General features: G+C 43.9%; 3 protein-coding genes and 1 long non-coding RNA gene across 5 annotated transcripts; 2 read left to right on the top strand and 2 right to left on the bottom strand.

Annotated features, from left to right (window-relative positions):
• Positions 1–525: 525 nt before the first annotated feature.
• On the bottom strand, positions 526–38908 carry HADHB (hydroxyacyl-CoA dehydrogenase trifunctional multienzyme complex subunit beta). Its single transcript, XM_032271877.1, has 12 exons — positions 38796–38908; positions 29113–29187; positions 28956–29000; positions 22531–22630; positions 13612–13656; positions 9823–9922; positions 6497–6584; positions 4800–4987; positions 4285–4465; positions 3461–3582; positions 716–795; positions 526–627 (listed from the first exon to the last, which is right to left on the bottom strand). Exons 2-12 carry the CDS (start codon positions 29177–29179, stop codon positions 576–578), a joined length of 1068 nt encoding a protein of 355 aa, XP_032127768.1. The 5' UTR covers positions 29180–29187; positions 38796–38908; the 3' UTR covers positions 526–575.
• Positions 38909–39030: 122 nt separating this feature from the next.
• Positions 39031–93935, top strand: HADHA (hydroxyacyl-CoA dehydrogenase trifunctional multienzyme complex subunit alpha). The gene is made up of 19 exons (XM_032271876.1): positions 39031–39251; positions 47770–47811; positions 47910–47980; positions 50278–50411; positions 53292–53430; positions 55266–55385; positions 56918–57020; positions 69320–69442; positions 69930–70048; positions 71836–71892; positions 74497–74606; positions 80563–80697; positions 83054–83225; positions 87085–87171; positions 89615–89755; positions 90203–90271; positions 91068–91263; positions 92737–92851; positions 93252–93935. The coding sequence occupies exons 1-19, from the start codon at positions 39185–39187 to the stop codon at positions 93541–93543; spliced, it is 2292 nt and encodes a 763-aa protein (XP_032127767.1). The 5' UTR covers positions 39031–39184; the 3' UTR covers positions 93544–93935.
• A 1246-nt stretch (positions 93936–95181) lies between these two features.
• GAREM2 (GRB2 associated regulator of MAPK1 subtype 2) lies at positions 95182–112654 on the bottom strand. 2 transcript variants are annotated; one of them, XM_032271874.1, is made up of 6 exons: positions 112416–112654; positions 109444–109584; positions 102342–102472; positions 99576–100619; positions 98479–98648; positions 95182–97616 (listed from the first exon to the last, which is right to left on the bottom strand). In XM_032271874.1, the coding sequence occupies exons 1-6, from the start codon at positions 112525–112527 to the stop codon at positions 96587–96589; spliced, it is 2628 nt and encodes an 875-aa protein (XP_032127765.1). In that variant the 5' UTR covers positions 112528–112654; the 3' UTR covers positions 95182–96586. The 2 variants fall into 2 exon arrangements, with proteins under 2 accessions (XP_032127765.1, XP_032127766.1); XM_032271875.1 differs by lacking the exons at positions 109444–109584; positions 112416–112654 and adding an exon at positions 104843–104957.
• Positions 112655–114695: 2041 nt separating this feature from the next.
• On the top strand, positions 114696–117025 carry LOC116545308. Its single transcript, XR_004266269.1, has 2 exons — positions 114696–115992; positions 116684–117025. It is a non-coding gene; the product is annotated as an uncharacterized LOC116545308 (long non-coding RNA).
• The last annotated feature ends 5120 nt before the right edge of the window (positions 117026–122145 follow it).

Raw genomic sequence — 122145 nt, 5'->3', positions numbered from 1 at the left:
CAGTGAGGGATAAGGACAAGCTAATACCTTGAAGAACTAGAAGAACAGAGTTCACAGAGTTGGAGCAAGGCAAGGGAAGGGGCTTGATTGATGTGAAGGTCACAGTGGAGGCCAGTGACGCTACAGCCTTGTGAGGGAGCGGGAGGGAGTCTCAACATTGGGAGGCTTTTATAAAAGGCTATTAGGAAGATTGTGTAGCAGGGTGTGTAGCCATATGAAAAAATGCCCATGATATCTTAATGGAAAAGAATACAAGTTGTATACTACATATATACATGCGTGTGCGTGCACGCGCACACACACACACACACACACACACACAAATGTAAAACTTATAGGAAAAAATGGAAAATAATCCGAAACTGTAAAATGATATACCAAAGGAAAGTATTATTAAAAAAAAAAACAACAAAAAACACCACATAAACCAATTATGAACTCAGGGCTTAATATACTCTCAAACCAGTGTAATAAATAAATAAATAATAGACCAGTGTTAACCATTTATTAACCAGTATAATAAAATGTGGGCAATCAAATACTTGTGATTATAGTCCAAGGATACAAACTGCTACCTACCCAAGTAATAGTTGATCTTTTGGATCCTGAGACACATACATAAAATCCCTTAAAAAAAAAAATAGGGTGAAAAAATAGATAGGTGAGCTCTGGTAATACAGAAATCAGAGATGATTTGTTTGAACATTTACTTTACCTCAAATATGCCTTCGGCTTATAACCCATGGCCAGAGCCTTTTCCTCTGCCATAATCAACATTGCAGATGCGCCATCAGTCTGAAATGTCAACCAGCACAACGTTAAAATTCTTCAGCCTATCTGGAGGTCTTTCTCTAGCCATCTTATATATTCTGTAACTGACTCTATTAACTCATTAGACTTATACAGAGATTCTGTAGAACACCACTTACTTCACTGTATCCATCATTAAATCATAATTCAAACACACACAAACCGACTCATTTTTGGAGGATGAGGGTAGAGGAGGCTGTTCAATACTATCATAATTATCAAAATGAATCAACGCAAAAAGTAACTTTAGAAATAAATGCTCATGGCCCAGCATGGTGGCTCACACACTTTGGGAGGCCAAGGCAGGCTGATCAGATCAAGAGATGGAAACCATCCTGGCTAAAACGGTGAAACCCCATCTCTACTAAAAATACAAAAAATTATCTGGGTGTGGTGGCACATGCCTGTAGTCCTAGCTACCCGGGAGGCTGAGGCAGGAGACTTGTTTGAATCCAGGACGTGAAGGTTGCAGTGAGCTCAGATGACACCACTGCACTCCAGCCTGGGCGACAGAGCGAGACTCCATCTCAAAAAAAAAAAAGAAATGTTCATAATAAACACTTATTTAAGCCAAAGTTTTTGGCTTTTGGCACAAAATATGAACCAAAATAAACATATCTCATATTTATTTATTTTTACATTTTCTGGGCTGTTTCTCAGCTGCTTTCTGCCCATGACTTACAGGTCATTTTATTCTGCTTATATACTCTGTAATGAGCAAACCAATGGGAGAGTCAGCTGAGAACATTAAAACCACAACCTTCCCTCTTTGGATACGCCCCATACATTTCTTCCCAAATAACAACCGAGAACCTGGAGGACAAGGAAGCACTACTGAAAAAAAGTCCCTCATCATACTTCAAAAAAGAAAAGCTTTCCTCAAAAGTCCAGAATTCCAAAGAAAAGGAAACTATTCTTTATAATTTATAAGATCAAAATAAGTTCTACCACATTCTTTCGTTTTTTTTTTTTTTTTTGAGACGGAGTTTTGCTCTCATTACCCAGGCTGGAGTGCAATGGCGCGATCTCGGCTCACCGCAGCCTCCGCCTCCTGGGTTCAGGCAATTCTCCTGCCTCAGCCTCCTGAGTAGCTGGGATTACAGGCACGCGCCACCATGCCCAGCTGATTTTTTGTATTTTTAGTAGAGACGGGGTTTCACCATGTTGACCAGGATGGTCTCGATCTCTTGACCTTGTGATCCACCCGCCTCGGCCTCCCAAAGTGCTGGGATTACAGGCGTGAGCCACCGCGCCCGGCCCTCTGTCATATTTTTATAACTCAGCAACCCTGAAGAGACTATGTAGCCACCAACAGGGTGTCCATAAAGTCTGGAGACACAGGTGACCATATGGAATAAACGGTTTACAGACATTACATTAACAGGTTCAATGTGCTGTGGAAAACTGCAATGAATGTGGTGCACTAATGAGTCCCCAAAATCCATGTATTGTGACATGTCACCTCTGATGATTTGTGTTCTGATTCTTGCTGAATAAACCTGGGCCTTTAGCATATCCCAGAAGTAATCAAAAAGATTCAGATCTGGCATGTGTAGTCCATGCCACACAGCCCTATCATCCAATTTGGTTTTGCAAATGACCAATCGAACCAGCCCTTCCTCACCTGGGCTTAACAGGGTGGCGTTCCATCCTGTTGGAACTACTCCAGGTACCACTCCCCTAGCCTATCAAGAGCAGGCATTAATTAGTCACTTACCATGGGCAAATGTCAAACACCTGCCTATGTTTTCACGACTTTATGGCCAGGTGGGTGAGTTATATTGTAAAAGAAACTTTGACCAGATGGCCTATATCCAGAAGACTATAGCCAAGGTGGTAAGAGAAGAGAAATCACATCTTACAAGCAGCAGGAGAATCAATAATGATGTTTAATTGAGGAGGAGTCAGAAAAGCAAGGAAGAATGTGAAGCTACATGTGGCTAAGTTTAAAAAAAAATGGGTATATTGTTTCATGATGTTTACAAGAAAATAATGTTGGGTTCAGTGTGAAGCAGTTTTCTAATAATCAGAGCTGGAAGAAGTATCCTGCTACTATTTCTGCCTACTTTTCCTTGTCTTCTACGACTTCCCAGTTCATACCTTATGCTCCAACCTACATTTTTCCCAAAGAAGCCCTTGCCCCTGTACTTCCTTGATTTTGCATTTGCTGTTCCCTCTGTCCAGAGTGCCTGTTAAAAAGCCTACTTAAACTGGCTTTTACTCTTCCTTCAAGATTTGCTGCTCAAGTGTTACCTCTTCCAACAAGACTCTCTGACTATCCCACATCTGGGTCAGGGGTTCTCTATTTTCTCCACTAGCCTATGCTTACAGCCATCACAGCATCTCATTATACTGCAATTGTCTATTTTCATTTCCAGGGCCCACCATAGGCCATAAAAGTTTTTTAAGCGCCTGAAGAGAAGCGCTTTTGTAGCAGAATGGTGGCTGGATTAGGTGACTTCTCAGGCCTTAATACTTAGTCTTAAAACTATTAAATGGAGTCTATTTTTTCTTAATGACTCCATTTTAACATAATTATATTTTTAACCGTCTATTCATAATACACACAAAAAAATTTATTTTAGGTTTTTCTATGAAGAGTACAGAAATAGAAGAGTCACCACTAAACACAAATAGCATCGACGGTTACCAAGAAAGAAGAATTTGCAGCTGTGACTGTCCCGTAGGGCTTGATGAACGCAGGTTTTAGTTTGGCCATCTGCTCCAGTGAGGAAGGTCGGATGCCATTATCTTTGGTAACTGTATCTTTTCCTATAGAAAAAAGGATTTTTTAAAAACTCTATGGAACTACAAGCCTTATATATCTTCTCCAGAGAAATATGCTTTAAAAATTACAAAAACAAATGAAGTATAAACCTTACCTATTCACTAGAAGGACAGTGTTTATTGTTATCATGTATCACCAAGTTTTAAACTAAATTCTTAAAAGGCATTTGGGAAATCATCTAAATGCTTTACTAAAAATGGGACATCCTATTTTCTTAAGACATTCATTCACCGTTGGCTATTCTATACAGAAGTCAAACGATTCAGGAATTTTAAAAACAGGCATGTATATAAGAACTAAAATATGTCAGCAAGATCTAAAAGGAAACTGTTTTTCTTTCTTTCTTTTTTTTAAAATTAAACATGAAGTCTCATTCTGTTGACCAGGCTGGTCTTAAACTCCTGACTTCAAGTGATCCTCCTGCCCAGCCTCCCAAAGTGCTGAGATTACAGGCATGAGTCATAGTGCTCAGCCCTTAAAAGGACACTCTTATAGAAATTTTAAAAAAATGTTTACCTATTGTTACAACATAAATCAAAATTTGAGTCCATGTTTAAGAATAAAGACTGAATATTCTGGAAACAGAACATACTTATGAAAAAGCCGTTGGGATTTTTTTTGAGTTTTAGGAGGAATTCAGGCAACTCAGAACTCCCTAATAAGTGTCACAAAGCATTTCATTTTACCTGGTACTTTGAAGGGTACAACATCAGAAAGGAGTCCTTCATCCTGTGCCTTCTTGGCCAGACTGTGAGAGCGCAGTGCATATTCATCCTGTTCCAGCCGAGAAACAGCAAAGGCAGCAGCCAGTCGGTCTGCAGAGTGGCCCATGGTCTCACTGGTGGAGAACTCAGCAACTGCAGGGAGCTGGGAAAGGAGATATCCGAGGAGTAGGGACACTGTTAACAGTGTCCTGTTATTCCAACACCTAGGATTGTTTTGTCTTATTTGGAAAAGTTAAAATCCATTTGTTTGCTATCAATCAATCAAGACCAAGACAAGAGAAGCTCTTTGTGAGCAGAGGATCTCTAAAGAGGGCTCACAAATGAAAGTTTTCTAACCACCATCTTTTTTTAATCTTGACCAAATAACCCCACCCTGTAACTATAGAATCTATACCTATTAGAGCATAGCAGAGTCCATACTGCCATGCCTAATTCTAAATCTCTGCAGTGGGATGCCCTGCAAATGCAAGCCTTACCTCAGGTGCTAGGAAATTCAATCGGAATTTAGAGATTACAGACAGTCGCTGGCCCACAGATTTGGCCTTATTGAGATCAAGCATCAGTTTTCTCATTTTCCTTGAGTGACGAATAGGAATGTCAGACATCAACTCAACACCACCTGCCACGACCACATCACACTGGCCAGAAGCAATCAAACCAACACCTAGAAGGCACAGGTTATACTTCATGAATATCGTTTATAGTAACATACCATTCCCATGTAAGCTTCTTGATTAAAAAGCTGAGTAACAGTTATCAACTTTGTACAACATCTGTAATTATTAAAGTTTTCAACTGTTCAGAAGAATTAAGATAATTTTTTTAAATGACTAAAAACACTTCAACACGTTAGAGAGAAAAAGTTTCATTCCTGACATATGGACATCCACTTCTGGAAATATCCATTGGACCAACTCTCAAATCATATTCCAAGCTAGAACATCTTGCATATTTATATGCTCCCAGCTTTAGTTTTAAAAAAGATTTTTTTATCCTATAAAGAGAATGTTAACTTCTGCTACAAAGCAGAGATTCTAGCTGTTGAAATGTAAGGCAGGCCCCCTCTCTCCTTATGGCCACTGGCCAGTATTTGGTTTCTCTAACGGGGAGTTGGTCACATGCTGCCTAGAGTGGTGAATGCCCCCAGTCATGGGCATCACTCTCTGCCATGCATGAGGTGGGCTGCCCACCTGGGCCTTGATGTTACTAGATGAGCACATGATTACTAAATCTTTCAGGCTTCCTGTCTCCTCACATTAAGGGCTGATGCTACAAAACATCCCACAATTTTGCTAAAGTTTGTTAGGAGAATTTTCAGTGATTTATAAAAATACCAAGGATGTGGGGAGAAAGTGAAGGAAAGAGCTGTGCCATCTAAAGCAATGATTTACAAGTATGGTAATGGTGAAGGAAGGAAGACCGTAACTTTGTGGGAAAATGTCGTATCTGAGCCACCTAGGTTGCAAGCCTGGCAGGTTGTAAACTGTTTATTCATGCCTCAGATGCTGAAGTACTTTCCTAGAGATATACTCCTGCAGTTGATAAACCCTGCTGCAGCCAGCCACATTCCTCAGGGACAAACCACACCAAAGGCAATGTCTCTCAGGTGTGGAGAGCAAAAAAAAAAAGTTAACTATGGTCAGACAGAACCCCCAAATTTTAAACCTGATCTTATTTAAACAACAACAACAACAACAACAACAATGCAAGCATAGAGGCTCATGCCTGTAATCCCAGCACTTTGGAGGTTGAGGTAGAACCATCAACAACAACAACAACAACAACAACAACAATGCAAGCATAGAGGCTCATGCCTGTAATCCCAGCACTTTGGAGGTTGAGGTAGAACCATCACTTGAGGCCAGAGGTTTCAGACCAGCCTGGGCAACATGGCAAGATCCTGTCTCCACAAAAAATTTTAAAATTAGCCAGATGTGGTAGAGTGCCTGTAGTCCCAGCTACTTGGGAGGCTAAGGCAGGAGAATCCCTTGAGCTCAGGAGTTTGAACCTGCAGTGAGCTATGATGGTGCCACTGCACTCCAGCCTGAGTGACAGAGTGAGATTGTGTCTTTAAAAAAAAAAAAAAAAAAAAAAAAAAAAAAAGGTACATTTTTAAATGTAAAAAACAAAGGAGGAAAATTAACATATATCATCTGCTTCCATTTAAACATACCTGTGGTCATGGCTTGGTTGGCAGAGATACAAGCCATGGTGACAGTGTGAGCAGGAGTCTTGTCAGAGAAGCCAGCTCCAAGGGCAGCCTTCAGGAAAGACAGTGAATGAAATGATCACTATAAGGGAAGGGCATCATGTAAATGATGCTTTGAACACCAATCTTCATGGTCATCTGGAAAGGGTTTCAGTTTAAAATTCCCCAGAGCAATATTTAAAATAAAATTAAGCCCATCACAGAAATGGTTTACTAATATTTAATCTTGCCATTAATTGACAGGCATCTGCAAAATTCCTGCTGGCTGGTTTCTAGTGTGGACACAAGGCTACAATACTCCTCTGTCTCACCTAATTTCTTATGATGCTTTGCTCAGGGCCTTGAAGGATATCAATATATAATTTGATTTTAACTTGTTTAATGTTCAAATATACTTACAGGAACCTATTAAAGAGAGTTGGTGGAATGATGAAATATATTATGGGGTAGAGTCCTCACGATCTGTGTTATCAGGTCTCATGATCAGTCACAAAGCTTAGCAGCAAAGCAAAAGTGATCAAACATGAAATGATGATTCACAAACAGAGTTCCCACTTAGGACCCTGTCTGCTTTATACCTATCTTTCTGCTTACTGCTAGCTAGTCTTACTGACCATCTGATACTTCAGATAGCACACTGCAGACCCAATGCAAAGATGAATTGGAAAGCGTGTCAACTATACAGAAGCTCAACTCAATGAAAGAAACTGGAGAACAGCCTGGGTTACAGGTTAGCCTGTGAACAAATAAGGGTCAGACCAGTTAACAACTGGTCAGGATGATGGCATAACAGATGATACAAAGAGAATAATTTGTCATCTGAAAGGCTTTAAGGAAAACTGATGTCATTTATCTTGTAAAGATGGCCTCTATTATGACAGCACAGTGTAAGTGAAACATGAAATGAGGATGTCTATAATTTTATTATGCTATTTATTGGGGGAAATTATGCTGCCAAAAACCAATCAGTGTCTGATTCCATTTTTGTTTCTGTAAATAATGCATAGGTGCATTATAAAATACCTATTTTTATAGTATTAAAGTTTTACTTTAGAAATTAAGCTTCCAGATTCCCCCCCAATCCACATACACACCCACACATTATTTACTATGAAATACTGGATCCCATTATAAGAAGTTCATTTTTATTGGTCTTTTCCTGAAACTATTTTCCTCAGAATGCAAACTCTCCTATAATTTAGTAAAATAAATGTTTCCAAAGTCTCAATTAGAGATTTAATGTCTCTTAATTGACTTTTACCTTTATACTTCTATTACTTTTATGATATTTACCATAATCTATAGAAACAGAAATGTGTTACAGTGATGTACCTGCAACATGACCTCATTCTGGTCTTTATAGGTAGGCCTGATTCTAAATGCCCAACACTGCTTTGTTGAGAACTTCTGCCAGGCACCCGCAAGTCAGCCTCTCAACGTAAACCAATCCAAAAGGTAGAGAGGCACAAATATCTCAGGGGGCAGGAGAGGAGAACTCTGCAGTGGGACAAGTGTAAGGGGCACTTAGGTTGCAATGGCTCAATTCTCACAAGAGCCTTTCTAATATGTGTTGCCCTTGGCCCTAGATGACTCTCAGGACTGAAAGGGCTTTAAATAGATGTGGCTATTGGTGACCCTTGTCCACACACTTCTATTCAAAGTTTGAATTGCTCTCAGGGCACTAAGGGAAAAGGAGGAAGATGCCTCTAATTTGGAGAACAGGGAAATACGCTGAACCTTTCAATAAAGTCAGGTTCCTGGGAACACCAGAAGGCTTTAGGACTACATATTAACATTATTAATACAGGTAATAGGGCCTAAAAAATTCTTTGGCCGGAAATGTTAGCTTTTAGATTACAATAAGCTTTTAAGTGACATTCTCATAACGTATCCCCTCAACCCAATCTTTCCCTGCAGACACTGCAAAAATTACCTGGAGTACAACATAACTGGTATTGGTATTAGTATAGAGCAGGCAGAGGGAATCTACCTCCTGTCAATCAATAGCTGAGATCTGCATATGGATGTAAAATTTCCAGGAAAAATCCAGAGAAAAACATTATTGCTTTAGTTTTAGAGAAAAAAAAAACTGAATTACAGAGAAAATGGAAACATTTGTTTTTATTTATCTATTATTTTGAGATGGAGAAGGAAGAAAGGGTGGGATGAAAAGCTGAGCAAGAGAAGAAAACAGCAAAAAAATTTACTATTTACATTTTAAGGGCCCTTATATATTATTTTCAGAATATAAAAAGTTGAAATGTATCGTGAACACCTTGATGTACTCATGAAACTGTCATATTTGAAACATTCAGAAATGTCAAGGTTCAGGGAAAACCAAAAAATTTCAGAGGAGAAATAAAATCTCTTCCTGTTTTTAATTCATTCCTGTCCCTCAGCAGCACACTGTTGATCTTGGTAGACTTCAGTCATGCCAGACCTTCAGCAGTGTTAACATTTCTGATAGGTATAGAGGTGGAGCCAAACAAGCACTTTCAGTCCTGCTCATTTGCCCTTCCTTGTCTCTTAGTCGACAGTGATAGAAGTTATTACGCTCACAACTATACTGAACTCAGCAATGTAACAAGCAAAGACCAGAACTAGAGAAAATGCTGAGTACACTGAGATGTGCTTTTGGTGCCAACTTCATCCAAACAATCACTTTCAAATTGAAACAAAGCCCAGAAGACGTGTTTGGACTCTCCACCGCGAAACGCCTGTAGGACACATCCCAGAAGTTCCAAGGCCTGTCGTTATCTTGGTTGCCCAATCAACACTACATGGAGCTATGCCAACTAGGGCAAAAGTAAACTCCTGTGAAATAGTTAAAAAAAACAAACAAACTGCCTTACATGCCATCTAGTCGATGGGAACAAATGAGTAAGCAAGGCTAATTCCAGCTAACAAAAACCAAGTCATGAAATTAGTTCTCTGCAAAACGTTGAAATTTCAAATTAATTGGAAGCCATGATATCTAACATTACTAAAAATACTATCAGCCACACTTTGCTGATCTGTTTTCCTAACACAAGAAAAAATGTCCTAAAACAGCTCAAATAATCTGATTTACAGTAAAGTATGAATATAAACTAATATAGTGTATGTCATTGGATTTATATTACAATTCTTTTACATATTAAGTAACACATTACTCAAGCTGTAAGATTACATCTTAGGTTAAATGTAACTGAAGAGATTTTAAAGGCTTTTAAAAAGTAACTTCTATTAGTTGAAATTCAATGTGATTCTCCTATTTCTCTCTTTAAACAACATAAAGTTTGTTTACCCACCTCTCTAGCCACATTGCTTGTTTTCACTTCCTGAATAACTGTGCCAAAGATGATATAATCAACTACTTCCTTGGGGACACTGGTCCGATGCAACAAACCTCTGGAAGTAGAAAGCCGAAGCAAAGAAACATTTCACACATCAAGGCAGCACCAGAGGTCATCACATAAAACACTGTGCTTCTTGAAAAATGTTAGCCTTGAATTTAAAAGGAGAAAGACTGTATCTTTAATTTGACAAGCATGTGGCACCTTCTCAAAGAAGAAATGAATGAAAGAGTGATTTAAAAGGCAACATTTGATGCTCAACTGGTAATGAGAAGTTAGAGAAAAATAAAAAATAATTTGGAATAGGATAAAATAGATAAGAAACCTACAAATTAATATTAGTAGGAACCAAAGTTTTCAGTAAAAAAGAGACAAAATATTCAATCAAAGAGATGAAGTAAAGTCTCCCTTCAGACTATTAAAAAAAATTAAAAACAGTAAGTCCCAGGTATATTAAATTTTAGTTTGAAATATCAATATGAACAAATGATTGAAATTATTTATTCTAGTTGTATCCATGGATAGAAACTAGACATAACACTCCAGTAGGAATGAGCACTCCTTGAACCCAGACTTGGTTCCTTTTTTTTTTTTTTTTTTTTTTGAGATAGTCTTGCTCTGTCACCCAGGCTGGAGTGTAGTGGCACGATCTTGGCTCACTGCAACCTCCACCTCCTGGGTTTAAGTGATTCTCCTGCCCCAGCCTCACAAGTAGCTGGGATTACAAGTGCCCGCCAACACACCTGGCTAATTTTTGTATTTTTAGTCAAGACAGGGTTTCTCCATGTTAGCCAGGCTGGTCTCGAATTCCCGACCACAAGTGATCCACCCGCCTTGGCTTTCCAAAGCGCTGGAAGTACAGGCATGAGCCACCATGCCTGGCCCCAGACTTGGTTTCTAAATGCCATTCTCCATTAAAGAGACAAAAGGTTTTTTAAGAAATGACTGATACCAGGTCCTAAGGAAAGTACAAAGTGAATCTCCACCTTTTTTGTGCCAAAAGTAAGGAAGCACTCAAAGACAAATGGGACCATATCAGCTGGGCACAGTGGCTCATGCCTGTAATCCCAGTACTCTGGGAGGCCAAGGCAGGGGCGGATCACTTGAGGTCAGGAGTTCGAGACCAGCCTGGCTAACATGGTGAAACCCCATCTCTACTAAAAAAAAAAATTAGCCGGGTATGGTGGTGTACGCCTGTAATCCCAGCTACTTGGGAGGCTAAGGCAGGAGAATTGCTTGAACCCAGAAGGCGAAGGCTGCAGTGAGCCGAGATTGTGCCATTGCACTCCAGCCTGGCAACAAGAGGGAAACTCTGTTTTGAAGAAGAAGAATAAAAGACAATGGTTCAAAAACAGGAACATGGGGTATATACATTTATCAAAACTCATCAAACTACACAGTTAAAATCTGTGCATCTTATTGCATGCAAATTATACATCAAAAACCAGTGTTATAATAAAAAACAAAAGGCACACAGGGGCCAACTTGAAGGAGCGCCACAGATAAAATGTAGAATAAGCTGAGCTTCAAAATGAGTGATGACTAAACTTATCAATTAAAAAAACTAAAAGAGGGTTAGATACATTGGCTCACACCTACAGTCCCAGCTACCTGGGAGGCTGAAGTGAGAGGATCATTTAAGGCCAGCAGTTCCAGGTTGCAGTGAGCTATGATCACGCCACTGCACTACAGCCTTGGACAGAGTGAAACTGTGTCCAGAAAAAAATAAATTATGAATTTGAAAAAAAAAATTTTTTTTTGAGAGAGAGTCTAGTGTGGAGTGCAGTAGTTGGATCATAGCTCACTGCAACCTTCAACTCCTGAGCTCAAGTAATTCTCTTGCTTGGCTAATTAAAATTTTTTTTGTAGAGATGAAGTCTTGCTGTGTTGCTTAGGCTGGTCTCAAACTCCCAGGCTCAAAAGATCCTCCTACCTTGATCCTCTTGCCTTGGTCTCCTAAAGTGCTGGGATTATAGGCGTGAGACATGACACCCAGCTAGTAGATTTTTTTTTTTTTTGAGACAGTTTCACTCTTGTTACCCAGGCTGGAGTGCAATGGCGCGATCTCGGCTCACTGCAACCTCCGCCTCCTGGGTTCAGGCAATTCTCTTGCCTCAACCTCCTGAGTAGCTGGGATTACAGGCACGCGCCACCATGCCCAGCTAATTTTTTGTATTTTTAGTAGAGACAGGGTTTCACCATGTTGACCAGGATGGTCTCGATCTCTTGACCTCGTGATCCACCCGCCTCGGCCTCCCACAGTGCTGGGATTACAGGCTTGAGCCACCGCGCCCGGCTCAGGCTAGTAGATTTTTAAAGGAAAGTATGCATACAGAGAAATGCAAAGCTCTAAGGAATGAGACTTGCAAAATGCCTTTAAAAAAGAGAAAGAGGGAGAGATCCAGGTTTTTTTTTTTTTTTTTGGCTTTGTTTTTTTTTTAAAAAGACGGGGTTTCACCATGTTGGCCAGGGTGGTCTCGAACTCCTGACCTCAAGTGATCCACCCACCTTGGCCTCCCAAAGTGCTGGGATTACAGGCATGAGTCACCGCGCCCAGCCGATCCAGCTTTTTTTAAAAGATAGGGAAGAATCAGTCAGGATACAGAAGAAAAATCATAAAGGCATATTACTAAGAAGTCGACAGAAGACAAGTGAGTACAGCTTAAAGTGTCAAGTGCTATAAAGTACAGAGACAGAAGACTAAAATCAGTACATTTAGCAATCACAAAACCATTATTAAGCGAAGATACCAAAGTATAGTTTCTATAAAACGAAGGGAGAATGAAAATAGGTATTATAAAATCAGACAAAGGAAACTTATAGTAAGGAAACAGAAATAACTGCTACGTTCACTCATGGTTGACGTCTTGCAGGAAGAGTAGGAAAAAAAAACAGAGTCAGAATGGGTAGAAGGGTCAACTGGAAGGTTTCTACAAACTAACAAATAATTGTGGCTAGCTGAAAACACAAAGGCAGCCGGGCACGGTGGCTCACGCCTATAATCCCAGCACTTGGGAGGCCAAGGTGGGTGGATCACAAGGTCAAGGGATCGAGACCATCCTGATCAACATGATGAAACCCCGTCTCTACTAAAAATACAAAAAATTAGCTGGGCATGGTGGCGCACGCCTGTAGTCCCAGCTACTCGGGAGGCTGAGGCAGGAGAATTGCTTGAACTCAGGAGGTGGAGGTTGCGGTGAGCCGAAATAGTGCCATTGTACTCCAGCGAAACTCCGTCTCAAAAAAAAAAAAAGAAGACACAAAGGCAAAGTGTCAATGAAAAATGAATGAGATAATCCCTTATATGTTATTTCCATCCCAGAAACAGTAACATATTTAATGACTCTCACCAAATTATTTATCTAGCCCAATCTTATTTAACTACATCTAATTTTACATTTTTACTTGGTTTGCACATGAATCTTCAAGTGTCTTTTATACTTCTTTCTAGGTAAGTATCTACAGAATCTGTTCAGCTACCCTTACACAAATTCCTAAGGCAGTCATCAAATATATGTTTAGGCTGATCAATAGAGTCCTGTGGCTAGCTAAGGGAGCATTAAAATTTACTGTCATGCTAAGACACTGTTAAGCCTACAAAATAAATATTGCCGATATTCATAAGCTGCTTAAATTTGTGTAGTACAGATGGCTAAAATAAGAACAAATTGCTGTTTTATATGTAAAAACCAGAGAAAGTGCCTTTAATGAAATAAGAACTGAAATAAAACTGCATTTACTTACGTAAGTGCTGCTCTAGCCACATCATGTGGCATCAGGTCTTTATACCTGGGGAAAGAAAAAAAAAATAATTTAAACCAAACCCTAGAGCTTCAATGAAAAATTTTCATTCTATTTGAAATACCCAGAGATCATCAAACACATGCTGCTACAAACACACTTAACTTTACTATTCAAGGCAGTCCATCATTTCAAATGAAGAAATAGTGTGACTTCACTATTTGTCATCCTTAAAAATCTAGCAAGCATTAACCCCTGCTGAGCTTGCTAAGAATCCAACAAAAATGTTTGTCCAATACCTTAATGTTCACCACAACATATGCTAAATTTTCTTTAAAGTGACCCCACCTTTGAGGTCTCTTTTCCTTTAAACATTTTATTTTAAAAGTATACTATGTATTGATTTTGTAATGCCTACAGGGCTACAGGTGATGTATTAGGACTTTTGAAGAAACATTTTGCTTTTAAGTAACTTGAGATTTACCAAAGAATTGGAAAGAGGCTGAGAATGGTGGCTCACACCTAGAATCCCAACACTTTGGGAGGCTGAGGTGATATGACTGCTTGAGGCCAGGAGTTCAAGACCAGCCTGGGTAACATAGCAAGTGAGATCCTGTCTTTACAAAAAAAAATTAAAAATTAGCCAGGAGTAGTGGCATGCATCTGTAGTCCTAGCTACTCAGGAGGCTGAGGTGAGAAGATTGCTTGAGGCCATGAATTTGAAGCTGTAGTGAGCTAGGATCACACCACTGCACTCTAGTCTGGGCAGCAGAGCAAGACCCTGTCTAAATAAATAAATAAATAAATAAGAATTGGAAAGAGAGAGCAGAGTTCCTTTTTCCCCCTGCTTTTTCTGATACTGACATCTTATATAACCATGATGTACTTATTAAAACTAAGAAATGAACACTGGCACAATACTGTTCACTAAGCTACTAACTACCCTCTCTGTTCCAGGATTCAATCCAAGATACCATGTTGCATTTAGTTGCCATGCCTGCTTAGACTCCTCCAATTTGTGACAGTTTCTCAGTCTTTCCTTGTCTTTCATGACCTTGACACTTTTGAAGACTGGGGTTACAGATTTGGGGGAAGAATATCAGAGAGGTAAGCTGTATTTCTCTTAGCTTTATATCAGCAGAGATAAAGGAGATCAGTCAGAGTGGTGGGAGACACTACAGGGAAAGGAGCAGGCCTTCTGAAAGGTCAGAAAGCTGAAGGCAGCTGTTCTATAACCCTGAGGCAACGCAAGGAGAAGGTACAAGGGAGTGTGGGAGAATTTATCTTAAACAAGTTTGTTTTTGTTTACTCATGTTGACCAGGAACTGACCTTTGATCATCCGCATGATGTTCCCTGGAAAGGGAACAATGAATATTAATTTGTATAGGTTGTATTAGCTATAGGCTTTCAGCATTGTGCCTGCACTAAACAAAAGTAAGCAGCTCCAGCTTCTCCAGGCTGTTCTCTGGCCACTAGAGTCAGGCAGTTTCCTAGCTGCTCTTACATAGCATACCTGCGTCTGAGGACTCATTTCATCCATCGGCCAGGGTCTGCAGTACACACCTGGCAGGATATGTGATATCAACATGACTTACTACCAGTGATGTTAACTTCATCATTTGGGTCAAGTGGTATCTGCCAGTTTACTCCACTATAAAGTTATTATTTTTTCCTTTTACTCAATTTGTTAGAAGTGAGTCACTAAGTCCAGCCCCTACTCAAGGGGAGAATTAAGTTGCACCTTCTAATGGCAGGAATAACATAGACTTTTGTAGGGTTAATATAAAAAAAAAAGTCATGCCCAGTGTTTGCTCTAAGTTTCTTGGACCTTGGGAGCTAAAGTTATCATTTCTTTGGCAGTAAGCCCGGGGCATTAGGAGCTCATGATGACCCTGGCTTATGTCCGAGGAGCCGGGAATCTGGCCAATTCCCGTCTCTTTGAGAACCGTAAACAAAGCCAAGGATTGCTGTTACATAATGATAATGTTCGTGAGAGACAAGACAAAGAGCAGCTGGTGTTTACTATAACCTAAGTTGAACTGCAACATATAAAATATAGACAAAAACCAAAGAAAAAACGGAAGGAGGGAAAAAGAGAGGAAGAGAAAGATTGCGGAAAGTTGTAACTCGCGCCTTGCCCGTGCTGCTGTAATGCCGGTGCTGAAAAGAGAGGGAGAGAGAGACAAAAAGATTGCTTAAAGTTCTAACTTGCGTTTTGCCCGTGCTGCTGTATTGCCGGTGCTGAGGAGAGGGAGAGAGAGAGAGAAACAAAGAGATTGCTAAGAGCTGTAACTTGCGCTTTGCCCATGCTGTTGTAACGCCGGTGCTGAAAAGGAGAGTGCTTAAAGTTCTGACTTGCGTTTTGCTCGTGCTGCTGTAACGCCAGTGCTGAGTGTCCGGACGGACGGTCTTTGGGTATGTCCCTTTTGTAAATAAAATCCTCTTCTTTTACCTATAACCTTTTGTAAATAAAATCCTCTTCATTTACCTATAACCTTCTGTAAATAAAATTCTCTTCTTTTACCTTGTTATTCCCGGCCTGGTGTTTTCTTCTCGCGAACCTGCCTCCAAATTACAAATCCGAGCTCGGTATCATTCCTGTTCTTAGTAACAGAACAACTTTGCTGACATATATTGAAATCATCACAGTAATTGATAAATATTTTGGGGGAGATAATCTGACTGTGCAAATATTCTGTTTCTTCTTAACATTTCACCTAATTTTAGCATTCATTTGCAGATCTTGCAGCAAGTATTATGTGATATTCTAATGATTATTTTCCTCATTCTTTGTCTTATTTATTTTTATTTTTTGAGACAGGGTCTCACTCTGTCATTCAGGCTGGAATGCAGTGGCACAATCAGAGTTAGAATAGCCTCAAACTCATGAGCTCAAGCAATCCTCTCACTTTGGCCTCCCTTGCAGGTAGGACTACAGGTGTCCGCTACCACACCCAGCTAATTTTTCATTTTTCAGTTTTTGCAGAGATGGAGTCTCACTTTGTCCATTTCAGTCTCAAACTCCTGGCCTCAAGCAATCCTCCTACCTCAGTCTCATAAAATGCTGGGATTACATGTGTAAACCACTATACACAGTCCTCTTGTATTTATTAATTAAAATTCTTCTGTAAGGAATATTTATTCCTTGTCATTTATTTATTTTTATTTATTTATTTTGGATAGAGTCTTACTCTGTTGCCCAGGCTGGAGTGCAGTGGCATCATCTTAGCTCACTGCAACTTCCACCTCCTGAGTTCAAACGATTCTTCTGCCTCAGCCTTCCGAATAGCTGGGATTACAAGGCGCCTGCCGCCATGCCCAGCTAATTTTTCTATTTTTAGTACAGACGAGGTTTCACTATGTTGGACAGGCTGGTCTCAAACTCCTGACCTCAAATGATCCACCCATCTTGGCCTCCCAAAGTATATTTATTTATTTCGGATTAGATTCATGGGCATTTGTTTTATTCTTTCGGTTATGTTCCAAAACTACTGTAATGTATTTTATTGCTCAAATCATTGCAGCTTTGGTGACTGGTAGCTCCTGCAGGTCAGTTCTGTGTCCTTTTGACATGACCACCCCCCACCCTGGTTTTTAAGTACTTCCTTGCTTTCTGGCACTCCAAGTTCTCCCTGCTCATCCTGTCTTTTCTCTGGCTCAGCCTTGATCACTCTTCAAAGGAGCTCTGGTTCTTTGTATTGAAGAATGCTATTCAGAAAGGCCAGGTGAGGTAGCTAACGCCTATAATCCCAGCACTTTGGGAGGCTGAAGCAGGTGGATCACCTGAGGTCAGGAGTTCAAGATCAGCCTGACCAACAAGGTGAAACCCTGTCTCTACTAAAAGTACAAAAAATTAGCCAGGCATGGTGGCACATGCCTGTAATTTCAGCTACTCAGGAGGCTGAGACAGGAGAATCACTTGAGCCCAGGAAGCAGAGGTTGCAGTGAGCCAAGATCGCATCACTGAACTCCCAGCCTGCACAAGAGTGAAACTTCTTTTCAAAAAAAGAAAAAAAAAAAAATAGAAACCAAGATCTGGGTTTGAACTCTATTTATTTGTTTGTTTGTTTAAAGATCAAAAATAAATTCTCCTTATTTTTAAGTCAAAGATTTAATCACTGGATTAAATAAGATTCATTCTTCAAGTACCTGAAAATTAAAACTTGAGAACTCGAAAATATATATATATATATATATATATATATATATTTTTTTTTTTTTACATTTAGGTCTACAGACCATCCTGAGTGAATTTTTGTGAAGGATGTAAAGTTTGTTTCTAGAATCTTTTTGTGTGTGTGTGTGTGCATGAGGATGTCCATTTGTTGAAAAACGGTATTTTTTCTACTATTGCCCCTTTCCTTTCCCAAAGATCAGTTGACTAAATAGGTGGTGGTCTATTTCTGGACTTTCTATTTTATTCCATTGTTCAAATGTTTCTCCATTACTTCACCAGTGTCATACTTCCTTGTTTACTGTAGTAAGTTTTGAAGTTGAATAGTGTCAGTCCTCCAACTTTGTTCTTCTCATTTAATATTGTATTAGTTATTCTGGATATTTTGACTTTCTGTATAAACTTTAGATAAGTTCGTTGCTATCCACAAATAACTTGTTGAGATTTTGATTGGGATTAAATTAAATGTATAAATCAAGTTGAGAAGAACTGACATCTTAAGAACACTGACTCTTTTAATCCATGGAACATAGAATCAACTTATTTAATTTTTGATTTTTTTTATCAGAGTTCCATAGTATTCCTTATATAGGTCTTGTACATACGTGGTATATTTATATCTGAATGTTTTTGGGGGTGCTGATATAAAAGGTCTTGTGATTTTAATTTTAAATGCAGTCTTCATTGCTGCTGTATATAAAAGCGATTGATTTCCGTATATTAATTTTTTGTGGTTTTTACTGAAAACTTACTGTAATTACTTCTTAGATTTTGAAGTATTTTTGTTAATGTTTTAGATTTTTAATATAACCAATAAGGCATCTGCAAACAAAAAGAATTTTGTGACTTTCTTTCCAATGTGATACATTTTATTTCCTTTTCATGTCTTACTGCATTAGCTAGGACTTCCAATGTTATGTTGAAACAGTGTGGTGAGAGGGGCTATACTGGCCTGCTCCTGATCTTAATGATAAAGCATCTTCTTTTTCATTATTAAGTATGAAGTTAACTATAAATTTTTTTTTTCCTGTTTGATTTGGGTTTATTGTGCTCTCTTTTTTTCTAGTTCATTAAAGCAAAAGCTTAGATTGTTGATTTGAGGCTTTAGCTATTTTTTTTTTAGAGGAAGAACGAGAGAAAGAAAGAAAAAGATAAAGAAAAAGAATAAAGGAAAGGAAGAAAGAGGAAGAGGAAGAGGGAGAGAGAACAGGGGTATTGCTTTATTGCCCGGGCTAGAATGCAGTCTAAAACTGGGTATGCCTGTAATTGTGTTTAATAATAGAGACATTAAAAAAAATGAGGGAAGAAAATAATTAACAAGCAGCCAACCAATATTTCATTTAAACCTGTAAATACGTGTGATGTAGTACTGATAAGAGTGTATATTTTGTGTATTTAAAGTGGAGAGTTCTATGAACGTTAATTAAGTCTACTTGTTCCAAATCTGAGTTCAAGTCCTAAATATCAATGTTAACTTTCTGTCTCATTGATCTATCTAATATTGATGTTGAAGTCTCCCACTATTATTGTGTGGGAGTCCAAGTCTCTTTATAAGTCTTACATATCTGGGTATTTCTGTATTGGTGCATATATGTTTAGGATCTTTAGCTCTTCTTGTTACGTTGATCCTTTTATCTTTATGTAATATCCTTCTCTGCTTCTTTTGATCTTTGTTGCTTTGAAATCTATTTTATCAGCAAAAATTGCAACTCCTGGTTTCTATTTATTTATTTAAGCTCTCCATTTGGTTGGTAAATTTTTCTCCATCTCTTTGTTTTGAGTCTTTGTATATCCTTGCATGTGAGATGGATCTGGATGTAGCATACCAATGGGTCTATATATGTGTGTTTGATACTGTCATTTAACGTTAGCTGGCTGTTTTGCCCATTAGTTGATGCAATTTCTTAATTATGATGATGTTCTTTATTTTTTGGTATTTTTTAGAAAGGCTGATACTGGTTGTTCCTTTCTATTTGTAGTGGTTCTTTCAGAAGCTCTTGTAAAGCAGGCCTGGTGGTGATGAAATCTCTGAGTGCTTCCTTGTTCACAAAAGATTTTATTTTTCCTTCGCTTATGAAACTTAGTTTGGCTGGATGTAAAATTCTGGGTTGAAAGTTCTTTTCTTTAAGGATGTTGAATATTGGCCCCCACTCTCTTCTGTCTTGTAGGGTTTCTGCTGAGAGATCTGCTGTGAGTCTGATGGGCTTCCCTTTGTGGGTAACCTGACCTTTCTCTCTGGCTGCCCTCAGTATTTTCTCTTTCATTTCAACCCTAGTGAATCTGGCGATTATGTGCCTTGAGGTTGGTCTTCTTGAGGAATATTTTTGTGGTGTTCTCTGTATTTCCTGGAGTTGAATATTGTCCTGCCTTGCTAGGTTGGGAAAGTTTTCCTGAATAATATCCTGAAGCGTATTTTCCAGCTTGGATTAATTCTCTTCATCACATTCAGGTACACCTATCAAACGTAGATTAGGTCTTTTCACATAGTCCCATATTTCTTGGATACTTTGCTCGTTCTTTTTTTATCATTTTTTCTCTAATCTTGTCTTTTTGTTTTATTTCATGAAGTTGGTCTTCGACCTCTGATATCTTTTCTTCTGCTTGATCAATTCGGCTATTAAAACTTGTGCATAGTTCGCGAAGTTCTCGTGTTGTATTTTTCAGCTCCATTAATTCACTTATATTCCTCTCTAAATTGTGTGTTATTGTTAACATTTCGTCAAACTTTTTTTCAAAGTTCTTAGTTACTTTGCATTGGGTTAGAACAAGTTCCTTTAATTCCCAGAAGTTTCTTATCATCCACTTTTTAAAGCCAGCTTCTGCTAATGGAACACAGTCTTTCTCCATCAGGTCTTGTTCTGTTGCTGATGAGGAACTGTGATCCCCTGTAGAGGGAGAGGCATTCTGATTTTGGGTATTCTCAGCCTTTTTAGGCTGGTTTCTTCCCTTCGTTATAAATTTATCCATCTGTGGTCTTTATAATTACCGTTTTTATAGTTGGGTTTCTGAATGGACGTCCAACTTGTTGATTCCCAGCGCTAGAATCTGAGCAACCCACTGTGCCGGCCAAAACAGCGGCTTTAAGATTGATGGTGCTTTTCTGACTCTGCACCAAAAACTGCCACACCAGGCAGCAGCAAAACTGCATCACCGGCCTCAACAGTTGCGCTGGTGACACGTGGGGCTCCTCCACTGGGAATCTCCTGGTGCGTGAGCAACAAAAATTGATCTGAAAGTGTGGCGTCCTCTCGTTCTCTGCTCTTTCAGTGGGAGCTGCAATCCTGAGCTGCTAGTGATCAGCCATCTTGGATCTCTCCAAAATATTTTTACTTTCATTTTCACTCTGAATCACAGAAGAACCATGAGTAGTTTTCCAAATTTTTCATAGGTAAATCCAGTTTCCTCAAATTCAGAACAGACTGATCTGGAGAAAAGTCCTATCAATCTGAAAATGCCTACGTCATAAATTACTTACCAATTACAATTCTTTTTTTTTTTTTTTTTTAAGTCTCACTCCATCACCCAGGCTGGAGTATAGTGATGCAATCTGCCTCCCAGGCTCAAGGGATCTCCCCGCCTCAGCCTACTGAGTAGCTGGGATTACAGGTGCACGCCACTATACCTGGCTAATTTTTGTATTTTTGGTAGAGATGGGTCTCACCATGATGTCCAGGCTGGTCTTGAACTCCTGACCTCAGGTGATCTGCCCACCTTGGCCTCCCAAAGCGTTGGAATTACAGGCCTGAGTCACCACACCCACCCAACTTATCTTTTACAATCTTTATTCTCATACTGTCACACTCCTCTACCTGATTGACAGACTTCTGAATTCCACTGCTAGAGTCTATTCCCAGAAGTGCTTCCCAAATGCCTCTACCCCTAAGAACCTGATCTTCCAAATAACACTCAAGTTGAAAGCAATGTTTCTGCAAATTAAACAGAAAAAGACTTTTTCCACTTAGAAAATGATCTTCTATTATAGCACATATCTTCAAGGTCTTAGGTTTCCATGTTAGTACATAAAGATAGGTCTCATTATTTTTAACAGATGCCTAACATTCTGCAGCATTTTTTAAAGCTGGCAACTACCTATTCAAAATATAAACAATAAAACAATCTAAACAGAATAGAATGAACAGTTTAAACCTTGTTATCAAAGTCCATTATCAGCTTTTGGATAGACTAACCCTCACTTGGGGACAGAAAAGAAGCATAAAAGGACAAAAAGAAGAGCAGTTTGGATCTAGGAAATTCTGGAGCTGGTCTAGGATCATTCTGGTCCCATACACTTGTGGTTGTTCTATCCAGGGGTTTGGATCAGCCCTATCAACTCCAATTTTAATAATTTCCAGGAGGCCAAACCAGTGGATTATAAATAGGCCCTTCAGAATGCCCATAGGCCACATCTTCAGCACTCAAACTTTTGAGGAGGCACAGAGACCATGTACTTGTCTCCAGAAAAGCAAAGGATAGCTCTGTTGGAAGAAAGCTATACGGACCTCTAGGCTTTCAAAATAGAGCTGTTTCAAGTAAAGCTATACGAGGCTTATTCATGAGAAGGATGAAAAACAAATATTGCCATATTATTTCACCACTGCCTTAACCTATTCTATATTAATTTTATGGGACTGCTATCCAAATATTAGTCCACTAACAATATGATTACCTACTGGGTTACATTTACAAAGACCACTTTTGAAAGTGTCTTAAAAGAAGGAAAAGTATAACACAATCATGTCATACTTACGAAGTGCCTGACAGCAAAAATGGAGTGCGAACACCATCCACCACCACAATATTCCTTATATTGGGTTTGGTTAACGTCTTCTTCGTTTTGGTCTGGACGGCTTTAAGATAAAGTTAAAAAGAAAAAACTACTAATTAAAATATATAAAGTCTGATGATGTTTACTTTTTTTTTTTGAGATGGAGTCTTGTTGTCGCCCAGGCTGGAGTGCAATGGTGCCATCTCGGCTCACTGCAACCTCCACCTCCCGGGTTCAAGCAATTCTCCTGCCTCAGCCTCCCAAATAGCTGGGATTACAGGCACCTGCCATCATGCTAGCCAAATTTTTATAGAGACAGGGTTTCACCATGTTTGCCAGGCTAGTCTCAAACTCCTGACCTCGGGTGATCTGCCCACCTCAGGTGATCTGCCCGTCTTGGCCTCCCAAAGTGCTGGGATTACAGGCATGAGCCACCACACCTGGCTGACTTTTACATTTTTTAAGACAGTCATTTTAAGAATATTACACTATTAATGCCAACCTGCATTTGCCATTTACTAAACCACTTTAATATATTTTTTTTTAAAGGCTAAGAAATTGACTAGCATTTGTAAGTTTCTAAATAATATTTAAGATAAACAAAACTTATATCCAATGATGACAGTATTTATGCCATTAACAAAATAGTTTGTTTTTATTAAGTGTTTGACAACCTATTTCATTAGAAGTAACCAAGTTTACATGCAAATCTACCCTTAATATTAGAAGGTGCAATAATTGATATTGTTCATTCTTCACATAGCTTGATGTTCTTACCTTTCTATGTGGAAATAAAGGGCCCTTGGTTGGTGACTTGCTATTCTGCAAAAACCTACATGCCTAAATACTTTTTAATCTTAAAAAGGCAAACTTCCTTTAGGTTACTTAAAGAATAAAATATAAACATGTGCCTGTGGTTTTTTAAAAAAGTAAATAACACTAAACTGGAGAGTAAAAACCAAAGTTCCCTCTTTATGTCTTCCCCTGGCATATTATTTTCTTCTGAGAGGTAAAGTCTATTTGGTGTATATACTTTCAAATCTTTTCTTTTAGTTCATTTACATGCATATACTTCTACATTATGTATGCTTTTTTGGCTTAACAATATAGCTGGAAGAGCCTTCCATGATATATCAAAATCTAGTTCATTATTTTCTTGTTGTTGTTAATGTTGGAATTTACCTACTTCATCATCATTCCTTCATTAGAAAAAAATCCTAAATTACTGGGAATACAATGTCAACAACCACCTTACCACACCTGTCAACGTCACAGACAAATATTTATAGTAAACATCTACAACCAAGTTGAAAGAAATAATAGAGCTAATGGTCATGATAAAATAAGGAAATAGGGCGTAAAGATGACTCTGGCAGCATTCATGGAGATGTGCTGCTGGTGAAGGAAATAAAGGCAACAAGGAGGTAAGCAAAGAGACCGGCAAACCCAAGTATGTGGTGCAAAAGGCCAGAGTAAAGGTAGTATCAACGTGAATGAAGAGGAAGGGACCAATATAAGAGAGTTTATAAGGGAAAACAAGTTATGTTGGCAACCAATCAGATAGAAAGAAAAGAAAGAGGAAATCAGGATTATAAAGGAAGCTGAGAGTCTAAGAAAACCTAGCTACCCAAAACAAAGTGAGAACTGGTTTTAGAAAAAAAAGGTGACTACTTTTTTTTTTTTTTTTTTTGAGATGGAGTTTCACTCTTGTTACCCAGACTGGAGTGCAATGGCATGATCTTGGCTCACCGCAACCTCCGCCTCCTGGGTTCAAGCAATTCTCCTGCCTCAGCCTCCTGAGTAGCAGGGACTACAGGCACACACCACCATGACCAGATAATTTTTTTTTTTTGTATTTTTAGTAGAGACAGGGTTTCACCATGTTGACCAGGATGGTCTTGATCTCTTGACCTCATGATCCACCCGCCTCAGCCTCCCAAAGTGCTGGGATCATAGACGTGAGCCACCGTGCCTGGCCTGACTTCATTTTTTTTTTTTTTTGAGACAAAGTCTCACTTTGTCACCCAGGCTGTAGTGCAGTGGTGTGATCTCAGCTCACTGCAACCTCCACTTCCCAGGTTCAAGTGATTCTCCTGCCTCAGACTCCTGAGCAGCTAGGATTACAGGCGCCTGTCACCCATACTTGGCTAGTTTTTGTATTTTTAGTAAAGATGGGTTTCCCCTTGTTTGCCAGGCTGGTTTTGAACTCCTGACCCTCAAGTGATCCGCCTGCCTTGGCTTTCCAAAGTGCTGGGATTACAGGTGTGAGCCACCATGCCCACCTCATTTTTAAACTCGCTAACTTTGAGGTGACAGAGAGACATCCAGGTGGATATGTTAATTCCATAGTAGCTAGAAGATGCAAAGTAAAACCTATGAAGGGAAGTGAGTCTAGATTAGTAAGTCACAAGATACTAAAGCTTAGAATACAGAAGGAAAGCAGAGATGTATTTTGTAATGCCCGTTCTCCCACAGCCCCCTCTACTTCTTTAATTTTTAAATTTCCTTTTTCTTCTTTAACAATAACAGATGCTTTTTTTGTTTGTTTGGGTGGGGGAGGGGTATTTGTTGTGGTGTGGTTTTGGATATCCCACAGCCCCCTCTAAAGGGAGTTGCCCTGCTTATAGTCCCTGCCAAAAGCAAGGCCACAGGCACATCCCTAAGTCAATGTAAAAGCTGATTTGATTCAGAGTAGGTACCAAACTCACCAATGCTCCATCCATATAGGAGCCAACCAGAAACCAGTGTCATCTACCTACAAGTGATCAACTGTGCTGGTCAGATTCTCTATGCAAAGAAGCATTGAAAGAAATGTCAATTAGTTGAAGCTGAAAAGATGCCATGAGGAAGAACCAGGGTGACAGTAAACTGAAGTCATTCGTAAGCCAGAGTTTGTAAACAATAAGTGAGCAAATGAGCCAGCAAGAAGGAATAAGGACAAAAAGGAGCAGAAAAATCAGGAAAGGGACATAACATGTGGTGCATGACAGAGACAAAGAAGCTGGTCCCTAGAGCTGCTTGCTTGGTTCCTAACACCTTTCCAGGTGTAGTACACACAAACCCTCTCATCCTTAACTTGAGGGTCCATCACTACAACAAAAAGACCCTTGGCTTTGTGATGTCCCTACACTGAGAAGGCTGAGGGAAGATGTGAGACAGCAACTTGAGAGGTAGTAGAAGAATCAAGAGAGAACAGTGTACAAGATCAAAGGCCGGAGAGTGTCAAGAACAAGGTGGAAAAATCTATCAGTCCTCCAGGAGAATCCTTACTTCAGTAGACTGAAAACAGGCCACTAAATTTAAAGATTTGCAGACTACTCATGACTGACCTTGGAGGTGACAGGTCCAATGATACACCATCATGTCATTCCACTTTTTAAAAACTAACCATATATTCCTTTTATATACCTTCAGATAAAATTCAAATCCTTAACTCTTCTAACAAATAGCCTGCTTTACTTGGTTCCACCTTAACTATCCAAAAGTATTTTCCACTACTTCTCAAAATAGAACAAGACGGGCCAGCCCCCAGTCCCTTACAGCCTTGCTCAGGTCAGCCTCCTTGCCTTCACTCACAGATCTCCTATCTGCCTGGCACCCTTTTTTACCCATCTAATTCTCACCTGTCTCTTGGGCCTCGTTCACATTCCATCTCCTAGTCAAGCGTTCCCTGATAACTACAGTTACCAATGGTTCCTGCCTATAAACCTCTGGGCAAACTCTAGGTCACAAATTGGCTGATCCACATAATTTAGTATAATATAAAGTAATTAAACTAACTCTACAAGCCACATTAAAAAAATATATATTCGTTATGATGTATTAGTCACCTAAGGACTCTCGTTCTGCCTCATGTGCACACTGGCTCCTAAGCACATCAAAATTTCCTCAAGGGCAAAACAATACAGCTCCATTTTATATAATCTACAGAGCTATGGCACACAGCAGTAACAAATCATAAGAATCTGAATTGGGGCGGGGTGTGGTGGCTCACGCCTGTAATCCTAGCACTTCGGGGCCCGAGGCAGGCGGATCATGAGGTTAAGAGATCTAGACCATCCTGACCAAGATGGTGAAACCCCATCTCTACTAAAAATGCAAAAAAATTAGCCAGGTGTGGTGGTTTGCGCTTGCAGTCCCAGCTACTCGGGGGGCTGAGGCGGAAGAATCACTCGAACCGGGAGGCGGAGGTTGCAGTGAGCCAAGACTGCACCTAAACCTACTCAGCACAGGCAGGTGCCTGCTTCCTTCCTCAAATCAGCTGGCCACTTTACATTGTTTTAATCATGTGCCTTCTTGCACCACTATCATCAGTGTTAACACAAATTACTTGCAGGACACTGTGTTAGACACCAGGGATATCACAAAGCTAATGACTCACAGGGCTTACAAGACAGTTGCAGAGACAGAAACATCAAAAACAGTTACAGGCCGGGCGCGATGGCTCATCCCTATAATCCCAGCACTTTGGGAGGCTAAGGCGGGCAGATCACCTGAGGTGAGGAGTTCGAGACCAGCCTGGCCAACATGGTGAAACCCCATCTCTACTAAAAATACAAAAATTAGCTGGACGTGGTGGTGGGCGCCTGTAAACCCAGCTACTTGGGAAGCTGAGGCAGGAGAACTGCTTGAACCCGGGAGGTGGAGGTTGCAGTGAGCCAAGATTGTGCCACTGCACTCCAGCCTGGGCGACAGAGTGAGACTCTGTCTCAGAAAACAAAAACAAAAACAAACCAAAAAACAAACAACAACAAAAAACCAGTTACAGAGCAGTATGACGAATAGTCTAAACACCAGATATATGGTTTCCTCTGCTGGTGTTCAGAATGACCTTCTCCCACTTGGCAAGGATCAGGTCTATTTGCGTGACTTTGCAAAGACCTGGGTGAACATTAGAATTAGGGAAAAGGCAAAACAAGACAGGAATTATTTCTTATGGGGCTAATATAAATACAAATCGATATCCTAGTTAGAATGTAAAGGCCACAGGAAATGTATTTGTTATATGACAACATGAATATAACATGGTCTAGTTGGGATTAGGCAACAATAGAAAAATACCATTCTTGCACTTATATTGAATTCATAGTTTTTAAAATGCTTTGAGATATCTTCATAACTATATGAGGCTGACAAGGCTAGACTTATATTTCTTTTTTAGATGAAGAAACTAAAGCACAGGGAAATAAAGTGACCAGTTCAAGGTCACACTATCCAGAAAGAGGTAGAGCTGGAAGACAGTACAGGTCTTCGGAATCCTGGAAGGTATTTTTTTTCTTTCTTTTTTTTTTTTTTTTTTTGTGAGCCAAAGTCTCACTGTCACCCAGGTTGGAGTGCAGTGGCGTGATCCCAACTCACTGCAACCTCCACCCCCTGGGTTCAAAGTTTTTGTGCCTCAGCCTCCCAAGTAGCTGGAACTACAGGTACCCACCAACACACCCAGCTAATTTTTGTATTTTTAGTAGAGAAGAGGTTTCACCATATTGACCAAGCTGGTCTCAAACTCCTGACCTCAGGTGATCTACCCGCCTCGGCCTTCCAAAGTGCTGGGATTATAGGTGTGAGCCCCGGAGCCTGGCCTGGAAGGTATTTTTTCTATTAAGTTATTATACAAGTAGAAATATAAAAATAAAACCAAAATCAAAGGAATGGGTCAATACAGAATCTGAGCAAGGAGAAAAATGTTAAGAATTTGTCAGGGTGTTTTTACCATCAGCCAGCGAAGATACAAACATACAGCAGATTCTGTAAAAATCTATAGTAAAGAAGCCTAACTCATTGGGTTTACTGAGGGTAAAAATGATGATGTAAAATCAACACATTTCCTTACTCTTTCATTTCATATTAACTAAACAACTATCTGTTATTAACTAGTTCCCTAATCACCTTTATTTCAGGAATGGGCACTCTTGCACCTGGGATAGGAAGATATTCTTGTTTTTTTTTCTTTTTTTTCCCAAAAGGCATGAGTTATCAGATAGGAAGATATTCATCAATAGAGAAGCATTTCTCTAATTGCAAATTTTTTTAAAAGTTAAAATTTTAAAAAGTTAACTTTTGGTTCCATAACAGCTCTCAAGAGCATTTGTATGCCATTCATCTCCAGGACGGATAGCAAGAGGGTAAAGAAACTGACCAATGAGCTTTATGAAACCTCCATGACTCCAGCAGATTCAAATCCCAGAAAGCAGCCGCCTGTCAACATCCTCAAGCCTAATCTTAAATAATGTAGTATCATTACTGACTGGTCCTATAATTTTTTAATTTGAAGGCAACAGAGATGTTCATGTTGATCATAAAAAGGGGAGAATCAGGAAATTAGTTTTGGTTTTTATTCAGAGTTTACGAACTACAGAATCTGGAATCTAAACATAAATCAGAAATGTTTATTTTACAAATTACTGTACCTGGGGCAGCTCGCAGCTGGGAGGAACAGCTCAGAGGTCTTATGGCTGGAAGACAAAATAAACTGTTTACAAAAAGCAATACCATTCAGTATCTGTGCGAGATGCTTATAAATCCAAATCCAATCTCTAAAAATAAAAAAAGTAATAATAAACTTACAAAATTTGAGGGCCCATTTTGATGTAGTAGGAAGATTTTTAAAAGCGTAAGTCAAGATGGCAGTCATTCTGGAATCTAAAAAGAGAAGAACAAAAATATATCCTGGGTTGGCTGAATAATTCGTAGCTTACATTGTCATCTATGAACTCTGATAACCTCATTCATGGCTGCTAGAAAACATTTAAACTTAATCTAGTATCAACTATTCTTCATCCAATAATATTATAATAGCAACACACTGACATGGCTTTCATATTGTACCAACCACAATTCTAAGCATTAACCATCTAATCTTCACAATGACCTGTAAAGTAGGCATGATTATTATCCAATCATGCCTTTGTGAGAGCTAAGGAAATTGAGGAATAGTAGGATTGAGTGACTTGCCCAAAGTCCTACAACCAGTGAGTGTGAGTGGCAGAGCTGGAATTTTCCTTTCCTTTCTTTTTTTTTGTTGCCCAGGCTGGAGTGCAGTGGTGCAATCTCAGCTTACTGCAACTTCCACCCCTCAGGTTAAATCAATTCTCCTGCCTCAGCCTCCCAAGTAGCTGGGATTACAGGCGTGTGCCACCACGCTCGCCTAATTTTTTGTATTTTCAGTAGAGACAGGGTATCACCATGTTGGCCAGGCTGGTCTCAGATTCCTGACCTCAGGTGGTCCACTGGTCTTGGCCTCCCAAAGTGCTGGGATTATTGGCATGAGCCACCGCGCCCGGCCCAGAGCTGGAATTTGAACCCAGGGAGTCTACCTCCAGAGTCTGTGCTCCTCTCCTTTGGGGCCAAAGAAGCAGAGAGACTGCTAGGCATAATCATAAAATCATTAGTGTTAGTTTCACAGTTCTGAAGGTTGTACTATGATTATGTAGAAAGCTTTGTGGAATGTTTGTATTTGAAGGGAATACACACTAAATAGGGATGGTGAAGTAAGCCAGCAGCTTACTCTCAAATGCTACTAAAAAAAGTTTTGTAGTACAGCACATGCAACTTCTTTCAAAGTTTAATACCGTATTGTTCCAAAATAATTAAAAAAGTGAAACACATATAATAACTGTATATGTTAAAAATAAAATATATTAACCGCATCCTCCCACCCCCCAAAAAAGACTAAATTTCTAATAATGAGTTCCTGCAGATCACTAACGAAAACACCAGCAGACAAGCAAGCACAGAATATGAACAGACCATTCACAGAAAAGGAAATACAAACGTCTCTTAAATACATGAAAAGATGTTCAGTTTCACTCATAAGAGGAATTCAAATTAAAACCACACACGTGTAATTATCTGTCAAAGGAGCAAAGACTCAAAGGTCTGATATATACTCTGTGTAGGTAAGAGTATGTGCAAACAGATACTCTCATATACTGTTGCCAGGAGAACTGGTGCAATCCATGGGGAGTGCAATTTGGTAATTATCCATGAAAACTATAACTGCGCCGGGCGCGGTGGCTCAAGCCTGTAATCCCAGCACTTTGGGAGGCCGAGGCGGGTGGATCACGAGGTCAAGAGATCGAGACTGTCCTGGTCAACATGGTGAAACCCCGTCTCTACTAAAACTACGAAAAATTAGCTGGGCATGGTGGTGCGTGCCTGTAATCCCAGCTACTCAGGAGGCTGAGGCAGGAGAATTGCCTGAACCCAGGAGGCGGAGGTTGCGGTGAGCCGAGATCGCGCCATTGCACTCCAGCCTGGGTAACAAGAGCAAAACTCCGTCTCAAAAAAAAAAAACAAAAAAAAAAGAAAACTATAACTGCACTTAATGTCTGAACCAGCAATTCCGCTTCCATGAATTGGCTTCATGGACATTACTCACACACAGGACATTATCTATACTGTCACTGTAATAGTCAAAGATTAGAATAACCAAAAAATAGGGAAATGGGTACTAAACCATGCTACCACACCCCTGTGAAATACTATGCAGCTGTAAAAGGTAAGGAAACAATTATGTACCAATACAGAACCATTTTTAAGCTATATTATTAAGTGAAGAAAGCAAGATGCAAAATAGTCATATAGCATGCTTTCATGTTAAAAGAGGAAAAATATTATGTACATTTCCTTGTATCAGTATAAAATCCCCCTGGAAGTATAAAAAAGATGTTAAAAATAATTGTTGGCTGGAAGAAAGGGAACTGGGTAACTAGGGGACAGGGGTGGAAGACTAGTCATCACACATCTTTTGTAATTTCTTACAAGTATTTTGAAGCATGTTTTAACTTAAAAAAAAGAAAAAAAAAACCCATAAGATTTACCAACAAAGGCTTTGGTACCCAGCCTCCAAGTTGCCCTCCCCGCCCCAATAATCTCTACCTCTTGGTATTCACACCCTTGTCTAGCTGCCTCCCTCTCCATATCACAGAATGTATAAACCAAAGAGTATGTCACAAGTAATGGTATGCCACTTCTGATAGGCTATACGAGATATTGCAGCACCTGTTGTGATCTCTCTCTCAGCTCATTATAGAGGGAGCCAGCTGGTATGTCACGAGTAGCCTTATGAAGAGGCTCCCGTGGTGAGGAGCTGACGCCTCTTGCCAACAGTCACGTGAGTGAGCTTGGAAGCAGAGCCCCTAGCGCAGGCAAGCTTTCAGCTGACGCCAGCCCTGGCCAACATTCTAACTGCTATGGGAAACTCTAAATCAGAACAACCCAGCTAAGGTGCCCTTGATTCCTGACCCTCAGAAACTATGAGATGGATAACATGTACTCTTTTAAACTGCTAAATTTGGCAGTAATTGGCTACATATAAATAGATTAATACAAAAGCTTTAAGGTTTAACTTCTCTTGGGTCTTTAGAGACTCAAAGGAGGATGCCCTACAGCTTCCAAAACTAAAAAAACCAAATCACATGTTCCAAACATGTGGATTGGAAAGAGATGGAGAAACCCAAGCTTTAGGATCACCAGCCTAGGGATATTCAAAGGACTCTAGCCAGAGAAACACAAGAGGCCCACAAGAGAGGCATCACTCAAAGCTACTTACAATACCACAAGGGTCTGGGATACAATTTCCCTTACGTAAAGTTCATCTTGAAATAAAATTCATGAAAATAGTCAAGAAAATGTTGAAAAACAAAAGGGGGGACCTCGTTCTAATAGATATCAAAACTTTATAGGGCAGGCACAGTGGCTTACCTGTAATCCCAGCATTTTGGGAGGCTGAGGTGGAAGGATCACTTGAGCCCAGGAGTTCGATATCAGCCTAGGCAACACAGTGAGACCCTGTCTCTCCAAAAGTACAAAAAATTAACTGGGCATGGTGGCACGCGCCTGTAGTCTCAGCTACTGAGAAGGCTGAGGTGGGAGGAGCACCCCCGAGCCAGAAGTTTGAGGCTGCAGTGAGCTGTGATCACGCCACTGTAGTGAAGCCTGGGTTACAGAGTAAGACCCTGTCTCAAAAGAAAAACAGGCAAACAAACAAAACACTTTCTATAAACCACTAATAATTAAAACAGAGCAGTTCCAGCACAGGAATAAATGACACTGGTCAACTGACCAGGACGTAGTAGTCCAGAAGCAGACCCATGTATATAAGAATTTAGTGTATAAGGCTGGGCGCGTGGCTCATGTCTGTAATTCCAGCACTTTGGGAGGCCAAGATGGGTGGATCACGAGGTCAGGAGTTCAAAACCAACCTGGCCAAGATGGTAAAACTCTGTCTCTACTAAAAATACAAAAAAAAAACTTAGCCGAGAATGGTGGTGAACGCCTGTAATCCCAGTTACTTGGGAGGCTGAGGCAGAGAACTGCTTGAACCTGGAAGGCAGAGGTTGCAGTGAGCAGAGATCACGCCACTGCACTCCAGCCTGGGTGACAGAGTGAGACTCCTATCTCACAAAAAAAAAAAAGAAAAAAGAAAAAAAAAAAGAATTTAGTGTATAATAAATACAATACTTAAGTTAACTGAGAGAAAGAAATTATTCCATGAATTCACTGGGAAAATGGCTAAACATTTGGAAAAAATTTTAGGTCCACAGCCCACAGCAGAAGTTTGAATAAATTCCAGACAGATTAAATATTTAAATGTATATATTTTAAAAATATAAATTCTAACTATAAAAGTACTAGAGGAAAACATCAGAGAATATATATATATATATATATATACACACATAACACATACATGTACGTATTTTTCAGAAACAGGGTCTCGCTCTGTGGCCCAGGCTGCAGTGCAGTAGTCTGATAATAGCTCACTGCAATCTGGAACTCTTAGGCTCAAGGGATCCTCCTGCTTCAGCCTCCTAAGTAGCTAGGACTACAGGTACATGCCACCATGCCTGGCTAATTTAAAAAAAAAAAAAAAAAAACTTAAGAGACAGGCTGGTCTCAAACTCCCAGCCTCAAGTAATCCTCCCACCTCTGCCTCCCAGCATGCTGGGATTACAGGCAGGAGCTACCATATCCTGCCTCAGGGAATATTTTTTATCACTTAGATGGAGAAGAGAGTTCAACATATGGCACAAAACCCAGAAGTACAACAGAAAATAGTAATTAATAGATCTGATCATACAGACATTCAAAATATACACATAGTAAAATATACCAAAATAAAGTTAAAAGGCAAATAGATTCAGATAAAATATTTGTAACATGTGAAACAGAAAAGAGTTGATATCCACAATCCATAAAGAATTTGTACAAATTACAAGAAAAACAGAAACAATCTACAATGGAATCCATGGTTTTCACTCCAATATCCATTCCACCCATATGTAGCTGCTGTATGTGGTTTACATGGGATTGAATCCAGCCCAACTCCAGGGTTTAAACCAATCAGAACAATCTCATTCTCTCTGCCAAGATTCAGGTACCAAGACCTAAAACAACCATGCATGGTATTGCCTTGACCACTGGTATTCATTTGTGGATGGTTTCCTCAGTTTAACACTCAAGTCTTTTGCCTGTTACTGTGGAACACAAATCTTTCCTTCTGAGGCCTGGCATGACTACAGCAATTTGCCTAACAAAGCTTGGCTAAGAGAGGAGAGTACAGAGCTGAGAATTTCAGAAAAAGAAACCAGAGTCCTGGCGGAATCTCATCTGAAACCTACCCTCCCACTGTGCTTTTCAGTTTTGTGAGCCAGTAAATCCTATTGATTGATTGATTGATTGAAGATCAGTCTCGCTCTGTTGCCCAGGCTGAAGTGCAGTGGTGCAATCTTGGTTTAGTGCAACCTCCACTTTATTTATTTATTTATTTATTTACTTATTTATTTGAGACAGAGTCTCACTCTGTTGCCCAGGCTGGAATGCAGTGGTGTGATCTCAGCTCACTGCAATCTCCACCTCCCAGGTTTCAGCGATTCTCCTGCCTCAGCCTCTTGAGTAGCTGGGACTACAGGTGCGTGCCACCACACCAGGCTGATTTTTGTATTTTTAGTAGCGACAGGGTTTCACCATGCTGGCCAGGCTGGTCTCAAACTCCTGAGCTCAGGCAATCCACCTGCCTCCACCTCCCAAAGTTCTAGGATTACAGGTGTGAGCTGCTGTGCCCAGCCCAATAATAAGCCAATTTGATGTGAATCTTCTGGTATTTGCAACTGAAAGACTCCTTCCTGATTCATGACCAAAAGCAATAATGAGAAAACAAGCAATACACAGAAGAAATGAAAATGACAAATAAAATTTAAAATGTTCAACCTCACAAAATGTGTGTGTGTGTGTGTGTTTTTAAACTAAAGCAAGGTATCATTTTGTGGTTTTCAGATCAGCAAACATTTAAAATATGGTGAACATATAATTCTAGTAAGAAGGCATCTAACTAAATAAGCAGATCCATACACTAGAAGCCATGTAAAATACTAAGGCCTTTTGGGATGACAGTTTTGTAGTTATCAATCAGAATTTAAAATGTGAATTTTTGAGTCAATAATGCCTTCTATTGATCTCTAACCTACAGAAATACTCAAAATGTATGTATAGCATATACAGGTCTCTAGCCTATAGAAATACTCAAGGTGGGCCAGGTGTGGTGGCTCACGCCTGTAATCCACAGGCTCACGTACTGAATTCCAGCCTGGAGACACAGCAAGACTCCATCTCGGGGAAAAAAAAGAAATAAGGTGTTCATTGTAGCATTGTTTATATTTGTGGAAAACTGGAACTAATCTAATACAAATCAATAGGAAACAGTTAAATTATAATATAAACACACCATGGAATACTGTTTGGCAGTGTGGAAAAGAAAATGAAACAAAATTATATACATGTATATAGACTGACATGGAAAAAATGTCCATACTATATATTAAATGCAAGCTACAGAACAATGTATATTAGAATAATAGATCAGAATAATTGGAAAATAGTGAAATGGGTAACTAAATCCTGCTATAACACCCATTTTGTGACAGAAAGAGAGAAAGAGAAAAGAAAGTCCATAAAGCTATGAGTCTAGATATGGAAGGGATAAAGACAGGCCTTTAATATTCTTCTGTTCTCTTTAATTTAAAAAAAATAAGCATTTTACTTATGCATAATTCCACCTTTTTTTTTTTTTTTTTTTTTTTTGAGACGGAGTTTCACTCATGTTACCCAGGCTGGAGTGCAATGGCGCGATCTCGGCTCACCGCAACCTCCGCCTCCTGGGTTCAGGCAATTCTCCTGCCTCAGCCTCCTGAGCAGCTGGGACTACAGGCACGCACAACCATGCCCAGCTAATTTTTTGTATTTTTAGTAGAGACGGGGTTTCACCATGTTGACCAGGATGGTCTCGATCTCTTGACCTCGTGATCCACCCGCCTCGGCCTCCCAAAGTGCTGGGATTACAGGCTTGAGCCACCGCACCCGGCCCATAATTCCACTTTTATTTAAAATCTATATATATATTTGTCCCTCAGTATCCACAGGGGATTGGTTCCAGAACCGCCCTCAGATACCAAACCTCAAGAGTGCTCAAGTCTCTTATATAAAATGGTATAGTATTTATTTCCATGAACTATGCACATCCTCATGCATACTTTAAATCATCTCTAGACTACTTTTAGTACCTAATGCAATATAAATCTGTGTAAGTAGTTGTTAAGGTGTATCGTTTAGGGATTAATAAGAAAAAAGTCTACACGTTCAGGACACACAAAACCATTGTAGGCCTACATTTTCACTTGGATGTTCGTTGAATCTGAGGATGTAGAACTCACAGATACCAAGGGCTGACTGTACATCAATATCTTATATAAACATATACAATTATACAATTGCATAAAAATGTCCAGAAAAATATACATCAAAATGTTAAAAGTAGTTATCTCTGGGTGGTAGAATTATAGATGTCTTTATTTTCTTTAGGCTTTTCTGTAGTTTCTGAATAAAAAAATTACACAGAATATGTATCCTTTCAATGATTAATAAGACAATAGAGATTTCAAAGGTAAGCGAGACTAAACAAATTATCCTATGGCAGAGTTGACCTTTCTTTCATTTGCTAAGCTTCAGAAAATAGAAATTTTGACAAGAATATTCAAAGCATGGAAACTCCAGAGTGGGGGGGGGAGGGTCCCACGTGGTATGCCTCAGTAGGGTGTGGAACTATGGAAAGATACATCAAGCTGCAGGTACCTGGGAGCAAGGGAAAGGAAGAACGTTCTAGGCAAGTAATGAAAGCAAAAGCAAGATGGGTTGGCTCTAAGAGCTCATTATTACATCTTTAAGACACACTGTAGCGGTTAAGAGAACCGACTAAAGCCAGAGTAAGTCTAAATCCTGATTCACCAAGCTGTATGACTTTAAGCCACTTACTTAACCACATAGGACACACACACACATACAGGCACACGCACATGCGCACACACGTGCATACAACACTTAAATCAGTGCCCTATACAGTTAGGGGTATACCTGTGTTTGCTATTACTAATGGGGTGATGATACCAACATACTGTTTTCCTCTAAAGTGTTTAGGGATCAAAGCAACATAACATTTTTGGCCTGATGGAATTTAGTTTTGTGGAGAGAGCACAGGGAGGGAAAAAAAAAAGAATTGGAGCCAAACGAGTGATCTAAATCAGAGATAGGCAAGCTACAACACATAGGCCTCTAGCTAAAAATATTTTTTTCACTTTTTTTTGTTTTGTTTTGTTTTTTGTTTTTCACATTTTTAGAGTTGTAAGGCCAGGTATGGTGGCTCACGTGTGTAATCCCAGCACTTTGGGAGGCCAAGGTGGCTGGATCACCTGAGGTCAGGAGTTTGAGACCAGTCTGACCAACATGGTGAAACATGTCTCTACTAAAAACACAAACAATTAGCCCGGTGTGGTGGCGCGTGCTTGTAATCCCAGCTACTCGGGAAGCTGAGGCAGGAGATTCGCTTGAACCCGGGAGGCAGAGGTTGCAGTGGGCCAAGATCGCGTCATTGCACTCCAGCCTGGGCAACAAAAGTGAAACTCCGTCTCAAAAAAAAAAAAAAAAAAAGGTATAAACAAAGCAAAAGAAACAATATATAACAGAACTATTTACTGTCTGGACCTTTAACAACAAAAAAATTACCACTTCCGACCTAAATAGTAAGTGTTAACATGCAGTTAGGTGTTAAAGAAGAAAGCATTACATGGGCAAGAGGCAGGTTTGAACTGTAAAAACTTTATAAGATTATCAAGAATCCGTTTTGCAATTTATTCTGAAGTGGTCAGATCATCCAGTTTCTGCTTAAAGTGCTCACAATGATGAACACTCACTATGTAACTTGATCTTTAAACAGAAACCTCTCTACTTGTTTCTATACTCCCCATTCCAGTCTTAATTTTCCTGCCCCTTGTTTCCTGTCTTGCAGAGCTGTCCGTCTGGTGAGTAGTGAGACTCAGACTTACGCCTGAATTCTAGCTCTGTCACAGACCAGAAAATGTATACAATCTGAACTTCCCAAACTTCATCTAGAAAATGCAAACGATAATAATGTAGGGAAGGTGAAGATTAAACAAAAACGTATGAAGGTGCCCAGAGCTCTCCATGTGACTTCCTTTTGAAACTAATCACTCTATTCAGGACTCCAGCCCATCTTTCCAGCACAAAAACAGCTATCATGCAACGAAGAACTCTTCACTAGGAGTTAGTAGACTTAGGCTCCAGTCTTATTTCTACCACGTGGCCATGGGTAAAATCACTCCTTCTGATTCTTAGGCTTCGTACAGTTTCTTCACAGCTATAGTAAGTGAACGTGTGAACGACCAGATAATCATACAGACCGGAAAATCCCGCAGGGCACTGCATTACCAGGATTACCGAGGGGGAGAGGATTGTTTCCGCTCCTTCCACACTCAAGCCCCGAAAGGTCACCTAACCTAGTCTCATTCTTTATAGCAGAAATAGGGCAAACCCGTAGCGCCGTCCACATCTCTAGAGCCGCCAACTTGGCTACAGGCGAAGCAGGTGAAACACACACTCTAACAAAGACCAGGATTACATTAAGGCCGACACACACCCAAACACACGCAGACTTCGTTAACTTGCGATGATAAATTAGGACGCAGGTGACACCACTCTCTCAAGCTGCAACGCTAGTCTGAGTCACTGTCCTAACTGCAGCTGGCACTGCCGACCTTGTCCGAGGAGCTTCCTTCCGCTCCCTCAACTCCGACTCTCCCAGGGAGGAGAGGCAGCTGGGGGCACCCGCGACACTTGCGGGGAAGGAAGTGGAATCTCGCCTATGGCGAGAGGGCTGAGCGCTTGCCATCTCACCTTACCTGACGTCCGCGCGAACTCCTACCCTGCGCAAGGTTCAGATCCAAGTGCCCAGGCTCTGAGGGACCAAAGGGCGGGTCCTGCCCAGAAAGGACCCCTCATCCAGCCAGCGGGTACTGCTGGCCTCGCGGGCTGCCTTCCGGCCGCCTGACTGGAAAACCTGACACTCTGCCCCCTCCTCTCTAGGGCCCCGTCCTCCCCCGGAGAAAGCGACCTTTCCATCCCGTTAGCCAGAAGCGAGGGCAGGGCTAAGGGGCCAGCGATCACTCGGCGTCTGGGTTTTAGTCAGGCAGCACGGTGGACGCCTGGACGCCCCGGCTACCCCAGGAAAAGTCCCCCGCCCCGCGGCACACGCTGAAGCGCTCTCAGTTGCTGTCCTCTTCAGCTCAACATGGTGGCCTGCCGGGCGATTGGCATCCTCGGCCGCTTCTCTGCCTTCAGGATCCTCCGCTCCCGAGGTGAGGCCTGGCCTAGGGCATCCCAGACCTCCGGGCAGAACTCTTGCGGGGACTGGGGTGGCCCCGGAGCCGCGTCTCCCTTTCGCTGCCGCCGGCCCCCGCCCGGGGACCCAGCCCTCAGGGGGGAATACTGCCCTGGATCCCCGTTTCCTGTGTCCTTGTGGAGGGACTGTGACTTCCTCTCTCACTACTCCTGCGGCGATTTCAGACTCCCTAACTCCCAAACTTTCTGAGTCTAGTGCCACTCGGTCTGTCACCTTTCCGCGGGTCTCCTGCGTCGCACTTCTGGGTTCACGCCCCTCTTGTTTTCTTGATCCGAAGATCCAGGAGAATCGGGATCCATTCTGTCGCATCTTTGTGGCTCCACAGCACCTTACCCGCAACAAGAGCTATCTTAAAAGCTTCTTGGGTGGAATTAATCAGCCTTGCAGATCACTCCCCCTCCCTGGCTTGGTTCCCTCAAAACCATTTTTGTGCTTACTACCACATTCAAGTAGGGAGCTCAACTCTTGCAGTTTCAGTAATCCCAGTGTGAACATATAGTATTTTTGAATTTCAATGGGAGGTTCTGCAACTCACTGGAAGACACACTTTAAAAATACACTAATACGTCTATCTTAAGGAATAAAATGTTAGATCGTTTTGAGAGCGATTTATAATCTTGTTTCTGATGATTCCCAGACAGCCTGTATTAGCTAGTGCTTTTCCTTTTCAAACTGGCAGTGAAAGGGTTAAAGTGGGTGGTTACAAGAAACCTGGCATTTTCCTTCCATCCCAAATCTATAAAGTCAACTGTGAACAACGTTTTTGTGCTTAATAAGTTACTTAATTAGGAATTTTAACTTTTAATTTGTAATATGAATTACCTCTCTCTCCTCCTCCGAAACCGCTGGAGTAGTATGCTTTTTTTAGACACGTAGCTGAAATCCCTTTACTGCAAGGGCATTAATTGAATGATTGAATATTTTTCTGCTGTCTTTTTTCAACTGCTGTTTTTAGTCTCCACAAAACTGTCGCATGTATTTGCCACTTATAACATAAGCACATTTTAGAACATTGAAATGCTGTCAGGATTGACGAAAGGGATTTAAAAAAAAACGAATCACCCGTGTCTTACTACTCATATGCTTACCTACTGTTAGCCTTGGGTTATGTTTCCTTACAGGTTTGGTGTTTTTTTCCCCTATTTTCACAACACTTTTGAAAAGTCACATGTATAATTTTTATCTTACCCCAGCATTGGTTTGAAAGCATTTCTTATGGATTGGCAGCTGGTGTCACTCGGAAGTGGTAACCAGGGCATGTGGTTTCTAGTCATTAACTAGCTGTGTGACTTTGGACAAATGCCTTAAACTAAATGGGCTTTATTTTCCTCATCTGCAAAATGAATGATTGAGACGATCCTTTGCATGAGAAGTAGCATGGCAGAGCAATTAAAAACGTTGTTTGAAGTCTGACTTCTGGGTTTGGACCTGGCTCTGCCTTTTACCCTCTGGTGACCTTGGGTAATTAATTTCCGTGTTTGTTTTCTCTTTTGTAAAATGGGGAAAAATAACCACCACCTTGTGAGATGGAAGGAGTTATTTTAGATATAAAGCAGTTTTTCGTGGAGTAAGCACTCAGTAAATATTATTAACTCCAGCCTGGAAGAAATTCAATTGTATATACCTGAGAATTTTAAAAGTAAATTTATATTTTATATGTGTAATAAAAAGCTACTAACCTAATTTTTCTGTTTTCTGTATAGAAATATATAGACACATAAATATATATTTTGCATTGTGTTTTCACCAGTAAGAAAGAAAGTGTCACTCATTACTGGTCCCTTAATAGCAATTTATAAATTTTGAAAAAAGTCTGGAAAATGAATTTAAAATGACTTGCACACTTATATTACCATTTAGACTCAATAGATCCCTCACCCTAAAAGTCTGTGCAAGGCTTTGCCAAACATTTAATGAGATTATGACTTTTGCTGGTAGATGATAAAATTCTCTTGAAACCGGGCCAGGCTCGGTGGCTTGTGCCTATAATCGCAGAGGCTGAGGTGTGCAGATCAATTGAGATCAGGAGTTTGAGACCAGCTGGGCCAAGATGGTGAATGAAACCCCATCTCTACCAAAAAATACAAAAATTAGCCGGGTGTGGTGACGCATGCCTGTAATCCAAACTACTTGGGAAGCTGAAGTGAGAGAATCACTGGAACCCGGGAGAGTTCAGCGAGCCAAGATCATGCCTGGGTGACAGAGTGAGACCCTATCTCTCAAAAAAAAAAAAAAAAAAAAAAAATCTCTTGAGAGAGACTTGTAATTCTTGAAATTTTAAAGCATTCCTTCTCTACAAGTGCTATAATTCTGAATGTGAATATCAAATGAAAATCACTTCTTGACCAAAATATGTTGTCTAATTCCCACTCCTAAATCTAAATTCCTAATTATGTAAGTAGTAAAATAGTTTCACAGGAGATAAATTTAGAGGCAAATATCTTAATAGATGGTGGTTTTTTTTGAGATGGAATCTCACTGTGTCACCCAGCCTAGAGTACAGTGGTGCAATCTTGGCTCACTGCAACCTCTGCCTCCCAGGTTCAAGCGATTCTTCTGTCTCAGCCTCCTGAGCAGCTGGGATTACAGGCACCTGCCACCATGCTCAGTTATTTTTATTTATTTATTTATTGTATTTTTAGTAGAGATGGGGTTTCACCATGTTGTCCAAGCTGGTCTCAAACTCCTCAGGTGTTCCACCCGCCTCAGCCTCCCAAAGAGCTGGGATTGCAGGCGTGATCCACCTCGCCCAGCCATAGATGGTGTATTTTTAAATTTAATTCTCACTTCCTTAATCCCATTCCTTCTCCCAGCATTGAATCTTGAGAAAAGCTGTTGATTGTTACAATCAAAGTAATGTTTTCAAATTTGAACTTTGTTTTAGCATAGTTCCAGCTCTCTCTGCTGACTGTAGTCTTAGGAAGTTTTGTAGGTATTCTTGAGTTACATTACAAAGATAATTAAAAAGTAGGACAAGGCTGGGCGCAGTGGCTGACGCCTATAATCCCAGCACTTTGGGAGGCCGAAGCGGGTGGATCACGAGGTCAAGAGATTGAGACCATCCTGGTCAACATGGTGAAACCCTGTCTCTACTAAAAATACAAAAATTAGCTGGGTGTGGTGGCATGCGCCTGTAGTCCCAGCTACTTGAGAGTCTGAGGCAGGAGAATTGCTTGAACCCAGGAGGCGGAGGTTGTGGTGAGCCAAGATCACACCATTGCACTCCAGCCTGGGTAACAAGAGCTAAACTCCAGCTCCAAAAAAAAAAAAAAAAAAAAAAAAAGTAGGGCAAAGGTTACTCTCTACTTTGTTGGCACAGTAGATGTAGGCTAAAGGTCACACAGCTGCCACAGGGGAAGCTCTGCGGTTAGGTAGTGAATAAGGCCAGACTCCAAAAGCAAAGCTACCTTGTACTCTGACTTGATTTAGTTGACTGTGGTTTGGAATTATTTTCTGTGTGTGTTTGTGTATGCACTGATTTTCTGTTTGTTTTTTGTCTTGATTTTGGAGAGGTTTTGTATATGAGTGTGGGGAGCATAGGTAGGTTAGTGGATAGGAGTTAAAATGGTTGAAACTGTTGGCTAATGACCACTAACTTGTCATCTCAAATAGTTGATCTTTAAAACTGCAACCCAGTGGGGCACGGTGGCACATGCCTGTAATCCCAGCTATTCCAAAAGATTACTTGAGCCTAGAAGTTCAAGACCAGCCTGGGCAACATAGGGACACCTTGTCCAAAGGAAAAAAAAATTTTGAAACATTGCAACTCATGCTCACTCTGTTTCCTTTTTTTGCTTAGGTGCTTATTTTCCAACATATTTGTGTTTCTTGGTTTTTCCCTCCCAACCTGCATTCCCAATCAGTTCATTCCCACTCTAATCCCTGTTCTAGCTAGAATTATCTATCCCCTGCCTCCCTTCCCACTCAAATTTCTACTTTGCAGGAAAACTTTTTTTATGCCAGGCCTTTTTTCGCTTTTCATTTTTATCTTCACTGAGTAGGAACTGATTCTTCCCAGGTATCATATTGCCTGCTGACCTGGAATGTAAGCTCCACCAAGACAGGGATTTTTGTCTTTTTTGTTCACCCCAAGTGCCTTGCTGTACTCCAGATGCCTAGAACAATGAATGGCACATGGAGGTCATGATATATATTTTTTGTTGAATGAATGTCAGCATATGTTAGAGATTACAATGTGGTTGGCGAAACACCTGCTACAGATGCACCAGTTAAAAGACAAAACAGTAAGTAATGAAATACAAATGTAGGCAGGGAAAGGAAAGATCACTGTAGACAGAATCCAAAGATGAGGTTTTGTGGAAAAGATTGGTGTCATGGTGCAAATATAAAGAAGGAAGAGTAGTAAATACAGATGACACAGATTTCAAATGATGGAAAAGCAAAGAAGGAAACATACTATTAGTGAAATAGAGGCACTGGGGATTGAGGAGATGGCTGGCTTCTCCCATCTTCAAACACTGAAGTTCACTTGTAAGAGACTTGCCTCACGGTCACACAGCTAGTAAATAAACGTGTTGGTTGAGCACGATCACACAGCTAGTAAATAAACGTGTTGGTTGAGCAGGGTCACACAGCTAGTAAATAAACCAGATGGCCACTAAGAGGGCTGGCTTGGATTGCTTAAAGAAGAAATGCAGGCATAACCTGAAATCACCCCATTCTGCTTCTGGTGCTAACCCATGGTTTTCTTTTTCTTCTTTTGTTTTTTTTGTTGAGATGGAGTCTCACTCTGTTGCCCAGGCTGGAGTGCAATGGCCCAGCCTTGCTCACTGCAACCTCCACCTCCTGGGTTCAAGTGATTTTCCTGCCTCAGCCTCCCGAGTAGCTGGGACTACAGGCACATGCCACCACACCCAGCTAATTTTTGTATTTTTAGTAGAGGTGAGGTTTCACCGTGTTGGCCAGGCCGGTCTTCAAACTCCTGACCTCAGGTGATCTGCCTGCCTCGGCCTCCCAAAGTGCTGGGATTACAGGTGTGAGCCACTGTGCACTAATCACAGTTTTCTTTCTTTTCTTTTTTTAATCTGTCATTTTGCCTTTCCAACCAGTATAAAGCTGCTATTTTTTGTGCCTTTTCTTTCCTTCCCAAAAAGAAATGGGGGATAAAGAGAAAACATGGAGGACGCAAGAGCCTTGCCTACCTACTGATGGTCCTCCCCTATTCCACTCCACCGTCATTAGGTTCTCCAGTCAGTACTTCCTATGTGCCCATTTGTTTGCTGTATACTTCAGCGTCACCTTTTTTTTTTTTTTTTTTTTTTGAGACAGAGTCTCAGCCTGTTGCCAGGCACCAGGCTGGAGTGCAGTGGCACAATCTCGGCTCATTGCAACCTCTGCCTTCTGGGTTCAAGCAATTTTCCTGCCTCAGCCTCCTGAGTAGCTGGGACTACAGTCACACACCACCATGCCCAGCTAATTTTTTTGTATTTTTAGTAGACACGGGGTTTCACCATGTTGGCCAGGATGGTCTCGATCTCCTGACCTTGTGATCTGCCCGCCTTGGCCTCCCAAAGTGCTGGGATTACAGGCTTGAGCCACCGTGCCCAGCCCACCTTTTTAAAGATTCTGAAGCCCAACTTCCTAAAAGTCTGATATTCTATTGGTCCTAGATTGGGACCGAGGAATTTTGAGTATCTTACCTATCCCCTGCTTCCCTTCCCACCGGAATCAACTGAACCTCCCCAGTTGATTCTGATGGCCAGCATATTTCTAGACTCACTTCTCAATACTGCTGTGGGAATCCTAGTCCAGTTGGAGATATATGTGTATATATATATATATATTTTTTTTTTTTTTTGAGATGGGTTCTCACTCTGTCACCAGGCAGGAGTGTAGTGGTGAAATCTCAGCTCACTGCAACCTCCACCTCCTGGGTTCAGGCAATTCTCTGCCTTAGCCTCCCAAGTAGCTGGGATCACAGGTGCCCACCACCATACCTGGCTAATTTTTTGTATTTTTAGTAGAGATGGAGTTTCATGATCCATCCATCTCAGCCTCCCAAAGTGCTGGGATTACAGGCGTGAGCCACCGGGCCCGGCCAACTTTTTTTTTTTTTTTTTAAACAAAGTCTCACTGTGTCACCCAGGCTGGACTGCAGTGGCATGATCTCCACTTACTGCAACCTCCAACTCCTGGGTTCAAGTGATTCTCCTGCCTCAACCTCCTCAGTAGCTGGGATTACAGGCGCCTGCCAGCATGCCTGGCTAATTTTTGTATTTTTAGTAGAGACAGGGTTTTACCATGTTGGTCAGGCTGGCCTCGAACTTCTGACCTCAGGCAATCCACCACCTCAGTCTCCCAAAGCACTGGGATTACAGGCATGAGCCACCATGCTCGGCCAAGAATTTTAACATTTTTTTTCTCTCTCCCAGGCTGGAGTGCAGTGGAGCGATCTCGGCTCATTGCAACCTCCCTGGTTCAAGCAGTCCTCCCACCTCAGCCTCCTGAGATGCTGGGATTACAGGCGTGCGCCACCACACCCAGCTAATTTTTGTATTTTCAATAGAGATGAGGTTTTGCCATGTTCCAGTTGGTCTTGAACTTCTGACTTCAGGTGATCCACCCACCTCAGCCTCCAAAAGTGCTGGGATTACAGGCGTGAGCTACTGCGCCTGGCCAAGAATTTTAACGTTTTTTTTTTTTAATAGCACTCCTAAATCAGGCAGGCACTCCCCCCGCTCCTAAATTATATTTGCGGATTCCAAAGCCTAGTCACTAATGTAGACCAAATGTTGTATATTTCTATGAAAATTACAAACAAAAAGGCTTTAGTACAAATAATTAAGAATTAAATTACTAATACCTCGGAAAAGGTAGTGTAATTAGAGGAGATGCATGAAGGAACCTCTGGATTTTGTTAAAGCACCAGTTCTTTATTTGCTGTTATTGTAAGACTTATGCCTTTTCCTCAATGCAAGTGTTTCCATGTGTACTGCTGTTAATCAATTAAGGGATGGTTTGTTTTTGTTTTTAGAACCAAAGAAAGAGAAACCTTTTTCCTAAGATAACTGGGCAAAATTTGGAAGATGTGGGCAGGGAGAAGGAGTAAAGAGTTAAAGAGGTGCATAGGAGAAATGTTTGAGGTGAACCATGACTGAAAGACAAGGGAAGAAAAAGCAGGGTGTTTTGAAGACTGAAAGTCGTAATTAAGGGATGTTGATCCTGGGCTGCCTCTATAACAGCTTGATTGTCACCTAGAGCAAGATGTTTGGATGAGAGCAGGGCCAAGGTAAGCCTTTAATGGTGGACTAGAGGTAGAGTCGTGCCTGAAACAAAGTTGGAATATTTGCCTAGAATTCTCCAGTGTTCCTTACCTTCTGTCTAGAGTCCAGATTGAAAGACCTTCCACTGGAGTTTCTCTCGTGGTGGTTTGTGCTCAAAAGATCATCTCATCGTCATCATCATCTCAGCGTTGTCATCATCTCATCGTCATCATCATCTCATCATCATGCTGGAGAACCTAAACTAGTGAAGTGATTAGGAAAGAGAGAGGAGAGTAGCTGGTCTTTATTATCCAAGGAGTAAGAGTATTCTTGTGGCATTCAATGTAGATCTTTTCAGTTAGAAACGCTTACAATAGCAAAGTATGACATGAACTATTTCACTTATGGTAGCTACTGTTGCTGCTGGATTTTACTTTTGATAACACTGCAAAGTCCATCTCTCCAAAAAAATGAAAGAGGACATGCCTGGAAAAGTTGGGGGATATATTTGGAATACATTTGGAACTGACATTATGGGTTGCTTTGTAGGTTACTTATTGCTTAGTGTATTAGTTTCCTATTGCTGCTGTAACAGATTACCGCATAGTGTCGAGACTTTTTTCTTTTTTTAATTTGGTTCCAATGCAAGAAATACATAGTGTCTAAAACGATAAAAGTATATTACAGTTATGAAGGTCAGAAGTCTGAAATGGGTCTCACTTGGGTAAAATCAAAGGTAATGGCAGGGCTATGTTCATTCAGGATGCTTTAGGGGAAAATCCATTACCTTACGTTTTCCAGCTTCTGGAAGCTGCCTGCATTCTTTGACTCATTGCCTGCTTCCACATGGGGCCAAGTCATTCTCATATTGCTACCTCTCTGGTTCTCTTTGCCTCCTTCTTCCCTTTTGTAATTACACTGGGCCCACCTGAATAAACTTTCTTTATTAAGGCCGACTGATTAGCAAACTTAACCCTGCCCTTTGCCATGTAACCTAACATATTCACAGATTCTGGGGATGTAGATTTGGGGAGGGGCAGTCTTCCTCTTTTAGTATCTGAATAATCATCTGACCTAATAATTGAAATGGAAAATGGAAAAAATTTGGCAGTATTCACAGTAATGGCTTAGAATACATTGTACTGATTTGGGGTTTTTGTTGTTGTTATTGTAAATTACAGCTTTGTTATATATAAAAAGTACTACAGAAATTGTTTTGCAAATTCATTTTGAAATATCTTTTTCTTATAGGTTATATATGTCGCAATTTTACAGAGTCTTCTGCTTTGCTGAGTAAGTTTAATTTCTTGTTGATATGTATTGCTTATGTTGCTTTTTGGATTTATGTTGCAATAAATATGTTTACAAATAAACTTTTATTTTCTTTTTAGCCAGAACCCATATCAACTATGGAGTCAAAGGGGATGTGGCAGTTATTCGAATTAACTCTCCCAATTCAAAGGTATCTCATTTAATTTGCAGTTTATTTCTACTAACCACATTATGAATCTAGTCCTGAATGGGAAAGATATTTCCCCAAATTCACCAACTTGGCAGTTATCTTATATAAATTTGCAGTTTTGATAGTTATATGGAAGTTTGACAGATTGCCCAAGGAAGCCAGTTTTCTAATCAGAGGTTCTTGTGTAAGAATTCCTCTTGTTGACCTCAGGGCCCAGATAAACATCAAGGATTAGCAAGCTTTATTTATAAGACTTAGGGCAGGGCGCAGTGGCTCACACCTGTAATCCCAGCACTTTGGGAGGCTGAGGCAGGTGGATAACCTGAGGTTGGGAGTTCGAGACCAGCCTGACCAACATGGAGAAACCCCGTCTCTACTAAAAATACAAAAAATTAGCCAGACATGGTGGCACATGCCTGTAATCCCAGCTACTCTAGAGGCTGAGGCAGGAGAATCATTTGAACCCAGGGGGCGGAGTTGTGGTAAGCTGAGATCGCGCCATTGCACTCCAGCCTGGGCAACAAGAGGAAAACTCCATCTCAAAAAAAAAAAGAAGCCTCAAAATTTGCCTACCCATCTTAAATATGAGGTTGTTAAATCCATTTTCTTCATTACCTGCCTGACATAAGTCACTATTCATAGTAAATTGGCTGGGTGAAATGTGGATACTTGTCTCTTAAGTTTCCTGAGGGATCTGAATGACTCAGTATAATATGCATATTGGAAATCAAGTTCTGCTCAAATTGAAACTTCATTTGTCTTTGGCAGCTTCAACAAAGTATATAACATTAATGCATTATTTTGCCAAGAAGAGCTTTATTGTGTGAGTCCATGTTTTTCTCCCATCTAAATTTGGTGTAAAGAATTCTTTAAAAATCAATCTTGTAGCCAGGCTGGACACTGTGGCTCATACTTATAATCCCAACACTGGATGGCCGAGGCAGGAGGATCGCTTTAGCCCAGGAGTTTGAGACTACTCTGTGCAACATAGCAAGACCTGTCTCTATAAAAAATAAAAAATAGTTGGGTATGGTGATGTTCACCTGTAGTGCTAGCTACTCTGGAGGCTGAGGAGGAAAGATCGCTTGAACCTAGGAGTTCAAGGTTGCAGTCAGATATTGCACTACTGCACTCTAGCCTGGGAGAGAGCAAGACCCTGTCTTTCTTAAAAAAAAAAAAAAAAAACAACAACAACAACAAAAACTGGCCAGGTGCGGTGGCTCACACCTGTAATCCCAGCACTTTGGGAGGCCGAGGTGGGCAGATCACCTGAGGTCAGGAGTTCGAGACCAGCCTGCCAACATGGAGAAACCCTGTCTCTACTAAAAATACAGAATTAGCCAGGCATGGTGGCACATGCCTGTAATCCCAGCTTGTTGGCAGGCTGAGGCAAGACAATTGCTTGAACCCGGGAGGTGGAGGTTGCAATGAGCCGAGATTGTGCCATTGCACTCCAGCCTGGGCAACAAGAGTGAAACTCTGTCTCAAAAAAATAAATAAAGAAGAAAATAGTAATCATTCATAATTCAAACCCAAAGATAATCACATTGTTTTTCTTGGTATCTTCCATGGGATAACCACATTTAATTCAGTGTCAACGAATAATATTTGCAAAGCTAAGATCATACTGTATGGTTTTTTTGTTTGTTTGTTTTTGGAACATAGGGTTTCATTATGTTACCTAGGCTGGAATGCAGTGGCACAATCACAGCTCATAGCAGCCTCAGCCTTCTCAGGCTCAGGTGATCCTCCCACCTAAGTCTCCTGAGTAGCTGGAACTATAGCCGTGTTCCACCAGGCCCAGCTAATTTTGTATTTTGTAGAGACAGGGTTCCGTTATGTTGCCTAGGCTGGTCTCGAACTCCTGAGCTCAAGTGATCCGCCCACGTTGGCCTCCCAAAGTGCAGGGATTATAATGGGATGAGCCACCATGCCTGGCCTATATATTTTATTTTTATTTCATTTTTTTCTTAACATTATACAGATTTTTTTCCATGCCAATAAATGTTTGTAGACCTATTTGTTTATAGCCTACATATGATTTAAACTCTGAGGATGACCCTGAGTTCCTCCCTTGAGGAGACCTATTTTTAAAGGAAGGAGTGCTTATAGTGGGCCAAAGCTGCCTGAATAGAAAGCTGCTGACTTGCTGGGAGGATGTTATTTCTTATTCTCTTCTAACAGTATATTTCTGCTGGATACATACATTTCTTATAATCAAAATAGCTTTTGATGGTGATCTGTATATCCGATACTTCAAATTTAAACCCTTAGCTATATATATTTCTCTTTGGCAGGTAAATACACTGAATAAAGAGCTGCATTCAGAGTTCATAGAAGTTATGAATGAAATCTGGGCTAGCGATCAAATCAGAAGTGCCGTCCTTATCTCATCAAAGCCAGGCTGCTTTATTGCAGGTGCTGATATCAAGTAAGTTTTAGAAAACTTGAAGTCATCTTTTATCTTGGTTTGTATCTTGGTGTGTTTCTTAGGCCTAATAATTTCTCCTTGTAAAAGAAAGTAGAAATGCTGAGCACAGTGACACAGGCCTGTAGTATCAACTCCTTAGGATGCTGAGGCGGGAGAATCGCTTGCGCCCAAGAGTTCAAGCCCACTTGGCAACATAGGAAGACCTTGTCTCTAAAAGAAAAAAAAAAAAGAAGTTAGAAGTAAATTCTCTGAAAGTTTTTAAACTTATTTTTATGAGTATAATAAAGTTGAGAAAATAGAAGGGCTTATTGCTTCAACCACGGAAGACTAAATAATTGCCTTCCCTTAAAGAAGCTGAAAGTAGTTTCTGAGGGAAGCTAACAATGAAATGCCATTTTTTACCCATGAGACCAGGAAACATTTAGAAGTTTGAAAATATCATGTGTTAGCCAGAACTTGGGGAAAATGAGAAAGTTAATATGTTACTAGTAGGAATGCCAGTTGTTAGAGCAACCTTGGAGAGCAACATGGCAGCATTCAGTAAAATTGAAAATATACATATCAGACTTGGTGTGGTGGCTCGTGCCTGTAATCCCAGCACTTTGGGAGACCAAGGCAGGCGGATCACATGAGGCCAAGAGCTCGAAATCAGCGTGGCCAACATGGTGAAACCCCATCTCTACTGAAAATACAAAAATTAGGTGTGGTGGCACATGCCTGTAATCCCAACTACTCAGGAGGCTGCGGCACAAGAATCCCTTGGGAGACGGAGGTTTCAGTGAGCTGAGATCGCACCACTGCACTCCATTCAGAGTGACAGAGCAAGACTCTGTCTAATAAAAAAATACATGTATATGTACATAGATACATATATATGCACACACACATATACACACACACACATCATATGATCTAGAGAAATCTCACCCTTTGTTTATAAGAACCAGTGTACAAGGATGTTTGGTTTTGTATAGTTTAAAATACAGCTAGTGCTTGACTTACGACCACGATTGGTTCCGACAGACCGGTAGTAACACGATTTGGTCGTAAGTTGAGTAGGCTATATGCACATGGAGATGGTAGTGCTGCCGGAAGCTGGTCCACACTGTCGTACGCCCAGCTGGGCAACGTTTGCGCTGCCAGACGCAGAGCAGTCGTGGCTAGCGATTGTGGTCGTAAAGTCGAATGGTCGTAAGTTGCATAGGTTGTAAGTCGATCAATACCTGTAATGAAGAATTTAAAACCAAATGTCAGTCAATAGGAAAATGGATAAGTAAAACGTGAACTATTCACACAATAGAATACTACAAAACAGGTTAAAGGAATTAACTAGATCCACAATATGATGTTAGAACTCAAAAATAAGGTTAAGGTAAAATAAAAGCAAGTTGCAGAACGTTTCTATAAATGTTTGAAAACCAAACCTGGAATAATTCCTGATACTGTTAATGGACACAAGCATAGTTGGTCTGGAAGGAGACACTACAAACATGAAGATGGCCGCTTCGGGGAAATGAAGTGGGTGGTAGGACTTGAGATTGTTGAAGGAAACTTTACAGATGCAGCTAGTATTTTCTTTCCCTTTTCTAAATGGTGGAATGCATGCTTATATTAACTTAATTTACAATTGCTTACACATGTATATGAAGGAGAAAAGCTATTTTAGTGTTAATTTAATAGGTTAAAATGGTAAGTTGTCAATTCCGTTAAAATATGGGTATTTTTATATACTTTGTATTTTAGACAGTGATAACCAGCATTGTAGATTTAGGAATTTGTACTTGAAGTGTAATTATTTATGTATAGTAGTCAGTGTCTTGTTAGGCACAAATAATTCAGCTAGAAGAAAAACCACTCGATAATTTTGCATCTTCTAAAAAATAAACATTAAACAGAATATTTACAAAGTCTAATGAGACACCGATGTACCTGGCAGTAGCTACCTATATCCAGAGGAAAATACATGTAGCTTCTATGAGGCTAGCTGAGCAACTCTCAGTGTATAAAATGACAGAAAATACTAGTTATCCTTGGTCAAAAGTACAAAATCCATATCTAAATGTGTTCACAAAGTAGCAAATGAAACAAACTGAAATTAAAGGACATTGAGTAAAACATTGCACCTGATCATTTTTATTTATTTATTTATTTTTGAAACAGAGTCTTGCTCTGCCAGCCAGGCTGGAGTGCAGTGGTGCAATCTTGGCTCATTGCAACTTCTACCTCCCGGGTTCCAGTGATTCTCCTGCCTCAGCCTCCAGAGTAGCTGGGACTACAGGTGTGCACCAACATGCCTGGCTAATTTTTGTATTTTTAGTAGAGACAGGGTTTCACCATGTTGACCAGGCTGGTCTTGAAACCCTGACCTCAAGTGATCCACCTCCCTTGGCCTCCCAAAGTGCTGGGATTACAGGTGTGAGCCATCATGCCCAGCCTACCTGTCATTTTTAATCATTAGGAGGATTTATTAAAAGGTTTTAGATTTCTCTAAACCACTTGGGAGCTTTTCTTTTGCTGTCATTTTTATTGCTATTTAACCTAACTGCCTGATAGAGAAATGTTTAATCTGATCGTGAAATTATTTACCAAAGATGATTTTCTCATGTACCAAGCTTTGTGATTTAATGATTTCTTACAGAAGTAAAAATAAATTATGCAACACATTTATGTTTTCTGGATCCAGAAATTTAATACTCTTTATAGAGAGACGATGTTGCTGATATTGTGCTATTTGAAGCAAAATCATTCTTAACCTTCTGAGTATTTGAAGATTAATTACCAAATATTGATGTATGATGGGATAAGTATATAGTAAGTATTGAACCAAATATGTTATAGTTTTATCTCTTTCTCTGTTCTCTACTTTTGTGGATAATGCAGCATGTTAGCCGCTTGCAAGACCCCTCAAGAAGTAACACAGATCTCACAAGAAGCACAGAGAACATTTGAGAAACTTGAAAAGTCGACAAAGCCTGTTGTGGCTGCCATCAGTGGATCCTGCCTGGGAGGAGGACTTGAGGTATAGATACTCCAAAGTCATGGAGACAACTGTCCAACTCATTGGTGGCATTCATCAACTGTAAATCCTTAGGCTACTGCTTTGCCTGAAAAAAAGTTCCTGGAGGACAATCAGCTTTGGTTTTCCTGCCTCAGCCACTCCAGTAGCTGGGATTACAGGCACACGTCACCATGCCCAGCTAATTTTTGTATCTTTAGTAGAGATGGGGTTTCACCATGTTGGCCAGGCTGGCCTCAAACTCCTATCCTCAGGTGATCCGCCCACTTCGATCTTCCAAAGTGCTGGGATTACAGGCGTGAGCCACTGCACCTAGCCAGCTTTGTTTTTAGTTATCAAACTTCTAGATAGATTCTAATCCCTAATCCACATGACACAGAGCAAGTGACACAGAGCAGGTAAATGAAGGTGTGATGTTTTCATTGGAACTGCATCTCTAACGTCCTTTTCAGTTTTAAAAATCTGGTTCAAGTTTGCAGGGCAAAGATTCAGAAGTGTGATCTGTGCTCTTATGCTACTTAAGTCTGGTTGAGACACGCAAAGTATAATGTAAGTGCTTTGTGAGTGGTAAAGATGGTAAATAATAGAAGATTTGAGAGAAGAGATGCTTACCAGATCAGAACATATAGGAAAAAAGGAAGGGAAAAGAAAACATTTATCGAGCATGCTTTTCACATGCTGGACTCTGTGCCAGACACTTTCACACATACGGTCATTTGCCATATAACGTTTCAGTGACCAATTGCATATACAACAATGGTCCTATAAGACTGTAACACTGCATTTTTACTATACCTTTTCTGTATTTAGATATAGAAATGTTTATTACTGTGTCACGGTTGCCTACAGTATTCAGTATAGTCACATGCTGTCCAAGTTTGTAGCCCCTTAGGACAGGGTTCCCCAGTCCCCAGGCCAGAGCCTGTTAGGAACTGGGCCTCACAGCAGGAGGTGAGCTGTGGGCGAGTGAATATTACTGCCTGAGTTCCACTTCCTGTCATATCAACAGTGGCATTAGATTCTCATAAGAGCATGAACCCTGTTGTCAACTGCACATGCAAGGGATCCAGGTTGCACACTCCATCAGCCTCTAATGCCTGTTGATTTGAAGAGGAAGTTTCATCCTGAAACCACCCCCTCCTCCTACCCCACCCTAGTTCTTGGAAAAATTGTCTTCCACGAAACCAGTCCCTGGTGTCAAAAAGGTTGGGAACTGCTGGCCTAGGAGCAACAGGCTATGCCATATGGTATAGATGTGTAGCAGGCTATGCCAGCTGGGTTTGTGTAAGTACACTCTACGATGTTCACACAACAACAAAATTGCCTAATGATGCATTTCTCAGAACACATCCCCCCAATTATGTGACACATGACTATATTAATTAAGGAACCTGTGCCTGGTCCTAAACTATAAGCAGAATTTGATTAACCAGAATATGGACGGAAAATGATTCCACATATGCTATGGTGTGAGCAAAGGCAACAGCAAAGCCAACTAGGACACTGTAAGTAGATATGCTTGATTGGAGAGTATAGGGCTTTTTAACCTGGGGTCCATGTAAAATTATATGTGCATTTTTCTCTTGAGAGCTTCTGTAGCTTTCAGTAGATTTTTAAGGAGATCTACAGCCCAAAAAGAGGTTGGTAAATTAGAGGGAAAGTATGAAAAAAAGACTAAAAAGGTAAATTCAAGAAATTATTAAATGCCAGCCTAAGGAATTTCAGTTTTTTCTGTGGGCACAGTCCTGCTTTATAAGTAATCTTTACAACCTCATAGATCTCAAGTTGCTGCTAAGTTATATTTTCTAACATTCTGATTTTCTTTCATTTGTTCAAAGCTTGCTGTTTCATGCCAATACAGAATAGCAACAAAAGACAGAAAAACAGTATTAGGTACCCCTGAAGTCTTATTGGGGATCTTACCAGGAGCAGGGGGCACGCAAAGGCTGCCCAAAATGGTGAGTCTAACATCCCCTTTGTGAACCTATATGCCGTCTTTAGATCTGTTTTCTGTATAAAATGCATAATGTGGGCATTCATTGTGGAATTTAAAAACAAAATAAAATATGAATATATAGGATCAATGATAGACTTTTATTCCTGGTATTCATTTTTTCAATTCCACAGAATTATTGACCAAGGTCCTTTGTTAGCCTTGAGGAAGGATATAGATAACTAAGATATGTGTCTTGCTTTTCTGGAGCTTACGGTTTAACTGATTCCCTTTCCACATAGTACTGTCTTAACAGTTTTTCAAAACCATGAGTTATATTAATATTTCATAAGAAATTTAAGAGGCAGACCTTTTTCTGTCATTATTTGATTTGGATATTCTCATTTGTGTGTTTTATGGAACAAAAAGAGGCTCAGCAGGCTTTGAATTCCAAGGAGAAGGGAAGAGCAGTCAGACCTGAATGCTCCAGAGCAATCTTAATGTCAATCCAAGGGCCCACTGAACTAATAGCTTCTGGCACTATAGATTCCTCAGTGAAAACAAGGCTCAACAGAAATACTCTTTGCAGGGAAGTTCATCTCAATTGAGTACAAAAGAAAACAAGGCGTATGGTGGTAATTTTCTAATAATAATAATGTGCTTTCCTTCATAGGAATGTCAAAAGGATTTATTGAAAGAATGAATATCCATATATGTGTATCAAAAATATTTGCTGAATTTCTTTCTTCTTTTTTTTTCTCTTAAACTATAGCTGGTGTTTGAATGTTGCTAGAAGCCTTTCTTCTAGTATAACATAAAAGCAGCCCTAGCTGAGTTCTATTTTTGTTAAGCATAAAATTCTTCTTTAAAGACTTTGTCAAAACTATCAAGTTTCTCAGAGTCTTCACTAGTTTCAATATGAGAATTTTATTTTATTTTACTTTAGTTTTGAGATAGAGTATCACTCTGTTGCTGAGGCTGGAGTGCAGTGGCATGATCTCAGCTCACTGCAACCTCTGCCTCCTGGCTTCAAGTGATTCTCGTGCCTCAGCCTCCTGTGTAGCTGGGACTACAGGTGTGCACCACCACGCCTGGCTAATTTTTTGTATTTTTAGTAAAGACGGGGTTTCACCATGTTGGCCAGGCTGCTCTTGAACTCCTCCTGACCTCAGGTGATCCACCCATCTCAGCCCCGCAAAGTGCTGGGATTGCAGGCGTGTGCCACTGCGCCTGGCCAGAGTTTTAAATATTATATAAATGATAGAAAAAAAAAACTCAGAAATGCACAGTTTAGGAGACATGAAATTGATTCTTTACCATATCAGTTTAAGAATCCTAAATATTGAATTAAAAGAAGAAATAAAGACATTTTTCCTTCGGCTAGAGGTAATCCCCAAAATTACCCAAATGTATATCAGTATATTAAATATAACTTATGTATGCCATTGATAAATAGCATAAACATATGGTTTGACTTTTCTCATTTTAATATTTGTTCATTTGATGATTGATCACTCTGATTTTCCCCCCAAACTCTCATCCTTGCTTGCATGTTAGGTGGGTGTGCCTGCTGCTTTTGACATGATGCTGACTGGTAGAAACATTCGTGCAGACAGGGCAAAGAAAATGGGACTGGTTGACCAATTGGTGGAACCCCTGGGTAAGTGTTAACACGTCTCAGAGTCGGGCCTTATAAAGTTATTTATTTTCTTAAAGAGTTAACCTCACCGGACCGCGTGCCTATGGTGCCAGCTACTAGGGAGGCTGAGGCTGGAGAACCCCTTGAGTTCAGGAGTTCTGGGCTGTAGTGCACTATACCAGTCGGGTGTGCGCACTAAGTTCGGCATCAATATGGTGACCTCCCGGAAGCGGGGGACCACTAGGTTGCCTAAGGAGGGGTGAACCAGCCCAGGTCGGAAACGGAGCAGCTTAAAACTCCTGTGCTGATCAGTAGTGGGACTGCGCTTGTAAATAGCCACTGCACTCCAGCCTCAACAACATAGTGAGATCCTCCCTCTTTAAAAAAAAAAAGTTAACCTCTTAGGCCAGGCACTGTGGCTCACACATGTAATCCCAGCACTTTGGGAAGCTGAAGTGGGAAGACCATTTGAGGTCAGGAGTTTGAGACCAGCCTTGCCAACATGGTGAAACCCTGTCTCCACTAAAAATACAAAAATTAGCTAGGCGTGGTGGTGCGAACCTGTAGTCCCAGCTACTTGGGAGGCCGAGGCAGGAGGATTGCTTGAACCTGGTGGGGCTGAGGTTGCAATGAGCCAAGATCGTGCCATTGCACTTCAGCCTGGGCAACAGAGACAGACTCTGTCTCAAAAGAAAAAACGGGTTAACCTCCTTTTTTTTTTTTTTTTTTTTTTTTTGAGACGGAGTTTCACTCATGTTACCCAGGCTGGAGTGCAATGGCGCGATCTCAGCTCACCGCAACCTCCACCTCCTGGGTTCAGGCAATTCTCCTGCCCCAGCCTCCTGAGTAGCCGGGATTACAGGCACGTGCCACCATGCCCAGCTGATTTTTTGTATTTTTACTAGAGACGGGGTTTCACCATGTTGACCAGGATGGTCTCGATCTCTTGACCTCGTGATCCACCCGCCTCGGCCTCTCAAAGTGCTGGGATTACAGGCTAACCTCTTGAATATCACAGGAAGCACAGAGTGAAGCTCAAACTCTTAAGAAATGAGTCGGCCGGGCGCGGTGGCTCAAGCCTGTAATCCCAGCACTGTGGGAGGCCAAGGCGGGTGGATCACGAGGTCAAGAGATCGAGACCATCCTGGTCAACATGGTGAAACCCCGTCTCTACTAAAAATACAAAAAATTAGCTGGGCATGGTGGTGCTTGCCTGTAATCCTGGCGACTCAGGAGGCTGGGGCAGGAGAATTGCCTGAACCCGGGAGGCGGAGGTTGCGGTGAGCCGAGATCGCGCCATTGCACTCCAGCCTGGGTAACAAGAGCGAAACTCCGTCTCAAAAAAAAAAAAAAAAGAAATGAGTCATTATTCTGAGGAAAGAAGTTTTCTAAAATAGCTAATACTAAATCATTTTCAACATCAACATGATTTTTAATATGCTTTATAATTAGAACGTTAGGAGTACAGAAATCAATCGAGTCATTATTTTTGGTTCTTAAATTACCTGTATCATTATCCATGCTTAACCTTCCTTCAGTTTCTTGTTTCAATAATATAATAAATGAAACAACCAATTTGAGAATATTAACAATAATTGACATCTACTGATGGGCTACTTCCTGTCATTCAATTTCTTTACCTCCCTTTATCCAAGGAAGCCATTATTCTGACTTGTATGTTCATTACCCTCTTATATTTCTTGAAAATCAGCATTATTAAGATACTGTTTACCTAATAATAAATGTATTAATTTTCTGTGTGTATGTACATATTGGGGTCTCACTCTGTTGCCCAGATTGGAGTGTAATGGTGTAAATATGGCTCAGTGCAACCTCAACCTCTTGGAATCAAATGATCCTCCCACCTCCACGTCCCAAGTAGCTGAGACCACAGGCATATGCTGCCATGCCTACTAATGTTTTATTTTTCATAGAGATGAGATCTCACTCTTTTGTCCAGGCTAATCTTAAACTTCTGGGCTCAAGCAATCCTCTTGCCTCAGGCAGCCAAAGTGCTGAGATTACGGGTGTGAACCACCGTGTCTGGTGAAATTGACCAATTTTTATGCATACTTTGAGTTTTGGAATTGTATATAGCTGTGTAAACACCGTGACAATCAAAAAATAGCCATGCTCGGTGGCTAACACTTGTAACCCTAGCACTTTGGGAGGCTGAGGTGGGAGGATTGCTTGAGGCCAGGAATTCAAGACCAGGCTAGACAACAGAGCAAGATCCCATATCTTAAAAAAGATTTTTTTTTTTTAAATTAGCTGGGTGTCATAGTGTATGCCTATAGTCCTAGCTAGTCATGAGGCTGAGGAAGGAATATCGTTTTAGCCCACTGGTTCAAGGCTGTCGTGAGCTATGATCACACCACTGCACTCCAGTCTGGGAAGCAGAGCAAGACCCCATCTTTTTAAAAAATTTTAAAAACATGTATGTAGCTTGTTTTAGTCTTCTTTCACTTAGCGTAATGCTTTAGAGATGCATCCATATTGTTGCATATATCAGCAGTTTGCTCCTTCTTATTGCTGAGTGTTACTCCATTGTAGAAATGTGCCATAGTTTATTCACCAAATGATGGGCATTTGAGTTGTTTCCAATTTGGGACTATTCTGAATAAAGCTGCTATGAACATTCATCTTCAAGTCTTTATGTGGACGTGGCTGGGTGTGGTGGCTCACACCTGTAATCTCAGCACTTTGGGAGGCTGAGTCGGGCTGATCGCCTGAGGTCAGGAGTTCAAAACCAGCCTGACAAACATGGCGAAACCCTTGTCTTTACTAAAAATACAAAAGTTAGCTGGGTGTCGTAGTGTGCGCCTCTGGTCCCAGATACTTCGGAGGCTAAGGCAAGAGAATTGCTTGAACCCAGGAGGCAGAGGTTGCAGTGAGCCGAGATCGTGCCATTGCACTCCAGCCTGAGTGACAAGGCAAGACTCTCTCTCTCGAAAAAAAATATCTTTATGTGCACATATGTTTTATTTCTGTTGGGTAAATACTGAAGAGTGGATTGGCTAGTCCATATAACAGATACATTTTAGCTTTTGAAAAAAAAAAATTTAGCCTGAGCAACATAACAAGACTCTGTCTCTACAAAATAAAGTTTTAACTAGTTGGGTGTGGCGGCACATGCCTGTAGTCCTAGCTGCTAGGAAGGCTAAGACAGGATGATTGCTTGAACCTAGGAGTTTAAGGTTACACTGAGTTATGATCAGGTCATTGCACTCCAGCCTGGGTGACAGAGCGAGACCTTGTCTCTTGGAAAAAAAAAAATTTAGAGATGAGTCTTTTGAGTCTTGCTATGTCACCCAGGCTGGCCTCAAACTTTCGGGCTCTAGCAATCCTCCTGCCTCAGCCTCTCAAGAAGCTGGGATTACAAGGCACGTGCCAGTAGCATGTTAGGTATGTGTTTGCTTTTCTGTCAGACTGTTATCCCAAAGTGGTTATTACTATTTTGCATTCCTACCAGCAGTGATGAGAGTTGTAGTTACTAACCACTTTGCATAGTCAATCTTTGTAATTTTAGACATTCTAATAGGAATGTAGTAATAATTCTTTGTTTGTTTGAGACAGAGTCTCACTCTGTTGCCCAGGCTGGAGTGCAGTGGTGCAATCGTGGCTCACTGCAGCCTGTGCCTCCCAGGTTCAAGCTATTCTCCTGCCTCAGCCTCCTAAGTAGCTGGGACTATAGGCTTCCACCACCATGCCCAGCTAATTTTTGTATTTTTAGTAGAAATGAGGTTTTGCCATGTTGTCAGGGCTGGTCTCAAATTCCTGACCTCAAGTGATATGCCCACCTCAGCCTCCGAAAGTGCTGAGATTATAGGCGTGAGCCACTGTGCCCAGCTGGAATGTAGTAACATTTCATTGTGGTTTTATATTACCCTCATTACCAAAGATATTGAATATCTGTATATCTTTTTTTTTTTTTTCCTTTTTCAAGATGGAGTCTTGCTCTGTCGCCAGGCTGGAGTGCAGTGGCGCAGTCTCAGCTCATCTCAACCTCCACCTCCTGGGTTCAAGCAATTCTTTTCCCTCAGCCTCTTGAGTAGCTGGGATTACAGGCACGCGCCACCAGGCCCAGCTAATTTTTGTATTTTTAGTAGAGACAGGGTTTCACCATGTTGGCCAGGATGGTCTCAATCTCTTGACCTCATGATCCACCTGCATCAGCCTCCCAAAGTGCTGGGATTACAGGCGTGAGCCACCATGCCCGGCCTATATATCTTCTTTGATAAAGTGTTTCTTCAAATTTTTTGCCCATTTTATTTGACTGAGTTGTTTTTCTTATTATTGAGTTTTCAGAGTTCTCTATATATTAGGATACAAATCCTTTATCAAATACGTGATTTGCAAATACTTCCTCACAGTCTGTGGCTTGTCTTTTCACTATGTAAGAGCAGAAATTCTTAATTTTAATGAAGTTTGGTTTGTCAAGTTTCTCTTTTATGAATCATGCTATTAATGTGGTATCTAAAAAATATTTTTCTGACTAAAGATCACTAAGATTTTCCTGTATACTTCTAAACATTTTCTAGTTTTAGCTCTTATATTTTGGTCTGTGATTCATTTCAAGTTTATATATGGTGTGAGGTAAGGATTGAAGGCCTTTTCTTCCCTTTTTGCATATGAATATCCAAATGTCCTGGCACCATTTGTTGAGAATGCTACTATTTCCTCCGTGAACTACCTTCACCCCTTGATCAGAAATCAACTGACCTTGTCTGTTTGGGTTAATTGGATTTCCTATTCCTAGTTATTTATGTGTCTTTCATTAAACCAATACTACACTGTCTTGATTATTGTATTTTATAGGGAATCCTGAAATGAGGCAGTATAAATCCTCTAACTCAGGTCTCTTCTTTCAAAATTATTTTGCTCATACTAGTTCCTTTGCATTTGCATATAAATTTTATAATCATCTTGTCCATATCTACAAAAATACCTGCTAGGATTTTTATTGGAATGGCATTGAATCAGTATATAAATTTGGGGAGAACTGACACCTTAAAAGTATTGAGTCATTTCATCCATGAATATGGCGAAGCTTTCTGTTCATTTAGGTGGTGTTTAAATTTCTCTTGGTAGTGTTTGTACTTTTCAGTAAATAGATCTTATCTTGAACACATTTTGTTAAATTTATGCCTAGATATTTCATACTTTTAGGCTGTTTTACTTTTTTTAAATTTTAATTTCTCACTAGAATATAGAAATACGAAGATTTTTAGACGTGGACGTTGCATCTTGTGGTTTAGCTTAATTCATTTACTAGTTCAAGTAGCTTTTTTTTTTTTTTAAATATAGATTCCTGAGCATTTTCTACATAGATAATTATGTTGTCTATAAGTAAAGACAGTTTGGCTTCTTTCTTTCCAATATGGTTGCCATTTTTTTTTTTTTTTTTTTTTTTTTTTGACTTACCACAATGTCTAAGACCTTTGTACAATATTGGATAGAAGTCATGAGAACAAGTATCAACTTGTTCCCAGTCTTAGGAGGAAAGCATTCACTAGCCAAGTTGACATATCTGAAGACTATCATACTCTATCCCTTATCTATTTGATACACATACACATCTGCTAAAGCCATACTTAGTCTCCAAATAAAGGCAATGACAAGAGTCATACAGTACTTCATCCTGACATAATGCAACTCTCCTTTATACAACCAAAAATACACTGATCCCTTCCCTAGAAGAGGATGCAGAGTCCTTGGATGAAATTCACTCTTCTCTCATATTCTGTAACATAAATGCTATGATATAAAGTTAACTATTACAGATAAATCTTATATTAGATGATAAGGAGATAGAGAAGAAAACACAAATACTTGGTTAATTATATAAATTCTTAACAAATTAAGGAAGAAATTCTCATAAAGAGTACAATATTTATTTCTGTGTTCCGAAATGAATATTTATAATGTTTCCAGATCAGTATTCAGCTGATCTGGAAAGAGAACTGAGCTATCAAATGGCAGAGTAAATGATTAAAGCAACAACCCAAAAGGAAATTAACAGTGGAGCCTTTATTCACTTACTGTGATCGTTTATACAGAAGGCTAAAACCAAAGAAAGCGTCAGCTCCTCCCTATACCATTTTCCCCATGGAATGGTATGCTGGTTGAGGGTCTGGTAGATTAGCACACAAGTGGGGGCCATCTCATTGTGGCAAAAGCCCTGAGCAAAAGGTTCCTGCGGCTTTATTGACCCTGGGTGAGGAGAGTGGAAGACACTGGGAAAAGTGCCTTTAAGATTTCCCCTTCTGTGAACAGGAATTTCTGAAAGAACAAAAGAAAAAAGAAAAAAAAAGATTTCCCCTTCCAGCCGGGCACAGTGGCTCACACCTGTAATCCTAGCACTTTAGGAGGCCAAGGCAGGTGGATTGCCTGAGCTCAGGAGTTTGAGACCAGTCTAGGCAACACAGTGAAACCCTGTCTCTATTAAAATACAAAAAAAAATTAGCCGGGTATAGCGGCATGCACCTATAGTCCCAGCCACTCAGGAGGCTGAGGCAGGAGAATTGCAAGAACCTGGGAGGCAGAGGTTGCAGTGAGCCGAGATCACTCCACTGCACTCCAGCCTGGGTGGCAGAGCAAGGCTCCATCTCAAAAAAAAAACAAAAAACAAAAGTTAGCCAGGTGTGTTGGAATATGTCTGTAATCCCAGCTACTCAGGAGGTTGAGGCAGGAGAATCACTTGAACCAGGGAGGCAGAGGTTGCAGTGAGTTGAGATTGTGCCACTGTACTCCAGCCTCGGCCACAGAGTGAGACTCTGTGTCAAAAAAAAAAAAAAAAAAAAAAAAATTCTCCTTCCTCCCTCAACAAGATCTCAGCAGAGGCACCTGAAGAAGGCCTAAGCCAAAGGCCCCATATAAAAGACATAGGAATAGAAGAGATCTAGGCTAGGAGTGCAAATTTGTGTAAGAGCTTAGCCAGCCCCAGAGACCCAAGTCCTTGACTACAGCTCCCTCAGAGACCACAGTGCACTGGCTGTGCACTAGGTCTGGTGTGGAAAGGGTAATATTTCTACTCCCTTTCCATATTCCCTTTGCTCTCAGGAAATACCTCAGTTGGTCATAGTTCTTTGCCTGGTGGGGTGACCTTCATTCCTAAAATGTCTTTTAGGCCACTAGCAGTCCTGTACGAATTGGGTTGTGATTTTCTGCTGACTAATTACAGATCATGTCAGTACTAAGGGACACCCTAAGAGACCTGCCACATTTGAGACATACTCTTCCTTACATCTATTATATAGAAGCAACCTAATTTTCCCTTGGTAATCAGGATTAATTACCGAGCCAGTACAGTACCCGCCCTCTGCTGCCTGTTGATTCTAAGGCATGATGAGCCCAAAGTGGCCAGATGGCAGTGTTAACTTCCAGTTCAGTAGAATCATTGTTGTGTCTCCTGGTGGAAGCATTCCCCCCTTTGGAACTAAGCCCTCTAGACAGACAGAGCCTAAAGTTGCAGGGACAAGAAGCAGAAATTTTGTGGGCAGATTAGATCACTAGGGGTAATGGTGAACAGGGCCATTTCTGTTTTCTGTCCTTGATTTTTGGACCCATGAATCCTGGGGGAAAAATAGCACCCTATATTGGAAGCTGACTTAAAACATTTACAGCATCCTGGAGGATGTTGACTCTGCAAAATACTGCCACTTAGCTGGCACTGTGATGGAGTCTTCAGTAGTCTGTCTCACCATTCTGTTGAGCCAACTGCTTCCTGATGATTCAGTAAGATCAGTGTTTTGTGAGCGTGGCCCATTGCTGCACTTCACTTACTGAGAAGTGAGTTCCTTAATAAGAAGCAGTGCTTTGTGGAATACCACGATGGTGGATAAGGCACTAAGTCCACAAATGGTGATTTTGGCAGAAGCGTTGCATGCCAGGAAAGCAAATTGATATTCACAGTTAATGTTTCAGTAAAAACCTTTCCATCACAGCCCTTTCCATGAGAGAAGCAGTGCCTAGTAATCAACCTGCCACAAGGTGGCTCCCTGATCACCCTAGAGACTCTCCGTATGAGGGATTCAGTATAGGTTTCTGCTACTGGCTCATAGGGCACTCAACACTGGCTGTAGCCAGATGGGCCTTGGTAAGTGCAAGTCTGTATTGCCTAAGCCCCTGCATAACCTCCACACCCGCCATCATGGCCACTGTTCATGAAGCAGTGACAAGAGTGACTAGGGAAAGGTACTGACTGGTACCCACAGAATGAGTCATTCCAGCCACTTGATCATTGAAATCCTTGGCTAAGGTCACTCTGATGGTCATTTACATGGGACACAAGTGTTTTCACATAATTTGCCTATTCAGAGAGGTCTATCCACTTACCTGTTCCTCAGGTGTCCTTGTGTATTAGTTTGTTAGGGCTGCCATAACAAATACTAGACTGAATGGCTTCAATAACAGAAACTTAACAGGTTCTCACATTTCTGGAAACTAGAAGTCTAAGATCAGGTGTTAGCAGGTTTGGTTTCTTCTGAGGCATCTCTCTTTGGCTTGCAGATGGTACTGGCTTCTTACCGTGTCTGCATATCCCTGGCATCTCTTTTGTGTGTCAAAATTTTTTATAAAGACACCAGTCAGATTGGATCAGGGCACACCCTAATGGCCTCATTTTAAAGTAATTACTTCTTTAAAGACGCCATCCCCAGTTGCAGTCACATTCTGAGATACTGTAGGTTGGGACTTCAACATACAAATGGGGTCGGGAGGCACAATTCAGCCCATAACACCTTGCCAGCAGTTTTTCATCTGTGTCCCCACTAAGTTCCTGACCATCCAGGCAAATCGTTGGTCACAGCCTGTGAGAGTAGACCCTTAGCTCAGGCCATTTTTCTTTCTAGGCAAAATGAACAACCAGGTACACTGCTAGAAATACTGCCCACTGGGAGGATATCCCTTCACCACTGTCTTTAAAGGGTGTCCCCGAAGGGATTGTAGTGTTACAGCTGTCTACTTCCAGATGATCCCTGCATGTCACACAAAGGTATCTACAAATCAAGCCCGAGTTTTCCTTTACCAATCAGCTGGCTGCAGAGAGGTCCCCATTAGGCCATAGGTGCAGGCTGGGAGAGAAAAAGAAGAACAAGGCAGGGCCATGGAGTATTTTGGCCACTTCCTCATGCGGCTTGTGTCTTTAGGGTCTGTTCAAGCCCAGTCTTACATATACCACTTCCATTTGATAATGGAATGCTACCATGTACACCCCACTTTCTGGCTTAGTGGGTCAGACAACATCCGCTACATGATCAGCAGCTCAGGTCACTTGGTAACTTGATGCCCCATGGTTAAGCTTTGAATCTCTATGAATTCTAACAAGCCAAACACTGTTTCCCAAAAGGAGAGTGGTTATTCACAGAATGGCAGGTCTTTTTCTAAAATCCTAAGAGTATGCATTGTGATTGACCTATAGAGATCCATTGAAGACTCCAGACAGCATCTCTGTCTGCTGCCAACACTTCAGGCACCATCGAGTTTGAATCACATGGACCAAATGGCAGAACAGCTTCTCTTGTTCTGGGTCGCACTTAAACTAGCAGCTTTTTTAGTTACTCAGTAAATGGGCTGAAGTAGCACACCCAAATGAAGAATATGTTGTCTCCAAAATTTGAAGCAGCCCACCAAGTATTATGTCTGTTTTCTTGTGGTATGAGGGGTCAGGTGTAGCACTAACCCCTTACCTTAGAAGGGATGTCTTTGTATGCCCCAGACCACTGGATCCCTAGAAATTTCACTAATATGGGAGGCCCTGAATTTGGGGGGCTTTATTTCCCACCTTCTGACACACACGTCTTACCAGTATGTCTAGAATAGTTAATACTTCCTGCTCACCAGATCCATTCAGCATAATATCACAGTGTAGAGAACCAGCATGATGTCTTGTGGAAGGACAAGGTAATCAGGCTCTTTGTGGACTAAATTATGTTATGTGATTGAAAACAATATACCTACCCGTAAGGTAAGACATTGAAGATATATTGCCGAAAGCAAACTGCTTCTGGTGGTCTTTACAAACAGATGCCAAGAACAAAAAAGCTTCTGTCAGATCAGTCACTGCATACTAGGTCCAAGGATGTATGTTAATTTGTTCACTAAAACAACATCTGGAACACAGTTAGAATTGCAGTTGCCATCTGATTAAGTTTACAATAATCCACTGTCATTGTATAAGATCTATCTGTTTTCTACACTGTTCAGAGTAGGCAAGTTGAATGGGAATGAAGTGGGAATCACCAGCCCTACCCCTTTCAAGGGCTTGATGGTGATACTAATCTCTACAGTCCCTCCAGGATTGTGGTGTTGCTTTTGGTTTACTGTTTTCTAGGTAGAGGCAATTTTAGTGGCTTTCACTTGGACTTTCCCACCATAATGGCGCTTACTGTACAAGTCAGAGAACTAATACAGTGATATTACTAATTACTAAGTATGTCTGTTCCAATTGTGCATTCTGAAACTGTTAAAATAACCACAGGATGGGCTCAGGGGACCACAAGGCCCCCTGTGAGACAGACCTGAGCTAAAACTCCATTGATCACTTGACTTCATAAGCCCCTACTCTGACTACTGGACCACAGCAATATTTGGGTCCCACAGAATTAGTGTTAGTTCAGAAGCCAGTGTCTAGTAATCCTCAAAAAAGCATTGTTTTGCCTTCCCCAAGGTAGATAGCCATAGGTCCCTTTGGGGAAGGGTAGGAGAAAGATAAATGGGAAAGTCTCCTCAAAAAGACACAGCTTTCCTTTCATTAAGGAGATTCTGGGTCTGTAAACTAGCTCGTTTCTGGGAACTGATTAAGGGGCCATGACACTCTTTGGGTGATTCAAGTTATGCCTCTGTTTACCAGATCTAGAATTATTCGCTTATACAAATCAAGAGTGTAGTAGACTACCCATCTATTTCTTTTCTAGGGACACCATGATCTAGGGACGCCCAACGCCTTAGGTCTCTGCAAGTCAGACTCTTCTGATTACTACTTTGGCTCCATTATTTATTACAGTAACCATGCCCACCTTGATTTGGCATGGTGCTGCTACTTAGCCCCTGCCACTCCAGGATTACTCGGGAGGCTGAGGCAGGAAAATTGCTTGAACCTGGGAGTCAGAGGTTGCAGTGAGCCAAGATTGCACCACTGCACTCCAGCCTTGGTGACAGAGCAAGACTCTGTCTCAAAACAAAACAAAACAAAAAATAGGGCAAATGCCTTAAGGGAAAGACTGGTTGTACGTTTGCTGTGGGTTCCCTTTGTTGGGATTTTGTTTCCAAACTACCACAGTACTGCACAAGATTGCCATTTTGACCCCAGCCATCTCCTCCTATGTGGCTCTTACAGACTTGATTGAGAGCCTGGTAGGTGTCTGTGATGTCTGTTTTCACAGCACTGTAAATTCTGTTCTCTGGATATTTTTTAAATAGAGGTGGGATCTCACCGTGTTTCCCAGACTGGTCTCGAACTCCTGATCTCAAACAATCTTCCTGTGTCAGTCTTCCAAAGTGCTGGGATTGTAGGCATGAACCACTATACCTGTTCTTCAGATTTTTTTGAGCCTAGCTCTGTAACCTCTTGCCCCAAACAGGTTCAAAATCTGGCAGAGGCCTTGAGTGGAAAATCAGTTGCATATTGGTTCCGTAGACGTACCTTATCTATTAAACATCATGAAACTATGAGAGATTTCACTCGACCTCTCTGAGCTAGCCACTTCCTCCTTGTGTACCATCTTAGAACCTCACAAATGTTCCGTGGGGAAAACTGGCTTTGCATTTGGTTTCCTCTAGCTTCTGATGTGCTGTACATGACCATCAAAAACTCTGATGGTTTCACATTTCTTCTGCTTGAGTCAAGTCCAGGCTTCAGTCCATGCCTAAAAGTATTACATATCCCTGAAAAGGATCAGCAATCAGTTCAGCTAAGACAGGCTCTTGCTCTCTAGAATTTTAGTTCGTATTGTCCTTGTTACTTCTGCGGCTCCCCAGTGTCTTTACAAATGATTGCATGATTTGTTCTTTTTTCTCTCCAGTTTTGCAGCAAGAATGCAGGTTGCAGTTGCATAATACATTCTTTTCGTGTGTATGACATACTACATTTTACTTGGAAGTGGAAGCCAAATGAAAGTTTAAGACTGTGTTTTCTACCTAGAGCATATTGTTGCACCTTTGTGTGATTTCCCTTCTTTGAGTTCATGGTTTAGGACTCTGCCACCTACCAGTCTCCAGTCTGAAATGGAAAGTTTTTGACTTTGGCAAGCCTGGGTTTTTCACTACCTGGGACTGGTCTAAGCCTGATTTGCATTCCAGTGTTGCATTCATTTTTATAGGACCAGGACTAAAACCTCCAGAGGAACGGACAATCGAATACCTAGAAGAAGTTGCAATTACTTTCGCCAAAGGACTAGCCGATAAGAAGATCTCTCCAAAGAGAGACAAGGGATTGGTGGAAAGTGAGTGTCATTGTTAAAGAACAAAGGCAAAGCTTCTTTCCTGGGAAATTAATTTTATTTTCTGTATATTCAAAATGAGGAAGTGGTAAATGCATTATTTACTCAAAGCATAAAATCAGCCTTAGGAGATGTAACAACTCCTCAACTTGATACTAGCCAGTTAAAGTAAATTTTTAAAATCTTTTTTTTTTCCTTATGATGATCCTTGAGTCAGAAAACTTTTCATTTTAGAAAATGTTAAGTATCAACACAAAAAGATAGGATAATAGTGTAAAAAACACTCATGTACCCAAGGCCCAGCTTTAACATGAATCACTAAGCATGTTTAAGGAAGTGCTTAGGTTGAAATTTATGTTGTGTGTATCAGAGTAAAGAGCAGTTATTGCAGATAGCTAGAATTACTTCGTTTTTATAGAGTTTGGAGAATAAACTAACAAAGGAATCTAAGGTTTTTATAGTAAGTATCTAAAAGCATTTTACCTTACAGAATTGACAGCGTACGCCATGACTATTCCATTTGTCAGGCAACAGGTTTACAAAAAAGTGGAAGAAAAAGTGCGAAAGCAGACTAAAGGCCTTTATCCTGCACCTCTGAAAATAATTGATGTGAGTCTTACCCAATATTCCCACTTTTCTCATATTTCCTTCCTTTATACATAGCACTCCACTTATTGCCATTCTGGACCAAGTATGTTCAGTATTACATTTCTTAATTCTGCTATTAAAGTATTTACCAAAAATAAGGGAAGCGCATAGCAAGCTCTAAGGACTCATATAAAGTGATATATTTGGGGAAAATTAGTGCTGGACATACTCATTGGTTGATGAATTTAAATCTATCAGTAACAAACCAGAAAACCAGGAAAGGAAGCTAAGTCCCATTAGTATAACAAGGCCATTAGAGTGTTAGGCACTACCAAAAGGTGGTTGAAACAAAATTGATGGCTCTATTCTTTCCTTAGTCAACATCATTGTCAGTACCTAAAATCCCTCCAGGAATCCTTCATTGCTGTAATTATAAAAAAGATAGAATGATGTAGAGAAGTTTTGCAAAAGATCAATGAGGAAAATTAAAATGATCACAGGATTGAAGAAATCTAATAGTAGACTAAAACTTAGAACTTTTCAGTTTGGAAAGTTCAAGATTAAGAGTGTATAACCAAAGACTTCAGAATTGGTGAATGGGTCGGTCAACAAATACATTTTGAGCAGAAGGCACCAAAGTGCATAAAATGTGAAACATGTCCCCTGCCTTCGTCTCACAGTCTGGACTGGGGAAGTAAGACACATACATGTGTTAAGGTAGATAGCCGTGTAAGAGATATAAGGCAGCGTAAGATTAATGCCAAATAACAGGGAAAGAGGAGGCAACAATTGCCATGAGACAAAGAGATCAGTAAGTACCTTATGGGATCTGACCTGAGCCCTGAAAGATGGGTAGAGGATAGGTGAAGGGAAAGTAGTGCCAGGGAGGGTGGGCATTTAGAGCACAGTTATGGAAACTGGAAAACAAGCTCTTCAAGGAACGTTAGTGAGATCAGTATTTGAGGGGATAATGAGCTGTTAGTCTGAAGAAAGGCAAACTGAAGCTAGATTTTAGAAGGTTGGTATTAATGAAGTGAGAAATGTTACCTAAGTGTGATAAAGATTATAGAGAGCCATTTTCATGGTAGTGGGTAAAAATGGATTTGAAGGAGAGACAAATAGAGCAGTGAATCAGCAAACTGTCTTGATAATTTAGGCTTGAACCTTGAATAAGGTCCTGAGATATAATAGTAAAGTAAAAATATGAAAGCAGCAACAGACTTGCCAAAGAGAGATTATGAGTTAGGTTCAGATATATTGAGTTCAGTTATTACGGGAAATCCAAGCAACCAGTAGTTAGAGATGTCAATTGGCTTATTTTTAAAAATTTGTCATTCCCATGAATTATGCCATTGAGTAAGTACAGGGTCATTTTTTCATCTTTTATACTTACCATCATACTTAGGATAGTACTTACCCCAGATGTTACATTAAACTTTGTAGACTTCATGATCAATGTGATAAACTAGGTCGTGCATCTGAGGAAGAAAGTGTAGAGAGCGAAAAGGGCTGAAAGTGGAAGTTGAGGATCTGCCTACATTTGAAGATAGGAGAGAAGCCAGAGGAAGAGTAATTCAAGCTTTGTCTTTCCTTCTTCTTCCCTGTTATGCTAGATTTAGCAGCCCTCAGAGATGGAGAATTAAGTCAGTCAAAAGCAGCCAGACCCTCAGTCCTTTTCTCTTTCTTATTCCAATCTAGGCTTTTGACTTACTCTTTGAGGACTAACGACACTGGCAATTTTATTTACCATTATTGTACATCTCGCCAATCTTTTCCAACTCTGAGCAAGTGCTTTATATGTTTTTTAGGTGGTAAAGACTGGAATTGAGCAAGGGAGTGATGCTGGTTATCTCTCTGAATCTCAGGTAAACTTATTTCCTTCCAGTGTTTTATTATCAGTTCAAAGAAAACTAAAGATCCAATCTTCTATATAAAGCTGGAAAAGGAAAAAATCTCCAAAGCCTAGTAAAATTTTTTTTCTTCCAGTGCTTATCATCTCTTATGATTAATCTCAGTGAGCAAGTGGATGCTAAGAATACACTAATGGGGCCAGGCATGGTGGTTTACCCCTGTAATCTCAACACTCTGGAAGGCCAAGGTGGGCAGATCACTTGAGCTCAGGAGTTCAAGGCAAGCATGGGCAACATGGCAAAACACCATCTTTTCAAAAAATACAAAAATTAGCCAGGCATGGTGATGCACCTGTAGTCCCAGCTACTTGTGGTGCTGAGGCAGGAGAATTAAACAGTCCAGGAGGTCAAGGCTGCAGTGAGCTAAGTAAGATCGTACCACTGTACTCCAACCTGGGTGACAAAGTGAGACCTTGTCTCCAAAAAAAGATTGAAAAGAGAAAACCCTGATGGTCTATAGATATTTGAACTTACTCTCAGTAATAAGGTTGTCACTACAGGAACAGAGTTATAATCCTTTCAAAACAAGTCACTTGGGTGTTTTTGGTTCTGTACTTAGGCAGGTTTTATTGAGACAAAATGAATACAAAGATAGAAAAATATTTTTCTTACATGCTAGGCCCTAGAGATGATGAAACAATTTTTTGGTAAATTGGAAAATGAAAGGAAGTATCTTGTACCCACTAAAAGATGAAGACAGGAAGGATGTATGTACCAGCTTTACCCTTCTACTTTTCTAGCAATTTGGTGATGTTGCAGATTTAAGTGATTTGTGTTTGTTTTTAAGTTTTAAATGATCATTGAAGAATGGTTGCTCTTTTATAAAGTTGAATATCTCTTATCTAAAATGTTTGGGACTAGAAATATTTCAGATTTCAGACTTTTTCAGATTTTGGAATATTTGCATATATATGATGAGAGATCCTGGGAATGGGATCAGAGTCTAAACATGAAATTAATTTCATATACGCCTTATACACATAGCCCGATAGTAATATCATATATTATTTTTAATAATTTTGCACATGAAACAGTTTTGACTGCAGCTCATCACATGTGTAATATTTGGCTGGTGACATCACATTGGCACTCAAAAAGTCTTGGATTTTGGAGAATTCTGGATTTTAGATTTTCAGATTAGGGATGCTCAACCTGTAAAAGGACAAAAATATCTGAAAAGCTCAGGACAGGTACCAGAAAAACACTTCTGGTACTAGTTGTTTTATTGAGCATTTCTGATTTTTAAAAAAATATCATAACCAAGTGCACATATACATACATACAGAAAAATTGAGGAGTAAGTTTCACGAATCAGTAACTGTCCTCACTGGGTGCATTCTGCTCAGTTTTCTCTGTGTATTCCTCTTTTTATATATATAATGCTTATTGCAACCCACTAAATTTCTGACCATTGATGAATGTTTTGCCCACAGTTTGAAAATCATTGGTTTATTGGATAAAACATGCTGTATCACGATTACACTGATTGTGTGAAATATCGTTTTGTGTTCTATTGGGTCATGAAAGCAACTTTATTAGAGGGATTCTTTTGAAATGCTCTTTGTAACCATGTAATCTTACCAGTATATCCTAGTGATATTAATAATAGCTAGCCTTGAGACCCTGGTCATTTTACTAGTGTTCTCATTTAATACCCAGAACATGGGGTATTGTTTTTCCCATTTTTAAGGATGAAGAGAGCTTCACAAGGGGGCAGTGGCAGAGCCAGGATCTGTCAAACCCTAAATGTTATGACTTTAACCACCAAGTTGAGATTTTTCTCCATAATTAGGACCTTGAGAGCTTGTTTGGAGGTTCTAGCAGGGGAGTGCAGCTACTCGTATACCCTTGACCGAAGACCGGTCCTCCACTATTGGGGATGGTCGTCCTCTTCGACTGAGCGCGCAGCTTCGGGAGGGGACGCACATGGAGTGGTGAGGGAGGAAGGGGACACCTGCCTAGCCAGCCAGATCAGCCAAATCAACCCTGGCGATCAATGGGGTGACAGATGTCGCAGCCAGATCGCCCTCACATCCATAAATTAGGATACTTTTAAAAGTGGTAAGTCTCACGTGGGCAGCCTGTTACAGTGGAAAAAGAACTGAGTTAGGAGTCATACTGTCTTGGTTCAAGTTCCATTTCTGCCACTTTGAGGCAGTATGGTCTTGAACAAAGTCACTCCATTTCTTTGGACCTCCCCTTCCCAATCTGTAAAATGAGAGGGTTGGTTTGAGATGATTGTGGAGGCTCATTCTGGCCCTGAGATTCTAATTTTATGAAAAAGGTTACCACACCTGTGGTGTAAAGAATCTGAGAGCTTAGTTATATTCAAAACTCTTCAACACAGTAGTTGGAAAGTGCTCCAGATAAGACAAGTAAAGACAAGACACATCAGTGAGAGACAGACTTCTGCAGCACTGAACCCCCAACCTCCCCGAATCCCCAGGAACTCAGGCTTCATGTGCATTACCTCTGCTCTTCAGAGGAACCTGAACTGAAGAAATCCACATACCCTACTCTGTAAAGTTCTACCTTTTCTCATTCCCCTTTACTTTTCAGAAATTTGGAGAGCTTGCAATGACCAAAGAATCAAAGGCCTTGATGGGACTCTACCATGGTCAGGTCCTGTGCAAGAAGAATAAATTTGGAGCTCCACAGAAGGATGTTAAGTAAGTTAAACTCTACCTAAGAAGCCCTTGTGAATTTTACTATGTGCAAAGCTCACAGAGGCTTTGAAGATCTACAGAGCTAGATCTATATCTTAATTCAGTCTTACCCTCAACCTCTTCTTTCCTGAGCACACTTGAGCCCTTATTTCTACTGAAAGCTTTTTGGCTTTCAAAGTTTTGCCTGTACTGAGTTTTTTCCAAACCCCTCTGGTCATTCTTCTACAGGTATCTTGTCACATATTGATGTCACCTAGAAGTCTGGGTTCGGTCCCTTCCCAAACCACACATGCCCCCTTTGTACTGTTCAGTGGTTGTCTCTCCCCTGTGATTTGAGATGCCATCTCTGGGAACTCACACTTCTTCCTCATTAAAAAAACATAAAGCCTCATTGTAATTGTTAAAATCTTGTCTTTCTTTTAGCTTACAACCAAAGTATTGGATAGTCTGTTTGCCTCTTTCATGGTGTATTGCCATAAGCAAGGCTTTTTCCATATTCTGCCTAATCTCTCTTCCAAGTCTACATCTAATGATGCCCCTAAACTTACCTTGTAGCTCTGTGGTTCTCAGCGTGGACAATTTTGCTTCCCAGGGGACATTTGACAATGTCTGGAAACATTTTTGGTTGTCAGAACTGGGGAGGGAGGGATGTTGCTGGCATATAGTGGGTAGAGGCCAGGGATGCTGCTAACCATTCTACAATGTACAGATAGTCCCCACCATAAAGAATTATCCAACTGAAAAAAAAAAAAAAAAAAAAGAAATACCTAGTTGAAATGTCAGTAGTGTGAGGTTGAAAAACTCTGTTTTAGCTGAACTACTGTGGGGATCTAAGAGAAGCAGTTAATGATACTACCTTCCATCCTCTCACCTTTAATAAGATTACAAAACAAAATACAAAATAAAATGGATAAGAAGTCTGGGTAAGATTCTAACCAAGAGGACTGATTTCCAATTAGAATCTGAAATACAACCTTAACTGCTTCTCCCAAACATTCAGTGACCGCTATCAATCCCGTCTGGAGAGCCAATTGCATTTGTTCCACCTAACATTGATAGTACCTCGCATTTGATGAGTGGGGTAAATTAATTCCATGTTGCAGGAGAAGAATTATGGCCACTTAAATCTGTATCTTTTTACACATTCTACAAAAATCAAATAGATTAATAAGGAAAACAAAGCCACCCATTCCTCATGGACAGCATAAATAGAAGGCAAAGAAGCATCTTGCAAAATTACAAAACCTAGACACACCTTCCACCCCTCCCCACCACATCCCTCCAGGTACACAAAGAATGCTGTCAAGTAAAGAAACTAGACTTTCCAACAGAAGAGGGTACTCTTAAATTAAGAAACCTAGTGTCTTAATTTATTAACTCCAGACTCCTCCTGCCTGAGTGTTTATTGTTTTATGAAGATACAACAATAAAATACCCCTTAGAGAAGGTGGTAGTGTGTAGTAAGTACACAAAAAAGAAAGACAGCACCCACAAAAAGCTAATAGAAGAAAAGAGAAAATGAGAATCAGAATGCCTCAGTTTATGAAAATTCTGTCCCACAAAAAGCCACCACAACGCAGATGAAAACTATAACAGGACACTCCCAAACTTGATTTAAATATTCTTTTTTTTTTTTTTGAGATGGAGTCTTGCTCTTTCGCCAGGCTGGAGTGTAGTGGCATGATCTCGGCTCACTTCAACCTCCATCTCCCGGATTCAAGCAATTCCCCTGCCTCAGCCTCCTGAGCAGCTGGGACTACAGATGCACGCCACCATGCCTGGCTAATTTTTTGTATTTTAGTAAAGACAGGATTTCACCACGGCCAGGATGATCTCGATCTCCTGACTTCATGATCTGCCTGCCTTGGCCTCCCAAAGTGCTGGGATTACAGGGGTGAGCCACCATGCCCAGCCACTTTAAATATTCTAAAATCATCATTTGCAGATCAGAAAAAAAAAAAATCACCTTGAAGGCCGGGCACAGTGGCGCATGCCTGTAATCCCAGCACTTTGGGAGGCCAGGGTGGTCGGATCACAGTCAAGAGATTAAGACCATCCTGACCAACATGGTGAAACCCTGTCTCCACTAAAAATACAAAAGTTAGCTGGGAGTGGTGGCGCACACTTGTAATTGCTTGAACCTGGGAGGTGGAGGTTGCAGTGAGCTGAGATCATGCTACTGCACTCCAGTCTTGCCTGGTGACAGAGCAAGACTCTGTCTCAAAAAAAAAAAAAAAAAAATCACCTTGAATAAAAAATTCAAACACTCGGAGCTAAATAGACAGACAAACAGGCTAATACAGGAGTTGACCTAACTTGGGAAAGACATTGAAGAAAAAGGTGGCATCATCTTAGAAATGAAGAATAAGTTATAAGGTACCCAAGGCAGAATCGGTTAAACTGAAAATTAAATAACAAACATTGTAGATAGGGTGTGCCCCTTCCTGCTTTCCCAGTTGTCAGTAATTCTTCCACTTGCATCTCTCTAGGCCCCTTTCTCCTTGCCTTGGATGATAACTGGAATTCCTTATCTATTATCTCTTTATAAATTAATCTTTCATATGAATAATGCATTCCATCAGTTCTAATAAGTGAAGAGCAGTACTTATGAAAAAAATACTGAACTACAAATTTGAATACAGACAAAGTGCCATATTATGCCTTCTTCAAATCACAACATTTCTGTGTAATCAACCCTCAAAAGTTCATGTCACACAGCAGTTGGCTTATAAAGCATCATGCACCATAGATGTTAGCCTGCTGGGTAATTACACAAGTGGGTCATTTCAGGGATGCAAAAGATGTTTACCAGAAGGATTCCATAGATTGTGAAGTGTGTTAATTTAACTCTACATTGTTGTAGACAAATATTAAATAACTTTAAAGCCATCATGAAAATTCTGGTGTTAATGAAGCAGAGGATAATGGTTAAGAAATGAGTGATGTTTGAGCTTGGACTCTGATATACCAAAAAAGGTTTAAACACAATTTTAGATTTTACTATTATTGTTATTAACAGCTAAAGTTAACATTCCAGCAAATGATCCTCCCACCAAAAAAAAAAAAAAAACCTAACAAATAATGCATTCTTTTTTTCCTTTCAAAAAAGCTACATAAATAAGATTAACTGCTCTATGATACTGTTTTGTGTTTATGGGATTTTTTTTGTAGAGGGGGCAGGTTTGATTTTTAGAGACATGGTCTTATTCTGTCACCCAGGCTGAAGTGCAACGGCATAATCACAGCTCACTGTAACCTTGAACTCCTGGGCTCACACAGTGTTCCCATCCCTGTCTCCTGAGTAGCTGGGTCTCCAGGCACACACCACTATACCGGCTACTTTTCAAATATTTTGTAGAGATGAGTTCTTGATAAGTTGCCCAGGCTGGTCTCAAAATCCTGGCCTCAAGCAATCCTGCTGCCTCAACCTCCCAAAGCACTAGGATTATAGGCATGAGCCACCAGGCCTGGCCTATATCTATGCCATGTTTTAACATAAAAGGAATCTTTCTGTATAAATCCTATAGCTTGCACTTTTTACTCAGTGATATGACTTGGAGATGTAGAGTGGTACATATCAGGTAACTCATTCCTTTTAATCCCCTGTTGATGAATTGCTGGCTGTTTTCAATGTTTCATTACAAACATTATTATGCAGCTGTTCATCTCAGCACGTCATCTTGTGTATAAGTGCATCTCTATAGAGTAGCTAATGACTAGGTTATAGAGTATGTAGTTCTTGGTTTTAACAGATTTGCCCCCCCAAATTAGGACAAAATATACTTCTGACAACCATGCATGAAAGAACCAATTTTTTGTACATCCTAACTGATACTTTAAAATGTTTGGCCAGGCATGGTGGCTCACGCCTGTAATCCCAGCACTTTGGGAGGCCAAAGTGGGTGGATCATTGGTGGTCAGGAGTTCGAGACCAGCCTGCCCAACATGGTGAACACTCATCTCTACTAAAAATACAAAAATTAGCTGGGCATGGTGGTAGGTGCCCGTAATCCCAGCTACTTGGGAGGGTGAGACAGGAGGATCGCTTGAACCCAGGAGGTGGAGGTTGCAGTGAGCTGAGATCACACTATTGCATTCCAGCCTGGACGGCAAGAGTGAAACTTCATTAAAAAAAAAAAAATGCCAGTCTGATGTATCTTATTTTAATTTGCATTGCCTCAATTATTAGGGAAATCGAACATCTTTTTATTATTATTTTCTTAACAGAGACAAGGTCTCACTATGTTGCCCAGGCTGGTTTCGAACTTCTGAGCTCAAGTGATTCTCCCTCCTAAGCCTCCCAAAGTGTTAGGATTACAGGCATGAGCTATTGTGCCTGGTTGAAATTCAGCATCTTTGTTGACAATTTGTTTTGTTCTTATATGAATTGCTTTATATCCCTTGCCCATTTTATTTGGTTGTCCTTTTAAATTGATACATGCATGTTCTATTTTTCCAGTAGTATCCTTTGCTATGTATGTCACAAATTCTTCCCATTCTATGGTTGTCTTAATTTTGTAGGGTCGTTTGTCAAACAGAAATTTTTAATTTTGGTGCAGCAAATGCATCAATCTTTCTTCGGTCCCTATTTTTTGTTTCTCTACTGTATTTTCTCATTGTCCTGGAATTTCTTATCACTCACCATATAAATATTTGTATTATTACAAAGCTGCATTTACAAGATGCTCCCAGGACTTGAAGTTAGAGTTCCTTTTCAGGACTTTAATATGATTTTAAACATTATAATCAAAATGGTCAGGAATGAAACTTTATCCCTCATTACAACTCTAATTTGATTAACAATGCTGTAAACCTGGGCTTCTTTTATGAAAGAAGAGACTCTTAAAAATTTTTTCTTCATTATTTACTATGGGAATATGGTAAATTATTCCAGAACTAGAGGGAACTAAAATGAATAATCAGATATGATCTCTGGTTCTCAAAAGGCTTAGAATTTAATTGAGGAGACACATTATGGACATGAAGCCATTCCAGAAGAGTGTGGGGTAAATCAAGTGGTCCTGACAAGTTCTAGAGGAATTCAGGGACAAAAAGAGGTAGCAATATGCATACGTGGAGGTGTTTAAGGAAGGGTTAAGGTCTGGAAGCAAAGACACCATAAAGGAGACTTTGAATTCATCCAGGCAAGGTGTGATAAAGGCACAGATTTCGGGAGAAATGAAAGATGAGGGCTGGGCACGATGGCTCACACCTATAATTCCAACTCTGGGAGGCTGATGTGGAAGTATCATTTAAGGCCAGGCCAAGAGTTCAAGACCAGCTTGGGCATCATAGCGAGAACCTATTGCTACAAAAAACTTAAAAATTAGCCAGGAGTGATGATATGCACCTGCAGTCCCAGCTACTCAGGAAACTGAGGTGGAAGGATCACTTGAACCCAGGATTTCAAGGCTGCAGTGAGCCTAGGATTGCACCACTGCACTCCAGCCTAGGTGAGGGAGCAAAACCATGTCTCTAAAAAAAAAAAAAAAAAAAAGTTGACTGGAAAATAGTCAAAATCACTAACAAGTTCAATAAGAAAAGAGGTTGGTCTTTGCGCATATCACTACAAGTTGGCTTTTGTTCAGAAAACAAAAATACTCACGTTGACTTAAGCATAAACTGGTTGTTTTCAGTGATTCTGAAGCATGATTGAAGATTAGTATAATTCTAACTTCCTTGGTAGACCAGTTCTTTTAGACCTGGTGGGTTTTTGCACTTAACTTTTGAAATTGATTATTTATTAAAGCTGTGTTTTTATTTATTTATTTATTTATTTATTTTTAGGTCACAATCTGTTGCCCAAAAAGCTGTGTTTTTAATAAATAAAATTTATTTGAAACACCTTAAGAGTTGTGCCTGCTTTAGTTGGTTTATTGGATAACTTAGGCAATCTACCACTTTTACTGAAATGAGTTAAGAGCTGTTTACCAAAAGTCATTTGGTCCTTTCCTTGCAGGCATCTGGCTATTCTTGGTGCAGGGCTGATGGGAGCAGGCATCGCCCAAGTCTCTGTGGATAAGGGGCTAAAGACTTTACTTAAAGATGCCACACTCACTGGGCTAGGCCGAGGACAGCAACAAGTGTTCAAAGGGTAAGTCTGCTCTCTATCTTTGCAAGTTAGAATGTCCTTTGTTTCTTGGTTGGTTGGCTTTCGCATGGTTTGGTGGGTTTTTTTGTTTGTTTTTGTCATCATGGATTCCTTTTTCCTGAACATAATGAGTTCTAGTACTTCATAGTGAAGCCAAGTTTCTTTTGATTTTTAGATACCAATTCCTTCTTTTACTTTGTTTTGTTATAGATATTATAGATAATTAACATCCTTGAAGTCTGTAGTCTTTGAATGCAGAAGGGAAAATTTTATCTAGTAGATATTTGTTAATACCATTTACACTTTAGTATCAGTGTGGATTTTGATACAGTTTGCATGTAATTGCTGTATTATTAAGGATTATTGAAATAGCATGACTGTTGAGAAGACTGAGTGAGGTTAGGATGTAAGGAAATGGGTGCCAGGATCAGGACTGTTGAGACTTGTATTTCCTGATGGCATTACAGAGAGAAGTAGTGAACTGATTCCTCCACAGTGTCTGGGGCTTTACAGACTATCTCCATCTTACCTCTGAATTAATAAAGGAGGAATAACATTCTCACCCATATTCCACCTGCCTCTCTCACCGCCACACCCCTACTGCCTGTTTTGCAGGTGAGGAGATAGAGTAGCAGCTTGGCCAAATGGGGGGTTGGTTTTATCACAGGTTTCTGCTCATATTTAATGGATAGGCTGTCTGCAGTTAAACCATCCTGCCTGTGATTTTTAGCTGAGTGAGCTTTTTTGTTTCTTAAATGGATTACGTAGCTTACGCATGTTGTTATCCCTTTTCTGCAGAGAAGCTCACATATTACTGCCATAATGCCAACCAGGAGCTGGCAGATTTAATCATGTTGGCAGATTGTTGTAAGATAACAAGTTATAGTAGAAGATTCTGACCAAAAAAATGACATATGCTGGATAGCAGCACTGCCCTGAAACTAGCATGCAAGCATCCCAAACAGCATTCTATACCGTCACCAAAGTAAGAAACTGTTGCTCTAAAATAGTTCCTTCCCCTAGTCTCTCTTGAATAGTGTCCTGGGTTCCCCTTTTTGTCTTAGAAACATCAGGTTCTGGTGAGTGCCATTCACCACACTGCTGACTTGGGACATAATAGTTCCTGTCCTTTCTTGGGAATAGTTTCATCAGGCGTTAGAATTAGAGCAACTAATGCTGACTGCTGTCGCGATTGTCAAAAACCAAAGAAGGTTTGAACCCATAGTTTTAAGACCTTGTTTGATGTTTTTGTTTCTTTTGATACAGAGTCTCGCTCTGTCGCCCATGCTGGAGTGCAGTGGCATGATCTCGGCTCACTGCAACCTCTGCCTCCTGAGTTCAAGTGATTCTTGTGCCTCAGCCTCACAAAAAGCTGAGACTACAGGCATGCACCACCATGCACAGCTAATTTTTGTTTTTCTTGTAGAGATAGAATTTTACCATGTTGGCCAGGCTGGTCTTGAACTCCTGGCCTCAAGTGATCTGCCCACTGCAACCTCCCAAAGTGCTGGGATTACAGGCCTGAGCCACCACACCCAGCCCTTAACACCTTATTTGAATACTCCTTTGTATTTATCTTGTGGCCTTAATTTTTCTTTTGGTTAGGGAAATTAGTGAATGGGGTTTAGCTTCATTCTTGATTTAGAGGAAAACTCTAGGTGGTTTATTCTGAAGTGTGGTCAGATGGAATCTAAGAGAGCCTGTTTCCCTTGGCAATGAAAAATAATCAGTTAAATGTCTAAAAAGCAGGAATCCTTTTCTGCTCCCTATGGGAAAAAAGAAACCTTGAGTTAATATTTTTTGTAATCAGTGCAATGTATTACTAGCTAATGAGTGGGAAGTAGATGGAGAATATAGGAAATAATGTTTGGTCTCTGCTCTTTAGAAGATTACAATAATACAGAATAACATAAAATTATGTATTTGCTGTAAACAAATATGCAACCATGTGGTCTCAAACACACTTCGGCTGCTTCCCCTGTCATAGGCAGAGAATTACCAGAGCTGCTGTTTTTTTTTGCCATTCTAGTATTTGTGTTGTTTCCTCTTCTTGGCAAATTTAACTGGTTTAAGAGTGATTTAGTTTACGTAAGTTGGGCATTTGGAGGCATTCTGTGGTAGAAAGAATGTGCACTTGGGAGTTAACATGTCTTTGAATTCTAGCACCCTCCCTTATCAAGCTATTTGACCAGAGGTCCCTCTGAGACTCTTTAAACAGCTTAGAAATCTCTCTCAAAATAAGGGTAATAGAAGAACTACTTCACAGAGTTGAAGAACACATGTGTACTGTGGCCCATGGACACTCAATAAATGTTAGTTTCCTTTTCTTCCTATCTAACTAGGAATGTGTTTTTTCTAGATTGAATGATAAAGTGAAGAAGAAAGCTCTAACATCATTTGAAAGGGATTCCATCCTCAGCAACTTGACTGGGCAGCTTGATTACCAAGGTTTTGAAAAGGCCGACATGGTGATTGAAGCTGTGTTTGAGGACCTTAGTCTTAAGCACAGAGTGCTAAAGGAAGTAGAAGCGGTAAGCAAGGGGCTGCTGTACTTGAATTCTAGCGTAGTGAGCAAAAAACACTGAGGTGGGTTTTTTTTAAAGGAGCTATAGGAAACCCATGGCTGCTTTTATAAAAAGGACTATTTGTTATCAAAGTTAAGTTTTTATGTGTGCTTATGCACACTGCATATGTTATAAAGGTCAAGTCTAAATTCTAAAGGAAGAAAATTAAGTAGTTTATTACCATAAACACAGGATTCATTCACCTTATTCATGTAGGAGCTCTGTCACCCAAACATACAGATGACCTCATGGAGGATAGCCAGATGCTTTAAGGTTTTTTGGTTAGCCACAAGCCATAACCAAACCTCTTCAGGTCTAAGGCTGCAAAGGAAATAGGGAGGACAGTTCCTCCAGATGCTTGTTCTGTGGAAATGCTGCTTTGGCCCAGCTCCCAAATGTTCTCCATAACCACCTCTTGAGATGGGCTGACATGAACAAAACGAGTACTTAAAGTGGGGAGTAGGAAGAGTGAGCCCCAAGAAGTAGTAATGGCAGTAATTCAGGCATGAGGTAGGACCGACACCTAAACTAGTCTACAGTTGGATAAACAGAATGTGGGTTACTAAAAGATGAACATGAAATGATTCTGACTTGGCAACATGCTGGGTATAATGAGCAGTGAGCTGTGAGGAAGTAGGTGGTACTCTTAAGATTTCCTTCCATGTGGGGATGGTCTGTGCTCCACTAAGACTGAACTTAAGGCCAGGCATGATGGCTCATGCCTGTAATCCTAGCACTTGGGAGGCCGAGGCAAGAGGATCACTTGAGACCAGGCGTTTAAGACCAGACTAGGAAACAGAGGGAGACCCTTTCTCAAAAAAAAAAAAAAAAAAGTCTGAACCTAAGGGGGTTTAAAAACTAAGGATGAGCAGCTCTGTTGGGGACACATTCCCCTTGTGAGACACACATTCCAAAATCTTTTCCTTAGGCAAAGTGTAATGCTAGATTCAAGTGAGGGAGAAAGTTCAGATGAGGTTGGTGGATCTGTGTTCCATCTGTGCTAGATGACATTTCAACTTAGACATCTAGATGATGTTCCTGGGGCTTTCAGGGCACTGCAGTGGTAGGTAGATTCTCGAAGCATCAAAAGCAGACACAGCCACGGTGGAGAGAAGAGCACTTACTGACTAGGACATGGTATTTGCTTTTGGAAAATCTGGTTTTGGGATGATCAGAATAGAGAAAAGTTGTCTGGGCATAGTGGCTCACGCTTGTAATCCCAACACTTTGGGAGCCTGTGGCAGGAGGATTACCTGAGGTCAGGAGTTTGGGACCAGCCTGACCAACATGGTGAAACCCTGTCTCTACTAAAAATAAAAAAACTAGGTGGGCTAATTTTTGGTGGTGCACATCTGTAGTCCTAGCCACTTGGGAGGCTAAGGCAAGAGAATCTCTTCAACCAGGGAGGAGGAGGTTGCAGTGAGCTGAGATTGTGCCACCGCACTCCAGCCTGGGCAACAGAGCAAGACTCCAACTCAAAAAAAAAAAGAGAAAAGTTTGTTAGTTTTAGCCATTGGGATGCCAGTGGTCAAAGAAAAAAGAAGAGGGATCAAATCAAGAGAAGTGCAGACTAGAAACCAATCAAGATAATAGTCACAACTGAAACATGAAGTGAAGTTAAAGGCAGCAAGGAGAAGAGACAGAACCCAGCAGGCAAGGAGAAGGAAGAGACAAGGATGGTGGCGCGTGCCTATATAATCACAGCTACTCAGGAGGCTGAGGCAGGAGAATCGCGGAGGTTGCAGTGAGCCGCGATCACACCACTGCACGCCAGCCTGGGCGACAGAGGAAGACTCCATCTCAAAAAATAAACAAACAAACATTATCTTCTCTTATTGCCCATAGAACTAACAAAACCCATTCCTTTGAACATTCTTCCACAGACATTAACTCTAGACCACCCCATTTCAGTTATCCTCTCTAGTATCTTCTTATGTCTTGGTGTTCTACTGCTGTGTTTACAATAACTGTCTTCATAATTCTGCGATCCGGGCAGGGCTCTGCAGAGACAGCTGGTGCTTAAGTCCATTAATTTCAGGGCTGGGGTCACTCCTGGGACTGCATTCCACTGGAAGCTGGCTTGGGCACCTCACTGCTTCCGCCACATCTCTCCTGGCCTGTCCTCACTTAGCATCTCACCAGAACTTTGCATTTTGCTGCGCGCTTCTGAGAGAACAAAAGCAGAAGCTACTGAGCTTCCTAAGTTTATTGTCAGGAAGAAAAAAAGATAAATAATTTAAAAAATAAAAAAAGAAGACTGGGCTTCGCAGAGCTAGGTAGACCTGGAACTGGCAAGGTAACATCTGCCCAATTCTGTTGATAAAAACAAGTCACAAGACCAGCTCAGATTCAAGAAAGGAAACGGACTCTACTTCTAGCTGGGAGAAAAGACATATATGTCCAAGGAAGGGCAGAATTTTTGCCAGCCAGCTTTAGAGACATTAATTTGCTCTTCAGAAAGAATTTTGCCACCAGCATTAGACACAATACTATTAAGAAAGTAACCTGACACTGTGTAAGCTTTCTGGCAGTCATGCTGTACCGTCAACTCATACTACTTTTTTTTTGTTGTTAGAGACAGGGTCTCACTCTGTCACTCAGGCTGAAATGTAGTGGCATGATGTAACCTAGAACTCCTGGGCTCAAGTGATGCTCTCACTTCAGCCTCTGGAGTAGCTAGCACTACGGGCATGTGCCGCCATGCCTGGCTAATTTTTAAAGTTATTTTTTGTAGATATAGGGTCTCGCTATGAGGCCCAGGCTGGTCTTGAACTCCTGGCCTCAAGCAGTCCTCCATCCTTGGCCTCCTTATTGGGATTACAGTTGTGAGCCGCCATGCCCAGCCTCCACTCTTGATTAACTAAAATCATGGGATCTTTATCACAAATACTGCCAAGCCAGGTCTTGTCCTTCAAGTGCCTATACAGTTCTTTCCTTTTAAAAAAAATCTTAATGCATTACTTCACCTTTATTGCATTATAATTGATCTTATTTTGTACTCAGCTTTTCAGTGTGTTGAATGTATCTTCCTCGATTCTCATCTCTGTTAAGATTCTGTGTATTCCAGATTTGCACACATTTCACAGGTGTGCCTTCCACATTTTTCATCCAACCATCTGAATAAAAACATGAATAACTGGGAGGCGGAGGTTTTAGTGAGCCTAGATTGCACCACTGCACTCCACCTTGGGCAACAGAACAAGACTCTGTTTTAAAAAAAAAAAAAAAATGAGTAAGTTGGGATCATGGCCAGAATGCTGAGACAATCTGCATTAGAGACTATTCTCCAGGTTGATAAGGCTAATAGTTAATAGTATTCATGTACTGTAGCTGTAATTACAGTGGTATACGTTTTTTAGTAACACTGTATAAAATGAGACAGCCATGCACATTTTGGCTTGTTCTTATAAAGGTGAAGTGGGGGAGTGTTTCATAAGCTTCCAGACTCCAGGGCAGATCCAAACAAGAAGAGGAGTTGACACCCATGCTGGGTGTTGAAATGAATAAATTGGGATTCAAGGCTCTTTTCAGTGTTTAAGCTGTTTTATTGACCCAGCTGCTGAGATGTAGTCTCCAGGTCAAGATAAGGTGACCTTATGATGGGCCATAATTAGAGGGAAGGCTGAATGGGAAAAGGAACAAGGTCAACGTATTCCCCAACACAAAAGCCCCTGGGTGACCTGCTAGTGTCTGGGTGAGTGGCATCTACTGTCTGAGCAGTTGGGGGTGAGAGAGTGGGCTGGCCCAGGTGTCACTCGTTAGCTTTGCTGTGGCCTCTAGTCATCTCCCAGGCCTACCTGACATTCCTAAATGCTTTTCCCTGCAGGTGATTCCAGATCACTGTGTCTTTGCCAGTAACACATCTGCTCTCCCAATCAGTGAAATCGCTGCTGTCAGCAAAAGACCTGAGAAGGTAAACTCGGAACAAAGAAAAACCCTGAGATGTTTTATTTCTTCAGATTCACCGATAAAGACTTAGAGCTTGAGTACAGAAGAGACTGGTGTGGATTATGAAGTGGCTGCCGGTGGTTCCTAAACACCAGACACGTAAATGCTAATCCCATGACTAGTGTGAGATGCAGGAATAAGTTAAGTACAACCAAAAATATCCTTTCCAAGGATCCCAGATGGGCATTATTTTTCAGGTCCAGGATATAAAGCCTACCTGTATCCTACAATTAGGCATTGAGGGACAGGACCTAAAACAAGAAAGGATGCTCCAAAATAATCAGTTCCGCTACAGAGCAGAGTCAGTGACTGTTGGGAGCAGGTTTGCTTCCAACTCCAGATAAGGAATGGCAGGAATGGCGGGATGTATCTGCCTGCGGGTTTGCTTACACCTTCTACCCAGGACATGAAAGGGCTGGGTATAGAAGCACTTTCTGTGAGTATTTGGAATGATGCCCAGAAATTTATTTTTGCTCTCAACCAGAGTAATTAAGGGGAAGTGAAATCATTCAAAGAAAAGTAAAACAACTCACTTCTCTGGAGAATACCAGTTAGCCTCCGCTAAGCAGAACCAGCCGAAAGTAGGCAAAATAAAAGAACTTTAAGCAGCTGATAGAGTTAACACAAATTCTGTGTACTGAAAACACAAAAGCCTATTTATTCCTACTCTTCTAGCTTGCTAATGCAGGGTAATCTGGTTTCCTAGCACACAGCAGATTAGAAGTGATGCAGGGGCCTGACAGAGGCAGGCTCAATGATGGCAGGAAAAAGGTCACAAAAGAGAAGTGGCAGCTGTAGTCTACAGATGGACAGTCTGGCCATGTCACATCACTCAAGGCACCTGTGTGACATCTAAAATCAGTACAGGTGATGCTGTTGCTGTTCATTTGATGCTAACCTCTCCCCACCGTCGGAGCTGAGCAAACATCACACTTTGCAGCTCTGGCCTCCAAGTATCTCGGATAGCTTTCCTTACCTGCTTGCCTTACGTTGTTCTTTTAATAGTAAGGCCAAAAATGCAAAGTAGGGTGACCAGCCGTCTTGGTTTGCCTGGGACTGAGGGACATAGGAACCTCAGTGCCACAATTGGGAAATCCCCAGCCATCTAGGATGCATTGGTCATCTTTGGCACAATTTTCTGAGTGATATAAATGTATTTTGCTGGGGTAATGATTATATGGATGTATATGCAGTTGTCAGAATGCATCGATGTGAACACTTTTAAGATCGGTGCATTTTATTTTGTAGAAATTCTGTGTCACTAAAGGCTAATTCCTTTTGCTCAGGAGTACTGAGTCTGAATCAGGTCCTAAGTATTTCAGACGTAAGTAAAAAAACAGTTTAGGGGTTAGAAGCAACTTTTGGATTGGTAAGTTTACGTAACATTTAATTGATCTGTGTATTCCACAGTGGCACTGGAGACAGACGGACCTGTGATGGAATCCCACCCCATCATTTGCTGACTGACTCTGAACTACCAACCTCTTAATCCTTTTTTCCTCATCTAGATAAGTAGGCTGACCAGTTCGCAGGGTTGTAATGGATTAAATGTAAGGAATAAGTGGTAAATGTATTGAAGAACAGGTAGATAATGAGCACTTAGAAATTATAGATATTACTTGTTGTACCTTATAGCTAAAGTGGAGGGAGAAAGCAAAACTATAAATTGCTGAATTAGACTTCTTTTGCAGTTCTGTTGTGAAGACCATGTAACTGTTAGCTTAATGAGGCAGTTCTCTGAAACCTTAGCATGCATCAGAATCACCAGGAGGGATTATTAAAACAAATCTGGGCCCCACCCGTGAAGTTTCTGATTCAGTAGGGCTGGGCTAGGCCTGAGACTGTGCAGGCCTAACATTCCCAGCTGATGCCATTGCTGGTTGGGCCGGGTACGACACTTGGAGGAATTGCTGGTTTAATGAGGCTTCAAGTGCATCTGATTGTTGAGGAGTGTTAAACCTAGTATCCTGGTGGTGAGACCCATCTGTGTAAAGTGCAAATACATCTCTGACAGTCCAGCACATTAATTCTTCTGCCTGCCCCATCCTCCCAAAAAATGGATCCTCTTACCTAAACCATCAGTATCATTCATCTAAGTGGAACCTTCATCCATTTTTCCCCAATAAATCTAGTTTGGCCTCAAGCTGTGGTTTTGGCACTGATTGTTGGGAGAATCAGATGTCTGTAGTGAAAAATTTAGAAGTAAGTGGAAAAGGAGGATTCCAGTATGCCCTCCCTAAACATACTGATCTTTTATTGAAGATCCATGGAACCAAACTACTCAGCTATGTCAGGCAGTATTCCTGTATCACAGCCACCTTTCTTTCCAGTGTTTTCCTAGCAGAGAAGGAATGTATTAGGTTCATCGGCAATCCTCCAATCTGTCGGCTTTTGGTTCCCCTTGCCAGGTGATTGGCATGCACTACTTCTCTCCCGTGGACAAGATGCAGCTGCTGGAGATTATCACAACCGAAAAAACTTCCAAAGACACCAGTGCTTCAGCTGTAGCAGTCGGTCTCAAGCAGGGGAAGGTCATCATTGTAGTTAAGGTAAGGGGCTGTGTACAGATCAGCAGTTTGAAAAGTTCTAATGAAACTCCTTTACCTCCAGGCTTGTTCATAATGATCTGGGGCAAATGACTAGATTTTGATATGATTTTCTCCTGGGTTGTCTCAGGATGGATGGTAGTATTGACTGTCCCACTGAGTCAAGGTGGGAGTGGGGAGTATCTAGGGTGTGTCAGGGTTCTCTCAGCCATCCCAGACCTTGAAGGTGACCATGAAACTACATGCTGTTGTTTGATTCCAACCAGACTACCCCTAGTATAGCTTCCCCTGAAATTTCATTTTTAAGGATTCTGATTGAGATTTTAAGTTACCTTAAGTTTTACAGTGACTTTCAAATGATTTTGAAGTGACCCTGGGAAAGGTAGAGTGTTTCAGACTCTGGTAGTTCCAGCAGCAGGGCCAGTGAGCTCATGTTCCCTCCCTTGGCAGGATGGACCTGGCTTCTATACCACCAGGTGTCTTGCACCCATGATGTCTGAAGTCATCCGAATCCTCCAGGTAGGTATTGCTCTCCAGAGTATTTGAGGCATCTTCTACTCCTTCAGTCACTCCAAAACTCATAATGTAAAGGTAAGGACCAAGCTTCCTTCTGATAAACCAACTCCTGCTCTTGTCCAGGAAGGTCCCTCGTGCCCTATCCCTGCACGAGGGCAGGGAAGTGGGAAGTTGGGCTCATACTGCACCGAAAGGGGCAAAGTTTTCCCTCTCCCCTGCAGCCTGTCACTGTTTTGGCAAGCCAGAGGCCCCCCCAGCCTGTCTTCTGTGCTGTTTCTGCACCTCTCTGAGGCAGGGACCATCCAGAACAGGGCCTGCTTGGTCCAACTGGTGCTGCATCTGTTTCTGCAGCACACAGACCCCTCCAGTAGCCATCGAGGTCATTCTGGCAGGAAAGGAGAGGGCTTCTGCTCGCTGGGCACTTACCCAGACTCGGGGATCACAGGGCTCTTAGCACTGCTCTTTGATAACGTTTCTTCTGTTGGTCATGACACATTCAACCGTCTGTCATGGAATCTCTTTATTATTGAAATTCAGAAATGCAAACAAGAAGAAAATGAAGAATTTATTCATCTCTAAACGTCTTAAAGTGCTGTAGATTAGAGAAGGCTCAGACTTTCCACTTGTGGCCCCAAACTTGTTTATGCTTCCTTGAATGAAATAGCACCAGTCCTGAGCCTGGTCAGGTGACACTCAGAAGTGGGTTTTATACAGGCAGTGTTTGGAGCCAGTACAGGGACCCCTCTAGGGGGATTTGGGCTGGCCTTCCCCTGAGGTCCCTGCTTCACTTCCTTTTCAGGAAGGAGTTGACCCGAAGAAGCTGGATTCCCTTACCACAAGCTTTGGCTTTCCTGTGGGTGCCGCGACACTGGTGGATGAAGTTGGCGTGGATGTAGCGAAACATGTGGCAGAAGATCTGGGCAAAGCCTTTGGGGAGCGGTTTGGAGGTGGAAACCCAGAACTGCTGACACAGATGGTCTCCAAGGGCTTCCTAGGTGAGTAACCTCAAGGAAACATAACTAGCACCATTAGTTACAAAGTTCTGAGCAGTTTCCTGAGACCAAAGAGTTACAGAAGCTCTCATGGAGGAAAGTCTTCTAAAGCAAACTTTAGACAGAGCACTTGTCATTGGAGATTTTTTTTTTTTTTTTTTTGAGATGCTCTTATTGCCCAGGCTGGAGTACAGTGGTGCAATCTCGGCTCACTGCAACTTCCGCCTCCCAGGTTCAAGCGATTCTCCTGCCTCAGCCTCCCAAGTAGCTGGGATTCAGACATGCGCCACCATGCCCAGATAATTTTTAGTAGAGACTGGGTGGGGTTTCTCCATGTTGGTCAGGCTGGTCTCAATCCTGACCACAGGTGATCCACCCACCGCAGCCTCCCAAAGTGCTGGGATTACAGGCGTGAGCCACTGCACCCGGCCATCATTGAAGATTTCAAAAATGATTTCATGAGTCAGGCATGGTGGCAACCAGTTATGGTCTTAGCTGCTTAGGAGGCTGAGGTGGGAGGATCACTTGAGCCCAAGAGCTAGAGGCCAGCCTGGGCAACATAGCAAGATCCCTTCTCTTTAAAAAAGAAAAAGATTTCATGAGAACCTTCTAAGGGCTAGGACTATAGATTATGGACAAAAGGCAGAGTTCTACCCTTCTAGGGCTCTACCATCTCCTGGTCCAAGTTATGCCAGATGTACAAGCATTTTTATTCCCCCCCGAGACAACAGTGCAGAAGCAAGCTCTTCATCCAGGCTTTGCCACGTTGTCTGGCACCTGTGGGGAGAAAGTATAAGCTCAAAATACACAGTATACAGTTGAGGCCCACAGAGAGGTAACTTTCTCTCTTGGCAAAATAGCAAAATCAGCATTACAGCCTGGGTGTCCTACGGCTTGGTGTTGCATGTCTGGATGTTAAAACTCACCTAGGTGGCCTTTCTCATCCAGGTACACAGATGCCCAAGCTCCAGGTCACAAGATCCTCCTTCTCTGCCTACTCTTCTGACAAAGACTAATTTGCTAGGGTTAGCTAGCTAGACAAATTCAGGAATTCAGAAGAGGCCAGAGCTTTACAGTAGACCTACAGAGACAAGAATTCTCAGGCCAAGTTTTTGTTTTTGGGGTTTTTTTTTTTTTTTTTTGAGACAGTCTCGCTCTGTCGCGCAGGCTGGAATGCAATGGCATGATCTCAGCTCACTGCAACCCCCACCTCCTGGGTTCAACCAATTCTCCTGCCTCAGCCTCCCGAGTAGGTATGACTACAGGCTCCCACCACCACACCTAGCAAATTTTTGTATTTTTAGTAGAGGTGGGCGTTTCACCATGTTGGCTAGGCTGGTCTCGAACTCCTGACCTCAAATGATCCACCCACCTCGGCCTCCCAAAGTGCTGGGATTACAGGCATGAGCCACCACTCCTGGCCAGGCCAGGGTTCTGAGAACAAATAGTAACACTCCCTTTTCTTGCCTCTTTTAGGTCGAAAGTCTGGGAAGGGCTTTTACATCTATCAGGAGGGTGTGAAGAATAAGAATTTGAATTCTGACATGGATAGTATTTTAGCGAGTCTGAAGATACCTCCAAAGTCTGAAGTGTAAGTCCATTTGAATGGCTAATGCCTGGAAACATACGTTTCTTTGATACCCCAAAGCTTCCCAGCCCCTCTTCCATTTCCATTTTTCCAGCCCCATCACCCTCCCAGATCTTTGTCATGTGTGAACAGCTGACTGTTGTTGATGTCAAAAGGTATTGATTATCTTCTCAGCACCAGGCCCTGTTCTAGGTGCTCAGTTTCATGTTAGTTCAGGGAAGTTACTCTCCACTTTTTCCATGGGAAAGTGTGGCCCACCCAGGCAGCATCTTCTCTGAGGGCCAGCACTAACCCGCCCACAGAGCTCCCCGTGCACCCATCCCGACCTCCATTCTGCATCTGCAGCTCTGGCTTTTCTTCCCTTTTCCTCTCTTTCTACCTAAACATCTCTTTCTGTTGGCAGCTCCTCAGACGAAGATATCCAGTTCCGCCTGGTGACAAGATTTGTGAATGAGGCAGTTATGTGCCTTCAGGAGGGGATCTTGGCTACACCTGCAGAGGGAGACATCGGAGCCGTCTTTGGGCTCGGCTTCCCGCCCTGTCTTGGAGGGCCTTTCCGCTTTGTGGATCTGTATGGCGCCCAGAAGCTAGTGGACCGGCTCAAGAAGTATGAGGCTGCCTATGGAAAACAGTTCACACCCTGCCAGCTGCTAGCTGACCATGCTAACAGCCCTAACAAGAAGTTCTACCAGTAAGCAGGTCTCATGCCTCACTCAGTCAGTGCACTAACCCCAGCTGCTGGCAGTGCTGGTTCTCCAGCAGAGTGGCATCTAGATTTATCAGAATAACGAGAAGGAAGACAAACCCCGGCATTGGGTTTGCTGTTTGCTTCCCAATTAAAGTGCCTTTAGCCAAGACGACCTCTCCCTCCAGGTGAAGTCTGTGAATTAGAGTTTGCACTTCCTATTGGAAGGTGGAACCCACTATGCTCATTGTGTAAGTCCCGAGGCCTAGAGTGGCAGGCAAGAGCCATCTGGAGCCATCTCTGTGCCTGTGCCTCCCAGGGGGCCAGGGTGGTCAGGGGTGGTGAGGGCAAATTCTGCACCCAACCAAACACATAACAATAAAAACCAAACTCTGTATCAGCGTCTTCGCCCTTCTGGTTTAAATGCCTCCTTCAAAAAGCAAGCTGGAAGAAAGCCCTGTGTTTTGGGAGTAAGAATGTGTGCAGAATTCTAGATGGCACCTTAGGGAGGGGCTGTGGTGAAAGTGGGACCTGATGGGCTCAAAACCACCACAGCTGCCTGAGTAGACGCTTTGCCTGGGCTTCTGCTCACCATGGTATAGCAGGATATTAAAGCTTTTTCCCCAGCCTGGATTTCCTCATTGTGTGATCTTACCCATTTCTTTTCTGGGTGAGCCTCATCCATAGGTGCTTCTTGAGATGTCTGAGGGAACACTGGCACTAAGAAGAGGCGCTGATACTTCCCTTGATGTTCAGCACTCCTACCACTCCTGGCTGCCTGATTACTGCACATTGGGGCTGCCCCAGAGATGCCTGTGCAGTAATCAGGCAGCCAGGAGCAGTAGGAGGAGTGTTGACTCCCCCACAGCACCTGCACTTCCCCATAGCCTCAGCCCCTCCCCACCCCATCCCTCTGGGGTGGAAAGTTCCTACACTTAGGTTCTGGCAGAAGCAGTGCCCAGTCTGGGTAAACAGTGTTGGGGCTCCTAACTGGGTCTGGCAGAAGGATTCATGCTGTGTGTGTGTGGAATCGTAATTCCAGTCCCCATTACATTCTGCACTCAGTTAAACTGTCAGATATTACCAGTTACTCCTGCCTCTGCTCCAGTTGCGAGTACTTCAAATATGTCCCTGGTCCCAGCTCTGTAGCTGGGACTGGCAGGCAGGGAACTCAGCTCTGGCTCTGCTTGGTCACTAGGAAGGAAGATCCTAAAACCAAGTTACCTCTGAGTTGGAATTTTCAGATGACTGGTGAGAGTAGAGAGCTGATCCCTTGTACCAAAGCCATTAATAGGCTTCCAAATGTGGTCTGAGGGAGACTGAAGTTGGCATTCTGCCAATCCAGGAAGCTAAGCTGGGGCTCTGGCTGGTGGCATTGAGCTTTGAGCCTGGGTCTTTCCCTTCAGTAACACCAGGTAGTTGTGAATTATGTCAAAACGAATAGGAACAGGGGGGTTCTTACAGGGCAGGGAGGGGCTGGCAAGAGCCTTGCAGAAGGGAATGAAGGCTGCTACCAGCTGCCTCCACAGACATGCGAATGGTCACATGCACACATCATTCCAAAGTCCTCTCCTGCCTACAGGCATATACACTGTGCCTATGGATCCCCATGGCCCTGTTTTTAAAAGAAAGCAGCTGACACCCAGAATGCCACTTGTATTATTCTTCAGCAGTCTAGGATTTATTTCACTAGTCCTTGAGGATTCATTAAATGATCTGCAAGAAAACCAAATGTCCCCACATAACAGGTACTGTGCTCCGCTCTCTGACCATTTCTCTGAGCTGAGGCAGCCTGCTTGGAGCACAGACCCCAGCATGGCTTAGCTACTCTTAAGATACAAAGTGGAGGAAATAAATATCTAGGTAGACTAGGTAAGGCAGGAAAGAAGGCTGACGCCTTGGGCCTGACACTAGTGGGCACCCTGTGGTTGTGGGTGGGTGAGATGGAGAAGGGCACAGGAGTAGGGTGGGTTGTGGTTGGACACCATGACCAGAGCTCTGGGTGCCAAGCAGATCCCCATGTTGATTCAAGGGCATAAAGACCTGCTCTGAAGCATGTGAACAATGGCAGGAGGCCTAAGCTCCAGGATGGCGCACTTTCCCAACGGTACCCTCCTGTGCCAGCGACAGAAAACCAGGGAAAGACACCAAGCATTGTCACAGCCAAATGATGCGGGGAAGAGATTGGCAGAATTGGGGGTGGTTGACTACCACTTGCTTCTAGAATCAAGGAGGAGCTGACCTAAATTGAGCTGCTCTTCCACGGAGTCAGTATTCTGAGGGTGAACCCCACCTGATGGATGGATGGCTAGTTGCAGTGAAGTCAGAACAGAAACCATGGTGCTAGAGCCATCGGAGCCATGTTTGTCTTCCTAACCAAATAAGTGGGTCAGGACAATAGCAGAGCTGTGCTCTTCCAAAGTTGTCACCCATGAACCAGGAGGCAGAGGTGGAACCTCTGAGGTGCCATGGCCCAGGCTGGCACACGACTCACCTGTGTGCAGGGCCAGGCCCCTCAACCGCACTGGAGCAGAGGAGGAAAGGAAAGACATCCCAGACACACAGAAATCTACACCCGGACTCTGGGGCAGCTTTAGGCCAAAGGCCCACAGAACACAAAGGAGAGTGGGCACTTGGGAAATTTGTGCTTAAATTATTGGCCACCTTCTTGTCTTTAAACGGAACCTACAGGCTTGAACAGTGCAAGTCGTTTGTGAAGGTCTGTAGCCGGCCATGAGAAGATGTTAGCTCACCCTGAAGGCCAGCTTTTGACCTTGCTGTGGGAATCACGGCAAATGCCTCACAGGGCCCAGGTGGACAGTGGAGGCCCCTCCCCTTCCCCATGTATTCTGCACACTCAAAGGCAAGCTGTCCCGTGCAGGGGTCTGACCCCAGACGACCACATTTCCACGTGCATCTCCCTGGATTCAGTGGCTGCTGTGCAGCCTCAGTCTCAAAATAGATCCTCCCTGCAGGCAGCACTTGCCACTCCAGAGTTCTGTCCCCTGGGCCCCCGAGCCAGCATTCCAGCTGTGCAGCTCTGGCTGGGGAGTTCAGATCTTGGGCCTCCAGCCTTTGATGAACTGCATGATCTTCTTGACCTGCAGCTTGGTGAGGTGAAAGTCATCTGCCAGGATGTCCTCACTGAGCTGCACAAAGATGCTACCATCAATGCGCTCTCGGGCAAAGAAGCTCACCACATCCTCTGAAAGCCCGATGAAACGCAGACTGCGAGAGACCTCCTCCAGGGAGAGTGCAGACAAGTCAGCAGGGGGCTGCCAGGAGGAGGCATCCCGGACTCCAAAGCCTGTGGCTCCATCCCGGGGACTAGCAGGAGGCCCTTCTAGGCGCCCCTGGGTGAGAAAAAGTCGTGCTCCTCCTGCCTCAGGTGCCTGGAGAGCAGCTGGTGACAGTGGGGTGGGGACCTGGCGCAGCACCAAACCTTCAGGCTCAAAGGCCTTGGGGGGGCCAAGTGGTGAAAGGTGGGGTCCAGGCCCAGGTGTCCCCACCACTCTGGGATCCTGAGAGCGCAGCAGCTCAGGTTCTGGAGAGCTGGCCTGCTCCAGCTCAAAGGGATCAAAGGGCTCCAGGGCTGGCTCCTGCCATTCAGAAGAAGAGGAGGAGGAGAGGGCGCAGGAGGATGGGGGAGCAGCCGAATAGGACTGGCCTGTCGAGGCCGGGCCTGGGGAATATGCAGGGCTGGAGGTAGCCACGGGACCTGAGGTGGTTGTGGGCCCAGAAGAGGAGGCCGCTGAAGGGCCTGAGGGATAGGGAGGCCCAGAAAAAGGGTTGAGAGCTCCAAAGGGAGCAAAGCGCTTCTGGGCATGTGAGGGCTTGCATAGAGGCGGGCAACTGTGGTAGGTCTTGACAGGGGTGTCGACCCCTAGAAGGGAGGCAGCTCGACCGCTCAGAGGCTCTGTGAGGGTCCGGGAGGCCTGGCTGGGCTGTGTGGTTGAGGGTAGGGGTCCAGGGGGCGGGCAGCTAGAGGACTCGCCCACCTTGCAGTCCCCCCAGGTGCATGGGTAGCAATAGAGAGAGTATGTGTCTGGTGACGGGGAGCCACTGCCACTGCGGGAAACTGCCCTGTGGACAGAGATAGACACACACACACAGGACAGGTGAGGCTGAGCGAGAGGAAACTCAACAGGGTCACACATGCAACATAGCCAAGCACCACTGTGACCTCAGCAGCATAGGCCTGCACCCTGGCCCTGACCCAAGACCCTCGGGATGGCCCTGTTCTTCCTTCCAGCATCCCCCAGCCCAGGTCAGAAAACACACAGGAAAAATGAAACAGAGCTGAACTTAATAAAAAGTTCTTCTTCTTTTTTTTTTTTTTTTTGAGATGGAGTCTTACTGTATTACCCAGGCTGGAGTGCAGTGGCACGATCTTGGCTCACTGCAACCTCCGCCTCCCGGGTTCAAGAGATTCTCCTGCTTCAGCCTCCTGAGTAGCTGGGCTTACAGGCACACACGACCATGCCGGCTAATATTTGTATTTTAGTAGAAATGGAGTTTCACCATGTTAGCCAGGCTGGTCTTGAACTCCTGACCTCAAGTGATTCACCCGCCTCGACCTCCCAAAGTGCTGGGATTACAGGCGTGAGCCACTGCACCCGGCCTGAACTTAGTAAAAATCTCAAGACAGCAAGGAGCTCTCTCTATCCTGCCGCAGAGTCCTCACCTTGAGGGAACCAGGGAAACGCTCCCATCCATTCCTCAACATTTAGGAAAGAAGCTGAAGCAGGCAGAACCGGCCACTGGGCCCCAGGCCCCAAGACACCCAAAAACAGCAGCGCCCCTCCCTCAGCCACTACACAGGGACCTGCACCCTCGGAACCTCCCAGGCCTGAAGCCTTCTTCCTCAGCACTGTCCTCCCCCTCCTCACCCTTCCCTGCCTCAATCTACCTTAGAACACAGGACCAAGGGAAGGCAGGGACTCACCCATCCTGGAGGCCAGAGGAGTAGTATGAGAGGCTGGAGCTGGGGGAATGTACGGGCTGCAGCTTGGGGAAGCGAGGAGGAACCGGGGGGCTGCCCGAGAGCCGGCCGCTGCCATTGCCACCCCGGGGAGGCACTGGAGGAGCGTTGAGCAGGCGGCACTCCTCCTTCACCTACAAGCAGAGGACAGTGACGCCACCTCGTTTCCAGGCAGCTGGCACTTCTTATCCTCCCCTTCCCAAGCGGCTGGGCGAGGGGGCCGTCTGGGCCTGACACCTGCCCCACTTTGCCAACAGGCTATCTGGCACCCCAACTGCTCACTCAGTCAGCCACCCACCCCACCCTTCCTGGCCTCCCCAGCCTCCCTCATGCACCCACACCCTGTCCCAACACATGCACAGCCTCCTGTTCCTTGGAAATCCATTATGGATGTAAGAAAAAGCATACAGAGGTGGATAAAACCTCCCTCCTCAAGGAAAAGGAGAGAAAACAGAGGAGAAAGGCAGACAGAGGGGACAGAGGCAAGGAAGTGTCTGCCACCTGCATCCCTCCCTTACAGGTCATGTATCCCAAAGAGGACCCCATGGGATGCTGACGGGTGTCATGGGCAGGGAGAAAATGTTCTGATAAACAAGTTTCCTTAGTGCAGGACTTCTCAGAGCCTTTAATATACCAATGCTCCGTGACTCCAACATGAGGAGGAGGGGAAAGGGCTGGGAAACATGAGGAGGAGGGGAAAGGGCTGGGAATCATTCACAGCATTTCGAAGCTTATGTTGCCAAGGAGCCTTCTTTTCACGGGACATCTTAAAGGGCCCCTGCTCTGTGAAACCTTCTGGGTTCAGTGTTTCGAGGCTCCTCCCAAATTCTCTGAGACTGGGGACCTACAGGCACCTCTGTCCCACAGCTCCACCGCCACCGCCACCGCCCGCCCCAGTGCCCCTTGCTACAAATGCTCTTGCCTGGCATGTCTCTGCCCTTTCCTTCTCCCTTTCCCCACCCCGCCACCTCCTCTGCCACAGACTCCGGGGCCGGGGCCCAGGAGAACCGGCTTTGGGCCCTAAGTGGGCCCGGGGCTCGGCCCCCAGTGCGCTCACTCACCGCCTCGGATTTGGGAGGGACGGGAGGCGGCGGCGCCTCGGGCTCCCGACGCCGCGGTCCGGCCGCCCCGAAGGAGATGAGGTCCGGCCCTGGGGGCGGCCGAGCGAGGCCCTCGGGCCCCTGGTGCGCCCACAGCTCCTCGTACGGGATCTCGGCGGACGGCGCAGCGGGCTCGGGCGAGGCGGCCCAGTCTGGGCTCACGTACTCCTGGTCGCAGTCGCCGGCGGCCGCGGGCACTAGCGGGCCGGGGCTGCGGGCGAGCCCGGGAGCGCGCGGCGCGGGCAAGCAGAGGCGCACGCGGCGCGGGCTGGCGCAGTCTTCAGCGAGCTCGGCGGGCGCCTCGCGCACAGCCGTGGAGTACTCGTCGGGGTCGAAGCGCTCGCGGCAATAGGAGGCGCTGTCGCGCACCAGGCGCTCGACGCGCGGGTCCCCGGCCAGCAGGCCCTGCGGCAGCGCGAAGCGCGGCGTGTCCGTGAGCAGCAGGAAGTGCAGCGGCGCCGGGCCCTCGCGGCGCAGCGCCAGCCCCAGCACCACCGTCTTGGAGATGATGCTCACCAGCTTGTAGCAGTGGCCCTCCCGCACCGGGTGCAGGTCGTAGGGGTTGCGCGGCGGCCGGCTGGGCACCAGCACGTTCACCGGCAGCCGCACGCGCTCGATGATGGCGCGCACCGTGTGCTCGCCCTCCTGCATCTGCAGCTCCAGCGGGCTGCGGGTGCTGAAGCGGCCCTGGCACTGGAAGGGCAGGCTCAGGCTCTCGTTGGTGCGGTGGTTCATGCAGATGAGGCAGGGCATCTTGCCTTTGACCGATCTGGCGCCACCGCCGCCGCCGCCTCCCGCAGCCCCCGCGCCCCCCGGGCCGCCGCCGCCCACCCCGGCCAGCGCCCCGGCCCGGCCCAGCTTGCGCAGGAGGGTGGTGAAGCGGGAGCGCTCCTTGGTGGTCTTGGCGCACAGGATCTCCGCCTGGCCCATGAGAGTGAGCTCGTCGCCCGCATGCAGCGTGAAGTTGTACACCTCGCTGTCCTCGCTGAACTCGCCCGACACCACCTGGGGATCCCAGAAACAGGGCAGGGCCTTAGCCAGGCCCCAGGGAAAGCCTAACGGCCAGCCCCCAGGGACTGGAAAGGGAAAGCAGCCTTCCTCTTCCTGTCCTCGGGACTCGGACCAGGTGGAAAGCACTGGGCTGCAAGCCAGGAGATCCATGTTCATCCTGGAGAGACCACTAGCAGCTGTGCCACCTTAAATGAGTTGCCCCTCCATGCCTTAGCGGCCATATTTGATAATTCTTACTTCAAAGAACTGATGTAGGATTAAAAAGACTATGTGCAGTGACATATTTTTCTTTTCTTCCCCACTGCTTGGATCAGCAACATATTTTTAAAGTATTCAGTAAATGACGACTTTTATTATTGTCTTTACCACTTGGACGATCATAATTCTCTACCCATCCAACAATGCTAAGCGAAGACAAATGAATTGATGGATAAAAGGAGGCCGAGCACAGTGGCTCACACCTGTAATTCCAGCACTTTGGAAGGCCAAAGCAGGTGGATCACCTGAAATCAGGAGTTCGAGACCAGCCTGGCCAACATGGTGAAACTTGTCTCAAAATTAATACAAAAATTAGCCAGGCATGGTGGTGGGGGCCTATAATCCCAGCTACTCAGGAGGCTGAGGTAGGAGAATCGTGTGAATCCAGGAGGTAGAGGTTCTGGTGAGCTGAGATTGTACCATTGCACTCTAGCCTGGGTGACAGAGCAAGACTCTGTCTCAAAAAAAAAAGAAAGAAAAGAAAACGGTTTGTAAACAGAATAGCTCTATCTGTACACAGCAGGGACCGTTTTTAGTTCTTTTGGGGGGGACGGACAGAGTCTCACTCTGTCATCCAGGCTGGAGTGCAGTGGTGCAATCTCGGCTCACAGCAAGCCTCCTGGGTACAAGCGATTCTCTTGCCTCAGCCTCTTGAGTAGCTGGGATTACAGGTGCGTACCACCACACCTGGCTAATTTTTTCTATTTTTAGTAGAGATGGGCTTTCACCATGTTGGTCAGGCTGGTCTCAAACTCCTGACCTTGTGAGCTGCCCGCCTTGGCCTCCCAAAATGTTGGGATTACAGGTGTGAACCACCATGACCAGCCTGTTTTTAGTTCTAGAGACAGGGTCTTGCTCTGTCGTCCAGGCTAGAGGGCAGTGGCACATTCACAGCTCAGTACAGCCTCAAACTCCTGAGTCCTCCTGCCTCAGCCTCCCAAGTAGCTAGGACTACAGATGACCACCATGCCCAGCTAATTTTTTCTAGAGACAGAGTCTCTCCACATTGCCCAGGCTGGTCTCAAACTCCTGGCCTCAATCGATCCTCTGTCCTCAGCCTCCCAAAGTGTTGGGATTACAGGCATGAACCACTGCTTCCACTCCACTACAGGGGCTTATTTGCACTGCATGCCACAACCACCACCTCTACAAGTGGGTGCTGGTGCAGCTAAGGACAGGCTGTCCTGAAAAGTCTCCAAGTCAGGACATGACCCTTCCAGACACCCCCTCCTGCTCCACTTTTCACAGGAAGTCCTTCAGCCCAGGGGGTCCTATTCCCAACTCTTCTGACATGACTCAATTGTGCCAAAGGCCCCCAAGGGGTCCCCAGAAACCATTCTCCTTCTTGGATCCTGAGGGCTAACTTCCAACCAGGGCAACCTTCCAACCAGGGTCAGGGTTGTCCCTGAGGCAGGGAGTAAGAGTGGGGACCCCAGACCTGGTGAGGGAATGACTGACCTTGACGCTGAAGGTGATGGCTTCCATCACGAAGATGCGGTCAGGGAAGACGCTGGCCACCTCCTCCACACTGCTGAAGTACCTCACTGGCTCCCGCACATCCCGGGCCTGCTCCAGGAGCTTGAACTTCCCTGCATAGGGGGTGACGAAAGTTGCTGGAGCGGGCCTGCCTGCTGGGAGTCTCGCCTGCATCCCAAGAGCCTTCATCGTTCCCAGCTACCACAATCTCAGCCAGCCCCTCAGGAACTCAGGAGGGCCAAAGGGCAGGTTTCCACTGGCATGGGCTGAAGGGGGCTGGTCATCTGGCTCCAACCTCAGCGAGGTGAGCACAGATCCCTAGCAACTACAGCTCAGCCCTTACCCGATAGAGAGCCTGTGGGTGTGCAGTAAGGCTAATGGCTGCCTGCCCAGAGAAACCCGACTGCAAATAGCCCCAAACATGTGGACACAGAGCTGGCCTCTCATCAACTATCAGTGTGGCACTGGGATGCTGGCTCCTCGCTCGGTCCCAGCCTGACCTCTGACTTGCCATCAGAGTTCCTTTCCCTCTCTGGGCCTCTGGGTCCTCATCTAAAGGGGTGGGGACAGATGACCGTGGGTCCTGCCTGGATCTGGCATCCTTTGTATCCACCCTGGGCTGCTGATCCACATGGAGATGGCACTGGACAGAGCAGGGCCTGGCCCAGGCCTTGAAGGCCCTGGGAGAGCCACTCTGACCCCAGCCCTGTTCCCATACCCTGCCCTGGTCCAATATCCAATCTTACTGTCCCACAGGCTCTGACCTGAACCCAGCAAAGCCACCTCCCAACCTGCAGTTTGGGGCTGCGTGCTTTGCCAAGCTCAGCACATGCCCCTAGGAGACACAGACTTTAAGGAAGTGATGCCAGTCTGTGAAGCTGACATCCCTGTGTAAGCTATCTCACCTCACTGGCCATACACCTTTCATATGCACACTGACATGAGCACAGAGACAAGCTCTGAATGCCTGGCATCAGATGGCTGGCCTCCCCTCAGGCTTTTTATAGCAGGAAGAGAGTTGTGAATAGGTGAGGACACAACAGGTCTAGAGAAAACAAGGTGACTCTTTAGCCTCTGAGTGTTTTTGTTTTTTTAAACAGGGTCTTGCTCTGTCACGCAGGCTGGAATACAGTGGCATGATCACGAATCACTGCAGCTTCGACCTTCTGGGCTCAAGGGATCCTCCTGTCTCAGCCTTTCAAGTAGCTGGTACCACAGGCATGTGCCACCATGCCCAGCTAATTTTTTATTTTTATTTTTATTAGAGATGAGATCTCATTATGTTGCCCAGGCTGGTCTCGAACTCCTGGGCTCAAGCAATCCTTCTGCTGTGGCCTCGCAAAGTGCTGGGATTACAGGTGTGAGCCACCGTGCTGGGACTTCTTTAGGTTCTGAAGCCCCCTTGGTAGTTACTTCTGTCACAATTCATTCATTTAATTATTGCACAGACATTGAAGGAGCACTCACTATATGTCAGCCACTATGGTAGGCCACACAGAGGGTACAAATCTGTGTAAAATACAGTCTGCCCTTGAAGAAATCCAGATACAGTGAGTGAGACAATGAGTACCCAGTGATGGCAGGATGTGATAAGTGCTACAACAGACTTGTGACAAAAGAGTCAGAAGACTGCTGGGTAGGAGAAACCTGCCTGGTAGAATCTCAGAGGATCACTGAGCTGCCCCTTAAGAATGAAAGGGAATTCATCGGCTGGGCACAGTGGCTCACACCTGTAATCCCAGCATTTTGGGAGGCTGAGGCAGGTGGATCACGAGGTCAGGGGTTCGAGACCAGCCTGGCCAACATTGTGAAACCCTGTCTCTACTAAAAATACAAAAAATTAGCCAGGCATGGTGGCGCACACCCATAGTCCCAGCTACTTGGGAGACTGAGGCAGGAGAATCACTTGAACCTGGGACGTGGAGGTTGTGGTGAGCCGAGATCGCGTCACAGCAGTCCAGCCTGGGCAAAAGAGTGAGATTCCGTCTTAAAAAAAAAGAAAAGGAAAGAAAAATAAGGGAATTCACAGAATGGGCATTCTGAGCCCCTGCCCCTGCCCCTGCCCCTGTGGAAGAAACAATGTGAACAAAAACAAAGAGACACAAAAGCAGACCACCTGCCCCAAATGGTGAGTGCCTGCAGGGAAGGACTTAGGGAGAGGGAAGACGGGAGCAGATACAGACAGCAACTGGGATTTGAAAGGCTCTGAATGCCTTGCTAAAGTGGTAAGACTTTATTCTGTACAAAATGAGACCCACTGGTGTGCTCTGAGCAAAGAAATACCAGGATCCAGGTTGAGCTCTATTAAAGTAACCAGGAGACCAGTCAGGTAAATGAACCAGTAAGGGGTTCTGGAGAAGAGCTAGGGAACAGCAGAAACAGACCAAGAGATACTAGGAAGGAAGAACCAGCAGGCTTGGGTGACTGAATGAGGGGAAGGTGGGGAAGGAAGGGACTCTGGATGATGTACTCAGGCCACCAACCTGGTCAGAAATAGAGATGGCAGGCCGGGCGTGATGACTCATGCTTGTAATCCTAGTACTTAGGGAGGCTGAAGTGGATGGATCACTTGAGGTCAGCAGTTCGAGACCAGCCTAGCCAACATGGTAAATCCCTAACTCTACTAAAAATACAAAAACTATCCAGATGTGGTAGCACACACCTGTAGTCCCAGCTACTTGGGAGGCTGAGGCAGGAGAATCACTTGAACCTGGGAGACAGAGGTTGCAGTGAGCCGAGATCATACCACTGAACTCCAGCCTGGGCAACAGAGCAAGACTCTGTCTAAAAAAAAAAAAAGGAGATAGCAGAGCTGTTAACCAAAACTGGGAACCCAGAAGGAACATGTTGTGGGGCCAAGGCAGATCCTGGAGAGGCCAAGGAAGGGGCCTTCAGGTGGTACTCCAGGGTGGGTGCCACCAGTATGTGTGCAGAACTTGGGGACATCTGATCACCAGCCCATAGGTAGCAGTCTTGGCTGTGAGGCAGGTGAGATGACTCAGGGAAGAGGAACAGCAGAGGGGATGTTCATCCCAGAAAAATGCCCACACTGTGCTCCTAGCCTGAACACACACACAATAGTGCATGCAGTGCGGGGCTTCCCGGAGACCCCCAAACCCAGCGAGAGACCCAGATGATTCAGGGTAAGAGGAGCAGAGGGCAGAGCCTGAAGCATTATCACAGAGCAAGGAGAGAAATGAGGGCCCAGAACAAGGGGAAATGGCCAAGAGAATGCAGGCCGGGGAGCCCCCGGGCCTGCCCTCACTGCCCTGGGACCCTCCTGGGAAGAGGCCTCTGAAGTGCCACAGCCCTAGAGGGCAACAGGGAAAAACTGGGGAGGGTGGCAGGCACGGAGCAGGGGTCTAGGACTTAAGAAGCAGGAACTGCAGGTACTGAGTAGCTCCCCTCCCTCCCGTTGCCTCCTTCCCTAAGTCCACACACAACCCCCCACCCCCGCCTCTGCCCCAACCACAAGTAGCCAGGCAGGGAGCAATGCCCACTGCCCCCTGTGGGGAGATTTGGAGCCAAGTCAGGGCTGGAGCTGAGGGAGGATGTGTCAGGGAAGATCGATGTAACCATGGCATCCAGCACCATCCCCCTCCACAGCAGCTTGAAGCCCAGCGCTGGTCATTACTGCCGGAGGAAGGAAGGGAGCTCTCCAGGGAGTGATGCTCTGGACCCTAGGAGCCTTTTCCTCCCCGCCAGCCAGGGGCAGCTTCCTCTCCTGCCTCCTCCTATGTGGGACCTGAGGTACCCCACGGCTCTAGGGACCTGCCCCATCCTGGCCTGCCCCTCCTCATTGTCCTTGCCATCAGAGTACACTGCTGCCTCGCTCCTCACTTCTAGCCCCAAGCACCTAAGGGCTGCGGCAGGAGCCTGTTGACCGCTCTTGTCCACCCCTGCCCCACAGCACATACTCAGTAAAGAACGTGGGTGAAAGCTCAGGCTTTGGAGTGCGACAGATCTGGCTGAATCCCACCCTGCCACCAGCTATGTGACCTTGGGCAAATTATTTAATGTCTCTGGGCTTCGGTTTTCCCATCTGTAAAATGGAAACATCCTAGTTGGCCCACAGGCGCATCTGCCAAGTGCTGAGCAGGAAACAAGGCCAACACTGGGGCAGTGGCACCGCGCTCCGGGAAGACGCCTGGCCCCTCCCGCGGGGCTGCTGGGGACAACAGGGGCCAGGCCAGGTCTCCCAGACTCCTGGAGCAGAGCGCTGCTTGGAGACCCGGTCACCCGGCAGCGCCCTCCCCAGCCCCACCCCACGCCAGGCGCCGTCCTCCTCCCTCCCCAGCCTTCCCCACGGCTCTCTCCGCGGTCCGCAGCCGGCCGCCCCCGCCTGCCCAGCGCCATTATTAATTCATTAGGCGAAATCAGCGTGGAACCCAGCCGTGCACTCAGCGCCCGCCTCCTCGTTAACCCGCTGGCCAGCGCCCTCTTAGGGGCCTCTGCTTCCCCTCCCCCGTGCGGGCTGACAGCAGCAGCCCCGGGAAAAGATGGGGCTGGGGCCGCGCCCCCCAAGACCCCCACCGTACACAGATAGGCAGGGACGCCAGAGAGATGAGAGGAAGAGCTAGGAGTCCCAGACCCACAGTTCCCTGGGAGACTCTGTGCCTCGGGTTCCCAGAGTGTTAATGACACAACCAAAATGAAGTCCCTAAAGTCACGTTTTTTTCAGTAAGGGATTTTCCCAACCTTTCTTTTTATTCTTTTTTATTTTTAATTTTTATTTATTTATTTTAGAAACATGGTCTTGCTCTGTCTCCCAGGCTGGAGTGTAATGGCACGGTCATAGCTCACTGCAGCCTCAAACTCCTGGACTAAAGAGATCCCCCACCTGCCTTCAGCCTCCCCAGTAGTCAGACTGCAGGCCTGCGCCACCACACCTAGCTAATTTATTTGTTTTTGTTTGTACAGAACAATTCTCGCTATGTTGCCCAAGTTGGCCTGGAACTTCTGGCCTCAAGGATCCTCCTGCCTCAGCCTCCTAAAGCACTGGGATTACATATATGAGCCACTGCTCAGGCAACCTTTTTTTTTTTTAATCCCAAGAAGACCTGGGACCTCTCCCTGAACCAAGCTGGGAAATTTCTGTCTTGAGCAGGCCCACAGTGAGCTCCAAGCCCAAGACAGGACTCCAGGTCAGAAAGACACCTGAGATGAGTTTCCACATCTTTTAAGGGGTTGGGGTGGGTACCAACTTCACAGGTTGTAAAAGGCAAAAGCCTCTGTAAAGGGCTCAATCTTGTTCGCCTGGCTCAGGGGGACCCAGGGCCAGAGGGGGCAGGGGTACCTGTGAGGAAGCAATGGGGCCTTCCCAGCTCAAAGGCTTCCCAGCCTTGGTGAGGGGGTTGTCAGGAGCAGCTGGGCACAGCAGTTAAAAACACAGAACTGGGCTGGGTGCGGTGGCTCATACCTGTTATCCCAGCACTTTGGGAGGTTGAGGCGAGCAGACCACCACTTGAGGTCAGGAGTTGGAGACCAGCCTGGCCAACATGGTGAAACTCTGTCTCTACTAAAAATACAAAAATTAGCCAAGCATGATGGCAGTGCCTGTAATCCCAGCTACTCGGTAGGCTGAGGCAGGGGAATCGCCTGAGCCTGGGAGGCGAAGGTTGCAGTGAGCCAATGTGGTGCCTCTGCACTCCAGCCTGGGCAACAGAGCAAGACTCCATCTCAAAATACACACACACACACACACACACACACACACACAGAGCTGAGCCTGGCGCAGTGGATCACACCTATAGTCCCAGCACTCTGGGAGGCTGAGGCAGAAGCCTTGATTGAGACCAGGAGTTTGAGGCCATCCCAAGCAACATAAGGAGACTATCTCTAAAAACAAACAAACAAAAAAAAACACAGCACTAGGCAACCCACTGAAACTCCTGGAGCCTCTGTTTCCTGGTGAGTTAAATGGAGTTGATAAGATTTTCTCACTAGGTTGCCATGAGGATGAAATGACAAAAATGTTCGGCTCAGCATATGAAATGCAGCTTATGCTTAACACATGGCAGCTGTGGGATCTGGGGCTCACACAGGGATGTCTCTGGGATGGGGCCACCAGACTCCCGTCCCTCCCACACAGGAGACAGCAAGCACACACTCCTGGTATGGTGCCTCAGACGACAGCCGTCAGTTGAGATACCTGGAACTGGCCATGCTCGTCCTTTCCTAGCTATGTGACACTAGGCAAGTCACCTCCCCTCCAAGCCCTCCATTTCATCATCTGTAAAATGAATGGGCTGTACTTTCTTTTTTGGCAACAGAATCCTTTCTTCAAACAAAATCTTATTATATGTCAACATCACATATAAAACTAATAAAGATAGTCCATTAGCATAATCTTTAAAAGTCTAAAATTTTTAACATTCACTTATAAAGTCAACCAATGGAAACAATAGGTTTAACAAAAAATTGGGAAAAACAGGATTGGCACGGACAGACGCAGCCATGTCATAACCTGGGCACTCCTTGGTTTCTGCAGCATTTGGTTGCACAGAACTGAAAAGGTTCTGGCAGGACACGTTCTCTTGAAGGGTCTGCACAAAAAAGGTTAGTGTGGCAGCTGAAGGTACTCTCAGAAGGCCTCTGATTAGGGTTAAGCTCTCACTCATAGTGACGTAAGAGTGTGGGTATTTTTTTTTTTTTTTTTTTTGAGACGGATTCTTATTCTGTTGCCCAGGCTGGAGTGCAACTGGGCTCACTGCAACTGGGACTACAGGTGTGCGCCACCGCACCCGGCTAATCTTTGTATTTTTTAGTAGAAACAGGGTTTCACCATATTGGCCAGGCTGGTCTCAAACTCCTGATCTTGTGATCTGCCTGCCTTGGCCTCCCAAAGTGCTGGGATTATAAGCATGAGCTACTGCGCCCTGCCGAGTGTGGGTATTTTTAATCATTAGTTTCAAATCTATTTTAAAATAAAATGTGAATCCAAAAACCTGTGAGCTACCTGTCTAAAAACCCAGGGCTCTACAAAACAGATGAAAACTTCTGGGCCCTGACTCCAACCTAACCTTAATCACCGCCTCGCTTCACCCCCACAGGCTTTATGACAGCTTTCCATGGCTGGACACACCTGGGTACTGCAGGGGGATGTCGATCTTGGGCCCGATGACGTAGTGGCCCTCCTCCAGGGTATGAGCTGTCACCGTGGTCCACTGGCGGCAGGAGTGGATGAGCAGGATGTCTCGCTCACTGACGCCCTCAGCGTACTCCCCTGGGAGGGGAGAGGAGGACAGAGGAGGAGGGGAGGGAAGACAGGACGTTAGAGAGGCAGAAAGAACAGACAGGGTCACCTCCCCACCAAGACCATCCCCCCACAGGGACAGCTCCCCACGATCCCTGTCCAGGTCAGCAAAGCTCAAGGGACAGGCGGGCTGCCAGCCGGGGCCTGGGGCTGTGGGTCTGGCTGTGAGCCTCTCAGGCTGTGACTCCCAACAGGGCCCCTCGTTCATCAGTGGCTGGAATGCCTGCTGTCCCTAGCTCTGTGCTGGGGCAGGGAGCTCTCCATGGATGAGCCCAGACAACCTCTGCCCTCCAAGAGCCCTTAGGCCCCTGGGGAGGTATGCAGAGATGTAGCAGAACTAGAGGCCCTGCCTGGAGCATGCCTGGGGACTTGGAGGGCAGCAGCAGGCTCTGACTGGGGGTGGGGGGGGGGGGGTAAAGGGAGACTTTAATGAGCAGATGATGCTAGAGAAGGGCCCTGTTGGGGCAGCGGAGAGGGCCCAGATGGGACTGTCCCTTACAGGTCCCAGCTGTGAGAACTCCCCAAGAACCACAGGTCGCTGGGGTTGGGAGAATGACAAGGCATAGAGCAGCTGATTACTGAGTTTCCCAAGGGCAGCCCTTCCTTTTCACCCACTGCCTTGTTCAGGGGACCCTGAAGGAGAGGGAGGGAGTCCCCAGAAACCCCCAACCCCATCTCAGAGGGGTGAGATGTTGGAGGGGTTGGGAGTGGAGGTTTAAAAGGCAGGAGTGAGAGGCCCAGTCCTGGGGCCTGGGGGAAGCTGCTCTGGGGCAGAGGTGTTGGGAGTTGGCAGAGGTGTTAGGAGGGGTCTGGGCCTGGAGGCTCCAACCCCAGCAACAGTTTCCAGGGGAGCAGGAGGGGCAGTCCAGCTTCCAGTAGGCAGAGGGGCCACGTCCTGGCTGCAGCTGGTGGGGAAGGTGGGGGTGGGGAGCATCTCCTTCCTTGCTCCTTCAGCCACAACTTAGGAAATTTCTGCCAATCAAATGGGAAATGGTTTACTCTGACGCTGGGGTTTCCATAAAGTGTGTACTTGTGTGGTGTGTGTGTGTGTGTGTGTGTGTGTGTGTGTGTGGCAGGGTGGGGGACTGTTCAAGGGCTTGGCCCCCACTATGTGTGTGTTGTGGGGGTTGTCTGAGCCTTCCTCTGCACCTCCTCACCTCTGGGGACACAGGAAGCTCTCCTCCAACTCTGCCCTCTGCTTTGAGAGCTGCCCTAGCTCCCAGCCCCATCTTCCACAGCCACACAGGCACACACCAGTAACCAGGGCTCACGACCACCAACAGCTGAACCACAATAGCCCACAGTGACAGGTGCTTGTCACCCAAACGACACAACTCAGTCTCAGGTCTCCCAAATGCACAGGCACATAGGCACCTACCCTTCAAGGCCATCCAATTTTGACCACATATTCACACTCTTAAGGTGACCCAGCCATAGCCACACACTGTCACACACAACAGATGGGGGTGGGGGGGTGCCATCACACCAGTTGTTCATTCACTTACCCATTCATTCATTTATTCAATTCATAATCTTTATTGGGCAAGGATACCCTGTCTCAAGGATCCCGCAGCCAGGTGGGAAGACAATAAACTGGCCATTATAATGGGTGTGCAGTAAGAGACAAGACAGAGCTGGCACCAGGTGTCAGGGGAGCCCAAAGGAGGCCCTGCCCAGACCGAGGAGCTCAGAAAGGGAAGATGCCAAAAAAGATGTGTGGGAAGTGGCCGGAAGACCCCAGGGCAGCGTCCCCCATTGACAGGCGGACACAGTACCACACTTTGACCACCCGGCCGCGAGCCGGACAACCAGACGCTGGCCTGCCCGACGGCCGGGGCGCCGATGCTTCCCCTCGAGCCTGCTCCCGGGACAGCTGACGCCCACTGTGCCCACTCCTGGCCGCCGCTGGCCGGAGGAGGGGCTGCCGGGCCCTGCAGGAAGGAGAGGAGCCTGTGGCTGCGGGCCCCATTAGCATTCAGGGAAGTGAGTGTGCCAACGCGGGCCAAACCCCTATTCTTCTCGCACACAAAACCCCCGGCCTGGCTGCCAGCCCCGGCTCCCGCCCCTCCCCCAACCAAGCAGCCCCTCTCTCCCCCCAAACGGTTCCTTCGCTCCATGCAGCCTCCGGCCGTCCCCTCTCATGCCCCCAGCCGTAGTTCCATCAGCAGAGCGGCCGGGGACCCCAGGTCCTATTAAGAAGTGGGACAAGATTAGGGGGAGGACCGGGGTTTGGGGGTCACGCCAGGCGGCAGACCCGGCTCCTGCAGGCCTCTCCCGAAGGTGGCCTGCCCGCCCCAGGACCCAGGGCTAATCCCCAAGACGCGAAAGGAGGTGCGAGAAGGGTCCCCAGAGGGACGGAGCGGGACTGGTGGTGGCGGTAGGGGGAAGACAGAGTCCGGGTCCCAGGGATGAGGGAGGACAGAGGTGAGAGGCCGGGGACAAAGGAACCGAGGGGGCGCGGCCGGTGCGGGGGGCCCAGGGGCAGCGAGGGAAAGGGGGGCACCGACGGGGCGGGAGCAGGGGCTCGGCCCCTTCCCGGACTCCCACTGGGCCGGAAAACTCTGTCCCTGGCCCTGTCCCCGGAGTCTGTGCCTGTGTCTGTCCGAGGGCCCAGGAGGCGGACCTGGCGGGTGGGCCCCGCGTCTCCCGGGAGGCGCGCCAGGAACCGCTCGGGGCCCGCGCCGGGGAGCCAGGAGAGCGCGGGGGCCGCACCCTCCTCACGATCCATCCCGCTGGCCCCTGCCTGGAGAGCCCACAATTTCCCTGCGCACCCCGGTCCCCATCCCCAGCGACCCCAGTACCTGGCCCAAGGCAAGCGAGCGTGGGCAGGCGGCAGCGGCTGACGATGAGGTCGAGCGGGAAGGCGCCCATGCTCCAGCGCAGGCCGGCCAGCCCGGCCGCCAGCTTCTCCATGGCATGGGCGCCCCGGGGCCGCCGTGCCGGGGCCCCGACGGTCAGTCCCGCGCGGCCCAGGCTCCCGCGCCCGCAGCCACCTCCGGGGGCCGCCGCGGTGCTCGCCGCCTGGCAGCCCCGCCGGGCCGCGGGCGTCACGTGGCCGGCCTTCCAGCGGGGCGCCGACCCCGGCCCCGCCCCCCGGGCCCCGCCCCCTCCCCGGGCCCCCGCCTCCTGCTCTGTCTTCCCGGACCCGGACTCGCTCCTGGACCCTCGCCCCCGGACCCCCACCCCTAGCCCTGTCCGCCAGGCCCCGCCCCCTTCCTCGGACCCCCGCTCCCGCACCCCCTTCTGGGACCCCCGGCCCCCTGCCCGGTGTTCCGTCCGCCCGCCCTCGCCACGCTCCCAGGGCCCCGGCTCTCCGCCAAGCCCTGCCTCCCCTCCGGCCAGCTCCCCCGCGCCCAGGTGATGGCGGCTGATGGAGGACCCCTGGGAGGGCGCCTGGAGGGACAAGGAACACCCGAGCCGCATCTGCGGGGTTGGCACGGGCTCGGCCTCTTCCTCCTGGCTGGGCGTATCCGGGCCCTGCCGCAGCCCCTCATGCCGGCCTCCCGGAGGCCGCGCCCACCCGCGCCCGGTCCGGCTCCGCAGCCCAAAGCTCAGGTTCTGAATTCCGCTCCTCCAGGACCTTCATTACCTCCCGCTTCATGGAGCTGGGGGAGGCAGCTTTCTTAACCCCGTTTCACTGATGAGCAAACTGAGGCGCAGAGGTCAGGTGGCAGCCAGGACTTCAACCCAGGTTTGACTCCAACCCTACTGCCCAATAGCACCCCGCAACGCCCCGGCATAGAGCACCATCCAGGTTCCCAGCGCCCCCTTAGCCGATGGCCCAGTGTCCCGGCGCTCTAGCACTTCCGCAGCACGAGGTGTGGATTGGGTCCATTCAGTAGATGAGGAGGCTGAGGTTCCGGCGCGTAGCGGGTGCTGCTGGCCCCTCTCGGATCCTACAAGAACCGCCCCCGCACCACCACCATCCCTTCTCTTTTCCTGAGACAGGGTTTCCCTCTGTCACCACCTCTTTCACCTTGGTGATAGAGGCCAGGATGGTCTCCATCATCTGACCTCGTGATCCACCTGCCTCCGCCTCCCAAAGTGCTGGAATTATAGGCATGAGCCACCGCGCCCGGCCTTCATTCTCGTCTTTTAATTTGCCTTTCCTTTTCTGCCCTCCTCACCTCTTCCTTCCAAACCCTTTGGACTCCAGCTCCGGGCTCCCTTTGGGACCCTCTTCCCAGAAGCTTCGATGGACTCTGCCTCTCCTTCGCTGTCTGCGGCGCCCTCTGCAGGTAATCGGGGCATGGTGCGGGCCTGGCTGACCTGGGACGTGCAGCCACCAAGTGGGGCTTAGCTCCTAGGCTGCTCCCTCACGGACTCCATTGACCCCAGTCCTCAGCCTCGGTACCCCAGGGAAACCACCACCAAGTACACACAAAACCCTGTCTTCTGAGGTGACTGACACTTGGCATCTTATGGCTTGGACCCCATGAGAAATGGCAGCCGACAAGAGGAACACCACCCCTCAGCGAGAAGAGACGTTTTATATCAGTGGTTCAATTTTCATCTGCTGCAGAGGAAAAAACTGAGACTCCAAGAGCAGAAATGCTTTGCTCTAAGGTCACACGGCAGGAAAGAGGCAGCGCTGTGACCAGAAGGCAGGACCCCTGCCTGCCCACTTGATCAAGGCCCTTCCCCAGCCTGGCCCACACCCCAGCCCACCCAGGTGACTTGGATGGCCCAGATGGACTTGCCTCTCCTGGGTCTGTAGGGGTGGGGTGGGTTCTTTCCCAAGGAAGTGGGAAGGAGAAGCATAGCAGGAGGGGAAAAGAAAATAAAGTGAAAATACAGGAGTCTAAGAAGGGAATGGGCTGGGAACAGTGGCTCACACCTGTAATCTCAACACTTTGGGAGGCTGAGGCAGGTGGATCACTTGAGGTCAGGAGTTTGAGACCTACCTGGCCAACATGGTAAAACCCCATCTCTACTAAAAATACAAAAATTAGCCAGGCAAAAAATTAGCCAGGCATGGTGGTGCTTGTCTGTAATCCCAGCTATGTCTATAATCTCAGCTACTCAGGAAGCCGAGGCAGGAGAATTGCTTGAACCTGGGAAATGGAGGTTGCAGTGAGCCGAGATCATGCCACTACACTCCAACCTGGTGACAGAGTGAAACTCCGTCTCAAAAACAAAGAAGAGGAGGGAATGGAAGGTCTGAGATAGGAGGGTGAAGAGGCCGGAAGAAGCAAGGGAACAAGAATGGCACTGCCTTTGATTTGCTTTACTTTCCCTACCCTATAGGGTCTCTCTTTATGGTGACCGTGTGTCATCCTAAGTGGGAGATTTTGAGAGGGAAGAGAGCACTAACTGCCTCCCCACCATCTGGGACAACAGGCGCAGGTAGCCCAGGATCCAAACAGCAGGTATAAACTGACATTGAGCCACATGGTCACCTTCTATCTGTGCCCTGGACAGAGACGCCACATCTACGGTGGCTTCTTTTACTCAACATGGCTGGCTCTCCTCAACTCCCGACCTCAGCTTCCAGCTCTACCCCGTTGCCCCCACAAGGTGTTCACAGCCACTTCCATCTTCACAATCACACTTGAGCCTGGTCCCCTTTTGTTTTCTATCCTAGCTGAGGACATCTCTTTTACCGTGGTCCCCCAACCTGGAAATCTCCCTAAACTTTATATCAAATGAGTCACCAAGTCCTGGCAATTCCTCTTCCCCCAGGTGTCATGGAGCCCCAGCCCCCTCTTCCCAGGAGCTCCAGTCCCAGCCCGGCTTTGGTTCACAGTTCCCCATCAGATCTTTTCTCCCCTAGGCACCCTGCCTATTTCACACCCAAACTCCATAACCCTGGATTTTGGCTGAGTTGGCGACAACACTGGTGTAAGACACCAGGCAGATTCACCTAACTAAATGGACCCACTTCCTCACTGTTGCAGAATGTTCCAGAGCCTTTCCAGGGCGTCTTAACTTGTCAGGTCTCCAGGCACCTGACACAAGTGTCCGGACACATACATGCCTTGATTTGCTGAACTCAGGAGCACTGCAGGAAGGAGCTCCGCTTCTCTTGGAGGCAGAAATGTTGAGAGCTTTCCTTGGGCTTATATTGCAGGAAGGAGAGCCAAGAAGGCACCAAGGAGAAAGATGCTGGGCAGAGAAGTCCAGGCTGCGTGGCTGGGTGTGGCCGTGGGAGAGCCCGGGGCCTAGGGGCTGTGTGCAGCTGGGGCTGTGCTTCCAGCTCCAGAAGAGTCTGCTGGGGAAAGAAAGGGAGAAGGAACAGAGGAAAGAGCCCAACCAAGGGAATACCAGCTCCTCTGCCGTGGGCTCCACTCTGACAGAACTGGCAGTGACAAGTAGAAGGTGGAGCCTGGCCCAGCACGGTGGCTCACATCTGTAAACCCAGCACTTTGGGAGTCCAAGGTGGGTGGATACCTGTGGTCAGGAGTTTGAGACCAGCCTGGCAATGTGGTGAAACCCCATTTCTACAAACAAATACAAAAGCTAGCCTGGTGTGGTGGTGTGCACGTGTGGTCCCAGCTACTCGGGAAGCAGAGGCAGGAGGATCACTTAAGCCTGAGGTTCAACTTGGGAGGTTGAGGCTGTAGTGAGCCGTGATTATGCCACTGCACTCCAGCCTGGGTGATGGGGCAAGACACTGTCTCAAAAAAAAAAAGGAAGAAAGAGAGAGAGAGAGAGAAGAAGGAAGGAAGGAAGGAAGGAAGGAAGGGGGGGAGGGGGGGGGGGGGGGAGGGAGGGAGGGAGGGAGGGAGGGAGGGAGGGGAGAAAAAGAAAGAGGTGCCTTACTGGCTGGAAGGGAGGAAAAGGAAAAAATAGGGAGGGGTCACAGCCCTATCGGAGGCCCGTTGTTGACCCAGAGGTTAGGCTGTGGCAGAGGCTGGCCAAGCTGCCCATGAGCAGAGCATAGAGGCCAATAGAGTAGAGGCAGGGAAAACTGCCCACAGCAGCTAGGGTTATTTATAAAGTACCCTGTCCCACCCCATCTAGAGGAAAGATGGCCTTTTCTGGGCCCATGAACTGGGTGAGGCCAGGGAACATTTAGAAAACGACCTCCAAGAATTCTAGGTAAACTGTATTTAACTTTTTATTTCAGAACATTCTAAATGAAGACATAACTGGAGATAATAGCGTGTGACTTCCCATGTGCTCGTCTCCCAGCTTTAGCACCTACCGACCCACGGCTGATCTGATTTCTGTGTACCTGCTTACACCCCTTCCTCATCGAACTTAAAAAAAAAACAACAGCTTTTTTTTCTTTTTAGAGACAGGGTTTCCCTTTATCACCCCATGTTGGAGTGTTAAAAACAGCTTTATTGAAATATAATTCACATATTATACAATTCACCCATCTAAAGTGTACCATTTAGTGTTTTTAGTATTCATCATATCTTGCAAACATCATTACAATCCAGTTTTCTTTTTCTTTTTTTTTCTTGAGACAGTCTCGCTGTGTAGCCCAGGCTAGGGTACAATGGCACAATCTTGGGCTCACTGCAACCTCCAGTTCTGGAGTTTAAGCGATTCTTAGGCCTCAGCCTTCTGGGTAGCTGGGACTACAGATAGGCTTGTGCCACCACACCTGGCCAATTCTTTTTGGCATTTTTAGTAGAGATGGGGTTTCACCATTTTGGCCAGGCTAGTCTCAAACTCCTGTCCTCAAGTGATCTGCCCACCTTGGCTTCCCAAAGTGCTGAGATTACAGATGTGAGCCACCACACCCAGCTACAATCTAATTTTCAAACATGTCCATCCCCCATACCCATGAGAAGTCAATGCCTCTCATCACCCCTCCACTCAACCCTAAACAACCACTAATCTACTTTCTGTGACTGACAACTTGCTGATTCCATACATTTTCATGAAAATGGACTAATAAACTATGTGGTCTTCAGTAGCTGGCTTCTTTCACTTAGCGTAAGTCTTCAATCTTCATGGTTCAACAGGTATCATTATTTCATTGCTTTTTATTACTGAGTAACATCCCATAATAAGAATGTATAACATTTTATTTTTTCATTTAGCAATTGGGATGGAATTTGGATTATTTCGATTTTGGGGGGTGTCATGAATAATGCTGCTATGAATATTTACGTACAAGTTTTTTTGTGGACATATGTTTTCATTTCTCTACCTAGGGGAGGAATTGCTGGATTGTAGAGTAAATCTGCGTTTAACTTTTTGAGGAGTTGCCAAATTGTCTTCCAAAGTGGCTGTGCCATTTAACATTTCCCACCAGCACTGTATGACAGTTCCAATTTCCAATTTCTCTACGTCCTTGCCAGCACTTGTTATTGTCCATCTTTTTTATTGTAGTTGGCCTAGTGAGTATGAATTGACATTTCACTGTGGTTTTGATTTGCATTTTCCCTAATGACTAATGATTCTCGGTATCTTTTCATGTATTTATTGGACATGTTTATATGTTCTTTGAAGAAATGTTTATTCTAATCCCTTGCTCATTGGTTCATTCCCAGCTTTCAGCACCACACAAAAAAGCAACACACACAAAAAGTCCTTTGCCATTTTTAAATAGGGTTATTTGTCTTTTTATTGTTGAGTTGCAAGAGTTCTTTATATATTCTGGATAAGTCCTTTATCAGAGACTTCATTTTCAAATATTTTCTTCTGTCCTGTGGGCAGTTTTCACTTGTTATTGTTTTCAGCACAAAAATTTTTTATTGTGATGCAGTCCAATTTATCTATTTTTTTCTTATGTTTGTGCTTGTGGTGTCATATCTAAGAAACCATTGTCTAACCCAAGGTTACAGAGACTTACTCCTATGTTTTCTTCTAAGAGTGATATAGTTGTCGCTCTTACATTTAGATCTACTATCCATATGGTGTGAGGTAGGAGTCTGTCCCAGCACCATTTGTTGAAGAGACTATTCTTTGGTCTGTTTAATTGTCCCAGCCATAAATGTCATCATAGAACTTTAAAAAATATCTTAGATATCTTATTTTATCTATAAATATTTCTTTTTCTTTTTTAAAAGAGAGATTCTTACTATACATTCCAGGCTGGTCTTGAACTCCTGAGCTCAAACAATCCTCCTAAGTGGGTGGGACTACAGGCTTGGGCCACTGAGCCCAGTATTTTATCTGTAAATATCTCTACATCTACCTCTAAAGATAGAAACTCTTTTTTTTTTTTCATGATGTCTTGCTATTTTTCCAGGCTAGGCTGGAACTTGAGACCCTCCTACCTCAGCTTACTGAGTAGCTAGACCTACAGGCATGTGCCACCATGCCCAGCTTAGAAACTTTTGTTGTTTTTTACACTATAACCACAATAATGTTTCACAACTAAAAACCTAACAATCGGCCAGGTGTAGGCATAGTGGCTAATGCCTGTAATCCCACCACTTTGGGAGGCTGAGGCAGGTGGATCGCTTAAGTTTGAGACCAGCTTGGACAACATGATGACACTCTATCTCTAGAAAAAACGCAAAAATTAGCTGGGCATGGTAGTGCTTGCCTATAGTCTCAGCTACTTGGGAGGTTGAGGTGGGAGGATCACCTGAGCCTCAGAGGTCTCGGCTGCAGTGAGCCATGATCATGCCACTGCACTCCAGCCTGGGCAACAGAGTGAGACCCGGTATCATAAAACAAACAAATAACAGTCTAATCCCAAAGATAAATCAGATTCCTCTCTCAGTGTGCATATCACACCACTGCCATAACACTTACTATGCTGCATTATAGTAATCTACTTCTATACACCTCCCCAGACACCATGTTTGTCCCTGTGGGGAATAGATACACATCTATTCCAAATTGATTCCCCACAGACACTAACGTGGTGCCTGGCTAACCGCATGCATTGGCAAATGAGGCAAAGTGGCCTATGACTGGAAGGATGATTGGCTGTGCAAGTTACTTGCCCAGTGGTGGCAAAGGCTAATTGTCAGGCTGGGCATGGTGGCTCATGTCTGTAATCCTAGTACTTTGGGAGGCTGAGGCAGGTGGATTGCTTGACCCCAGGAGTTCGAGATCAGCCTGGCCAATCTGACAAAACCCCATCTCTACTAAAAATACAAAAATTAATTGAGTGTGGTGGCTCCAGTCTGTAATCCCAGCTACTCAGGAGGCTGAGGCACAAGAATTGCTTGAACCTGGGAGGCAGAGGTTGCAGTGCTGAGATCATACGACTGCAGTCCAGCCTGGGTGACAGAGTGAGACTCTGTCTCAAATAAATAAATAAATAAGTAGATAAACATTTAAGAAATTTTTTAAAAGCTAATTGTCAAAATTTCAGGGATTTTGCAAGTAGATTATTAAAGACAGCCATTATTTTAAATTAAATTATAAAAATGTATAAGTTAATTATGACACAACCATAATCAATATTTGACTCATCACCACTTCCTCATTATTTTATTATATTACATTCTATTCTTTTATTTTCTTTCTTTTCTTTTTTTTCTTTTTTTTGAGACAGTGTCTTACTGTATTGCCCAGGCTGGAGTGCAGTGGCCCAATCATGGCTCACTGCAGCCTTGACCTCCTGGGCTCAACCAATCCTCCCACTTCAGCCTCCCAAAGTGCTGGGATTACAGCTGGCCCACGTGCCAGACCCATTTTACTATTTTCTATGCTCTTGAGGTTATTTATGTCATCATATCTGCATAGTAGAAAAACTATGTAATGTTGTGCTGCTTTGCATTTCTTTCCAACTCTGTGACCAGGGATAGCATGTTAATAGCTTGAAACTGACTATGGTGGGAGTATTTACACCACAGAAATTGGCAAATCTCATGAATTAGGACTGTTTTTTTTTTCCTGGAGTGTGGTTGTAAAACATTTCCCAGCACATCACTGTCTCTCATTGTAAAATAGGAATTAAAAGAGCACTCATGGCAGAGTACAGTGGCTCATGCCTCTAATCCTGGCACTTTGGGAGGCCAAGGCAGGTGGATCGTTTGAGCCCAGGAGTTGCAGACCACTGCCTGGGCAACATAGAGGGATCCCATCTATAATATATATATATATATATATATATATATATATATATACACACACATACACACTAGTCAAGTGTGGTGTTGCAAGCCTGTGTTCTGGTTACTTGGGAGGATCACTTGAGATGGGGAGGTCAAGGCTGCAGTGAGCCAAGGCTTTGTTTGCCTGGGAAACAGAGTGAGATTCTGTCTCAAAAAAAGAGAGAAAGAAAGAATGGTAGCACTGGGTCTCACAGCCCAGCTGTTCCCCACTAGGGCAAAAGCTTTTTGGGCAGAGTCCCTGGGAAACAGGGGTCAGGATGGTCCTCCACAGCAGGATACAGCCAGCTGGCCTCCTCAAAGGTCACCCAGGGAGGTGACCACTGTGTCCTCATTCACCCTAAATTTCTTTGCTAAGAGAAAGTCTTTCATTACATCTTTATTTCAAATGTAGGCATTTATTACTTGCACTGAACATACATAATGTTTTGATTTGTTTGGAGCTGTCTTTCATTTCATTCACAATCACTAAGTAATTTCCATGGATACAGTTTCAACATTTTGTTCAAACTGTATTTTCTATTCTCCTTCAGGTTCTCTTTTGCAAGACTAGGATCAGACAGTGTATGGGGTATATGATTGAGGTAATAATTTACCCCACTGAGCGGCTCTGGCTGGGCATTGTACAGACTTGGAACTGTGACTGTGTCCTCAGATGGCTGTCAGCTGATGTCCTCGGGTTGGCAGCAGGGTTTGTAGTTACAATCCCATGGCAGTTGCCTGAAATGGGCAACAGAAAGAGGTCCCAGTTATATAAGGAATCAGTATGTCAGCTCCTAGGACTTGCTGCCACCTTCAAAACGTCAGGTCTTAAATCTGAAGAAGGAGGTCAGACCATGCTTTTGAAGCCATTAATATTATCCAAATTTATTATTTTTAAGCAAATAATGTATGTTTAGCCAAAATAAAAAAAAAATTTGACTCAAAATACTATTTTAAACTTAAGGGGAAAAGTCATAAATGATAATGTTTTATTATATTCACTACTCTATATTTTTATTTAACTTAGAGACAAGGCTCGCTACGTTGTTCAGGCTGACCTTGAACTCCTGGTCTCAAACAATCCTCCTGCCTCGACCTCCCAAGTAGCTGAGACTACAGGTGCTCACCACTGCACCTGGCTCATTCTATATTTTTAGTTTTGTAAAATTTATTTTAATTAAGCTCTGTAATCACTAAGATATTTTTGTTTGTTTGCAATTTCAACCATCAATGATATTTTATTTTGGAAGTTTCTATGTATTACATAGGCATTATATTAACTTTCTTCCTTCGCAACTCCTCCCTCCAAAATCCAGAAAAAAAAATCCAACAACTTAAGTATAAAAATCTCATATCTAATTTCTCTAAAGTCTTAGGTTAAGAAAACTTAAGTGACGCTCCTCCTTTTTGAGAGTTCTACTTTTTACAGAGAATTCGTAGTCTGTCCTTATGCTCACTCCAGATTTCTCCTCTTCTCTGGGACAAAGATGTTCAATACTTCTGCTTACTTTTAATAAATTCATTTTTTGATTATTACACATTATTATTTGCCACTTCCTGGAAACTTGAATGTATT

Source organism: Sapajus apella, unplaced genomic scaffold (genome assembly GCF_009761245.1).
Source record: "Sapajus apella isolate SASKATOON/1434 unplaced genomic scaffold, GSC_monkey_1.0 scaffold258, whole genome shotgun sequence".
In the NCBI taxonomy this organism is placed as follows: Eukaryota; Metazoa; Chordata; class Mammalia; order Primates; family Cebidae; genus Sapajus; species Sapajus apella.
Note: the sequence above shows the minus strand (reverse complement) of the source record. Positions and strands in the feature narration are given on the sequence as shown.

Excerpts from the sequence above, each read along its gene's own strand:
- HADHA (XM_032271876.1), top strand. The coding sequence starts at position 39,185 with ATGGTGGCCTGCCGGGCGATTGGCATCCTCGGCCGCTTCTCTGCCTTC. Across the intron at positions 47,812-47,909 it reads AGAGTCTTCTGCTTTGCTGA|CCAGAACCCATATCAACTAT; the intron begins GTAAGTTTAATT and ends TTTTCTTTTTAG. Across the intron at positions 57,021-69,319 it reads CCAATTGGTGGAACCCCTGG|GACCAGGACTAAAACCTCCA; the intron begins GTAAGTGTTAAC and ends TCATTTTTATAG.
- GAREM2 (XM_032271874.1), bottom strand. The coding sequence starts at position 112,527 with ATGGAGAAGCTGGCGGCCGGGCTGGCCGGCCTGCGCTGGAGCATGGGC. Across the intron at positions 109,585-112,415 it reads GCTCGCTTGCCTTGGGCCAG|GGGAGTACGCTGAGGGCGTC; the intron begins GTACTGGGGTCG and ends CTCCCCTCCCAG. Across the intron at positions 100,620-102,341 it reads CCATCACCTTCAGCGTCAAG|GTGGTGTCGGGCGAGTTCAG; the intron begins GTCAGTCATTCC and ends TGGGATCCCCAG.
- HADHB (XM_032271877.1), bottom strand. The coding sequence starts at position 29,179 with ATGACTGCCATCTTGACTTACGCTTTTAAAAATCTTCCTACTACATCA. Across the intron at positions 22,631-28,955 it reads CCAGCTGCGAGCTGCCCCAG|CCGTCCAGACCAAAACGAAG; the intron begins GTACAGTAATTT and ends TTTATCTTAAAG. Across the intron at positions 3,583-4,284 it reads TGTACCCTTCAAAGTACCAG|GAAAAGATACAGTTACCAAA; the intron begins GTAAAATGAAAT and ends TTTTTTCTATAG.